The 144,179-nt window shown below is 42.6% G+C and overlaps 1 protein-coding gene and 1 long non-coding RNA gene across 7 annotated transcripts; both read right to left on the bottom strand.

Annotated features, from left to right (window-relative positions):
* Positions 1 to 53,497: 53,497 nt before the first annotated feature.
* Positions 53,498 to 107,939, bottom strand: LOC122908961 (transport and Golgi organization protein 1 homolog). Of its 6 annotated transcripts, XM_044252408.1 has the most exons (14): positions 107,916 to 107,928; positions 102,063 to 102,142; positions 89,116 to 89,137; positions 87,307 to 87,395; positions 87,007 to 87,081; positions 85,699 to 85,837; positions 82,972 to 83,073; positions 75,265 to 75,325; positions 75,122 to 75,157; positions 62,042 to 62,195; positions 61,393 to 61,475; positions 61,169 to 61,219; positions 60,583 to 60,672; positions 58,761 to 58,945 (listed from the first exon to the last, which is right to left on the bottom strand). In XM_044252408.1, the coding sequence occupies exons 6-14, from the start codon at positions 85,740 to 85,742 to the stop codon at positions 58,925 to 58,927; spliced, it is 642 nt and encodes a 213-aa protein (XP_044108343.1). In that variant the 5' UTR covers positions 85,743 to 85,837; positions 87,007 to 87,081; positions 87,307 to 87,395; positions 89,116 to 89,137; positions 102,063 to 102,142; positions 107,916 to 107,928; the 3' UTR covers positions 58,761 to 58,924. The 6 variants fall into 6 exon arrangements, with proteins under 6 accessions (XP_044108339.1, XP_044108340.1, XP_044108343.1 ...); XM_044252409.1 differs by lacking the exon at positions 60,583 to 60,672; XM_044252407.1 differs by lacking the exon at positions 58,761 to 58,945 and having other exon boundaries at positions 59,557 to 60,672.
* Positions 107,940 to 130,370: 22,431 nt separating this feature from the next.
* On the bottom strand, positions 130,371 to 131,607 carry LOC122908962. The gene is made up of 3 exons (XR_006385054.1): positions 131,547 to 131,607; positions 130,524 to 130,651; positions 130,371 to 130,398 (listed from the first exon to the last, which is right to left on the bottom strand). It is a non-coding gene; the product is annotated as an uncharacterized LOC122908962 (long non-coding RNA).
* Between the last annotated feature and the right edge of the window lie 12,572 nt (positions 131,608 to 144,179).

Genomic DNA, 144,179 nt, shown 5'->3' with positions numbered 1-144,179 from the left:
TGGTGGGAAGGGACAGGGTTTGTGGGGGAGAGTGGAAATTGTTGTACAATTGACAAATTGTAAATTTATTCCTCATTATCCAAGGGTCACCTTGGCAAGTATAATTACATTATGTTTTCCTCATTCAGCGCACCAAAACTTTCAGTTCTTATACCAAAATTAAGTAGATACTTAGCTCTGCTCAGCAATTGTTGGACAAAGGCAAAGAAAATGTGTCTAAGAGTGCGACTATACCTCCAAATAGTGGGCAAAGCCAAAATGCAAAGATTAAATAAGAGCCAATGAAGAGTCACCTTCAGCCCCAGTGACAATTTGTAGTGACACTTTCTAAGCAGCTCTGAAAACAGTTTATATCACCACTTCAGACTGCCTGAAGAATTAAGATCACAGATAGATTTTATTTCTTCTGAGGCTGATGTAACCCAATCCAAACTATTTTTTCTCCCTCCTAGAAATCTTGCAGCTGTGAGTTTTATGCCAAGTTCCGTGTTTCAAATAAAGTTCAATAAAGAAGGCCTAATTCAGATAACAAGAGACTCTCTGAAATTCTTTATACACCAGCTTTTAACTTTTGTGTTGAAATGCTGGTTGGATATTTGAGGTTTTCCTTTAATTCAGAAAAGCACTTAAAGCACTTAGGGAAGCACTGGATTGATTTTCAATTTGGGAATCCCATGTCTACAGGGCAACTCAAAAATAATTAAATTTGTAAAATTAAATGAAGATACGGAAGAAATACTTTTTAGATAGAATAATCCTGAGACATAACATACATACCAACAGTATGCAAGTAGTATGTTAAGAATATCCTAAGATTATCGAGTAAAGAGATCTAGTAAGTCTGGAGTACATCATAAAACTTAAAGCATGAATCTGATGTACATCCTCAACTGAGAATCACTGGCCTAGAAGATATTAGATACAAGTGAAGCATGCTTATAGCCAATAAGAATTTTAAGTGATAACTGAAATCTATGAGTAATAACACTTTAGCACTTAGTTTCATGTCTAAATATCATCAGACAAAATAGCACCAAGAAGAAATATGTCATGGATAGCAAGAGGATAGACAAATCCCTAGGAACTTCCTATACAGGATGCAATTTCTGAATTATTTATATTAACAATATTTTGTTTATAAAAAATTTTACTTTGGGGAGAATAAACATCTCTTTTGATTCTCTTCTCTTTTGATTCAACAACTCTTCTCATGTAACACATTGATAGGAATACAGATTTCTTTTTAAACCTAATCATTTCTAGTATTTTTTACAAGGTGAATGAACAGTCTTTGTGATTTTGCAGGGACCCCCCCTGGGAAATCACAAATAAAGTTTTAGGTGCAAAAGATATACTGTAAGTTTTACTCTTTTTTTTTCCCAATACTAAGAGCTTGGTTTGGGGAAGACAAAAATAAATATTGGAGGAGATTAGGACTTGATTAAGATAAGATCATGGGTGCCTGTGAATAATACTAGCTACCTATTTAACTGAAGTGACAAAAGATATTTGAAATACACATGGAATGTAACATAATTGTAAAAATATGAACTCTTTCAAAAGCGAAGCTTCTTTGTTCTTCTCTTTTTTTATTGTTTTTAAAAATAATATTGGATGTAATAAAGTCAACATAAAGCACAGAAAGTTACTCTGATTAGAGAATCTTTGTTACATAAGCAAATAACACAGAAAGATTAACCCTTCATATCATAATGAAAGCAATAAACAGGAAACCAAGGAATCAATCTCATCAACACTGAGCAAACTTTGCCGAACTATTAAGGCATTCCATAGCTTTTCAGACTCAGTTATTATAAACCAAGGCAAATAAAATTTACATTCCAAGATTTGCCTTTCATTGTGCTTTTTAGTATTCTACAACATACTGGGACCTTAGGACAAATCTTGCAAGACCATGAGAACTAATTTATAAGAAACAGAATACAAGGCTTTCACCATTATTACCCTCAAATGAACCAATAAATAAGCATTTTTAAAAGTTCTCCATTTTAGTTGCCAATACAGTTAAATATCAGTAGACATAACCCACATGAACAAACTCTTTGGTGTTCTTGATAAATCTTCAGGGTATAAATGGGTCTGAAGAACCAAAAAAAGAGGAAAAGGGACAAAGAAGTACTGTGTTAGGGAAAAAATTATTATCCCTCTTGAAAATAGAAGTACATATATTGTTATATTTTCTCTGTTACTATTGCTCCTAGTAGTCTTAATCAATAAGACTAATGATAATTTTTTTCAGTGTTCCAATATTCATTGTTTATGCACCAAACCCAGTCTTCCATGCAATATGTGCCCTCCTTAATACCCACCAACAGGCTCACCTGTCCCCCCATCGCTCTCCCCTCCAAAACCCTGTTTGTTTCTCAGAGTCCACAATCTCTCATGGTTTGTCTTCCCCTCTGATTTCCCCCAACTCATTTATTCTCTCCATCTCCCTATGTCCTCCATGTTATTCCTTATACTCCACAAGTAAGTGAAACCATATGATAATTGACTCTCTCTCTGCTTGTCTTATTTCACTCAGCATAATATCTTCCAGTCCCATCCATATTGACACAAAACTTGTGTACTCAACCTTTCTGATGGCTGCATAATATTCCATTGTATATTTGCACCATATCTTTTTTTATCCATTTGTCTGTTGAAGGGCAAATTTAAATCAAGGGGAACCATCTTACACTGTTGGTGGAAATGCAAGTTGGTACAGCCATTTTGGAAAACAATGTGGTGAGTCCTCAAAAAATTAAAAATAAAGCTATCCTGAAGCCAGGGGGGGAGGAGTCAAGATGGCAGAGAAGTAGCAGGCTGAGACTACTTCAGCTAGCAGGAGATCAGCTAGAGAGCTTATCTAAAGATTGCAAACACCTGCAAATCCATCGGCAGATCGAAGAGAAGAAGAACAGCAATTCTAGAAACAGAAAAACAACCACTTTCTGAAAGGTAGGACTGGCGGAGAAGTGAATCCAAAGCGACAGGAAGATAGACCCCGGGGGGAGGGGCCGGCTCCCATCAAGCGGCAGAGCAACGGAGCACAAAATCAGGACTTTTAAAAGTCAGTTCCGCTGAGGGACATCGCTCCAGAGGCTAAAACGGGGCGAAGCCCACACGGGGTCGGCGTGGCCTCAGGTCCTGCAGGGTCACAGAAGGATCGGGGGTGTCTGAGTGTTGCAGAGCTTGCGGATATTGGAACGGGAAAGCCGGCTGCAGAGATAGAGCCGACAGTAAGCTCGCAGATCAGGGTTACCTTGAACCGGCTGCAGGCTCGGTGAGCTCGGAGCGCGGCCAGAGGTCAGGCAGATGGAATTACTGGGAGCTGTTCGCTGAGGGCGCACTGAGGAGCGGGGCCCCGGGCTCTCGGCTCCTCCGGGCCAGAGACCAGGAGGCCGCCATTTGTATTCCCGTCCTCCAGAACTCTACGGAAAGCGCTCAGGGAACAAAAGCTCCTGAAAGCAAAGCCGAGCAGATCACTCAGCCCGGCCCCTGGTAAGGGCAGTGCAATTCCACCTGAGGCAAAGACACTTGAGAATCACTACAACAGGCCCCTCCCACAGAAGATCAACAAGAAATCCAGCCAAGACCAAGTTCACCTACCAAGGAGTGCAGTTTCAATACCAAGGAGAGCAGCAGAATTCCAGAGGAGGAGAAAACAAACCACGGAACTCATGACTTTCTCCCTGTGATTTTTTAGTCTTGCAGTTAATTTAATTTTTTTCTTTTTCATTTTTTTCTCTTCTTCTGCTAAATTTTTTTTAATTTTACCCTTTTCTTTTTTAACGTTTTTTAACTAGTTTATCTAATATATATAAATATATATATTTTTATACTTTTCTTTATTCGTTTTCTTTTTTTTAATTCTTTTTTTTTCCTTTTTTTTTTCTTTCTTTATTTTTGAACCTCTTTTTATCCCCAAATCAGAAGAGATCCCAATCTCCTCAATCTCTTTTTTTAATTCTTGATTGAATTTTTAATTCAATCTCTTTTTATAATTCTTTTTTTTTTCTTTCTTTCTTTTTGAACCTCTTTTTATCCCCAAATCAGAAGAGATCCTAATCAGAAGAGATTGGGAGATCCCAATCAGTGGAGATCCCCCCTCACGATTTGGGATCTCTTCTGATTTGGTTAAAGCATATTTTCCTGGGATTGTTGCCACCCTTTTAGTATTTTACTTGCTCCTTCATATACTCTTAGCTGGACAAAATGACAAGGCGGAAAAATTCACAACAACAAAAAAAAGAACAAGAGGTAGTACCGAAGGCTAGGGACCTAATCAATACAGACATTGGTAATATGTCAGATCTAGAGTTCAAAATGACAATTCTCAAGGTTCTAGCCGGGCTTGAAAAAGGCATGGAAGATATTAGAGAAAACCTCTCCAGAAATATAAAAGCCCTTTCTGGAGAAATAAAAGAACTAAAATCTAACCAAGTTGAAATCAAAAAAGCTATTAATGAGGTGCAATCAAAAATGGAAGCTCTCACTGCTAGGATAAATGAGGCAGAAGAAAGAATTAGCGATATAGAAGACCAAATGAGAGAGAATAAAGAAGCTGAGCAAAAGAGGGACAAACAGCTACTGGACCATGAGGGGAGAATTCGAGAGATAAGTGAACCATAAGACGAAACAACATTAGAATAATTGGGATTCCAGAAGAAGAAGAAGAAAGAGAGAGGGGAGCAGAAGGTATACTGGAGAGAATTATTGGGGAGAATTTCCCCAATATGGCAAAGGGAACGAGCATCAAAATTCAAGAGTTTCATAGAACGCCCCTCATAATCAATAAGAATAGGCCCACACCCCGTCACCTAATAGTAAAATTTACAAGCCTTAGTGACAAAGAGAAAATCCTGAAAGCAGCCCGGGAAAAGAAGTCTGTAACATACAATGGTAAAAGTATTAGATTGGCAGCTGACTTATCCACAGAGACCTGGCAGGCCAGAAAGAGCTGGCATGATATTTTCAGAGCACTAAACGAGAAAAACATGCAGCCAAGAATACTATATCAAGCTAGGATATCATTGAAAACAGAAGGAGAGATTAAAAGCTTCCAGGACAAACAAAAACTGAAAGAATTTGCAAACACCAAACCAGCTCTACAGGAAATACTGAAAGGGCTCCTCTAAGCAAAGAGAGAGCCTACAAGTGGTAGATCAGAAAGGAACAGAGACAATATACAGTAACAGTCACCTTACAGGCAAATACAATGGCACTAAAATCATATCTCTCAATAGTTACCCTGAATGTTAATGGGCTAAATGCCCCAATCAAAAGACACAGGGTATCAGAATGGATAAAAAAACAAAACCCATCTATATGTTGCCTCCAAGAAACTCATTTTAAGCCCGAAGACACCTCCAGATTTAAAGCGAGGGGGTGGAAAAGAATTTACCATGCTAATGGACATCAGAAGAAAGCAGGAGTGGCAATCCTTATATCAGATCAATTAGATTTTAAGCCAAAGACTCTAATAAGAGATGAGGAAGGAAACTATATCATACTCAAAGGGTCTGTCCAACAAGAAGATCTAACAATTTTAAATATCTATGCCCCCAATGTGGTAGCAGCCAACTATATAAACCAATTAATAACAAAATCAAAGAAACACATCAACAATAATACAATAATAGTAGGGGACTTTAACACTCCCCTCACTGAAATGGACAGATCATCCAAGCAAAAGATCAACAGGGAAATAAAGGCCTTAAATGATACACTGGACGAGATGGACATCACAGATATATTCAGAACATTTCATCCCAAAGCAACAGAATACACATTCTTCTCTAGTGCACATGGAACATTCTCCAGAATAGATCACATCCTCGGTCCTAAATCAGGACTCAACCGATATCAAAAGATTGGGATCATTCCCTGCATATGTTCAGACCACAATGTTCTGAAGCTAGAACTCAACCACAAGAGGAAGTTTGGAAAGAACCCAAAAACATGGAGACTAAACAGCATCCTTCTAAAGAATGAATGGGTCAACCGGGAAATTAAAGAAGAATTGAAAAAATCATGGAAACAAATGATAATGAAAATACAACGGTTCAAAATCCGTGGGACACAACAAAGGCAGCCCTGAGAGGAAAATATATAGCGGTACAAGCTTTTCTCAAGAAACAAGAAAGGTCTCAGGTACACAACCTAACAATACACCTAAAGGAGCTGGAGAAAGAACAAGAAAGAAACCCTAAGCCCAGCAGGAGAAGAGAAATCATAAAGATCAGAGCAGAAATCAATGAAATAGAAACCAAAAAAACAATAGAACAAATCAACGAAACTGGGAGCTGGTTCTTTGAAATATTTAATAAAATTGATAAACCCCTGGCCAGACTTATCAAAAAGAAAAGAGAAAGGACTCAAATAAATAAAATCATGAATGAAAGAGGAGATATCACAACTAACACCAAAGAAATACAAACTATTATAAGAACATACTATGAGCAACTCTACGCCAACAAATTTGACAATCTGGAAACGACATATCAGATAAAGGACTAGTGTCCAAAATCTATAAAGAACTTAGCAAACTCAACACCCAAAGAACAAATAATCCAATCAAGAAATGGGAAGAGGACATGAACAGACATTTCTGCAAAGAAGACATCCAGATGGCCAACAGACACATGAAAAAGTGCTCCATATCACTCGGCATCAGGGAAATACAAATCAAAACCACAATGAGATATCACCTCACACCAGTCAGAATGGCTAAAATCAACAAGTCAGGAAATGACAGATGCTGGCGAGGATGCAGAGAAAGGGGAACCCTCCTACACTGTTGGTGGGAATGCAAGCTGGTGCAACCACTCTGGAAAACAGCATGGTGGTTCCTCAAAATGTTGAAAATAGAACTGCCCTATGACCCAGCAATTGCACTACTGGGTATTTACCCTAAAGATACAAACGTAGTGATCCAAAGGGGCACGTGCACCCGAATGTTTATAGCAGCAATGTCCATAATAGCCAAACAATGGAAAGAACCTATATGTCCATCAAGAGATGAATGGATCAAGAAGATGTGGTATATATACACAATGGAATACTATGCAGCCATCAAAAGAAACGAAATCTTGCCATTTGCGACAACATGGATGGAACTAGAGCGTATCATGCTTAACGAAATAAGTCAAGCGGAGAAAGACAACTATCATATGATCTCCCTGATATGAGGAAGTGGTGATGCAACATGGGGGCTTAAGTGGGTAGGAGAAGAATCCATGAAACAAGATGGGATAGGGAGGGAGACAAACCATAAGTGACTCTTAATCTCACAAAACAAACTGTGGGTTGCTGGGGGGAGGGGGGTTGGGAGAAGGGGGGTAGGGTTATGGACATTGGGGAGGGTATGTGCTTTTGGGTAAATTGGAAGGGGAGGTGAACCATGAGAGACTATGGACTCTGAAAAACAATCTGAGGGGTTTGAAGTGGCGGGGGGGTGGGAGGTTGGGGTACCAGGTGGTGGGTATTATAGAGGGCACGGCTTGCATGGAGCACTGGGTGTGGTGAAAAAATAATGAATACTGTTTTTCTGAAAATAAATAAATGGGAGAAAAAATGTAAAAAAAAAAAAAACTATCCTATGACCCTGCAATTACACTACTGGGTATTTACCCCAAAAGTACAGATGTAGTGAGAAGAAGGACCTTATGTACCCCAATATTCATAGCAGCAATGGTCACAATTGCCAAAATGTGGAAAGAACTAATGATTTTTTTATATTTTTAAAGGTTTTATTTATTTATTTGACAGACAGAGATCAGAAGTAAGCAGAGAGAGAGGAGTAAGCAGGCCCCCTGCTGAGCAAAGAGCCTGATGCAGTGATCCCAGGACCTGGGATCATGACCTGAGCCAAAGGCAGAGGCCTTAACCCACTGAGCCACCTAGGCACCCCATGATTTTTTTCAAAGAAGCCTTTAATTTAATTTTTTTCAGTGTTTGAAAATTCATTGTTTATGCACCACATCCAGTGCTCTATGCAATATATGCCCTCCATAATACCCACCACCAGCTTCACCCAACCTCCCACACCTTCCCCTCCAAAACCTTCAGTTTTTTTTCTCAGAGTCCACAGTCTCTCCTGGTTTGTCCCCCCCCCTCCAATTTCCCCCAGCTCAGCTCTCCTCTCCATGTCCCAACATCCTCTGTGTTATTCCTTATGCTCCACAAGTAAGTGAAACCATATGGTACTTGACTCTCTCTGCTTGACTTATTTCACTCAGCATAATCTCTTCCAGTTCTGTCCATGTTGATACAAAGGTTGGGTAGTCATCTTTTCTGATGGAGGCATAATACCCCATTGTATATATGGACCATAACTTCTTTACCCATTCTTCTGTTGAAGGGCATCTTGGTTCTTTCCAGTTTGGCAACTGTGGCCATTGCTGCTATGAACATTGGGATACAGATGGCCCTTCTTTTCACCACATCAGTATCTTTGGGATAAATACCTAGTAGTGCAATTGCAGGGTCATAGGAAAGCTCTATGTTTAATTTCTTAAGGAATCTCCACACTGTTTTTCAAAGGGGCTGCACCCACTTGCATTCCTACCAACAGTGTAAGAGGGTTCCCCTTTCTCCACATCCTCTCCAACACTTGTTGTTTACTGTCTTGTTGATTTTGGCCATTCTAACTGGTGTAAGGTGGTGTACTTCAATGCGGTTTTGATTTGAATCTCCCTGATACCCAATGATGATGAACATTTTTTCATGTGTCTGTTAGCCATTTGTATGTCTTCTTTAGAGAATTGTTTGTTCATATCTTCTGACCATTTTTTGATGTGATTATCTGTTTTGTGTGTGTTGAGTTTGAGGAGTTCTTTACAGATCTTGGGTATCAGCCCTTTGTCTGTAGGGTCATTTGTGGTTCTCTTCTCCTATTCCGTGGGTAACCTTTTTGTTTTGTTGACTATTTCCTTTGCTGCACAGAAGCTTTTGATTTTGATGAAGTCCTAAAGTTCATTTTTGCTTCTGTTTCCTTTGCCTTTGGGGACATGTCTTGAAAGAAGTTGCTGTGGTCGATAATGATAACTTTTTAACCTAAGTAACTGACTTCTATTTCACAGAGAAAATTTGGTTGTGGATAATGGAGAACCGTCTGCCACAAATCAGCATTTTAGCCACAAGCAGAACTCATAAGTATACATAGCACAACTTTCTATAGACACATGCTTGCTACAGCCTAATACACATTCTAAAAGTGGCAGAACTTAACCAAAGATAAAGCCTATCTGTAGCATATTAAAAGCAAAAGCATATAAACATAAAAGTATGCTCAGTCATCAGTGTTTCTGTGTTCTTACTTAGAAATGATTTAGGTACCCAGGATTATTCACTGATTAGCTCATTTTAATTAATCTAAAGTTTCAAGTTCCCTTGAACTTTTTCAAGTTCCCAAGATCTTTTTTTAATAATTGAGATATAATTTATATACCATAGAATTCCCCATTTAACATGTACAATTCAGTTGGTTTTGGTATAGCTGCAAGATTATACAACCATCACATTAACCAATTCCAGAATATTTTCATCACTCCCAAAGAAAACCCCATCCCCTTTCCCCCCACTCTCAGTGATTGCTAATATACTTATTGTATGTCTATATGTTTTACCTATTCTGTCATTTCATATAAATGGAATCCTACAACATATGACCTTTTGTTTCTGGCTCCTTTCAGTCAGCATGATGTTTTCAAGGTTCATCCAGGGTGCCATATATATCATATATATCAGTATTTCCTTCCTTTTTATTTCCAAATAATATTCCATTGTATGAATATACCACATTATGTATACCTCCATCAGTTGACAGATATATGTTTTTTTTTTCTAATTTGGGCTATTAATAACACTGCTATGAATGTATGTGTACAAATCTTGATATGAACATATGATTGGATTTTCTGGAATGGAATGTGGGAGTTGGAGTTTCTAGATCATATGATAACTCTGCATTTAATTGTTGAAGAAAAACATAACTATTTTTCACAACAGCTGCATTATTTTGCATTCATATTAGCAATGTATGAGAGTTCCTATTCTTCTATATTTTCACATATGATCATTATTATCTGCCTTTGATTATAGCCATCTCAGTGTTTGTGAAGTGGTATTTCATTGTGGTTTTTAATTGCAATCCCCTAGTGACTAATGATATTAAGCATCTTTTTCATGTACTTACTGGTCATTTGTATACATTTATGAAATGTCTATTCACACCCCTTGTCCATTTTTCAATTCATTATTTGTCTTTTTATTGTTAAGTTCCCTAAAGATCTTAGAAATTCAAGCTGGCATAGTAGAAAACACAATTCCTATGGAAATAAGGTGTTTTCTAGTATGCCAGGTGTTTCAAGATACTGTATTGAATGTTAATGAATTTTAAATACACAGAATCATATTTTTATAACCAATCTGTATAGGTTTACAGAAAGCATACCCAACTAGAATTTAAAAAGCACTTTTATATTATATTTAACATTGGTAAATTAAAGTAGATATCGCTGTTGTTTATCATACCAAAATTACTTAACCAGTCATATTTGCCAAAATTTTACCTTAATTATATGAACTTGGATTCTTAAAATTTTTCTTAGTTTCTGTATGAGCATCTTAAAAAATAATAGCACATTGGAAGTATTAGTCAACTTATGTATATTCTTGGAATTTGGGGGATAACCAAAGTACACATTTCTCTCTATAATTTCATTTGAATAGAGCTCCTTTATTTTTCTATTTACTCTTTCTGTCTTTTAGCATCAGAACACATTCTCCTCCTTCTGCCTTTATGAGTAGTCTGACCATGAAACATTGTTGTCTGCCTGACTTCCCTCATTCCTCACAGCTTTTCTTTCTTAAGACAGGTTCCGTCCCTTATTTTGTTGATCTTTGTTGTATCAGAAACTCCCCCTCTACCTAGTCTTTTTTTAAAATGTTGTTTATACCTGAGCCTTTTCTGTCATTACTTTTTTTCCACGCTTACTTGTTTTTGTCTTTTATCACCTCCCACTGCCATAGGCAAATGGATGGAAGGGTAGTTCTTCAATCATTTGCTTAAATATTGCTTTAGACTTTATTCTAATCAAGCTTTCTTAATCTCACTTTCATGTTTCATGCTCCATCTGTCTCAAATTTCTCTTAATTCTCATTAAAACAATTCTCTTAATTTCATTAAAATGTTACAAATGGTATAATACAAACATCCATTCTCTGTCATTTGAAATAATATTTAAAGTATTTTTTATTTACTATTTTTCCCTACCTTCTTTCTTCATGAGAGCCTTGGAGACTGGTATCAGGAAGGAAGGGGAGCCAGGAGGGAGAAGGGAAGGGAAGGCGGGAGAGAAAAGAACAAAAAGACAAAGAGAAGGAAAAAGAAGGGAAGTTTCTTCTGCTGTTTGGAATCAGCAGACCAAACTCCTTGTTCGCACCTTCCTGCATTAAAATACTTTGGCTTTGCTCCATAAATTTTGTAAAACATCATTGTGACATAATTACAAGAGTTAAAAAATGTAATAATAGTTTTGTCCATCAATAAAACTTACTCCTCAAATTGTTCTTTCATCTGAGTGAGCAAGATTCTCTTTGTGGGAGACATAGCCAAGGACAAAGGTGATGTCTGGAGTTCTAGAAAAGGGCTCCCCTGACAGCTGAATGGTCCCATGAGTACTGGGCTGAAAGGCAAGCCAACATCTTTGTTGTTAATGGATGTTAATTGTGGACCTAACAGAACTCTAGACACTATGGACCATGAAGATGTACACAATAGAGTGCCTGCCCTTGAGCAGTTTATAGTAAATGGTGCTACTGAATTAAGTGTCAATACACACTAGAACATAAGGGTATACAAGAATGGATGTATCAGTGCTGGGAAGGTGAGGACAGTGGGACAGAAGTGGGAACAGTATCATAAATGAGACTGACTTGAACTGTGTCTGGAAGGGATGGAAGGAGTGGCTAGATTGAGGACATGAAGGCTGGAGAGAGGTGGTCATTATTATCAAAGAAATATGAACCAACCCAGAGGAAGGAAAAGATAATACAGAGTATTAAGGAAATATTAAAGAGGATAAAAGTGGAAATGTTCTCAAGGGCCTTGAATGCCAGATTGAAGATGCTGAATGTCCCTCTCTTTATCCTGTCTTGACATAAAAGACAGTAATTTCTGAACAGGACTTCTTTGTCTAAGCTACAGCCTGAGCTGCAATGGTCTTTTTCCTGCCCATATTCCCCCCACCACCCTTTTCTTGCTACAGCTGTTTCCTTCTCATATTTGCTTTAAATGTCCACTTCCTCATAACACCCTATACATGTAATCTACTCCCCTCTAATATTCTATCACTGCATCTCTGACTTGTTCGCATATAATTAATTCAACCACCAAGTGCAATTCTATGTTTCTTTGTCTGCCCAGCCCCTCTGGCAGTAGTACCAAGTATCACACTGAAGGTCCATATCCTCTGTATTTGCTTACAATATTTTCTTGATAACAATGGCCATCTTTCTCTACCCCTTCTTATTTCTGTCCAGCCAATCTTTCCTTCCCTTCCAGACCCAGCTCAAGCCAGTCTCATCCCACAAAATTGTTCCAGCCCATTTCTGTCCACAGCAGATCAAGAAGAAGAGAAGGCCAACACTGACATGAAACATCAACTTTGTAAGCAGTCAAAAAATAGGAAATAACTCTAGGAAAGAAAGGAATAGGAGAAACAATGTCCCCATTCACAGAAAGAAGAGTTTCAAAGAGGGGGTGGTAAATAGTCTTAGAAAATATACAAATACAGAGTGACAACAGAGGGCTTCTCACTTAGAAATAACCATGGATCTTTAAGATACAGTTTCATTGCGGTCGTAGGGATGGAAAACTTATTGTCAAAGTTAAGAGTGTGCTTTTGAGAAGCCTGAAAAAAGAAAGGGGTCAGCTTGCATTTAAGGAAGGGAGAAATAGGGAGAGTTAACATGAGAAAGATTAAAAACATAGGGTCGGGGCGCCTGGGTGGCTCAGTGGGCTAAGCCGCTGCCTTCGGCTCAGGTCATGATCTCAGGGTCCTGGGATCGAGTCCCGCATTGGGCTCTCTGCTCAGCAGGGAGCCTGCTTCCTCCTCTCTCTCTGCCTGCCTCTCTGCCTACTTGTGATCTCTCTCTGTCAAATAAATATATTTAAAAAAATCTTTAAAAAAAATAAAAAATAAACCTGATTCTTTAAAAACATAGGGTCAAGAAGAGATGGCTGATGGTGCTGTAAAAAGACAGTTGCGAGGGAATCATTAGCAATGCATTGTTAAAGGAAGCTTCAGAACATTCCTTACAGAATTGCCAAGACTGCATAAGGCAGCAACCTAACATCACATTTGCTAATTTCTCACATGTTGGAACAATAGCAAAAGGCCATAAAAGAGACCTGACAAGCCATAGGTCTATGTTAATAAGACATTGAAGAATGAGCATGAAACTGCGATGGGAGGGTTTTCTGTATCACAAAGCCCAGCCATACCCATTTATCTCCTCCTCCAGATATCTTTACAAAAATAAATCTACATGGCTCTCATTCACATACATAAGAAAAGGTTTTGCACAATCTTTCCCTACAACATCATATTTCAAATATGGAAGGTACATTAAAAATATATAATCTACAATTCAATAACAAAACCCCCGAAGAATCCAATTTAAAAATGGGCAGAAGATCTGAATAGACATTTCTTCAAAGAAGACATATAGATGACCAACAGACACATGAAAAGATGCACACCATCATTAACCACAAGGAAAACGCACATCCAAACCACAATGAGATGTCACCTTACACCAGTCAGCATGGTTATTTTCAAAAACACAAGAAATAACAAGTGTTGACAAACATGTGGCAAAAAGGGAGCGCTCATAGTGTTGGTGGGAATGTAAATTGATAAAGCCACTGTGGAAAAAAGTATGGAGGTTCTTCAAAAAATTAAAAATAGAACTACTCTATGACCCAGTAATTGCACTGCTAGGTATATACCCCCCAAATACAAAAGCACAAATTCAGAGGGATACATGCACCACTAATGTTTATTGCAGCATTATTTACAACCACCAAACCATGGAAGCTCTCCAAGGGCCCATCAATAGATGAATGGACAAAGAAGATGTGAGCCATAAAAGGAATGAAATCTTGCCATTTGCGACAACGTGGATGGAGCTAGAGAGCATTATGCTAAGTGAAATAAGTCAGTCAGAGAAAGACGTATACCGTATGATCTCATTCGTATATGGAATCTAAGAAACAAAACAAACAAGCAAAGGAAAAAGAGAGACAGACCAAAAAACAGAGGGTAGGTAGACTGGAGGACAAGGGGAGTAGGGGATGGGGATTAAAGCGTGTACTTTGATAAGCACTAAATAATTTGTATAGAATTATTGAATCACTATATTGTACACCTGAAACTAACATAACACTGTAAGTTAGCTATACTGGAATTAAAATAAAAAACATGATACAAGAAAAGAAAATGAAAACACTAAGTTGGAAAGGTATGTATACCCCTATGTTCATTGTAGCATTATTTACAATAGCTGTGATATAGAAGCAACCAATGTGTCCATTGATAGATGAATGAATAAAGAATATGTGGATATATATCCAAAGGTAAAAACTTGAGCATAAAATATAATGAAATCTTGGTACCTGGGTGGTTCAGTTGGTTAAACAACTGCCTTCAGCTCAGGTCATGATCCCGGAATCCCAGGATCCAGTCCCACATCAGGCTCCCAGCTCCCTGGGGAGTCTGCTTTTCCCTCTGACCTTCTCTCCTCTCATGCTTTCTCTCACTCTCTCTCTCTCAAATGGATAAATACAATCTTTTGAAAAGATGAAATCTTGCCATTTGTGACATTAATGGACCTAGAGGGTATTATGCTCAGTGAAATAAGTCAGACAGAGAAAGACAAATGCTGTATGACTTCATTTATATGTTGATTCTAAAAAACAAAACAAAACAAACAAACAAAACCAGACTTAGATAAACAGAACAGACTAATGGTTTCCAGAGGAGAGGAGGTGGTGGAGGGAGGGGGAGTGAAATAGGTGAAGGGGATCAAGAGGTACAATCTTGTAGTTATAAAATAAATAAGCCATGGGGATATAAGGTACAAGAGAAGGAATATAGTCAATAATACCATATTAGCTTTGTATGGTGACAGATGGTAACTAGATTAATTGTGGTGATCATTTCATAACCTATATGAATGTTGAATCACTAGATTATACATAGGAACCTAACACAATATTGTGTGTCAACTTGCTCCATGCAAGCCGTGCCCTCTATAATACCCACCACCTGGTACCCCAACCTCCCAACCCCCCACCACTTCAAACCCCTCAGATTGTTTTTCAGAGTCCATAGTCTCTCATGGTTCACCTCCCCTTCCAATTTATCCAAATTCCCTACTCCTCTCTAACGCCCCTTGTTCACTGGGTGTGGTGAAAAAATAATGAATAATGTTTTTCTCAAAATAAATAAATTGAAAAAAATAATAATAATAAAAGTAGAAAATTAAAAATAAAAAATTTTAAAAATTAAAAATAAAAAATTTTAAAAAAAGTTCACTCTTCAACTAAAATATGACAAAGGCATAGTTGATAAATAGAAATTCTCGTCTTTCCATCTCTAAATCTTCCACTGGTTTAATAATTCACTCCTTCTCAGTGCCTTAAAAATGGAACTTTTATCTTCGAATCCGTCTGTAAAGCCATTCTCTTCTCCTCCCACTTACTAAATGGACTCCATTTATCACTCATTTTATGAGAGCTTATCTACTCCAGGAGAAGTTTGATTAGATAACCTGGTCCTTAGAAAACCAGAGGAAGATTGTTAGAAATGACTTCTATTGTTTGAGAACTTCTCTTTGATCTGAAATATTGAGGGAGGCTATAGGATGTCCCCTGGGTCTCTTGTGTTTTTGATAGTCCAGGAAATGATGACCCTGGTCTCAGAGTCTGGAGAGCCTTTGCTGAACATGCTCACCGGATCCCTTTCTTCAGAATGATTTGAGGATGAGCTTAATCCCCAGCCAGAGACTGAACATTCCTAGTTTAATGTTGTGATAAAATATGACAGATTTATACATTATTCTGACATAATAAAATTCAAAAAGATGAAGTGTTTTATTTACACAGTAACCTCCTATTTCAACAGTTCAGTCATGGTTACATAGGCTCTCTTGGCCTTGTCAGAAAGGGACTCAGGATGCATGGCCATGCCTTGCAGAGCAGCCTCACCCCTTCAAAGACAGGAGATCCAGGCCATAAAGTCATGAAGGAAAAAACAACAACACAAACAACCAAGAAACAAAACCAGGAGACCTGGGACTGTCCACTACTCTAGGGCCTCCATCTTCCTCTGTTTGGATACAGAAGTCACAGAATAAATGTTGAATGAAACCCTTTTCAGGTTCATCATTCACTCAGTATGGCTGATCATTGCTTCAGCAAACACTGTGTTCCCTCTAGCAGATATAAGGAAGTGACATAAAGGTGAAAGGTCATGCTGTTCTGCACTCAAGGAGAAGGCAGCCTTGGGAGGGAACCACATGAATATTTAAATTTAATGTGCTATGCCCTTCAGTAGACAACACACTGGTTACTATAGAGGGGGGCACAGAGAAGAGATTAAACTTACCTTTGGGTAGTCAAGAAACCTTTAGAGAATCATTCTAACTGAAAATCATTACAGATCTCTTACACCAAACTTATGACTTCAGTAGAGAAGATAAGGAAAGATATGGTACTTTCTCTTCTAACCAGTGTTCTGGACGTAATATTGGAGGACACAGAATCCTCGGCTATGAATCTTTGGGAAAATTGAAAAGTGTGTGAGCTTATAGAGAGATGCTGGCTCCCACACTCTTCAAGAATAGGACCAGGCCTTGGCATGGGGCGAAATGGGAGTCACCCTAGATAACGCCATTCTTATTTATTAGAGCAAAGTATATCCTTCCAGATGGGTTTTCTGGTATCTCTGGATAGAAGCACGTAGATGAAAAAAACACCTTCTTCATCACAAACATGGAGAAAATGAGGAGATGATTTGCTTCAAGGTTTTTTACCCACCCCCCTCCAGTTTTGAGAGAAAGGAGAAAAATCAGACCTCATTCTAAAGTAAGTCCTCGCTCCGCAAACTGTGATTGATGCACCAGCAGCATAAATATCACCTGGAAGCTCGTTAGAAATGCAGAATCTTGGGACATCTGGGTGGCTCAGTTGATAAATGTCTGCCTTCATCTCAGGTCATGATCCCAGGGTCCTGGGATCCAGCACTACATCGGGCTCCCTGCTCAGCAGGAATCCTGCTTCTTCCCTCTGCCCCAGCTTGTGTTCCCTCTCTCGCTGTGTCTCTCTCTGTCAAATAAATAAAATCTTTTAAAAAGAAGGAAGGAAGGAAGAAAAAGAAAAGAAAGAAAAAGAAATGCAGAATCTTGGGCCCCAGCCCCAAATGACTTCATCAGAAGGGACAGCTTAACAGGATGCACAGGTGATTAGATTTGTACGCATGTTAAAGTTTGAGAAGCCCCACTCTAGACCAACATGGTGGCTGAACATTGGAATCACCTGAATATCCTTTTAAAGCACCAATCCCACCCCAGGAATTCTGATTTAAATGGTCTGTCTAACTTCCTAAGTGATTCCAAATGTGAGTGAAGGTAGTAAAGCACACGGGAGCCTCTTGTTCCCTATGAGAACCTCTGAAATCGCAGCGGGTCTGGGTTTTGCTGACATTAAATGGATACAGAGAGCTCGCAGAAATCCGGAGAACCCGCTGCCCCTTCTCCATACATGTAGGAGCTGGGTCCAAGTCTGGCTCTTCAGATTCACGGGCCTGACCTTATCCTTGCTCTTATATTCATGAAGGCTACTCACCATGCATCTCAGTATGTGGAATCCATGTAGAAATTTGGTATGGGAGCTCAGAACCTTAAGCCCAGAATGTTCTATGCATGCCTAAGTGTTTTGCTCATCCTCAAGCAAATTATTTGTGTTTAGGAAACGGTCCTGTGCCATAGAACGTAATAAAAGGAGAAAGGTTGTCCAAGAAAGTTAGGGGCCTAAAGTCATAAATCAAGAAACAAACAAAAAAACCCAAAAGAAGTTATCCAAAGGAAGCAGCACCCAGTGAACCCCAGCCATGAGTCAGCACAGGGGAGGCCCAGCCCCTTCTAGGGGAGCCTGGTTAAGGATCAGGCTTAGCTGCTGGGCTGGGCTGTGTGTGCTGCTGCTTCTTGTACCAACACCGAGATTTTTTTTTTCAATTTATTTATTTTCAGAAAAACAGTATTCATTATTTTTTCACCACACCCAGTGCTCCATGCAAGCCATGCCCTCTGTAACACCCACCACCTGGTACCCCAACCTCCCACCCCCCCGCCACTTCAAACCCCTCAGATTGCTTTTCAGAGTCCATAGTCTCTCATGGTTCACTTCCCCTTCCAATTTACCCAAATTCCCTACTCCTCTCTGACACCGCTTGTCCTCCATGCTATTGGTTATGCTCCACAAATAAGTGAAACCGTATGATAATTGACTCTCTCTGCTTGACTTATTTCACTAAGCATAATCTCTTCCAGTCCCGTCCAGTTGCTACAAAAGTTGGGTATTCATTCTTTCTGATGGAGGCATAATACTCCATAGTGTATATGGACCACATCTTCCTTATCCATTCATCCGTTGAAGGGCATCTTGGTTCTTTCCATAGTTTGGCGACCGTGGCCATTGCTGCTATAAACATTGGGATACAGATGGCCCTTCTTTTCACGACATCTCTGTCTTTGGGGTAAATACCCAGGAGTGCAATTGCAGGGTCATAGGGAAGCTCTATTTTTAATTTCTTGAGGAATCTCCACACTGTTCTCCAAAGAGGCTGCACCAACTTGCATTCCCACCAACAGTGTAAGAGGGTTCCCCTTTCTCCACATCCTCTCCAACACATGTTGTTTCCCGTTTTGTTAATTTTGGCCATTCTAACTGGTGTAAGGTGATATCTCAAGTTGGTTTTAATTTGAATCCCCCTGAGGGCTAATGATAATGAGCATTTTTCATGTGTCTGATAGCCATTTGTATATCTTGATTGGAGAAGTGTCTGTTCATATCTTCTCTCCATTTTTTGATGTGTTTGTCTGTTTCGTGTGGGTTGAGTTTGAGGAGTTCATTATAGATCCTGGATATCAACCTTTTGTCTGTACTGTCATTTGCAAATGTCTTCTCCCATTCCGTGGGTTGCCTCTTTGTTTTTTTGACTGTTTCCTTTTCTGTGCAGAAGCTTTTGATTTTGATGAAGTCCCAGAAGTTTATTTTCGCTTTTGTTTCCTTTGCCTTTGGAGACGTATCATGAAAGAAGTTGCTGTGGCTGATATCAAACTACTAGAACTCATACAGCAATTCAGCAACGTGGCAGGATACAAAGTCAATGTGCAGAAATCAGTGGATTTCTTATACACTAACAATGAAAATACAGAAAGGGAAATTAGAGAATTGATTCCATTTACTATAGCACAAAGAACCATAAGATACCTGGGAATAAACCTAACCAAAGACGTAAAGGATCTGTACTTGAGGAACTACAGAACACTCATGAAAGAAATTGAAGAAGATACAAATAGATGGAAGACCATTCCATGCTCTTGGATCGGAAGAATAAACATTGTTAAAATGTCTATACAGCCTAGAGCAATCTATACTTTTAATGCCATCCCGATCAAAATTCCACCGGCATTCTCCAAAGAGCTGGAGCAAATAATCCTAAAATTTGCATGGAATCAGAAGAGACCCCGAATCGCTAAGGAAATGTTGAAAAACAAAAATAAAGCTGGCGGCATCACCTTACCTGATTTCAAGCTTTATTACAAAGCTGTGATCACCAAGACAGCATGGTACTGGCATAAAAACAGACACATAGACCAGTGGAACAGAGTAGAGAGCCCTGATATGGACCCTCACCTCTATGGTCAATTAATCTTTGACAAAACAGGAAAAAATATACAGTGGAAAAAAAGACAGTCTCTTCAATAAATGGTGCTAGGAAAACTGGACAGCTACATGTAGAAGAATGAAACTTGACCATTCTCTTACACCGTACACAAAGATCAACTCAAAATGGATAAAAGACCTCAACGTGAGATAGGAATCCATCAGAATCCTAGAGGAGAACATAGGCAGTAATCTCTTTGATATCAGCCCCAACACCAAGTTTTTTTTTTTAAATTATTATTTATTTATTTATTTTCAGAAAAACAGTATTCATTATTTTTTCACCACACACAGTGCTCCATGCAAGCCGTGACCTCTATAATACCCACCACCTGGTACCCCAACCTCCCACCCCCCCGCCACTTCAAACCCCCCAGATTGTTTTTCAGAGTCCATAGTCTCTCATGGTTCACCTCCCCTTCCAATTTACTCAAATTCCCTACTCCTCTCTGACACCCCTTGTCCTCCATGCTATTTGTTATGCTCCACAAATAAGTGAAACCATATGATAATTGACTCTCTCTGCTTGACTGATTTCACTCAGCATCATCTCTTCCAGTCCCGTCCATGTTGCTACAAAAGTTGGGTATTCATCCTTTCTGATGAAGGCATAATACTCCATAGTGTATATGGACCACATCTTCCTTATCCATTCATCCGTTGAAGGGCATCTTGGTTCTTTCCATAGTTTGGCGACCGTGGCCATTGCTGCTATAAACATTGGGATACAGATGGCCCTTCTTTTCACGACATCTCTGTCTTTGGGGTAAATACCCAGGAGTGCAATGGCAGGGTCATAGGGAAGCTCTATTTTTAATTTCTTGAGGAATCTCCACACTGTTCTCCAAAGAGGCTGTACCAACTTGCATTCCCACCAACAGTGTAAGAGGGTTCCCCTTTCTCCACTTCCTCTCCAACACATGTTGTTTCCCGTTTTGTTAATTTTGGCCATTCTAACTGGTGTAAGGTGATATCTCAAGGTGGTTTTAATTTGAATCTCCCTGAGGGATAATGATGATGAGCATTTTTCATGTGTCTGATAGCCATTTGTATATCTTGATTGGAGAAGTGTCTGTTCATATCTTCTCTCCATTTTTTGATGTGTTTGTCTGTTTCGTGTGGGTTGAGTTTGAGGAGTTCATTATAGATCCTGGATATCAACCTTTTGTCTGTACTGTCATTTGCCAATATCTTCTCCCATTCCGTTGGTTGCCTCTTTGTTTTTAATAGCAACTTCCCTTCTTAGGCTGCTTAAATTTTTTTTCTCCCCCCTCTGGCTGAAAAGAAGTGTCATATTTTACTCGCTCCCCAGCCTTTGTTCCCACCCCCTTCCAGAGAAGGTTTGCGCATGCAGAGGGGGTCCTGTGAGCCACCTCCAGCCTCAGGTGACTGCTGTAAGGGAACTTTCAGCTCCTCTCCCTGCAACACTATGAAGTGCCTCGGGAAGCCCAGGACTTGGACCACTGCTTTTCTGCCTCTTCGCCTGCTTTTTTTTCGAGATTCTGCAAGCAGGGCACGGCCACCTTTATAAGAATAGCTATGCTGGGTGAGTAGAGCGACTTTCGTTTCCTGTGTGACTTTTAGTTGCATAAGGGGGCGGGTTCGCTCCTGAGTCTGCCTCGGATTTTTTTTCCCCTCATCTGTGATTTTTGTGTGAATCTGTACACTTCGCCCTTACCTAAAGTAAAGCGTGTGTGCCATTCCCAGCTCTTGGGTCAAGCTCACTGAGAGAACGTGGCGGTCGCAAGTCTAGCTTTTCACACTTTTTATAGTGTGCCATCCTCCACTGTGGGCCAGGGTTGAATGGGATTCTGTCCTTGGTGTGGCCAATATTTACAGTCTCCACATAAGAAGGATGCTGTTGTACCATGTGAATTATGACCTGAAAACCAGAACTTCTCCTTCAGGATTGTAGGCAGAAAGGGTTGAAATTCACCAGTGATTAAGGCCAGAGTGTGGTATGTGTGCATGGGTGTGTGTGTGTGTGTGTGTGTTAGCCTGCATAGTGTTATTAGAAAGATTTTTAAATCTGATCCATGCAAATGAGCCAGCTCAAAATAAGCCAAATAAAAGTAACCAACAGTAAAATTGGGTGTTTTTTTCAGAAGGGAAGAATGTAGAAGGGGAAAAAACAATTAGTTCCCCCTCGCCCCATGTCTGTAGCTTAGGGTACCTTGTGTTTGCCTTTCTTAAGGAGGCACAGGACTGCAGAGGAGGCAGTGTGCGACTCTGCACCACTTCTCCCAAAGGCTTGCTGTGGACTCTACAGCATTTGTTTTACTCAGATTTGCAGGGGAACATTCTTTGAATCTGGAAATTATGGCATTACCGCATTTTAAATCAGGAAGAACCTTAAATAGCTCATCTAATTCAATTGCTTCTTATAGAGGAGGAAAACCAGGATCTTAAATCTTTATCTTTCTGAACTATCAGTTGAGGAAAACTTTCCCCTAATTGTGCCCAGTGTGTTAAGGCACAGTTGTTCTTACTAGTAATAATGTAAAGAAGAACTTATAAGTATGACCCTAGAAAGAGAAATACTTCCCTGTCACCTAAAGAGTCTAGTCCTAGGGCACCTGGGTGGCTCAGTGGGTTGGGCTTCTGCCTTCAGCTTAGGTCATGATCTCAGGGTCATGCTTCCCCCACCCTCTTTGCCTGCCTCTCTGCCTGTCAAATAAATAAAATTTTAAAAAATAATAAAGAATCTAGGCCCTGCCTTTACTGTTTCTCCTGAATATGGTGCTTACAGAGAAAATGTAAAACAATACAAAAAACGTGTCCTCAGTTTTGGGGACAATAAGATGGGGGAGGAGGCATTGGTGGAGATAAGGGCTATAGATGGTAATACAATCCTGATTTTTCCACCCTTGTGTTCCAGGGAGAAAGAGAAAGGGGCAGACATCAGAAGGGTTGCTTTTCAGTCTCCTAAACACACAGGGTTGAGGCTTCACATTCTGTCATTTGTCATGCCTTTGGAGATATGGACAAGGGAGCCATGTTTCATGACTGGTGTTGGCCCCACTGTGGACTTTACAGACTCTCCTGTCTGGTGTCAGGCTATGTGATAATCACAGATCATAGGTTTAGACACACCCGTGTGACCTACTCAGCTCCACTCAGCTGGGGCCCTATTCTTAATTATTTCAGTGTGTGGTGTTTGATGATGACCAAGTTAGCAGACCTGCTTCAGTGGAGCAGGTGCAGGCACTTAGCTAAGCACCATGTAGAGGAAACACAGCCAATGGCAGTAAATTTTTCCTTCTAGAATTTGCTGCAACTGGAACTTCTCTGGAGGAAGCTGCACTATTTTTCTGTTCTGCAATGAAAGCATTAATTGCTGTTTTCCCTTTGGCTGAGACATAATAAGTCAGTCCCAAATGTATAAATTACCGGATGTCTGAAAGTCGGAGAAAAAAGCTGAAACATTGGAGAAACTAAAGATCACCTTACTTGTCCATCACTGTAGAAGTCTAGAGCTTCTTTAAAACTGGAAGTATCTGAGCACAGTCCCACCAGAGATGGGGGATTTTAACTTCATCTTACTAATTAGGCCATTCTCTCATCACGAAAGACAAAAATGCTGCTTATGTTTGGGATTCCTTTGCTGGCTTCCCTCAGGAACTACTTTCTGCATGTCTCGTTCTTGAGTGAATGAGAACCTGAAGGCATGACATGGTGGCATAGTTACTTTGTGTGATCTTTGTTTCCAATTCAACGTTAAAATTCTAAACCACCTCACTTTTTCTCCTTTAATAGGTTTAGGCTTTGTTAATTATGGAGCAGCCCCATTTCTTGCATTTTGGTAAAAATAATTTTGTAGGTCTTTATCAATAATATAATGCAGTTTTGGATATCCCCATTTTACAGTTAAGCTAAATGAAGTACAACTGGGTAATCCAACCCCAGAGCTAACTAACCCAAGGTCATTGTAAGGGCACAGTTGGGATTCTAACCTGGCTCTGCTTGACTGGACAAACTACTTCCTATTCTGTCACTCGTTTAAGATACAGAAGATAATTGGTCTTAAGGAAAACTGAAGGTTTAATCTTGTTTGGGGAACTGATAGTTTCAGGGTAACAAAGTGGATTATGTAGCTAAAACTGGAAGTCTAATTGTTGTTCCCTTCTCTAGGTGATGAGTTACTGATGGTGAATCCTCATTAGAAAAGCAGGCAGAAAACACAAGGGATGGAAAGTGTAAGATGAGTAAAAACAAAGTAGCCCAGAAACTGGCCATGGGTGTGTGCCTTCATTCATTCAACAAGTAATGTCACTCTGTACCAAGAACATTAACCAACAGAGTCCATGCCCTCTGATAACTTGGTTTAGTAAATAACCCCACACATAACATTAGTAGACAATGTATAAATGTTGGGTGGAATGAAGAGACCATGAGGATTGATTAGTGAGCTCTGAACTAAGAAGGGAGGAGTGGAAATCTATTCCAGGCCTCGCCTGTTCTGATCACTCAGCCCTGCCATAGCTCAGCTGGGGAGGAGCGTGAACATGCTTCCTGACACTAGGGTTCCTTGTTGGACTTGAGCCCCGTGGTATTGGATGTGCCCGCTAAAGACTGGAACACTCCTTCCTCACTCAGCCCTGCACATGCTGAATACTCCTTTCCTGTCACTGTGTGGTCATTTCTCCTTTCAGGGGAGCAACTCTAAGGACTGCCTTTGTCCCATGACCATAGGTATGTATGTGCAAGGCTGGTTATGGCCCACTAGACAGCTGGTGCATGCTGAATAGTCAGTGTCCATGCAGTATCCACACCCCCATCCTTCACCTTGTTGCCCCCAACACCCCATACCTCCACCTTGGTTTACTAGTCCTTCATGGAAAAGGGATATGGAGAATTAGGAATGGAAGGAAACAGGGTTTGTTTTTTTAAGAAGGCAGTTTGGTCCTTGAAACCTTTAAGCAAAGAGACCCCAAATCAGGATGTGACCTATTGAAAAGCAGACAACTATGAGAAATACAGTGACTCAGAACAGCTTGAACTTCAGGGATGTCTTATTTGTTTTCCAGCTTACCACTCTGGATCTTCCTCTGACTCTCAACAGCAGCTTTTAATTTTCATCCTCCAATGGTTGCTTCCTTTTAATGTCTAACTTTTAGAAACCCAGAGCTAGAGTTCAAGAGCACAGGGTGATCATTGGAATCTGAGTTGTCTTCTGTCGTAGTAGTTAAAACTCCTTTCAGGTAAGGTGGCTCGAAATCCCTGTTTGTGAGACTGGCCCTAGTAATTGGCAATAGTAATTGGTCTTCTGGCCTAGTAATTGGCGACACCCCATTTCAGTCTGAGCAGAGTCCTGATTTAGATAATAAATCATGGATTCAGACTTATTCACTGTGATTCCTTCTTTAATAAGTATTGTTTCAAGTTTTTAGCTACCTTCTTATTTCAAGACTGCAAATTTAGTTCCTTACTATCTTCTTATAGAAAGTTTCCTCCTTGTCCTCTCTCTCTTCTCCCTTGCCATAGCCACCAGTCATATCAGTATTTCCTTATCCTAGCCCAAATTAAGGTGGCTTTCTCCTAACTGCTCTACCTCTCTACTCCATTCTCATTCTAATGATCTTACTAAAATAAGCCTTTGCATGTGTTACTCCCTTGCTCAAAAATCTACTTTGGCTTCGTATTGCTGACTACATCAAATCCAGAATCCTTTGCCTGGCTTTCAAGGCCTCTATAATCAGACTCTCTGGTTCTCCTGTCTCTATTTCACTCTTCTTCAGCCTTGAGACTCCTCGGTAGTCCAGAGGAAGGGAGCGCTTCAGCCTTGATCCATCTTTAACAAAAGAAGGCAGACCCCATTCATTATAAGGGCCTAAAGCAAGAATGAGCCATCTCAGATCACAAATGATAGATTGGAATGTCTGAGCTTTAGGGGCATTAGGGAATTATGAAAGATGTACAGTAGGTACAGAGAAACTAGTAGAAAGTACTAGAAAGAAACCCAGGAGAGTAAGATCCAAGAAAGGTGAGGCCAGTCACATTAAATATGACAAAGTGATATCCATTGGCTTGGCCATTCAAGATCTCAGTTGTATTATCATCATAGGTGATTTTAGTGAAATGGTGAGGGAAATCCAGAGCTTGGTCAGTTGAAGAACAAATGGGATGCGAGGACATTAGCGGTGAGTGCAGACCATAATTTAAAGAAGCTTATCCATGAAGTCGGAGTGGAGAGTTGATAAATAGTTGAAAGGGTTTTGTTCTTGCTTTTACTACTTAACATAGGGGAGTATGACCATGTTTTATGCCAGGTGGTAGGAATAAGAGTAAGACTATAGGTAAGAAATAGAGTTAGGTGTCTGAAGAGATAGGAAGCTAACTGGCCTCTTTCCTAAAAAACAAAACAAAACAAAAACAGAAAACCTAGCCCTATGAAAACGTAGTAGATAGAGGACCTGATAAAAGATGATTTTTCAGTTTTCTTTTTTTTTAAGATTTTATTTATTTATTTGACAGAATTCATGAGTAGGCAGAGATAGAGGAAGGGAAGCAGGCTCCCTGCTCAGCAAAGAGCCCGATGCAGGGCTCAATCCCAGAACGCTGGGATCATGACCTGAGCAGAAGGCAGAGGCTTTGACCCACTGAGCCACCCATACACCCCTCAGTTTTGTTTTCTTAAATTTTACATTTACTGTACAGAGGATTCCTACACCTTGCTTCCTCTAATGTTAACAAATTTATTACAAAATTTATAAATTGAAATATAATATAGATGTTAAGTATATTATTATGTCTAATATTAGTTGGAAAGTCTCTCATTTAGATAACCTATTACAAAACTGATTACCTTTCATCTTCCTGGAAAATTAAAAGTTCTGTTAAAATGTCTTCATGTTCTCTTAGCCAAATGAATGGGCTTCCCTTTTCCCTCCTCCTGTCAATTCCCTCAGGACTGGAGGTACACCATCCTCTTTATCTTTCCAGTCCCGTCTTCCCTCATCGTACCACACTTACCAAGTACCAGCCTTGGTGGTATGCCTTACCACCAATCCTTTGTGCAGGATAGGCAGGTAGGCAGGGTTAGGAATCTCCAAAGCAGAGAGAAGAGTCTCTGCTTCTTGAGGGCTTAATTTTTTTTTAATCTCTAAAATTCAATTTAGTTAACATACTATATTAGTTTCAGGGATAGAATCTTATGATTCATCAATTGCATTTAATACCCAGTGCTCTTTACATCAAGGGCTCTGTTTAATACCCATCATTCAATTATCCTTTCCCTCCAGTAACCTTGAGGGCTTTGATCTTAATCCAGTGATCTAAACTGGGGCAGGGGAGAAGGGGGGAGAATGAAAATGCAACTATATTAGATCAACAATCCTCTTCCTACTCTTGACTTTTAACACACACATTGTGTATTTGTATAGCATTTCAGTATTAGATTGAGCGTTGCTAAGTGTTTTTTTTGTAATTTCAAATATCATGTTTATTAGAATTTGAGTATACATTCCAACAGACCTTATTAATTTGATAGCATATTTCTGTACACACTTTTATCAATTTCCTGTTGTTCTGTGGTCTACTCCTAATACTAAAACAATATTGATTTGTTACAAACAGATGCATATTGAAGCTGCCAAGATGTTGTCTTTCACCGAAGAGGAATTTATGAAGGCACTTGAATGGGGAAATTCATAAACTATCTACTTTATATAGACTTTGTATGTCTGTCTAACTGTATGACCCATATATATTTTATTTAAGTTTTAATGCATTGTTTTTACTCTAAGTAATGAAGACATTTGGTAATGAAATCAAAGTAATTCCAGTGAATTCCCTGTTCAGATTTAGGGGATACAAAATTGATATGTAAAATAATAGGAATTTAACTTTTGTTTCTTTCTTACGACCCACTTGCCATCTAATATAAAGTATTTTATGTCCTGGAGATTCAGCTCTAGCTCATAAATGGTAAGTTTATGTTATAGAAATTCTGTTTTTAAATTTTCATTGACAATAAAGCACTTTGAAATTCCTCACTCTTATTCTCTTTCCTTATAGTAGAAAGAAAAAGATACTTTGGCTGGCCGAATCCTGGAAGTAAAGTTCCTAAAATACCAGTGGAACTATAGTCTGAATGGAGATGCAGAAAAAGTTCTGAGCAGCAGGAGTAGTGTGAAGAAGTTAGTCTCCTGGGTTTGGCCTTTAATGTATTTATATATACATGGGCTGTTGTGATGTGGTACACAACTCAGATCTTCAAATTATCAGTACAAGAACGAGTTTGACTAAGAGCAATTAATTTTGTAGCTAAAAAATATGAATTAAAGACACTTTAGGAACTCCAAGTAGATTACAGATTCAGTATTAACTGTAAAAACAAAAGTTACAATGACATCTAGTGGTAAAAACAATCTAGTTTTTACCTAATCTTGATGGTGTCATTTCTCTTCACAAATTTCACTCCTTTTCTGATATACTTTCTTGAACTCTTCACCAAGCATATCGATATCATCCTCTTTTTTAAATACTCCTTTAGGGAGATAGCCTAGTAATTTTGTAGCATGTTCTTTGAGAAGTTTTAGTCTTTCTTCTTCTATAATTGCATTAATACATCCTTGTCTTCTTTGCTGCAACTGCCATTCTTCTAGTTCACGTTGTTTGTCTGTAAGGAACTGGTTGCGACGCTCTTCAATGAGTTTTTCCACAGCCCTCCTGTGTTCTAGGAGCGTTACAACTAGGGTGTCACATTTTATCACCAGATGAGCTTATTTTTGTACTTATAGAATCTGTGACCACCTATACAGGTGACCTCATTTGCCATATTTTCACGTCCCTCCTCTATCTTTTAGATTTCCCTCTTAATGGGACTAATTTATGAATCCTCTAAATGTCTAAGTTCCTATTTGTGACTTTTGTGAATATAATGAAGACACAAGGTTTCTAGTAAGAGACTCTAATAGGACTGACCATATCAATCATGTTTCCATGGAAGGTATATCATGTGTGCATGATGTAGTAGCAATACATTTGGCATCAAAATTGCTAAACATATGGAAGGTTAGAGGGATTTGGGACAACCCTGTATAGCAGGCTGTTTGGAGTAAAAACTTGCTGCTGGAAACGGTATTCTATGCCCTTGACTTACAGGGCAGAAAAGGAGGACACAGATAGGACTGGGCTCCACCATAGGAGTTTTCAGGCCTCTGTGTGTCAGGAAAAGGGAATGACTGCAAGTGACAAGTAGGAAATCCTCTTAATATAATACCAGATAGAAAGACTACTTCTGCATTTCAGAGAGAATTACAGTCTGACTGGTTTTTCCTCTGCCCTAAATGAGGGTGTTTATTCCCTTAGAATATAGTTGGCCTTCCCAGCAGCTATTCTGAAACTATGCAGTTACTTAAAGCTCTTACTCTACTTCACTCTCCCTCCCTACTACCCCTGACCCCAAATTTTTACTAATAAAACTAAAGGTCTGTGTCTTTAAGATGGAGTCAATGTGGTGTATGGCTTGAGTTATCTTGTCTTCCATCCTCTCGGACTCAATCTATACGAGTCCCAAGCTCACCTCTCATTCCAAGACAGTATCTCCTTTATCAAGTCAACACTAATTTTTCCCCAAAGTATAGCTGATGGTTACATTAGTTTCAGATGTATAACATAGAGATTTGACAAGTTTATACCTTATGCTAAGTTCACCACAAGTGTAGCTGCCATCTGTCATCATAGAATATATTACAATATCATTGACTATTGCCCTAGGCTGTTCCTGTCATCCCTGTGACTTACTCATTCCGTAACCGGAAGTCCATATCTCCCACTCCCTTTCACTCCTTAGGCCCCTTCCCCTACCCGTTTCTGCTCTGGCAACCATCCGTGTGTTGTGTATATTTGAGTCTGTTTCCGTCGGTATTATTTTTTAGATTCAATATATAAATGAAATCATGTGGTCTTTCTCTAATTTAATTCACTTAGCATAATAACGTTTAGATCTATCCAAGTTGTTGTAAATGGCAGGATCTCCTCCCTTTTTTTTTTACAATTGAATAATATCCGTGTATGTGTGTACAAGATCTTTATTCATCTATTGGTAGACACTTGAGTTGTTTCCATATTTTGCCTATTATAAGTAATGCTGTAATAACATAGAGATGCCGATATATTTTCAAATTAGTGTGTTTGTTTTCTTTGAGTAGATCTCTAGTAGAATTACTGGATCTTATGGTTAATTAAGTTAATTTTTATTAACTTTATGAGAAACCTCAATTGTGGCTGCACCAGTCTACATTCCCACCAACAGTGCAAGAGGGTTCTCTTTTCTCCACATTCCCACCCACACTTGTTTTACCTTTTTTTTGTTTGTTTGTTTGTTTGTTTTTGTTTTACCTTTTTGATTTTTGGCAATGTGATACATATTAGGGGTATCTCACTGTGGTTTTAATTTGCATTTCCCTGATTAGTGATGTTAAACATCTTTTCATGTGTCTATTGGCCACCTGCTGTCATCTTTGGAAAATGTATATTCAGGTTCTCTGCCCATTTCTAATCAGATCATTGGATTTTGTTGTTGTTGTTGTTGTTGTTTTGATAAGTTGTATTCTTAGTGGGTTACTATTTAAACTATGTAATCGGAGTTATCCTGTACAAGTTTCTCCTCCCATTCAGTAGGTTGCCTTTTCATTTTGTGTTTCCTTTACTGCGCTAAGCTCTTTATTTTGGTCTAGTCCTGATAGTTTATTTGCTTTTGTTTCCCTTGCCTTAGGAGACCTATCTAGAAAAATAATGCTAAGGCTGATATCAAAGAAATTACTGCCTATATTTTCTCCTAAGATTTTTATGGCTGCAGTTCTCACATTTAGGTCTTCAATCCATTTAAGTTTATTTCTGTGTATAAGAAGGTGGCCCATTTCATTCTTTTACAAGTAGAGGACCAGTTTTCTCAGTACTGTTTGAAGACATTGTCTTTTTCCGGTTGCATATGCTTTTCTCCTTTGTCCTAGACTAATTGACCATGTAAGTGTGAGTTAATTTCTGTGTTCTGTTTTGTTCCATTCATCTTGTGTCTGTTTTTATGCCACTGTCATACTGTTTCGATCACTATAGTTCTGTATCATATCTTGAAAACTGAGATTGTAGTATCTCTGGTTTTGTTCAAGACTGCATTGGCTTCTTGGGGTCTTTTGTGGTTCTACAAACTTTAGTATGCAAGTTCTGTGAAAAATGTTGTTGGCATGTTGACGGGGATTGCACTGAATCTGTAGATTGCTTTGGGTAATATAGACACTTGAACAGTATTTTTCCAATTCGTGAGCATGGAGTATCTTTCTATTTGTTCATGTTGTCTTTGGTTTCTTCAGCATCTTACAGTTTTCAGAGTATAGGTCTTTCACCTCAATTAAACTTATTCCTAGGCATTTTATTCTTTGGTGCAAGTCAACACTATTTGAGTGCCTACTATGTGCCCAATGGTATTTTAAAGTCTAAAAATGCAGAAATTTAGGTGCTAGGAATTACAGCACTTCTTTAGGCAACAAAACTGTCCCTCATGGGATTTATATCTTAATGGGAGATAAATAAAAATCACCATAGTGTTAAGATATGATAGGGGTTATGAAGGTACAGCATAGACCAGGAATAAAGAGTGTCAGGAGAAAAAATGAGAAGAATAAACCGAGGCCAGGAGCCATGTGACTATGACTATCTGGGAGTAGAAATTTCCAGGCAGAAGAAATAGCAAGTGGGATGGGAGCTTGTTGGCCATATCTCTGGACAGGGGTTCTCAGACCAGAAGTACCAGCATCACCTGGGAATGTCACAGAAATGCAGACTCTCAGGCTACACATGCTCCTCCCCACAACCCCCTCCACATAAGTAACTCCAGGGGTGGACCTAGCAATATAGGCTTTAACAAGCCTTTCAGGTATTGTGAGCTTAAAGTTTGAGAACTCTGTGGTTCTCATGATATGGCTGGAGCTGAGCCACTGAAGGGAACGGCTACTCTTTTTTTCTGCTTCTCCCCTGAAATAAATAAATAAGTAAATCCTTATTTCCTTTTTCTTTACAGTGCAAAACATCCCCCAAATCCCCTCCACATCCTCCTCTGGGCCTTAGTCTCTGTGGCATGCATTTCTGGGGTATCCCTCCCTCTCCCTCTCTGGAGCCTGCCTGCCTTTCATGAGCTAATTCAAATATTACCCCTCAGGTGGGAGTTCTCTGATCCCACCAACAGCTGTGATTGCTCCCCACTCTGATCCCATGTACTCAATCTGTCCTTTTTTACAATCACCACCAACTGCTGGGTATTAATAGCTTTTTGTGGCTGTCCTATCTTTGCTATTCCAGGAAGAAAGTTGATTTACAAGCAAGTTGAGAGTAAGGTGCTAGATCTTACTCTTCTTTTATATTCTCCCAGTGCCCAGATAGTATTTGGGAGATTTGGTGAAAGTTTAGAAGGATGTGAGGGAAGGGCAAGGGAAGGCAGACAAGGGAGGAAACTAATACATTAGGAATCAAACTTCTGACATTTGCAGGCAGTTTTGCAAGACTAGATTTCATAAAAATAAAGATGGTAGTGAGAAGTAGAAGCCATTTGCCCCTCAGGCCTGCAGGGAGGCTGTGGGGAATATTGAAAGCTACCACCTGCATGTACCTATGTGTGATCTATACCACCCTCATGTCACTTTCTCCCTGCTCAATGCATTTCATGTATCACTCCAATGATTGCCCAATTTTGGTCTCAGATACTTTCCTTCTCAGGCTCTTAGGACTGCTTTGAACAGTATTGTACCTCATTATGGGCCCAACAACTGGTAGGTCAGTTCTTTCTAAAAAAGGGAACCTTGTAAGAAAAGGATGGTAAAGTAGAATTATTACCTATTCAACCATCTCCTCCCAAATTAAGTATTTCTAAACCAACTACTGTAAAGATGCAAAATCTGTACAGCAATCTCATTTCTAGAATAGCAAAATACCTAAAAGGACTTGAGAATGGAAAATATTTAACCAAGGTTTTTATATTTACACATACTGCTTGTGTATAGGTTACTCACAGCTTCCGGTAAAAAAAAAAAAAGAGAGAGAGAGAGAGAAGTACATCTTTAAATATTACTCCTATGATTGTTCTCTTCATTCATACTGTATGGAAGCCAGTTCTTCACTTCACCCAACCTGAAACTGTTAACTTCAAAAAAAGAGGAATGGCCAAAGTGGGGCCCATGAAAATAGTATACCCTAAATGATGAGACCTGTAAACTCTCATTATCTACTATGACCATTAACAGACAACATAGTTCTTAGTTTTCTCAGTTCAAGTGGCAAGTCATAGCTCCCAAACTTTGTGGAACACCATATATACTTAACCAATTGGTTTAAATCCGATTCTGCGAAGCTTCTGAGTATGCCCATATATTTTGACTAAGGTTTGTATGCCTGCCTTTTTTGTCACTAACAGAAGCAAATGATTTTCTGTGTTTATTTTCCAGAACATCACTTACCTTCTTCCAAAGCTCTCAGAATGCTCTCCTGAAGCACTTACCACTTTGCAATATAATTTTTTGTGTTTTTTTTTCCCTGACTAACATGTATATTCACTGGGGATAACCTTTTCCACTTCAAGTCCAGTCTCTATTCAAACTAATACCTGTTTTATTATTGTTATCCTTCCACCCACAGAAGTTGAGCCACACTAAGTTTCCAATATTAAACGTTTTCTCTAAAATAATAGCAGTTTCATATGCTTCAACCTCATAAAAGCTTTAAGTAACTGAAAAATGACTTTTTTTTTCCATGCTGTGCAAATACTAGCTGTTTACATGTAGATTTTCCACTGAAGTACCAAGATCTATCAAGTTTACAGTGTATTGCCAGAGCTTCTGGAGCTTTAATGTACAAAGGAATCACCAGGGGATCTTGTTAACATGCAGATTCTGCTTCAGGAGGGTTGGGGTAGGACTTGACATTCTGCATTTCTAACAAGCTCCCAGGCGGGGCTGATGCTGTGGTTCATGGGTCACTCTTGGAATAACAAGTGTTTGGACTGCAGGATGAGGAGTCAAGATGTAAAACCTAGATCTGCTAGCAGCGATTTGACTTTGTCGATTACTCTTTCTAAGCTTTATGTTCTGTAGCGTCCAGGGGTTCAAGTAGGTGGTCTATTACTTCCAAGTCTAATGTGGATGACCTGCGAAGGTCATGTTTACCTAAGTGATTAGAGAGTCCATACAACACAAGGGTCAGGAGCACCAGCTCCAGCCTCAAATCGCCTGGGGTAGCATCCCAGCTTTTCTACTTACCCTATGACCTTGGAGAGTTAATCTCTCTGTGCTTCAGTTTCCCCCCTCTGTAAAATTGAACTAATATTGAATGCATATATGTAAAGTGCTGAGGACAGACCCGAACACACAAAAACTCCAACATAAGCTATTTTCAACACTAATATTCTCGGCAGTTTAATTTCTTTTTTTTTTTTTTTTCCCCAATTTATTTATTTTCAGAAAAACAGTATTCATTATTTTTTTCTAAGAAGCATTACTAAGGGAATTATCTGAAGTGTGGGCAAAGACTTAAAGTAGATGGAAAGATGTTTATCACCAATTTTAAAAAAATGTGGAACACTACATCTATGTTCAACAAGAAGGGTTACTTATATATTATGAAATCTGTGCCAATTATAAATGCCTAATATATTAGTGCTCAAGATACAATATGAAATGTTAAGAAAGCCAGACACAAAACTGTATTAACAGCTTATGTTCATGCTTCCTTACAAATGATATGGTTAGCTATCTGGTGGGGGGATATGCTCTAAAATATTAAGTAATTATTATGACCAAGAGGCAGGATTAGGGGGTCCTGTTTTCTTCCTACATTATTTATTCATTCTACATGAGGGATGAACAACTTGTGTATTCAGATAAATTTTTAACCTGTGTAAACCCCATGGTATCCCCCCACTCCAAAAGTCAAAACTATCACAAGGATTTCAGCTTCTGTTACGCCAAGAGTGTTCCAGAAAAATTGCAAATACGAATCAGAAGTTAGTAAATTTAATGATACAGCACTCAATACCAAATTAATGACTGAAAAGAAAAACAAATGCATTCATTTTTTTAGTTCTGAGCAAAATTTGAGATTGAGTATTCTAACGAAGCATTAAATGGCCAAAGCGGCTGCCTTGCTGTGTGTCCCATACATACCAAGGAAACTAGAAAATACAGGAGCAGGGTTTATGACTTTGCAGGTTGGAAAAATACCAGGCACAACCAGTATCATGCTTTTGTGTTGTTTAAGTATAAGTAGATTTTCAAATAGAAATTCTGTGGTTGCCATACCACACCACAAATAAATTTGTATTTTGATCTTTTTTCATTCCAAAGTTAATACAATGAGTCAGGACATGCATTTGAAATGACTAGAGGGAGATTCCATTATGCTTTTAGTCTGTTCCTCTATCACATATATTTTTCCAATACTGAGCTAACCCATCATGTCTTGAAGAAATTCCGGAAAAATATTTGCTAGCAGTTTCCTACACCACCAATTTCTTTTTAAAGCTGCCATAGTAGAGATAATCAGAACGCAGTCCAGGTTGAACATTAAGGGTTATTTCATCTTGTCTCATCTTGGGGCATGGGTTGAAAGGAAAGTTTGTCTGTAAAAATTTTCTGCTGCTACTCCACTGTCTCATAAAATTCCACATCCCTAATTTTTATTTGACTTCTCGGTACTTTGAACTTCTCACTTTTTGAGTAGACCTCGGCTATGATCTATGAATACTTGATTACCTCCCTCACCAGTAACTTCAACCTGGAAACTAGAAAAAGAACATCTGAATAAAACCACTTTTCAATCACCTGCAAATCATTTTTCTTTGCCCCTCTCTCATACATTCTAGAACCTTGACTAAAGAGACCTCTGCCTTTAAACACAGGCTTTTGCTTAAAGAATATTGCAGAAGATTAGCTTTGCAGCTAGCTTTGTGGCTGATTGTCCTGTAACTCTGTATAACTCTGTCACCCAGAAAAAAAAATTGTATAAGAGATCTCAAACATTTTCTCATCCTTTAATTTTTGTGTATATTTTGTAATATAATATAGTGATATTAATTAGAACTGTAGATAACTCAAATGCTGGAGTCAACCTTACCTGTTGGGGTATGTTCCAAGGCCCCCAGTGAGGCCTGAAACTACAGATAGCACTGAACCCATTATATGTATGCACACTGCAATAAATTTAGATATATGTTAGGCACAGTAAGAGGTGAACAATAACAGAACGATTATATATAGTATATTATGACAAGTTAGGTGAGTGTGGTCTCTCAAAATGTTGTGTACTGTACTCCCTTTTCTTGTGATGTGAGATGACATCCCTATGTAATACCTTGAAGTGGGGTCAATGACCTAGGCATTGTGAAGGCAGCATTAGAATATTACTGACTTACCTGATTATTTGGTGGGAGGATTATCTGCTTCAAGACCAGTTGACTGCAGGTAACTGGAATCATGAAGAAGGGTCTGGGCAGGGTGGAGGGGTTTGGGGAGGGCTATTGTATGTAGAAACCAGGAGTGCTCACAACAGTCAATCAAGGAGCTTTGAAAATGGAAGGTGGTGATCTCAAAGTTCCATTAAGTCAGCCAACAACAGCCTATACAGAGACCAATATTCATTTATCAAATTCTCATTGAGCACCTATATGTCCCAAGTTCCCAATGTTAAGACTATAAAGGACTAGAAATAAGGAAGGCAAAGCGCCTATTCTTGTGAAGCCCATATTTTCATAAGGGAGATAAATAATGGATAAATGAACAAACAGTAACAATTAGATTCTTACAGTGGGTATGATGTAAAATGCTATGACTTTCATTTCAAATGTTTGTCTATGCACCTAGCATAGTGCGAAGTATCCCACAAGAAATGTGGTTTGTGCTTTCAGTGAGTTTGCGCTCAAGTCCAGGTGGCAAATGTTAATTAGAACTGTAATTGTTATGAAGGAGAAGTAGCACAGAGTGCTACCTACTCAGGAAAAACTATTAAGGCAGAGAGGTCTTTCTGAGGATATTGTTCAAGGCAGGGTTTTGAATGATGCTGATTTCCTCGAAGCAGCTATTCTAGCAAATGGCAGCTGATGAGAAATGTGCTGTCTCCAAGTAGGGGATAAGGAGCAAGGGCTATGTGAAGCTCCTGCTGATCACAGATTACTTTTAACCACAGTTTTAAAGGAAAATCTAGCCCAATAGGTTACTATCAAGTATTTGAGACTTTACAAAGTACTTTCTCACAAACTCTCTCAGGTGTTCCTCACCTACAGTAACTTACAAGGAAGTGCTTTAAATTCTGCTGTAAATAAAACAAGACATGTGCTTTTCCTAAACTCGGTTTCTAAACTATACAACTGGATGTGATTCTCCCATTATAGGGTGCACCTGAGATTGTGAATGGTACTCAGTAGAGCTCTTTGCCTAGTACACAGAATTTTCTGAATATTAGCTATTGACTTTAAAAGGCAGTTGGACTGCTGTGAGTTTGCTACAGCGCTGCAGAGGGAGGGCTGGAAGGAAGACAAAAGGAAACAAGATGTGATCAGCATGTGAGGCTTACTTTTATCCCCTCCAGTAACCTCTAAATAGCCTTTGATGGTATTAATAGTTCTAGTATTATGACCATGATTTTTCTCCCCATGAATAATTAGCCTCTAGAATGCCAGGCACCAACTTCCCAGAGCACCATGAGATGACACATCCATTCTAGATTAGAAAACTACATTATGATAGAATACATAATGTTATATATGTTTTACCTTAACATAAAACATCTGTAATAACTCCTTCTGTGATTTATATTTTGTTGTGTATTACTCAATTTCTGTAACATGAATGCTATTATTTAAATAAACAACAGAAGAGAATAGGTGTCCATTACTATGACGTAATGGTAGCACTAATTATGCAACATTATGTATTAAAAAATAAAAAAACAATGATTATGAATAAACTTTTCACTTTAAAATAGGTTTAGATTTACCAAGAAAACCAAATAGGAAAGACAGGACTGAACATTTTCATACACCTAGCAAAGTTTGCCAACTATTTTCCTTTTCTTTTAATTCCATTATGGTTCACATACAGTGTTAGTTTGTAGAATACAACAGAGGGATTCAACGCTTTCATGCATTCACCAGAACTCATCAGGACAAGCAGCTCCTTCATCCCCATCACCTACTTCACCCATGCTGGCAACCATCACTTTGTTGTCTGTCGTAAAAAGTCTGGAAAAAAGACCTGAGACTGAGGCAGGAATCTATCAAAATCCTAGAGGAGAACACAGGCAGCAATCCCTTTGACCTCAGCCACAGAAACTCCTTACTACACACACGTACAAAGGCAACGGAAACAAAAGTGAAAATGAACTTTCGGGACTTCATCAAAATCAAAAGCTTATGTGCAGCAAAGGAAAACTGTCAACAATCAAAGAGGCAACCCACAGAATGGGAAAAGGTATATGCAAATGACAGTACAAAGGGCTGATATCCAAGATCTATAAAGAACTTAAAAACTCAACACCCAAAAAACAAATAGTCGAGTCAAAAAATGGGCCAAAGATGTGATGGTACAGTTCTGCAAAGAAGACATACAAATGGCTAACAGATGCATGAAAAACTGTTCATCATCATTAGCCATCAGGGAGATTCAAATCAAAACCACACAGATACCACCTTCCACCAGGTAGAATGGTAAAAACTGACCAGGCAAGAAACAGCAAGTGTTGGAGAAGTTGGGAGAAAGGAGAACCCTCTCACACTGTTGGTGGGAATGGAAGTTGTTGCAGCCAATTTGGAGATTCCTCAAAAAATGAAAAATAGAGGATATGATATTTCACACCAAGGCTGAACCTGTTCAAAAAATTGTATGTGGCCAAGTGATTCATGTTGGCTGGCTCAGTTGTTCTCAGGATACCTCATTTTTCTCTTCCTCCCCTTCATCCTCTTTAGCAGTAATAGGACAAACAAATATTTCAAATTTAAATAGACATTGCACTTCCCCTTCATCCTCTACAACATTAATAGGACAATCAAATATTTCAAATTTAAAAAGACATTCCAAGCCTGGAAGAATGTAGAGTGAGTTCAATGAGTTTCAGTCTGAAGGAAAAAGATGTAACCATGAGGTGGCAGCAATATGCAACCCCCTTTCCTGGGGGAACTGACAGGTTTGCAAGAGGGGTGGCCCATCACAGTATTAATCCTTCCAATACTGGGGATATTGAACAGGATACACATGTGCCTAAGTAATGCCTTTCTGCAGCCTGGCTGGGGGAGCAGGGTCTCTGCATCAGGGATTTAGAAAGTCAACAGTCGTTCAGGGTCTTTTAGAGCTGAAGGGTTAATCTGGATTGCTTGATTGACTCACTGACTTTATTTATGATAAGAAAGTGTTGGTCACAGTTTCACGACATACAGAATTGAGGCAGGCAGTCAATACCTAAACATCTGCTCTCCAGGGTTATGTTTTTAAAAGACTGGATGTGTAGAAAACAAATCTGACTTAGGCACCAGCCACAGGTCTTTAGCTCATGGGTTGCAGCCTGCCAATACACAGGGGCCATCTCTGGCTCACTGATATCACAGAACAGAAACAGAATCTGTTACAATGAAGATGTAATATTTCATCATGAAGGTTTTTTCCAAAACAAAGTTCACAAATTACTCAAACTCATAATTTATTCCATTATGCTTTGTAGCAAATGAAAAAAATATTTTAAAATGAAATAATATTTTGGGAGTGATTTAGATGTTAAGTTTTGTGCAATAAACAATTTACATCTTAGGGGATCACAAGAAAATATTGAAAACCCAAACTCCGGAAGGATTCTAAATTTAGAGTATTATAGATTATTATAGTGTCTATATGCCTAATCATATAGTGATAATAAGATCTAGTCTTATATGTATAAAAAAATTCAAAAAATTTGTAATGCTATTACAACATTATGTTAGACATGAAACACTATTGAGAATATTCAAAGAAAAATGCTATCCCCTGGTTATTGATGGGGAAAAAGGTAAAGCCCATCAGTGAGGAAAAGCTTCAGTTATAAAAGATGTCATATTAAGAATGTCATAAGGCTGTGACTTGGTGGCTCAGCCGGTTAAGCACCTGCCTTCTGCTCTGGTCTTCTCTCAGGGTCCTGGGATTAGCCATGCAGCAGGCTCCCTGCTCAGCCGAGTCTGCTACTCCCTCTGCCTAACCCCCTCCATGCATGCTCTCTATTTCTCTATCTCTCAGATTAATAAATAAAACCCTAAAAACAAAGAATTGGGTCATAAAAACAGATGATACCTTTGTTGATTTTCTTACCATGGAGAGGAAAAAAGGATATGTTAATTTATGAAATCAATAAATGGTTAAAAAATGGATACCATCGTAAGATTGCTTATATCCATACACTGCATGTTAACTAAGTAGAACTTAAATAAAAATTTGAAAAGAAAAAATAATTGCCCATATCCAGACATAAGATAATGGAGCAACCACAGCATGTTTGGAAAAGAATGGAAGACATTTTTTTGTTCCCCCACAATGATGACGTCCACTTGCACATTGCTCAGCAAATAACCTTAATTTAAGAGGGACATCATCTCCATTTAGGAAATGTAAACATGCATTTTTCAATTTCATATTCCAATATGCTAACTTTCAAAATTTCATACTTAGGATATATGATTTTTCCAAATTCAATGAACTTGGGAGATATTCTCAGGCCTTAGTCATGAACAGAAAATCTCAAAGAAATACACCATAATTAAATGAAATCATACAATGCATATAGATTACACTTCTATTGTAATATGTCAAGGTGGCATGATAATTTCAAATGGGTTGGAAATGTTAACAGAGATGTAAACAACAAATCCTGAAGGGACACAAAGCTGCATGCTCACCAGGAGGTCTGTTTTCTTTACAAGTCACAAAGGAACCTTGAAAGTACGTGTGAGGCATGGAAAACTCAGGAAGAATTATGAATATGATATCTGAATTCGAAATAAGCAACAAAGGAAAAGAAAAAAGTGGGAAGTGAATGAATCAGTGGAGCTAAGCATCTATTTTAATATATTCAACAAACAGCAGCAGCTTTTCTGTAAACACTGATTCACAAATTTTGCTTAGTACAATCTTCCGCATATTGAGAAGTGGTCTTGACACTTCGAACAGAAGTCTCAGTGGAATCCTGCGAAAGAGCTCTTACTGAACTGCAACCAATTTAAAACTGCTGAAGATTTTTACTGGCTCATGAGAAAAATAGAAAACATGGCAAATCTTAGTTGAAAAGAAGGAGATAAGCAGGGGCAACTAGGTGGATCAGGTCTTGATGTCAGGATCCTGGGATCGAGTCCCACGTTGGGGTTCCCACTCAGTGTTGAGTCACCTTCTCCCTCTGCCTCTGCCTCCCCCTCCTTACCACTGTACTTGCATAAAATCATTTAAAACAAAAACAGAGAAAAGGAGATGAGGTAAAAGGCACGTTGTGAAGATACTATTGAAGAGTTTCCTTCCAGTGAAGACCAGAAAGGATAAATAAAACAATTCCTGTTTTCCTTATAAATTTAATGCTAAATGAAGGAAAGTTTATGGTATCAGGTACCTGTCAGGTTTTCACTTGTTTTCCAACTACTGTAACATTGTTGGAAATAATAAACACTGAAAAGTAATAAAAGCATGGTTCAGTGCAGGACAGTCTGTGCTCTTACCTGGGGCACTGCGTCTAGCAGAACTCAGAGAGTTCACTTGGGAAGATGGGTGCGCCTCTTTTTGCATGGTTTTTTGCAAGTTCCTCCTTCTAGAAGGTCCTGAAGGTCAGCAGTTCCTTCATTCCTGTCCCAAGTCAATGTAGTTCCACTTCCTCGGAGGCTGAGTCATGATTTCTCCCCAGAAGCATGTCGGCATCGGTAACAAACCAACCACAGCATTTCTGATGTGGTGTCCCCTGACCACTCAATCCAGAAACCCCTGGGTAAAATAGAGCTTGTTCAAATGCCCTCAGGGAAAATGAGGAGCAAACCCTGGGAATAGCCTGAATATGTAATCGCCTGTACTTTCTCACCTACTGGGGAAGTTCCCAGAGCCCCCACCTCAGCACTCAGCCAACAAGGCAGCTTCTCTGTCATACCTTAGGAGGCCAAGAAGTTGCTGCAAAGGCCTCACAGTCTCCCCAGGGCATCGGGGGAACCGGCTGGAAATACAGCTCTGGCTCTCTAACCCGGGGCATTGAGACTGGACCTGGATCCCTGGGCGGCTACAGAAGCCCTTCCTGCTGAGGCTCCTTGGGTCAGAAAGGCCCATGGCACAACCTCTGCTGGCCATGGCTGCACACGCAGGGAACCCACCCCCTTTCTGTTGGAGGTGCACAGGCTCCCTCTGCTGGCCACCCTGGGAATCCCGGCAATGCTGGAGGTCAGGGCATCTCAGCTGAAGGGTCAGAGAAGGAGACAGATCCTGAGGCTCGGCCCCACAACCCCATGCAAAAAGAGGTGCGCCCATCTTCCCAAGTGAAATGGCCTCTGCAAAGTTCAGCCCTAGAGAGACATGAGCTGTGGGCTCAGGGAAATCTCATGCCCAGGATTCCCACCGTCTCTGGTCCAAATGCTCAGAGCCCCTGCCTAGACATCCTCCAACATGGTCAATGCTCAACCTCCACACACCTAGACCAGCAACCTCTTTTCATCCTTGAAATTCTTCTTTGTCTCTGATTCTCTCTACTCTGTCTCCCTTACTTCCCGTCCCTTGCAAGCACTTGCCCAAACCCCCCACCACTCACTCAGTGTCTCACCCTAACAGTCTCTTTATCACTCCGTGGACCCTCAGGACTCCCACTCTGTGCAGTTCTGTCCAGGAACACCACAGGGAACCACCTCTCCTGTCTCCCCCTCTCTCTTGCCCTCATTTGGCCCAGGCCCTGCCACACACAGGGCGTGACCACCCCATTTACAAAGGCTGCTCTGGCTGACCCTGACTGTCACAGTGCAGTTACCAGTCTCTCCTGGGCAACATGTGGACAGACAGGCCTTGATACTTCCGTGGCCCAGCCATGACCCCAAAGCTGCTGGAGGAAGGAGGGCTTTGCAGGATCCAGCAGCTCTACGGCAGAAGGGACTGGCAAAAAGGGCCTAAAAGGTGACAGAAGCATACCCCCAACTCCTCCTGCTGCTGAGGAAGGGATGGGTCTCCTGTTATTGACCTCTGCCATGTCCACCCCTCAGTAGGGAAACTGTGGGAGAAATGTGGGGCATCATGGGTCTCACCAAGAAAACTGCCACCATCAGCTCCACTCAAGGCCCGCCTGTGGCTGGGGGGCAGCTGGTGAGGTGAAACCACTGCACAAAACCTGGATTGATGCCGGTCCTCCAAGTTCTCAGGACCTCTCCAGATACCTCATTGTCTGCTGTCACAGCAGACTACTGCCTGGGAACAGCCACCTGTCTGGCTGATCACAACCCCCCCCCAAACTAGCAGGGTCCATGTGCTCAAGAGGATCTGTCACCAGAGTTAATACAAAACCATCGTATCTAAATTTAAGCTGGGCAACCTCCCCAGAAGTGTTCCTGGGGTGCCTTGCAGTAGAAGTACCACAAAGGGTAATCTTGCTCTATCCTCCATCCCCCCACTGCTGCCAGGGTGTTATCTGTGTCTGAAGGCTTCACCTTGCCCTCGAAGGAGAGGGACTGTAGGTCCCCCTGAATGCAGACGCTGACACAGAGACAGAACTGTGAACAGTTTATTGGGGGGATACCAGGGAGACAAAGCACAGGGGACAGGATGGGCAGGGAAAGCATTCAGACCACCAGGCAGATAACATGCATATTTTTACTAAATATAAACTCCTTGGAGCCTGGTTGATGGAGGTCAAGGAAGTCTTCAGATTACAAAATAATTAGCCTGTAAGGCAAAAGGATTTGGGTTAGTACAATGGGACCTTAGGTTTCCCCAAATGCTCTCTACCTCCCATAGTGGATCTGAGGCCTGGGCTGAACATTTGAGTGTGTGGCCAACTCTGTGAGTCTATGTGTAATAGAAACTAACTGTCTTCACATCTCACATATAAATCTCTGATTGTAGCCATTCTCTTAACTATCTTTTTTTTTTCTTTAAAGATTTTATTTATTTATCCGACAGAGAGAAATCACAAGTAGACAGAGAGGCAGGCCGAGAGAGAGAAGGAAGCAGGCTCCCTGCTGAGCAGAGAGTCCGATGCGGGACTCGATCCCAGGACCCCGAGATCATGACCTGAGCCGAAGGCAGCGGCTCAACCCACTGAGCCACCCAGGTGCCCTCTCTTAACCATCTTTTACTTCATTGTGGCAAGTACGTGAAATTTTAATAGAGTAAGGGTGCTCTTTGCTTTATCTTTGAAATGAGAATTGCCACTGTCTGGGCTCAGGTATTACACTCTTCGTGTATTTTGTGGACTTAAATAAACATATTTTGACACTCATCGGTATGGAGCTATTTTCATTTAAACATGAGAACAGTGAATGGTCAGAAACCAGACACTTGCCCAATTATTTTCTTTTTGAGACAGAGACAGATAAAGGACAAACTTGTGAGTGAAGAGAGAAGGTGGGGGTAGGTGAGGGAGGGAGAGAATCCCAGATAGGCTCCACACTCAGCACCGAGCCTGACTTGGGGCTCAATCTCAAAAGCTCGAGATCATGACCTGAGCAGGAATCAAGATTCTGCTGCTTAACTGACTGAGTCGCCCAGGATCCCCAGCAGGTTCTTTATGTACTTCAACTCCTATTGCTGTAGTGACCTCAGAATCCAATATGTTCTCTCTATGACAGATTAAAATAAAAGCTGAGGCCCTGAGAAGGCTCCACTGAGAGCTGGTATTTGGGCTGAGAAATCAGGAACACAGACAAATCTGGACACTGGGACTAAAGGCCCAAGAAAGTGCACAGCTGCAGGCAGGGTGGTGGTGCAGATGCAGAAGCCTAGTGACAGGGCTCCCAGCTAGGGCAGCTCCTGGCCAACCCTGACTCTCCCACTAACAGTCTGACTCGGACTGAGGCCAGGGCAGCCACCCTTCACTCGTTCTTCATCTTGTCTTCATGTTTTCTCACTGGGGGACTTAAAATCCTGTTAGAAAAAATTACCCCTCCCAGGGAAGCCCTCTTGAACTATACACAGTGACGAGGAAACCCATTCTACCATGCAGGCTCTCCACCAATTTGCGATGTTTCACTAGTTTTACAATTTCCTTGTACGTTACTGTCCTCTATCTTCAAAGTTAGTCTCACACAATGACCACAATACTGGGGACTCATTTGGCAAAATCTACAGAGACTTTCCAGCTCCCTGGGTCAAAGGGATTGCCATCCTCCTAAATCTCAAGTCCACCCCTTTTTGGAAATCAGAGTCCCTACTTGCAGATAGTCACTGGACACTGTGCATTTGACCACTGCCTCTCTGGACCCACAGTGGGGAAAAGGGGATGTATTTCAATAAAGCAAAGATCGAGTTGCCTCTATTCAACCTAACCACACTGCAGTAGAGCAGACTTTATCACAGTGCACTCCCAGGGGACACGTACCTTGACCGCCACATCTTGCAACCTAGAGATCTGTTGGGAAAGATCTCCACAAAGATTCTCTCCAACCTCCCCCGAGAAGCCTCTCTCCAATACTCCTAATCAAACCTTGCACTCCCAAACTCCAGGGAATGGACGCTTGGGTCCACGGGACACCTTTAAAGGAAGAACCAAAGCCTGACTTGACCTATACATCATCTGGTCACAAGAAGGTTAATACTGCACCAAATTAAATACAAATCATCTGGGGAGACAGCCTTCCCCACATGTGGACCAGGCCTGCATTCCTCTCCTCACTATTGCTCCTTCTCCATATTCTGTGCAAAGAACACGTCATTTCTGCATCTCTGAGTCTCTTGCAAAAGGAGGAAACTTCTTTGGATTATGGCCTTTCCAGAAAACACTAATTTTGATCTCATGAGCATTTCTAGACATTTAGATGGTTCAGAATTCAAAAGTCATTCCTTTACCTCTACTATTAACTGAATCCTGATTCTAAGCCAAATGCATGGTTTCTGAACTTACAACATAACAGACCACCTTTTTTTAATTTATTTTTTATTCATTTTTGGCATAAGAGTATTCATTTTTTTTTGTGATTTTCTTTTTTTTTTAATTTATTTATTTTCAGAAAAACATTATTCATTATTTTTTCACCACACCCAGTGCTCCATGCAAGCCGTGCCCTCTATAATACCCACCACCTGGTACCCCAACCTCCCACCCCCCAGCCACTTCAAACCCCTCAGATTGTTTTTCACAGTCCATAGTCTCTCATGGTTCACCTCCCCTTCCAATTTACCCAAATTCCCTACTCCTCTCTAACGCCCCTTGTCCTCCATGTTATTTGTTATGCTCCACAAATAAGTGAAACCATATAATTGACTCTCTCTGCTTGACTTATTTCACTCAGCATCATCTCTTCCAGTCCCGTCCATGTTGCTACAAAAGTTGGGTATTCATCCTTTCTGATGGAGGCATAATACTCCATAGTGTATATGGACCAAGACATCTTCCTTATTCATTCATCCGTTGAAGGGCATCTTGGTTCTTTCCATAGTTTGGCGACTGTGGCCATTGTTGCTATAAACATTGGGGTACAGATGGCCCTTCTTTTCACGACATCTGTGTCTTTGGGGTAAATACCCAGGAGTGCAATTGCAGGTTCATAGGGAAGCTCTATTTTTTGATAACACATAGAGTTCTAAACTGTTCTTTTGAAAGAACAATACTGTTTGGAAATGTCCCAAAAGTATTCCTAGTCTACAACACATTCTCTAATGAATGCTTCACATTTTTCAGTGTACTCTATGTCCCCAAACACTCTCCCTGATTTCATTCAGTGCACTCTCACAGTATTTCACTATTTTGCTCATAGCCACTCGTGGAGGACACTTCCAGGAGGCATACAGGATTCTGAGTTGGCCTTCGTATGGAGAAACCCTCCCTCCTTCGGTCCAAACAAGTGCCAATATATATATTTTAGCTGGCTCCTATCATATCTAGAGTTCTGGTTTAGAAACAACATATGGTTTGTAATTGTCTCCTTACTTTGGTTCTGTACTTGCTGTTCCTCAAATCCTTTGTGTTAACACCATCCCCAGTGAGGTGATGCTGGCTCACTGGTTTCAATCTTGAGGAGATACAGCCTTCACAAGGGGAGCAGGTGAGAGTTTCTCCCTTTTAAACCTCTCTGTTCCTCAAGGCTCACTTGAGTAGTTTACAACTGTCATGCACATTCAACCAACATGGGATATGCCAACTAGAAAAGCCTTTGCTGGCACTGAAACACAAAACCACTAAATACAAAGAGCTTGACTGTAGATTTGAAATTCCTCCAAGGAAACTTTCCTGAAGTTTTAATTTATAGTACAATTAACTCACACACACTGTTGTATTCATTTCAGGTGTATAATCATGATTCAGCACTTCGATGCAATACCGGGCATTCATCACAAGAATACAACTCAGTCCCCATTGTCTGTTGAACCCATCCTCCCCACCAACGACTCCTTTCTGATTACCAACAGGTTGTTCTCTAGTTAAGAGTCTGTTTCGTAGTTTGCCTCTTTTTAACTTCTCTTTGATCATATGTTTTATATCATAATTTCCACAAATGAGTGAAATCGTATAGTACCTGTGTTTCTATGACTGACTTATTTTGTTTATCAAGGCAAATCTTGATCAGACAGGGCAAAGTAATAAGGGGAATGTCACAGCAGAGGGAAGAGGTTTTGGTAGGGGGTGTTCTGACACATTACCACTCCAAATAAATGGGGAACCAACAGGAGGACATAAACTTGATCTTGCACATGGGAGTCCCACTATTCCAGCTAGCAGAACTCTATTCTCATCTCTCTATCCAGCCCCCCCACCTCCTCCAACAGGCCTCACCCATGAAAATCCATGAAGATTTGTACTACCAAATGCCTCCAATGCACTTCTGGTTCTTAACAGCCTTTCAAATTGCCCCCTGTCTCTGACAACAGTGAACCTCTCCGAAGTTCCCCAATGTGCCAAAGGATCAGTCACAGCTTCTCTGGCCTACATTCAGTTTTCCTTCCTTCTCAACAACCCAACATTTGCTGATACTTCTAACCTTGAAGGTTACGAACTGGACGGCACTTTGTTTTTAACTGGGGCTCTGATTGCAGCAGTAATCGGCAAATGGGCCCCAAGTGCATTCTTCTAAGACACTCTGAGAGTTAGCAGGTTGTGTTTTCAGCTCCCAACTACATGCTGCTCCTGTTCCTCTTGAGTCGGAATTTCTCCCAAGAAACAAGCCTGCTTCTGTAACAAACCAACCATGGCATCTCCAGTATGGCATCCCCGTGACCCCTCCATCCAGGGATCCTTGAGTAAAATAGGTCTTGCTCAAATATCCTCGAGGAAAATGAGGACCAAACTGTGGCAACAACACCAAAAATGTAACAATAAGGCGGCTTACATTCCAGCAGGTTTCGGGAAGCTGCCCAGAGCTCCCTCCTCAGCTCTCAGCCAATAAGGCCACTTCTGCATCGCACCACAGGAGGCACCAACCTGCTGCAAAGCCCCAAGGGTCTTTCCAGGGTAGCATCAGAACTGGCTGCAAATGCAGCCCTAGCCCTCTAAGGGGCCCTGGGTCCTCAGCTGGTGGCAGAAACCCTTCTGGCTGTGAGGAACACAGCGTCAGTTGACGCCATGGCATGCCTTCAGCTCCCTAAGTCTGCCATGGCGCATGCACAGACAAAGCACCCCTTCTGGCCTGAGGCACTTGGGCGCCCTCTGCCCGCTTCCCTGGGAATCCCCACAATGCTCTAAGCTGGGGCTGCTCAGCGGGAGGCACTGAGGCAGCTCTGGTTCCAGGGAGCCTGTTCTCTACACCAGGGCAGGCCTCTGTGTCAGCGCCTCAGACACAAAGAAATCACTTCTTTCTGTGTGAGTGAAGAATGAACCGAACTTGACAATGTCGCTACATAATGTGTAGTGCTTGTACCACTCCATTCAATAATAAGGACTACTGACATACAAAATGGAAAGTTACAGGGGAGCCTGGATGGCTCAGTGGGTGATGCCTCCACCTTTGGTTCAGAAAATGATCTCAGGGTCCTGGGAATGAGCCCTGCATCAGGCTCTTGGCTCAACAGGGAGCCTGCTTCCCCCTCTCTCTCTGCCTGCCTCTGCCTACTTGGGATGTCTGTCAAATAGATAAATAAAATATTTTTTAAAAATGTAAAGATAGATGAGTTTGCCCACCAAAATTGTTATACTACACAATTACACCATTGTAATTTTTCTTTCCTTCTTCTTCCTCTTAGGAATAATTTCCAGTCAGGTCAGGATATATGAAAGTACACTGATACAAGACATCATCTAGCACCATGATCTTGATTGTGAGAGTTTATTTTGACCATGCCAATAAAGTGTTCAGTGACACATAGGTGACAGGGTCAAAATGCAAACCTAGATGGAGCTTCACATGTGTTATGAATTTACTGCATGTCTCTTTCGTATTTTCAATGAAAGGTGCTTTAGACATGGTAGATGGATGAAATCATTTCCATCAGTCAGGTAAGGAACCAATTTTACCTTCGAGTACTAATTGCCATCTCTTCACAGGCAGAAGAAAGCTTGGTGAAGTATGACATTTCTGCTTGGTTGTAGGAGAAGGCTGCAGGGATTGAAGCCATCCACCTAACATCCTGTGTCAGGATGGGCAGTGAACCTGAGGATAGCAACCCCTCATCTTACTGCACATTGCTAGCTCCAGAGGGAGAATATGGACCTTATTCTCAACACTCTGGGTTGATATCAGCTGTGCCTCTGTGTCAGTTCCAGGCTGCAGGACTTGGGGCCTGGTTTTGGAACTTGAGCTAGGCCCTGCTGGTGCAGGGGGAATGCAGCAGGGACAGGGGCAGGGAGGGAGATGGCTCAGGGTCACCTCCCCACAGGGCAAGCACTAGAAACTACCTGCCAAAGAGCAGCATGCTCTCCCTCAAGCCACCTCTCTCCCTGAGAGATCCTGAGGCTGGGTCCCACATTTCCAGGCCAAATGACGGGGACTCACCTTCCCAAGTGAAATGGCCGCTGGAGGGAGATTGGAGCCCTGGGCTCAGAGAACTCTGATGCTCAGAATTCCTGCCTTTTCTTGCCCCAACACTCAAAGCCCCTCCTCCGTGGGCCATGGTTCCCCCTCCACACTCCTGGGCCACGTCCCACCTGTCTTCATGCAATTCCCCTTTGTCCCTTCCTCTCGCTATCCCTGTTACCTCTGACTCTTCCTCTCCTACTTTCAGGCTCCTGGTGGTGCCACACTGTCTGGGTGCTGTCCAGAAGTCCATTGACATAAAAGCTTATGATGAACCCGTTGACTTAAATTAGTAAGTGTCATGGAGATCCCACACAGAGCAAGCATGAGAATCAGCTTGTCATTTTTCCATGTATGTACATAATGTAAGCTCCACACTGACACCTAGTGAGGTTACAGAGATAAGTGTTGTTTCTAGAGATGTTTTAGGTGTAATACCTTCTCTGTTAATATTGGATGATTTGAATACCATAAATCTTTCTATCCAAAGTTGAATTCCCAGGACTGAAGGAAGTCTATGTTAATGCCACATATGCAGTATCATTTTCATTCAGATCATACCGGTTATTCTTATGAGATTCCCTTTTGCAATTTTCTTCAAAAAGCTATTCAATTTCCAAATATATGGGGAAATCCTAGTTATCCTTTCTTGATTAATCCAGCACATTTGCAACTATGATCAAAGAACAACCATTGTGGATTTCATTCTTCTGAAATATATTGAGACTTCCTTTATTTCCAATGTATAGTTATAGTTGAATTCAATTCCTTCTTTGAAATAGACTAATATCCAGGCAATCCTGGACGCCAGACTGAGGCCCAATCCACCTTGGAGAGCCAGGACATAAGGAAAGGTAGAGCAAGACCTTTATTCATACTCACACCCCCTCCTACTATCTAGAGGGGATAAGGAGAGATGGTGGACCCAAGGAACTTCCAACACCTGAAGAGTAGAAGTCTGGAGCCAAGATGGATCTTGGGAAACCTTGGGGAGTAGAAAAGGAGGAAGGGACACGGAACGTGCGAGCAGGGGAAGTAGGGTTGGATGAGAGTGAGTCTTGGACTGGATACAAAGATAAGGACTGGACGTGAGTTGAGGGTGAGCATATAACCAGGAAGTACCCTTATGGAGTCTAAGAAAAACCTTCAAGAGATAGGATATTTGAACTCAGTCACAGTACCACTGATAATGATACTACAATGTATGTCTCCTTCCAGCCTGAGCGTTCCACTTTGTGTGACAATTTGAATAATCTCACTATTATCTAGGTCACTCTACTGCCTTGCATGCGTGGACTTTCAGTTCTCCTACACAAGGGAAAAATGTAAGTTGATTCTCGTGACTGAGCTTTGAGATCTCCCAAGAATGTGTGTGTTTTAAAAGGTAGATCCTCTCCTGGGGCACAGAGGGACAACACCCACCATTCTTGGCTGCACCAGGAGTTATGAGGGGTTGGGTGCCTCAGAAAGTGACTCTAAGACAAGGATGTGAATATAAATAGTTTCTCTGGAAGGATCTTTGGTGGGAAGAAATGATGGGAGCTAAGATGTGAAGAAGGAGTGCAGGCGACACACAAGGCAGGGTGTGAGTTTAGAGGTCACTGCTTGGGAAACTCTGTCTCCATCCGCTGGGAACGTTTTAAATACATGCAGAACAGCCCTGAGTCCATCTCATCCAAGTGCAAAAAGACCTGCACGGGATGAGTGTTACTCTTATGTACAGAGGTTACCTGGCTGATGAGCTCACTGCCCTGGCCAGAGAAGCCAAGGAAGCCAATGGACACCCTCGGGTAAAGAGCTGCAGGCAGCTGTGAAGGCAGCCACTGTGTGTACAAGACAGGGCTTGCCAGTGAAGACACCAGAGGGCACCAACCCTCTCCTCTCCTCTCCTCTCCTCCCTATCATGACCCATGGGATCTGAAATATTGAGAAATTAGTGTAGTGCTACACATCATACTCCAAATGACTGCCAGGATGCCTTACTTTCCTGATCAGTTACAGTCCCAACACTGATACTTCTTAAATAACAAGTAACTTCTGTCCCATGACTACTCCAACCCCACTCTTTCACTCCAGGACTTTCAATTCAAGCAAATCTTCTTCCAAGCACTCTTCAAATATTGCCAGGAACAAAGACATGCACCTTTAACAAGGGATGGAGGACTATTGACAGCGTATACCTTGTGCCAATGAACACTTTTGTCCTCCAGGAAAAAATTCCCATTCCTTGGAGTCTCAGAAGGCATAGGATCTGAGGCTTAAGAGTGCTCACTATCCTTGAAATCAGTATTAGTACGTGCAGCTTTACAAGCTAAACAGCAATTGACAGTATATTGCAATAGTGAAAAAATAAAAAGTTTAATCATGGTCCCTTCCTATAAACATTAACAATTAACTGTGTATCTTGAAATCAACCATTTATACATACATACATGTATATACATATATACATATACATATTTTTTTGACAAAGAGAGAAAAAAGACTGAATTGGTGGGGTGGGCTAGAAGGAGATGGAGAATCTTTTTTTAAAAAGATTTTATTTATTTATTTGACAGACATAGAGATCACAAGTAGACAGAGAGACAGGCAGAGAGAAGGGAGAAGCAGGCTCCCCACCAAGCAGAGAACATGATGTGGGGCTCAATCCCAGGACCCTGAGATCAAAAACCTGAACTGAAGGCAGAGGATTAACCCACCGAGCCACCCAGGCACCCGAGAGGGAGAATCTAAACAGACTCCATGCTCAGTGTGGAGCCTGATTTGGGCTTAGTCTCATGACCCTGATATAATGACCTGAGGCAAAAATCAAGACTCTGATGCTTAACCAACTGAGCCACCAAGGTGGTCCCCCCATATCAACTCTCATTTATCCCCTCCAGTAACCTCTAAATAGCCTTTGTTGGTATTAATCATTCTAGTATTACAACCATGATTTTTCTCTCCACGAGTAATTAGCCCCTGGAATGGCAGGCACCAACTTCATAGAGCGCCATGTAAGGACACACCCATTCTAGATTAGAAAACTACATTATGATAGAATACATAATGTTATATATGTTTTACCTTAACATAAAACATCTATAATTGCTCTTTCTGTGATTTCTATATTGTGTATTACTCAATTTCAGTAACATAAATGCTATTATTTAAATAAAACAACAGGGGTGCCTGGGTGGCTCAGTGGGTTAAGTCTTTGCCTTTGGCTCGGGTCATGATCTTGGGGTCCTGGGATGGAGACCCACATCGGACTCTCTGTTCAGCGGGGGCCCTGCTCTGCCCCCATAGGTGTCAATTACTAGTAAGTAATGGTAGGACTAATTATGTAACATTATGCATTAAAAATTAAAAAAATGATTACTAATAAACTTTTCACTTTGTAATAGGTTTAGATTTACCAAAAAAAAAAAAAAAACAAATAGGAAAGACAGGACTAAACATTTCCATACACCTACCACAGTTTGCAAACTATTTACCTTTTTTGTAATTCTTTAATTCCAATATGGTTCACATATATTAGTTTCTGGAATACAACAGAGGGATTCAATGCTTCCATGCATTCTCCAGGGCTCATCAGGACAAGCAGCTCCTTCATGACCTGCTTCATCACCTACTTCACCCATGCTGCCAACCATCACTTTGTTGTCTGGATAAAAGAGCTCAGACTGAGGCAGGAATCCACCAAAATCCTAGAGAAGAACACAGGCAGCAACCTCTTTGACCTCAGCTACAGTAACTCCTTACTAGATGCACCTCCAAAGGCAAGGGAAACAAAAGTGAAAAATGAACTTTTGGGATTTCATCAAGATCAAAAGCTTCTGCGCCGCAAACGAAAACCGTCAACAAAACAAAGAGGCAACCCACAAAATGAGAGAACTTATTTGCAAATGACACAACAAAGGGCTGATATCCAAGAACTATAAAGAACTTTTCAAACACAACACCCAAAAACCAAATAATCGAGTCAAAAAATGGGCAGAAGATGGGACCAGATACTTCTGCAAAGAAGACATACAAATGGCTAACAGATGCATGAAAAACTGTTTATCATCATTAGCCATCAGGGAGATTCAAATCAAAACCACACAGATACCACCTTCCACCAGGTAGAACAGCAAAAACTGACAAGGCAAGAAAAAACCAGTGTTGGAGAAGTTGGGAGAAAGGAGAACCCTCTCATACTGCTGGTGGGAATGGAAGATGGTACAGCCACTTTGGAAAATGGTGTAGAGGTTTCTCAAAAAATGAAAAATGAAGGATATGATATTTCACACCAGGGCTGAACCTGTCAAAAAAAATTACATGTGGCCAAGTGATTCATGTTGGCTGGCTCAATTGTTCTCAGGATACCTCGTTTTTCTCTTCTTCCCCTTCATCCTCTTCAGCAGTAACCAGACAATCAAATATTTCATTTTATATAGACATTCCAAGACTGGAAGAATGTAGAGTGAGTTCAATGAGTTTCGGGCTGAAGGAAAAAGATGTGACAGTAACATGGAACCCCCATTCCTGGGGGACTGACAGGTTTGCAAGAGGGGTGGCCCATCACAGTATTAATCCTTCCAATACTGGGGACATTGAAGTGAGTACACATGAGCCTAAGTAATGCCTTTCTGAATCCTGGATGGGGGTGCGGGGTCTCTGCATCAGGGATTTAGAAGGCCAAGAGTTGTTCAGGGTCTTTTAGAGCTGAAGGGTTAATCTGGATTGCTTGATTGATTCACTGACTTTATTTATGATAAGTAAGTGTTGGTCACAGTTTCACGACATACAGAATTGAGGCAGGCAGTCAATACCTAAACATCTGCTCTCCAGGGTTATGTTCTTAAAAGACTGGATGTGTAGAAAACAAATCTGACTTAGGCACCAGCCACAGGACTTTAGTTCATGGGTTGCAGCCTGCCAATACACAGGGGCCATCTCTGGCTCACTGATATCACAGAACAGAAACAGAATCTGTCACAATGAAGATGTAATATTTCATCATGAAGGTTTTTTTTTTTCAAAACAAAGTTCACAAATTACTCAAACTCATAATTCTGTTGTGCTTTGTAGCAAATGAAAAACATATTTAAAAATGAAAGAATATTTTGGGAGTGATTTAGATGTTAAGTTTTGTGCAGAAAACGATTTACATCTTAGGGGATCACAAGGAAATATTGAAAGCCCAAACTCTGGAAGGATTCTGAATTTAGAGTATTATAGATTATTATAGTGTCTATATGCCTAATCATATAGTGATAGTAAGATCTAGTCTTATATGTATAACAAAAAGCAAAATAATTTGTAATGCTACTACAACATTATATTAGACCTGAAACACTATTGAGAATATTCAAAGAAAAATGCAATCCCCTGGTTATTGACGGGAAAACAGGTAAAGCCCATCAGTGAGGAAAAGCTTCAATTATACGAGATGTCATATTAACAATGTCATAAGTGGGGCACCTGGGTGACTCAGTTGTTAAGCTTCTGCTTTGGATCAGGTCATGATCCCAGAGTCCTGAGCTCAAGCCCCACATCAGTCTCCCTGCTCTATGGGAAGCCTGCTTCTCCCTCTCCCACTCCCTCTGCTTGTGCTCTCTCTCTGTAAAACTAATAAATAAAATTGTAAAAAAAAAAAAAAAGAATGTCATAAGGGGAGCACCTGGGTGGCTCAGTGGGTTAGAGCCTCTGCCTCAGGTCATGATCCCAGGGGCCTGGGATGGAGCCCTGCATCGGGCTCTATGCTGAGCAGGGAGCCTGCTGCCTCCTCTCTCTCTGCCTGCCTCTCTGCCTACTTGCGATCTCTGTCTGTCCAAGTAATAAATGAAATCTTTAAAAAAATGTCATAAGGGTGCGCCTGAGTGGCTCAGGGGTTTAAGCACCTGCCTTATGCTCTGGTCATTTCTCAGGGTCCTGGGATCTAGCCATGCAGCAGGCTCCCTGCTCAGCAGAGTCTGCTTCTCCCTCCGCTTAACCCCCTCCATACATGCTCTCTCTTTCTCTATCCCTCAGATTAATAAATAAAATCCTAAAAACAAAGAATTGGGTTATAAAGACAAATGATACATTGGTTGATTTTCTTAGCATGGAGAAGAAAAAAGGATATGTTAATTTATGAAATCAATAAATGGTTAAAAAAAGGATACCGTCAAAAGATTGCTTATATCCATACACTGCATGTTAACTAAGTAGAACTTAAATAAAAATTTGAAAAGAAAAAATAATTGCCCATATCCAGACATAAGATAATGGAGCAACTGCAGCACGTTTGGAAAAGAATGGAAGACATTTTTTCTTCCCTCACAATGATTACGTCCACTTGAACCTCCCTCAGCAAATAACCTTAACTTAAAAGGGGCATCATCTCCATTTAGGAGATGCAAACATGCATCTTTCATATTCCATATTTCAATATGCAAACTTTCAAAAATTCATACTTAGGATATATGATTTTTCCAAATTCAATGAACTTGGGAGATATTCTCAGGCCTTAGTCATAAACAGAAAATCTCAAATAAATACACTATAATTAAATGAAATCATATGGATGCATATAGATTACACTTCTTTTGTAATATGTCAAGGTGGCATGATGGTTTTAAATGGGTGAGAAACGTTAATAGAGATGTAAAGAAAAAATCCTGAAGGGACACAAAGTTGCACGCTCACCAGAAGGTCTGTTTTCTTTACAAGTCACAAAGGAACCTTGAAAGTACATGTGAGGCATGGAAAACTCAGGAAGAGCTATGAATATGATATCTGAATTAGAAATAAGCAACAAAGGAAAAGAAAAAAAGTAGGAAGTGCATGAATCAGTGGAACTAAGCATCTATTTTAATATCTTCAACAAATAGCAGCAGCTTTTTTTCAAATGCTGATTCACAAATTTTGCTTAGTATAATCTTCCGCATATTGAGAAGTGGTCTTGACACTTTGAACAGAAGAAGTCTCAGTGGAATCCTGCGAAAGAGCTCTTACTGAACTGAAACCAATTTAAAATTGCTGAAGATTGTTACCGGCTCATGAGAAAATTAGAAAACATGGCAAATCTCAGTTGAAAATAAAGAGATAAGCAGGGGCACCTGGGTGGATCAGGTCTTGATGTCAGGATCCTGGGATCGAGTCCCACGTTGGAGTCCCCACTCAGTGTTGAGTCACCTTCTCCCTCTGCCTCTGCCTCCCCCTCCTCACCACTGTACTTGCATAAAATCATTAAAAAAGAAAACAGAGAAAAGGAGATGAGGTAAAAGGCACGTTTTGAAGATATTATTGATGAGTTTTCTTCCAATGAACACGAGAAAGGATAAATAAAACAATTCCTGTTTTCCTTGTAAATTTAACCTTAAAAAAATGAAAGGTTTATGGAATCAGGTACCTGTCAAGTTTGCACTTGTTTTCCAACTACTGTAACATTGTCGGAAAAAATAAACACTGAAAAGTAATAAAAGCATCAGTGCAGGACAGTCTGTGCTTTTACCTGGGGTACTGGGTCTAGCAGAACTCAGAGAGCGGTATCCCAGCTCCTCCTTCTAGAAGGTCCTGAAGGTCAGCGGTTCTTGCATTCCTGGCCCAACCCAATGTAGCTCCAGTTTCTCTGAAGCTGAGTCATGATTTCTCCCCAGAAACAAGTCGGCATTGGTAAAAAACCAACCACAGTATCTCTGTTGCAGTGTCCCATGACCTCTCAATCCAGAGACCCCTGAGTAAAATAGGGTCTTCAAATGCCCTCAGGGACAATGAGGACCAAACCCTGGGAAGAGCCCCAATATGTACTTTCTCACCTACCTGTATGTTCTGGGGAAGCTCCCAAAGCCCCCTACTCAGCACTCAGCCAACAAGGCAGCTTCTCTGTCACACCTCAGGAGGCAGGAAGTTGCTGCAAAGGCCCCAGGGTCTCCCCAGGGCATCGGGTGAACTGGCTGGAAATACAACTCTGGCTCTCTATCCTGGGGCAGTGAGAATGGAGCTGGATCCCATGACCAGGGAAGAAGGAGGGCTTTGCAGGATCCAGCAGCTCTGCTGCAGAAGGGATCGGCAAAAAGGGCCTAAAAGGGGACAGAAGCATACACACCCAACACCCAAATCCTCCTGCTGCTGAGGAAGGGATGGGTCTCCTGTCAGGGACCTCTGCCCTGCCCATCCCTCAACAGGGAAACTGTGGGAGGTCTGTGGGGCATCATGGGTCTTACCACAAACACTGCCACCATCAGCTCCACTCAAGGCCCCCCTGTGGCTTGGGAGCAGCTGGTGAGGTGAAAACCCTGCACAAAACCTCGATTAATGCAGGGCCTCTTCACCAAGGCTCTCAGGGCCCCACAAGACATTTCATGCTCTGCTCACTGTCACAGTAGACCACTGCCTGGGGACAGCCACCTGTCCTGCTGATCACTACCCCCCTAAACTAGCAGGTGCCATGTGCTCAAGAGGATGTGTCACCAGAGTTAATACAAACACCAGCAGATCTAAATTCAACCTGGGCCCCCTCCCAGAAGGGTTCCTGGGGTCCCTTGCAGTAGAAGTACCACGAAGGGTAATCTAGTTCTATCCTCCATCCCCCCACTGCTGCCATGGTGTTATCTGTGTCTGAAGGCTTCACCCTGTGCCCTCAAAGGAGAGGGACTGTAGGTCCCCCTGAAGGGAGATGCTGACACAGAGACAGAACCATGAACAGTTTATTGGGGAGATACCAGGAGAGACAAAGCACAGGGGACAGGATGGGCAGGGAAAGCATTCAGACAACCAGGCAGATAACATGCATATTTTTACTAAATGTAAACTCATTGGATCCTGGTTGATGGAGGTCAAGGAAGTCTTCAGATTACAAAATGATTACCCTGTAAGGCAAGAGGATTTGGGTTAGTACAATGGGACCTTGTGTTTTCCTAAATGCTTTCTGCCTCCCATAGTGTATCTGAGGCGTTGGATGAACACTTGTGGCCACATCTGTGAGTCTGTATGTAATAGACAATAATTGTCTTCACATCTCACAGATATAGAAATATCTGATTGTACCTGTTCTCTTAACTATATTTTACTTCACTGTGGCTAGGACCTGACATTTAATAGAAAAAAGGGGGCTCTTTGCCTCGTCTTTGAAATGAGAATTGCCACTACCGGAGCTGAGGTATTACACTCTTAGTGTATTTCTGGACTTAAATAAACATTTTTTGATTCTCATTGGCATGGAGCTATTTTCATTTAAACAGTGAGAACAGTGAATGGTCAGAGCCCAGATTCTTTGCCAATTATTATTATTTTTTTTTCTTTTTGAGACAGAGACAGAGAAAGGACAAACTTGTGAGCAAAGAGGGATGGGGGGAGAAGGTGAGGGAGAGAGAGAATCCCAGATAGGCTCCACTCTCAGCACCGAGCCCGACTTGGGGCTCAATCTCAAAAGCTCGAGATCATGACCTGAGCAGGAATCAAGATTCTGCTGCTTAACTGACTGAGTCGCCCAGGAGCCCCTGCAGGTTCTTTATGCTCCTATTGCTGTAGTGACCTCAGAATCCAATATGTTCTCTCTATGACAGATTAAAATAAAAGCTGAGGCCCTGAGAAGGCCCCATTGAGAGCTGGTATTTGGGCTGAGAATTCAGGAACACAGGCAAATCTGGACACTGAGACTGAAGTCCCCGGAAGTGCACAGCTGCAGGCAGGGTGGTGATGCAGATGCGGAGGCCTGGTGACAGGGCTCCAGCTAGGGCGGCTCCTGGCCAACCCTGACTCTCCGACTAACAGTCTGACTCGGTCTGAGGCCAGGGCGGCCACTCTTCTCTGGTTCTCCGTCTTGTCTTCATGTTTTCTCACTGCGGGACTTAAAATTAGCCAGACAAGAATCCCCAAAGACCAAGTTAAGTTTCCCAAATCTCCACGACACTCTTTCACATGGTTCAGAATTTTTAGAAATTCAGGGAAACAATGCTCTTCACAGACTACGAGTGAATGGCTTCATGGCAAAAACGACATTCTGAGGCAAATAACGGCATGATCCACACTGTGTGAGTGAACACATGCAGCAGTCGGTGTAGACCGCACGGTGTCCTCACACTCACTCTCAGGCTGCTGGCAGCCAGGAACGGCCTCACCCTCCCTGAGAGAAGCCCAGCCTCTCCCTGAGCACCTCCAGCCTTCTCGGCATCCACAACCTCCTGTTTCTGTGTGACTCGGGGCTCCCTCCCTTCTTTCTGGATACATCTCTAGTTCTTCCCTTATACAGAACACACGGTCTATGTCCTGTCATCAGTGTGTCCCTCCATTCTCTCAGACACACACCCTCAATTCCTCACATTAAGGCCTCATCCCTCCCAGAGCACAAAACATTGTCTCCATACCATGTGCGTGTGACACCTGATGTGCCCAGCTTTCGGAGAAGGGCAGCTCTCTGCCACCACAAGGAACCTACAACCCTCTCAGTATGATTGGAAGACAAGGTCCATCAATTCTAAATACAGAACAACCAGAAGAAAGTTACCATGTCTTTAGCAGCCTTCACTCTGTCATGCCACAAGAGGCCTGTGGGCAGCACCGCTGGTCCTTGTGGAGGATGCTTCAGCATCTGTATCTGACACACACCATGGAAAAGACAGAAGCTTCTCCACCTGAAAGTGACTGAGCAACATTCCAACGAACCCTCTACACCTGCCTCCGGCATCTGCCACTTTTTATTTCCTTCTCACCTCCCAGGCCAGACAAGAGCATTACCCACAACTTTATAAACTGCAGAGGACAAGGGCAGACCCCTATGCTAATGAACAATGAAGGGACCACAGCCCTGTCTCAGGCATTTATACAACTAAGGAAATGACAGCTTAAACCCTACACGCTGCAGATGAAGTGAGAGGTGTTTCATCCCTCCCAGAACAATGTATGCAGATGCTGGATGTGCATGACAGTAAGAGAAAGAAGTCTGCCATTGTGCAATGGAGACACTTCCTTCCCATCAATGGCACCTGCCCACTGCTCAGTGTGTGCAAATAGCCAGGCACATGCACGTGTGTCCTGAAGAACTTCAGAATCATACAGCGTCCCCAGCCCGGTTTCCCCTTGAATGTCAATACCTGAACACAAACTCTGCCTTTTCTCCACTGACACAACCAGAAGGTGATGATCTGGAAACAGAGACGCCTGTAAGCTCTACATGAAGACTTGCCACTTGGAATGCGAAATGACACCACACATGGACCCCAGGATATACCCAACACACACATGTCAGGAAACTGTGCTTCCCAGAGAGGAAAAGAACTCCAGAAATGGGTACAACTGAAAACACCCCAGCATTTACTTGGTTCTTCTCTGGGACCTTCTCGGGCACGGTGCTGCTATTGTCCCCTTGAGCTCCACAGGCTTCTGATTGGGACTGAAGGCCTAGAAGGGACAGAGGTGGATTCAGACTGGCGACGACCACACAGGATCAAGCCAACCCTCCCCACCTGCCCCAGCCTATTCCCTGTTCTCCCTCTGGAGGGTCCACTCTGTTTCCCACAGGACTCCCCTGACCCCTGTGGACGAAGGAGGGAACTGTCCATCACCCTCGCAGATACGACCACTCTGCCTGGGAACAGATGTTTGCATAACTAATCTATCATGCTGGACAACTGGGGCCTCCACATGTGAGACTGATGTGAAGGTTGTTCTTCGTCCAGCCCAGAGCCCAAAACATTGTGTCTGCGTAGTGCACCTGGGAAATGCTTCTATGTCTGTCCTCTGTGAAATGTCACTTTTCTTCTCCATGGTAGATGCCTGCTGCACAGTTCTGTATAATGAACCAGACAGTCCATGAGATGGACGTCAGACAAAGTGGAGGAATGTTACCATGTCCTCACTTGGGCTTATTGCTGCATTGCAAAGTCTTGTGGTACCACCTCTCCATCGACAGAAGTGGTTCAACTATGAATAAGCTCTATAACCCACGTCAATTCAGATCATCTCACCATGTGGTGGAGGAACAAGGTGTGGCTGAGGCCCACATGTCCACCACTGTGGAGGTGGATGAGGATGAGGGAAGTCTGGTACATTCCACCCCATGTGGTAGGGCATACGGAGGAGCCCTGGGCAATGAGGGAACTCTCTCACACCTCTACGAACCTGCAGAACAGACAAGAAAATATTTTAGCAAAACAGACAAAAGTTGCAACACCAAGAAAAGAAACCAAAACAAAGAGCTCTCAGCATCCAGCTCCTTCTCCAATGCCACCTTCCAGGAGAGCTGCATCATGCTAGAAAACTTACATGCCCCTCCCAGCTGGGGCCAGTACAATGAGGGGGGAGAGGGCAATGGCTGTTACAGGAATAGCCTGTCACCAAACATCACTGCCCATGTCTGCCCACGTTCTCTAGCAAGAAGTCATGTCTTAAAGATGAAAAAGATCACTTCAAACTAGTAAGGCAGCACATTCCAGACACGGAGGCATCGACATCCTGGACAACACTTCCTCTATCCTCCTCAGCCACCAGAGAAGATTTTGGTTTGGTCAGAATAGAGAGAATGTGACGAAACTGAATGCACTTTCTTCACAAAGTTTCCGAGCCACTTGAGGGGAATCGTTGGCCTGTAAGTCCCCGACTCTCCCCACGCTGCCTCGCTCCTGACAAAGGGGTCCTCAACTCTCTACAGCTTCTGTCCATGGCTACAAAGACAATTGAGGAATTAGGGCATTGTGGTCTGACAGGGGCACTGGAAAAGTGTCTTCCGAGGGACATGATACCAAAAACCTTTATTTACACTCAGCAGCTGTGTTTGTCCTTTTTTTTTTAAGATTTTATTTATTTGACAGACAGAGATCACAAGCAGGCAGAGAGGCAGAGCGAGAGAGAGGAAGGGAAGCAGGCTCTCTGCTGAGCAAAGAGTCTGATGTGCGGCTTGATCCCAGGACCTAGGATCATGACCTGAGCCTAAGGCAGAGGCTTTAACCCACAGAGCCACACAGGCGCCCCCTGTGTTTGTCTTAAAACACACTCATTTGGAAATTTCAACCTACTGAGTTCCAGAGTAATTTTGTACAATGGGAAATGAAGATGGGAAGGCCATATAAGAGAATTCACAAAAGAGTATATGCTTTGCTGTGCAGAAGCTTTTGATTTTGATAAAGTCCCAGAAGTTTACTTTCGCTTTTGTTTCCTTTGCCTTTGGAGACGTATCTTGAAAGAAGTTGCTGTGGCTGATATCAAAGATATTACTGCCTATGTTCCCCTCTAAGATTCTGATGGATTCCTGTCTCACGTTGAGGTCTTTTATCGATTTTGAGTTGATCTTTGTGTACGGTGTAAGAGAATGGTCGAGTTTCATTCTTCTACATATACCTGTCCAGTTTTCCTAGCACCATTTATTGAAGAGACTGTCTTTTTTCCACTGTATATTTTTACCTGTTTTTTTTATGTGGTTGTTTTTTTGTTTTTTTTCCAATTTATTTATTTTCAGAAAAACAGTATTCATTATTTTTTCACCACACCCAGTGCTCCATGCAAGCCGTGCCCTCTATAATACCCACCACCTGGTACCACAACCTCCCACCCCCCCGCCACTTCAAACCCCTCAGATTGTTTTTCAGAGTCCATAGTCTCTCATGGTTCATCTCCCCTTCCAATTTACCCAAAAGCACATACCCTCCCCAATGTCCATAACCCTACCTCCCTTCTCCCAACCCCCCTCCCACAAGCAACCCACAGTTTGTTTCGTGAGATTAAGAGTCACTTATGGTTTGTCTCCCTCCCTATCCCATCTTGTTTCATGGATTCTTCTCCTACCCACTTAAGCCCCCATGTTGCATCACCAGTCCCTCATATCAGGGAGATCATATGATAGTTGTCTTTCTCCACTTGACTTATTTCGCTAAGCATGATACGCTCTAGTTCCATCCATGTTGTCGCAAATGGCAAGATTTCGTTTCTTTTGATGGCTGCATAGTATTCCATTGTGTATATATACCACATCTTCTTGATCCATTCATCTCTTGATGGACATATAGGTTCTTTCCATAGTTTGGCTATTGTGGACATTGCTGCTATAAACATTCGGGTGCACGTGCCCCTTTGGATCACTACGTTTGTATCTTTAGGGTAAATTCCCAGTAGTGCAATTGCTGGGTCATAGGGCAGTTCTATTTTCAACAATTTGAGGAACCTCCATGCTGTTTTCCAGAGTGGTTGCACCAACTTGCATTCCCACCAACAGTGTAGGAGGGTTCCCCTTTCTCCGCATCCTCGCCAGCATCTGTCATTTCCTGACTTGTTGATTTTAGCCATTCTGACTGGTGTGAGGTGATATCTCATTGTGGTTTTGATTTGTATTTCCCTGATGCCGAGTGATATGGAGCACTTTTTCATGTGTCTGTTGGCAATCTGGATGTCTTCTTTGCAGAAACGTCTGTTCATGTCCTCTGCCCATTTCTTGATTGGATTATTTGTTCTTTGGGTGTTGAGTTTGTTAAGTTCTTTATAGATTTTGGACACTAGTCCTTTATCTGATATGTCGTTTGCAAATATCTTCTCCCATTCTGTCAGTTGTCTTTTGGTTTTGTTAACTGTTTCCTTTGCTGTGCAAAAGCTTTTGATTTTGATGAAATCCCAAAAGTTCATTTTTGCCCTTGCTTCCCTTGCCTTTGGCGATGTACCTAGGAAGATGTTGCTGCGGCTGAGGTCGAAGAGGTTGCTGCCTGTGTTCTCCTCAAGGATTTTGATGGATTCCTTTCTCACATTGAGGTCCTTAATCCATTTTGAATCTATTTTTGTGTGTGGTGTAAGGAAATGATCCAATTTCATTTTTCTGCACGTGGCTGTCCAATTTTCCCAACACCATTTATTGAAGAGGCTGTCTTTTTTCCATTGGACATTCTTTCCTGCTTTGTCGAAGATTAGTTGACCATAGAGTTGAGGGTCTATTTCTGGGCTCTCTATTCTGTTCCATTGGTCTATGTGTCTGTTTTTGTGCCAGTACCATGCTGTCTTGATGATGACAGCTTTGTAATAAAGCTTGAAGTCCGGAATTGTGATGCCACCAACTTTGGCTTTGTTTTTCAATATCCCTTTGGCTATTCGAGGTCTTTTCTGGTTCCATATAAATTTTAAAATTATTTGTTCCATTTCTTTGAAAAAGATGGATGGTACTTTGATAGGAATTGCATTAAATGTGTAGATTTCTTTAGGTAGCATAGACATTTTCACAATATTTATTCTTCCAATCCAGGAGCATGGAACATTTTTCCATTTCCTTGTGTCTTCCTCAATTTCTTTCATGAGTACTTTATAGTTTTCTGAGTATAGATTCTTAGCCTCTTTGCTTAGGTTTATTCCTAGGTATCTTATGGTTTGGGGTGCAGTTGTAAATGGGATTGACTCCTTAATTTCTCTTTCTTCTGTCTTGTTGTTGGTGTAGAGAAATGCAACTGATTTCTGTGCATTGATCTTATATCCTGACACTTTACTGAATTCCTGTATAAGTTATAGCAGTTTTGGAGTGGAGTCTTTTGGGTTTTCCACATAGAGTATCATATCATCTGCGAAGAGTGATAATTTGACTTCTTCTTTGCCGATTTGGATGCCTTTAATTTCCTTTTGTTGTCTGATTGCTGAGGCTAGGACTTCTAGTACTATGTTGAATAGCAGTGGTGATAATGGACATCCCTGCCGTGTTCCTCACCTTAGTGGAAAAGCTTTCAGTTTTTCTCCATTGAGAATGATATTTGCAGTGGGTTTTTCATAGATGGCTTTGATGATATTGAGGTATGTGCCCTCTATCCCTACACTTTGAAGGGTTTTGATCAGGAAGGGATGCTCTACTTTGTCAAATGCTTTTTCAGCATCTATTGAGAGTATCATATGGTTCTTGTTCTTTCTTTTATTGATGTGTTGTATCACATTGACTGATTTGCGGATGTTGAACCAACCTTGCAACCCAGGGATAAATCCCACTTGGTCATGGTGAATAATCCTTTTAATGTACTGTTGAATCCTATTGGCTAGTATTTTGGTGAGAATTTTTGCATCTGTGTTCATCAAGGATATTGGTCTATAGCTCTCTTTTTTGATGGGATCCTTGTCTGATTTTGGGATCAAGGTGATGCTGGCCTCATAAAATGAGTTTGGGAGTTTTCCTTCCATTTCTATTTTTTGGAACAGTTTCAGGAGAATAGGAATTAGTTCTTCTTTAAATGTTTGGTAGAATTCCCCCGGGAAGCCATCTGGCCCTGGGCTTTTGTTTGTTTGGAGATTTTTAATGACTGTTTCAATCTCCTTACTGGTTATGGGTCTGTTCAGGCTTTCTATTTCTTCCTGGTTCAATTTTGGTAGTTTATATATTTCTAGGAATGCATCCATTTCTTCCAGATTGTCAAATTTGTTGGCGTAGAGTTGCTCATAGTATGTTCTTATAATAGTTTGTATTTCTTTGGTGTTAGTTGTGATCTCTCCTCTTTCATTCATGATTTTATTTATTTGGGTCCTTTCTCTTTTCTTTTTGATAAGTCTGGCCAGGGGTTTATCAATTTTATTAATTCTTTCAAAGAACCAGCTCCTACTTTGGTTGATTTGTTCTATTGTTTTTTTGGTTTCTATTTCATTGATTTCTGCTCTGATCTTTATGATTTCTCTTCTCCTGCTGGGCTTAGGGTTTCTTTCTTGTTCTTTCTCCAGCTCCTTTAGGTGTAGGGTTAAGTTGTGTACCTGAGACCTTTCTTGTTTCTTGAGAAAAGCTTGTACCGCTATATATTTTCCCCTCAGGACTGCCTTTGTTGTGTCCCACAGATTTTGAACTGTTGTATTTTCATTATCATTTGTTTCCATGATTTTTTTCAATTCTTCTTTAATTTCCCGGTTGACCCATTCATTCTTTAGAAGGATGCTGTTTAGTCTCCATGTATTTGTGTTCTTTCCAAACTTCCTCTTGTGCTTGAGTTCTAGCGTCAGAGCATTGTGGTCTGAAAATATGCAGGGAATGATCCCAATCTTTTGATATCGGTTGAGTCCTGATTTAGGACGGAGGATGTGATCTATTCTGGAGAATGTTCCATGTGCACTAGAGAAGAATGTGTATTCTGTTGCTTTGAGATGAAATGTTCTGAATATATCTGTGATGTCCATCTCATCCAGTGTATCATTTAAGGCCTTTATTTCCCTGTTGATCTTTTGCTTGGATGATCTGTCCATTTCAGTGAGGGGAGTGTTAAAGTCTCCTACTATTATTGTATTGTTGTTGATGTGTTTCTTTGATTTTGTTATTAATTGGTTTATATAGTTTGCTGCGCCCACGTTGGGGGCATAGATATTTAAAATTGTTAGATCTTCTTGTTGGACAGACCCTTTGAGTATGATATAGTGTCCTTCCTCATCTCTTATTATAGTCTTTGGCTTAAAATCTAATTGATCTGATATAAGGATTGCCACTCCTGCTTTCTTCTGATGTCCATTAGCATGGTAAATTCTTTTCCACACCCTCACTTTAAGTCTGGAGGTGTCTTCGGGTTTAAAATGAGTTTCATGGAGGCAACATATAGATGGGTTTTGTTTTTTTATCCATTCTGATACCCTGTGTCTTTTGATTGGGGCATTTAGCCCATTAACATTCAGGGTAACTATTGAGAGATATGATTTTAGTGCCATTGTATTGCCTGTAAGGTGACTGTTACTATGCATTGTCTCTGTTCCTTTCTGATCTACCACTTGTAGGCTCTCTCTTTGCTTAGAGGACCCCTTTCAGTATTTCCTGTAGAGCTGGTTTGGTGTTTGCAAATTCTTTCAGTTTTTGTTTGTCCTGGAAGCTTTTAATCTCTCCTTCTATTTTCAATGATAGCCTAGCTGGATATAGTATTCTTGGCTGCATGTTTTTCTCGTTTAGTGCTCTGAAAATATCATGCCAGCTCTTTCTGGCCTGCCAGGTCTCTGTGGATAAGTCAGCTGCCAATTGAATACTTTTACCATTGTATGTTACAGACTTCTTTTCCCGGGCTGCTTTCAGGATTTTCTCTTTGTCACTAAGGCTTGTAAATTTTACTATTAGGTGACGGGGTGTGGGCTTATTCTTATTGATTTTGAGGGGCGTTCTCTGAACCTCCTGAATTTTGATGCTCGTTCCCTTTGCCATATTGGGGAAATTCTCCCCAATAATTCTCTCCAGTATACCTTCTGCTCCCCTCTCTCTTTCTTCTTCTTCTGGAATCCCAATTATTCTAATGTTGTTTCATCTTATGGTGTCACTTATCTCTCAAATTCTCCCCTCATGGTCCAGTAGCTGTTTGTCCCTCTTTTGCTCAGCTTCTTTATTCTCTGTCATTTGGTCTTCTATATCGCTAATTCTTTCTTCTGCCTCATTTATCCTAGCAGTGAGAGCCTCCATTTTTGATTGAACTTCATTAATAGCATTTTTTATTTCAACTTGGTTAGATTTTAGTTCTTTTATTTCTCCAGAAAGGGCTTTTATATCTCTGGAGAGGGTTTCTCTAATATCTTCCATGCCTTTTTCAAGCCCGGCTATAACCTTGAGAATTGTCATTTTGAACTCTAGATTTGACATATTACCAATGTCTGTATTGATTAGGTCCCTAGCCTTCGGTACTGCCTCTTGTTCTTTTTTTTTGTTGTGAATTTTTCCGCCTTGTCATTTTGTCCAGCTAAGAGTATATGAAGGAGCAAGTAAAATACTAAAAGGGTGGCAACAATCCCAGGAAAATATGCTTTAACCAAATCAGAAGAGATCCCAAATTGTGAGGGGGGATTTCTCCCCCCTCACGATGGGTGAGGGATCTCCTCTGATTGGGATCTCCTTTGATTGGGATCTCCCAATCTCTTCTGATTGGGATCTCCCAATCTCTTCTGATTGGGATCTCTTCTGATTTGGGGATAAAAAGAGGTTCAAAAAGAAAGAAAGAAAAAAAAGAAAAAAAGAATTAAAAAAAAGAGATTGAATTAAAAATTCAATCAAGAATTTAAAAAAGAATTAAGAAAAAAAAGATTGAAGAGATTAGGATCTATTCTGATTTGGGGATAAAAAAAGGTTCAAAAAGAAAGAAAGAAAAAAAGAAAAAAAAATTAAAAAAAAAGAAAATGAATAAACAAAAGTATAAAAAATAAAAATATATATATATTAGATAATCTAGTAAAAAACGTTAAAAAAGAAAAGGGTAAAAGTTATAAAAAATTTTAGCAGAAGAAGAGAAAAAAAATGAAAAAGAAAAAAATTAAATTAACTGCAAGACTAAAATATCACAGGCAGAAAGCCATGAGTTCCGTGGTTTGTTTTCTCCTCCTCTGGAATTCTGCTGCTCTCTCCTTGGTATTGAAACTGCACTCCTTGGTAGGTGAACTTGGTCTTGCCTGGATTTCTTGTTGATCTTCTGGGGGAGGGGCCTGGTGTAGTGATTCTCAAGTGTCTTTGCCCCAGGCGGAATTACACCGCCCTTACCAGGGGCCGGGCTGAGTGATCTGCTCGGCTTTGCTTTCAGGAGCTTTTGTTCCCTGAGCGCTTTCCGTAGAGTTCTGGAGGACGGGAATACAAATGGCGGCCTCCTGGTCTCCGGCCCGGAGGAGCCGAGAGCCCAGGGCCCCGCTCCCCTGTGCGCCCTCAGCGAACAGCTCCCAGTAACTCTCGTCTGCCTAACCTCTGGCCGCGCTCCGAGCTCACCGAGCTTGCGACCGGTTCAAGGCAACTCCGAGCTGCGAGCTTACTGTCGGCTCTGTCTCTGCAGCCGGCTTTCCCGTTCCAATATCCGCAAGCTCTGCGACACTCAGACACCCCCGATCCTTCTGTGACCCCACGGGAGCTGGGGTCACGCCGACCCCGTGTGGGCTTCGCCCCGGTTTAGCCTCCGGAGCGATGTCCCTCAGCGGAACAGACTGATTAAAAGTCCTGATTTTGTGCTCCGTTGCTCCGCCGCTTGCCGGGAGCCGGCCCCTCCCCCCGGGGTCTATCTTCCAGTCGCTTTGGATTCACTTCTCCGCCAGTCCTACCTTTCAGAAAGTGGTTGTTTTTCTGTTTCTAGAATTGCTGTTCTTCTCTTCGATCTGCCGATGGATTTGCAGGTGTTTGCAATCTTTAGATAAGCTCTCTAGCTGATCTCCTGCTAGCTGAGGTAGTCTCAGCCTGCTACTTCGCTGCCATCTTGACTCCTCCTTTTTACCTGTTTTGTCAAAAATTAATTGACCATAGAGGTGAGGGTCCATATCAGGGCTCTCTACTCTGTTCCACTGGTCTATATGTCTGTTTTTATGCCAGTACCATGCTGTCTTGGTGATCATAGCTTTGTAATAAAGCTTGAAATCAGGTAAGGTGATGCCGCCAGCTTTATTTTTGTTTTTCAACATTTCCTTAGTGATTCGGGGTCTCTTTTGATTCCATACAAATTTTAGGATTATTGGCTCCAGCTCCTTGAAGAATGCCGGTGGAATTTTTATCAGAATGGCATCAAAAGTATAGATTGCTCTAGGCAGTATAGACATTTTAACAATGTTTATTCTTCTGATCCAAGAGCATGGAATGGTCTTCCATCTTTTTGTGTCTTCTTTAATTTCTTTCATGAGTGTTCTATAGTTCCTCAAGTACAGATCCTAAAGCTTCTGCACAGCAAAGGAAACAGTCAAAAAAACAAAGAGGCAACCCACGGAATGGGAGAAGATATTTGCAAATGACAGTACAGACAAAAGGTTGATATCCAGGATCTATAATGAACTTCTCAAACTCAACCCACACGAAACAGACAAACACATCAAAAAATGGAGAGAAGATATGAACAGACACTTCTCCAATCAAGACATACAAATGGCTATCAGACACATGAAAAAATGCTCATCATCATTAGCCCTCAGGGAGATTCAAATTAAAACCATATTGAGATATCACCTTACACCAGTTAGAATGGCCAAAATTAACAAAACAGGAAACAACATGTGTTGGAGAGGATGTGGAGAAAGGGGAACCCTCTTCCACTGTTGGTGGGAATGCAAGTTGGTGCAGCCTCTTTGGAGAACAGTGTGGAGATTCCTCAAGAAATTAAAAATAGAGTTTCCCTACGACCCTGCAATTGCACTCCTGGGTATTTACCCCAAAGACACAGATGTCGTGAAAAGAAGGGCCATCTGTACCCCAATGTTTATAGCAGCAATGGCCACAGTCACCAAACTATGGGAAGAACCAAGATGCCCTTCAACGGATAAATGGATAAGGAAGATGTGGTCCATAAACACTATGGAGTATTATGCCTCCATCAGAAAGGATGAATACCCAACTTTTGTAGCAACATGGACGGGACTGGAAGAGATGATGCTGAGTGAAATCAGTCAAGCAGAGAGAGTCAATTATCATATGGTTTCACTTATTTGTGGAGCATAATAAATAGCATGGAGGACAAGGTGCGTTAGAGAGGAGTAGGGAATTTGGGTAAATAGGAAGGGGAGGTGAACCATGAGAGACTGTGGACTCTGAAAAGCAGTCTGAGGGGTTTGAAGTGGCAGGGGGGTGGGAGGTTGGGGTACCAGGTGGTGGGTATTATAGAGGGCACGGCTTGCATGGAGCACTGGATGTGGTGAAAAAATAATGAATACTGTTTTTCTGAAAATAAATAAATTGGAAAAAAAGAAAGAAAAAAAAAGAGATATGAGACAAAAAAAAAAAAAAAAAGAAAGAGTATATGCTTCCCGGTGGAAAACTCCACACGTGTGATGAGAAAAGAAATCAGCTCTCACACCAACTTAGGACCAAATAACCTGCTCCTGGAAGCCCAGCTGAAGGGTTGGGAGAGAGTGGTCATTCATGTAATCACTGACGCCCCCGTTCAGAACGTGTGAGCCAGTGTGGGATTATGACAATGCACCTGAGATCACTGACACATCAAAATACTTGTAGAAAGAGTCTTAAGTGGGTTGGTTCTACACGGCACATTATCCAGCAGAAGTAAAATGGGGATGACTCTTGAAACATGCCCTGAGAACACTGCAGACTGCAAAGGAGACAGTATAAAATGCAGAGAGAATTTTCCCCAGTTTCCATTTGTGAGGATTACCAGACCCATCTATTCCCAGCATGAGCACAACACCAGTGCACCTGAACATAACCTAAATGGAGTCGGGCCGGCCAGAGGACTTCACTGTGGATGGAGGGGTCCTCCTCTCCCAGTTACTTCCCCGGTGTGCACTGTGGGCAGGCGGGGGTACACATCTGCACACGCATCTTCCCCACCATCATGTTCCAAGACAGTAGCATCTGTGCCAGAATGGCTACCCGCCCCCTGTGTCTCACCTAGAACCTGTGGTGAAGAGATGCCATGGGGAAAACTACCGTCACCACATGTTAATATAGGTCTGCACACCTCGACAGAGACAGAGTGTGCAACCAAGGATAATTAACTAAGGAAAAAACTCCATTCAGGACAGGGCAGTATCGACAGCTGGGACCACACCTCCCCCATCACGGCAAGCACAGCATCTCCTTCTGTACATTGAGAACAAACACAATGAGAGGCCCTGGGAAGCCTGGTGTCCACACGTGGAAGTGCAGGTGCTTGTGGGTCAACGGGAAGCCCACCAGCATCCCCCCTGACCAGCTCTGCTTCCCTCCCTTACAATGGGATCTTCTATGCTCCACAAGGGCTGTCCATGGCCACAGACACCGCTGAGGAGATAGGAGTGTCCAGAGTCCTGCAAAGGACCTGGAAGAGTGCTTTCTGAGAGAAACAGAACCCCTTCGATGAAGCGAGACCAGCTCTGTGGACCCACGTCCCCGACATTCAGACAGTCCTTAGCTCAGGCACAGAGCAAATGCCTAGTCCTTGGTACTGAGAACCACTGATAGGCCGATTCGATATCCCCAAATGAAAACCAGTGTGTGGAGAGCACAGGCAATGCTCCCAGGATGGGTCGGGAGAGATGCTATGAGCTGGCACAGCCATCAGATCCCATCAGAACCCACTAACAAGAGCACAAGTAAAACACGTGTGAGGTGTGGGCCTTGCAGAGAGTCACTAGGATTCCCTCTTCAGGGCTGCTTCTCCAGGGGGTATTTTCTATGACACACCTGGCACCTGCCAGAGTTCACCACTCTCTCATCCAGGGGCCAACGGGAGGGATTCCAGCTCTCATCTTCATCCACTCAGATGAGACACACGGGAGGTCATAGCTCACCTTCTCCACAAACACTCAAGCTGCCCAAAGCATGTGGGGCAAATGTGACGCAGTCCTGGCTTTTCCCATTCTCCATCTGAGGACCTCTGCAGACACCCTCCCAGGTTAGTCTCCTGACCCGAATACTAAAAATGCTCCTGCTCCCACAGGAAAGCAAACCGCAAGGAGTCAGCTGGGCTAGCTGACTTCAATGTGGAGTGAGATGTCATCCTCCTCGAGTTATGTACACACACACATACATGCACGTGCACACACACACACACACACACACAGAGATGCATGAGGTGAGCATCCTTCCATCACGTGTTTCAAAGCATCTACAGCTTTGGGAGGAAGCACGAAATTGAAGATCTCTAACGGAGCAGCCCGGAGGCTCCTCGGTGAACAGCGTGCACTCTGAAAGGGATGATCGCAGGACACACACCAAGGCCACAAGGCCAGGACAGGGACCTGTCCACACTGCAATCCATTTCAGAAATGGACACAACTAAAAATGCCCAAGCACTTACCATATGCATCTCTGGGTCCCTTTGAGGGCTAGTGCTGCTGTTCATCCTGGGAACCAGTCTAGATGCTAGATCAAAGGTCAGAGGTTTATTGTGGTTTGCATGCCCTCCATACCTTCCTCTCCCATCTTGCACTCTTTCCCACACTTGGGTCCCTTATCAGAGGGTTTCACCCGTGACTCAAGTGACTCCTTTGCAAAGAGAGACACAAGTCACCTCTTGCGTGAAACACTACAGGGCCCTGGCTCCAGTGTTTCTGTAAGTAATCCATCATGTGTGGACAGGTCAGGGTACAACTGGCTGGAAATCAACACTAAAATTGGGGTGCTCAACACACATCAGACAAAATCACTTTCTCTTCATAGATTAAACACCTAAGTGAGAATAGCCTTGCGTAGGTGACATCCACGAACCCTCAATATGAACAGCCCATGTTCCCTTCTCAAGACACAGGTGGATGGTTCATTTGTCCATCCTGCAGTTGGGACCTAGAATGCGTGACTGGCCAACAAATAAACATTTCAGGGAAGAAACAGACTTTGACATTTGTATAGTCACGAACAAAGAAATCACAGGCAGATTGAGCAATAAAGCTATGGCATTGCACCGATAACATGAGAGGAGAAATATATATTTCATTGCTCAATATGGTCCTATGGATGACAAATAAAACAAAAATATAGGAACCTCCATAATGAGTAAATAAATGCCCTTATTCACAAATAGTCTTTTTTTTTTTTTTTTTGCCAAGGTTTGACTACTGAGTCAAGGTGGGAAGGGCGCTCGCCTCCCACCTTCTCAGGCTCAGCTCTTCCGAAGGGGGTAGCAGGGGGAAGGTGTGGAGCGGCGTGAGCTCCACCTGTCATGGGGGCAAGTGTCCTGCTGCCTGGGGGCATATAAGGAATGCACCCTCCTGTCACCCCTTCAGACAACCTGCAGGCTTGGGATTCTCTGCAGGACACACAGCGATCACCCACAGCAACAGGAAGGACACTGTGTGGTTTCACAGCAGAAATCAGGCTGCTGCTGCATTTCACATAGTGCTCCTGCCACACAGGCTTCTGCAACTCAGGCCTTCCGGGCATCGGTTCACGCCTCATGGATCTCACGGACAGCATCTCCCCTTTCATCATGCACAATCTTTAACACAGGAAAAGAGTGGACATCTCTAAGAATTACAACACCACGTCCTCTCCTAGGCAGTAAACAGCATAGCCATCACCTCTCCAAACACCCGTAAAAACGCACGTCAAACTCTCACAGCTGTATCTCAGGTAGGCATTCTCCCTGCTCTGCTGCATCATCCTTGTTTCCCAATACCGAGCCTTCATCTGTGGCAGAAAAACACACCCACCTTCAGTTGTGCCCAACTGTGCCGCAAATGAAGATGAGGAAAACACTTACCCAGTTAGCCAGAGCATTCCTCTCTTGAACTGCGATCTGAAAAAGCCAACACACCAGAAACCCATGTTCAGGGCTCTAAGGGCCACTACCATCAACTGCAGGGGGTGCCAAGGGGTCAGTGTGTTGGACACAACTCTGGTTACCTTGTGGTTGAAGGTGAGGTTAAACTCCTGCAGCTCTTCTTGCATTTCTTCCACTTCTTGTCTGTGAGGGGGGACAATTGTTTTCATCAAACAAAACCCAACACTGGATGTGATTTTCAATCATCTGCCAATGTGGCCATCCTCCTCTTATCTGTCCCCTCATACAATTGATCCTGACACAGGAAACACTTTCACCTGACTATAATTGGACTGTAGGATCAAAGCTATTCTTAGAGCCTTTCCTTCATCATTTTTCTTTGCCTACAGGATCAAAACCGACATAACTTCCTTAACCATTTTCAATCTTTCCCTCAGTTATCACATGACAGATGTCTTTTGTCATGAAGCTCTATTCTCCTTTAACTTCTATCCTCACTATGGTTCCCAGGTTTGCAAAGACCAGCACCATCAGATGCCACTACCGGGCTTATGGGAAGGACTCATCCTAGGACAAACTGTTTTCCTCCAAACACCACCTCAAGGACGCTGGTATGGAGCTAGTTTCCACAGTCAGGCCAACACTGGGGATCCGGATATGTTTAGTAACGTAATTGTTTTGTGCCTTATCTTTCCGTGTCAGTTAATTCGCTCTGGATACATCCTCTGAATTTTAGTATATATTACTTAATTAAGTCCTCAAAATGTACAAAGATTAACAATCCAAAGGGAGGGAGGAGTCAAGATGGTGGAGAAGTACAGGCCTAGTTGACATCAGGTAGCAGGAGATGAGCTAGATAGCTTATCAAACCATTCCGAACACCTACAAATCCAACAGGAGATCGAAGAGAAAAAGAGCATCAATTTGAGAAACAGAAAACTGATTACTTTCTGAAAGGTAGGACCCACAGAGAAGTGAATCCAAAGCGATGGAAAGATAGACCCCAGGGGGAGGGTCTGGCTCCTGACAAGCAACGGAGCACAAAACCAGGACTCTTTAAAGCGATGTTCACTGAGGGACGTCGCTCCAGAGGATAAACCGGGCTGAAGCCCATGCGGGGACGGCGTGGCCGCAGTTCTGCAGGGTCACAGAAGGACCGGCGGTGTCTGAGTGTCATAGAACTCGCAGGTGTTAGAGCGGGGATGCCGGCAACAGAAAGAGAGCTGAGCAGTGACCTCTCAACTCAGCATTACCTTGAACCGTAATCCATGGCACAGGATCTGGGGAGATCCCCCCGGAAGAGCTCAGCAATCTAAGGGTTTCGGAGACTCCAGGTGGAGCTGTGTGCCAGAGACAGAGATGCTTGGTCACAGCCTGGTGAGGTCTGAGCACAGCCGGAGGCCAGGGAGCGGGAAATGGTTGAGCACTTTTCTCTGAGGGCGCACTGAGGAGTGGGGGCCCTAAGCTCTAGGCTACTCCAGGCCAGATATTGGGAGGCCGCCACTTTCATTACTGACCTCTGGAACTCTACAGAAAGTGTTCAGGGAACACAAGCTCCTGAAAGCGAACCCCAGCGGATTATTTAGCCTGGCCTCTGGAAAGGGTGGTGCAATTCCGCCTGGGGCAAAGAGACCTGCGAATCACTACAACAGGCCCTTCCCTGAGAAGATCAACAAGAAATCCAGCCAAGACCAAGTTCACTTACCAAGGAGAACAGTGGAATACCAGAGGAGGAGAAAGCAAACCATGGAATTCATGGCTTTCTCCTCATGATACTTTAGTCTTGCAAAGTTAATTTTTTTAACTTTATTTTTTTATCTTCTGCTATTTTTTTAACTTTTACCCTTTCTTCTTTAAACGTTTTTTAACTAGTTTATCTTAACAATACTTTTCATTAAAAAATCTTTTTCGAACTTTCATTATTATTGTCATATGTTATCCTTCATTGTGTCTAACTTCAGTTTTTGTATACACATAGGGTTTTTTCTTCTAAAAAAATTGGGGTACAACTTCTGCTAATAGATGGGACTACACCCTAAATCTACCACCGGGCTTGTTCTACTCTCCAGCCTGAGCAAATTTTATCCACTTTCTTTTTCTTTATTTTCCCAACCAACTTACATATCAACTCTTTTTTTTAGAAATTAAAAAAAATTCTTTTCATCTTAATATTCATATTCCGTCCCTTCATTGTGTTTACTCTTTTATATGTTTTCCATTCTTTAAAACTTTGGGAGGTAATTTCTTCTAAGAGACAAAAATACACCCCAAATTAAGTGAGTGACCCTGTTCTAGTCACCAGTCTAATATGTATATATATTTTTCTTTTTTATATTATTTCATTATTTGTTTTCTTTTTTAAATTTTTTTCCCTGAACTTCCTTTTACCCCCTTTCTCTCCCACCATGATTTGGGGTCTCTTATGATTGGGCTCAAGCACACTTTCCTGGGGTCTTTGCCACCCTTTTAGTATTTTATTTGCTCCTTCATATATTCTTATCTGGACAAAATGACAAGGCAGAAAAACTCACCACAAAAAAAGAACAAGAGGCAGTACCAAAGGCTAGGGACCTAATCAATATGGACATTGGTAATATGCCAGATCTAGAATTCAGAATGATGATTCTCAAGGTTCTAGCCACGCTCCAAAAAGGCATGGAAGATATTAAAGAAACCCTATCTGGAGATACAAAAGCCCTTTCTGCATAAACAAAAGAACTACAGTTTAACCATGTTGAAATAAAAAAAGCTATTAAAGGGACGCCTGGGTGGCGCAGTTGGTTGGACGACTGCCTTCGGCTCAGGGCGTGATCCTGGAGTCCTGGGATCGAGTCCCACATCAGGCTCCCAGCTCCATGGGGAGTCTGCTTCACTCTCTGACCTTCTCCTCGCTCATGCTCTTTCTCACTGTCTCTCTCTCAAATAAATAAATAAAATCTTTAAAAAAAAAAAGCTATTAAAGAGGTGCAATCAAAGATGGAGGCTCTTACTGCTAGGATAAATGAGACAGAAGAAAGAATTAGTGATATAGAAAACCAAATGACAAGAATAAAGAAGCTGAGCAAAAGCGAGACAAACAACTACAGGACCACTTGGGGAGAATTCCAGAGATAAGTGATACCATAAGACATTAGAATAATTGGGATTCCAGAAGGAGAAGAAAGAGAGAGCGGAGCAGAAGGTATATTGGAGAGAATTATTGGAGAGAATTTCCCTAATATGGCAAAGGGAGCAAGCATCAAAATCCAGGAGGTGTAGAGAAACTCCCTCAAAACCAATAAGAATAGGTCCACACCCCGTCATCTAATAGTAAAATTTACAAGTCTTAGCGACAAAGAGAAAATCCTGACAGCACCCTGGGACAAGACGTCTGTAACATATAATGGTAAAAATATTAGATTGGCAGCAGACTTATCCAAAGAGACCTGGAAGGCCAGCAAGGACTGGCAAGATATATTCAGAGCAATAAATGAGAAAAATATGCAGCCAAGAATACTATATCCAGCTAGACTATCATTGAAAATAGAAAGAGAGGTAAAAACCTTCCAGGACAAACAAAAACGGAAAGATTTTGCAAACACCAAACCACCTCTACAAGAAATATTGAAAGCGGTCCTCTAAGCAAAGAGAGAGCCTAAAAGTTGTAAATCAGAAAGGAACAGAGACAACATACAGTAACAGTCATATTACAGGCAATACAAGGGCACTAAATTCATATCTCTCAATAGTTCCCCTGAATGTAAATGGATTAAGTACCCCAATCAAAAGACACAGGGTATCAGAATGGATAAAAAAACAAAACCCAAAAATATGCTGCCTACAAGAAACTCATTTTAGACCCAAAGACACCTCCAGATTTAAAGTGAGGGCGTGGAAAACAATTTACCATGCTAATGAAAATCAGAAGAAAGCTGGGGTGGCAATCCTTCTATCAGATCAATTAGATTTTATGCCAAAGACTATAATAAAAGAGATGAGGAAGGACACTATATCATACTTAAAGGGTCTCTCCAACAAGAAGATCTAACAATTTTAAATATCTATCCCCCTAACATGGGAGCAGCCAACTATATAAACCAATTAATAACAAAACCAAAGAAACACATCAACAATAATACAAGAAGAGTAGGGGACTTTAAGACTCTCCTCACTGAAATGGACAGATCATGCAAGCAAAAGATCAACAAGGAAATAAAGGCCTTAAATGACACACTGTACCATCACAGATATATTCAGAACGTTCCATCCAAAAGCAACAATACATATTCTTCTCTAATGCACACAGAACATTCTCCCAAATAGATCACATCCTGGGTCACAAATCAGGTCTCAACCGGTATCAAAAGATTGGGATCATTCCCTGCATATTTTCAGACCACAATGCTCTGAAGCTAGAACTCAATCACAAGAGGAAAGTTGGAAGGAACTCAAATGACAGAGAAAGGAAGCTAAAGAGCATCCTATTAAAGAATGGATTGGTCAACCAGGAAAATAAAGAAGAATTGAAAAAAATTCATGGAAACAAATGATAATGAAAACACAATGGTTCAAAATCTGTGGGATACAGCAAAGGCAGTGCTGAGAGGAAAATATATAGCGATACAAGCCTTTCTCAAGAAACAAGAAAGTTCTCAAATACACAACCTAACCCTACACCTAAAGGAGCTGGAGAAAGAACACCAAAGAAAACCTAAACTCAGCAGGAGAAGAGAAATCATAAAGATCAGAGCAGAAATCAATGAAATAGAAACAAACAAACAAACAACAACAAAAAAAAAACAATAGTACAAATCAATGAAACTAGGAGCTGGTTCTCTGAAAGAATTTATAAGATTGATAAACACCTGGCCAGATCTATCACAAGGAAAAGAAAAAGGACCCAAATTAATAAAATCACAAATGAAAGAGGAGAGATCAAAACCAACACCAAAGAAATACAAACAATTATAAGAACATATTATGAGCAACTCTGCACCATCAAATTTGACAATCTGGAAGAAATGGGTGCACTATTAGAGACAATATTATCTACCACAACTGAGCCAGGAAGAAATAGAAAACCTTAACAGACCCATAACCAGTGGGGAGATTGAAATAGTCATCAAAAATCTCCAAAGAAACAAAAGCCCAGGGCCAGATGGCTTCCCAGGGGAATTCTACCAAACATTTAAAGAAGAATTAATTCCTATTCTCCCGAAAATGTTCCAAAAAACTGAAATGGTAGGAAAACTTCCAAACTCGTTTTATGAGGCCTGCATCACCTTGATCCCCAATTCAGACAAGGATCCCAACAAAAAAGAGAATTACAGATCAATATCCTTGATGAACACAAATGCAAAAATTCTCACCAAAATACTAGCCAATAGGATCCAACAGTACATTAAAACAATTATTCTCCACCACCAAGTGGGATTTATTCCAGGGCTGCAAGGTTGGTTCAACATCCGCAAATCAATTAATGTAATACAACACATAAAGAAAAGAACAAGAACAACATGATACTCTCAATAGATGCTGAAAAAACATTTGACAAAGTACAGCATTCCTTCCTGATCAAAACACTTCAACGTGTAGGGATAGAGGGCACATATCTCAATATTATCAAAGCCATCTATGGAAAACCCACTGCAAATATCATTCTCAATGGAGAAAAACTGAGAGCTTTTCCACTAAGGTCAGGAACATGGCAGGGATGTCCATTATCACCACTGCTATTCAACATAGTAGTAGAAATCCTATCCTCAGCAATCAGACAACAAAAAGTCAAAAACATCCAAATCGGCAAAAAAAAAAAAAAAAAAAGTTAAACTATCACTCTTTGCAGATGATATGATACTATATGTGGAAACCCCAAAAGACTTCGCTCCAAATCTGCTAGAACTTGTACAGGAATGCAGTAAAGTGTCAGGATATAAAACCGATGCACAGAAATCAGTTGCATTGCTTTACACAACAACAAGACAAAAGGACGAAAATTAAGGAGTCAATCCCATTTACAACTGCACCCAAAACCATAAGATACTTAGGAATACACCTAAGCAAAGAGGCAAAGAAACTATACTAAGAAAACTCTAAAGTACTCATGAAAGAAATTGAGGAAGACACAAAGAAATGGAAAAATGTTCCATGCTCCTGGATTGGAAAAACAAATATTATGAAAATGTCTTTGCTACCTAAAGAAATCCACACATTTAATGCAATCCCTATCAAAATCCCATCCATGTTTTTCAAAGAAATGGAACAAATAATCCTAAAATTTATATGGAACCAGAAAAGACCTCAAATAGCCAAAGCAATATTGAAAAAGAAAGCCAAAGTTGGTGGCATCACAATTCTGGAATTCAAGCTCTGCTACAAAGCTGTCATCAACAAGACAGAATGGTACTGGCACAAAAACAGACACATAGATCAATGGATCAGAAGAGAGAACCCAAAAATAGAGCCTCAACTCTATGGTCAACTAATCTTCAACAAAGCAGGAAAGAATGTCCAATGTCCAAATGACAGTCTCTTCAACAAATGGTGTTGGGAAAATTGGACAGCCACATGCAGAAAAATGAAACTGGACCATTTCCTTACACTACACAGGAAAATAGACTCAAAATGGATGAAGGACATCAATGTGAGAAAGGAATCCATCAAAATCCTTGAGGAGAATACAGGCAACAACATCTTCGACCTCAACCACAGCAACTTCTTCCTAGAAACATCGTCAAAAGGAAGGAAATCAAAGGCAAAAACAAACTATTGGAACTTCATCAAGACCAAAAGCTTCTGCACAGCAAAGGAAACAGTTAACAAAACCAAAAGACAACTGACAGAATTGGAGAAGATATTTGCAAACGACATATCAGATAAAGGGCTAGTATCCAAAATCTATAAAGAGCTTCGGAAACTCAACACCCAAAGAACAAATAATCCAATCAAGAAATGGCAGAGGACATGAACAGACATTTCTGCAAAGACATCCAGACGGCCAACAGACACACGAAAAATTGCTCCACATCACTTGGCATCAGGGAAATACAAATCAAAACCACAATGAGATACCACCTCACACTAGTCAGAATGGCTAAAATTAACAAGTCAGGAAATGACAGATGCTTGGCGAGGATGCGTAGAAAAAGGAACACTCCTACACTTTTGGTGGGAATGCAAGCTGGTGCAACCACTCTAGAAAACAGCATGGTGGTTCCTCAATAAGCTGAAAATAGAGCTACCCTATGACCCAGCAATTGCACTACTGGCTATTTACCCTAACGATTTAAACGTAGTGATCTGAAGGGGACGTGCACCCGAATGTTTATAGCAGTAATGTCCACAATAGCCAAACTATGGAAAGAACCTAGATGTCCATCAACAAATGAGTGGATAAAGAAGATGTGGTATATATATACAATGGAATACTATGAAGCCATCAAAAGAAATATATCTTGCCATTTGCGACGACGTGCATGGAATTAGAGGGAATTATCCTTATTGAAAGAAGTCGATCAGAGAAAGACAACTATCATATGATCTCCCTGATATGAGGAAGTGGAGATGCAATGTGGGGGTTGTGGGGTAGGAAAAGAATAAATGAAACAAGATGTCACAAAACAAATTGAGGCATGCTGGGGGGAAGGTTGTAGGGAGAGGATGGTGGGGATACGGACACTGGGGAGGGTATGAGCTATGGTGAGTGCTGTGAAGTGTGTAAGCCTGGCCAATAACAGACCTGTACCCCTGGGGCTAAGAATACATCATAGGTTTATAAGAAAATTAAAAAATTTTTAAAAAATCCAAAGGGAACTTTTCAGGAGCCAATAGTATATAGTGTCGTAACTTACCTGTACTTCTCCATTTCTTCTTCAGTTACTTTCAGATATTTATCGGCAGCTAACAGCTTATTCTTAGTTGCATTCAATTCATACAGTGTCTCTTCTAGCTTCCTAAGATGGGAGAGATATATACATTTTCCAGTAGCCAAGGTCCTGAATTTTTGCCATTTATTATTCTCCCAGCACATTTGATGGCCTATGTCGGAATGTCCCCGCTAAAAGCACAGACTGACAACACAACAGGGAAATGAATGAAAGCCCCATTTAGGGTTGAAGAAACATCGAACTCTGGCTGCTGGCCAAGCTCCCTGCAATCAGGGCTGTCTTTATACTTGTCTACTTTAATTCGTTCACCATATCACCAAATAATATTGCACTCTGTGCCCTCTTGGAATACATCTTTGGTTTGAGATGGTGAAGTCTCATTTCAATTCAAGGTTAAAAGCCAAGCCTGACGAGCTACACTCATTAGGATGAATAGGGGCCCATCATTAGTCTCCGTGGGGAGCCCTGATCCTCAGACCAAGGCTGTGCCCCCACAGTCAGCCCAAAGGAACTTCCAGAATATGGCTTCACTGGTATGGAAACTCACTCCCACATATCTCTAGGCTTTAGAAGTACAACCCCTGGCCCCTTGTGAAAGATCCTGGTATAGGAAAAGGCCAATCTTAGTGCCGAAAATATGTCCTCAAATAATCCATGTGAACTGTCACGTACTCAGGGTGTTATCTCAGTGGAACAGAGTTCAGATGTAGAACTGTCAACTCCATTGACTCTACCTTTATTAAAAAAGATTTTATTTATTTATTTGACAGAGAGAGATCTCAAGTATGCAGAGAGGCAGGCGGGGGCGGGGGAAGCAGGCTGCCCACTGAGCAGGGAGCCCAATGCAGGGCTCCATCCCAGGACCCTGGGACCATGAACTCAGCTGAAAACAGAGGCTCTAACCTACTGAGCCACCCAGGCGCCCCATGTCAACCTTCTTGACCAAGACCAACTTCATGGATGGTGAAGGCAGCAAACGGCGATGCTTAGAAAGGTTGGTCTGCTGGGCTGCCCTCAACTCTTTTGTTCATGGTATTCATTCACAAGGTTTCAACAGGACACTTGTCAAGAATCTCATGCAGAAAGACTTAGGGACAGAAAAAAGCTCTAGAAAGAGAAGGACAGGAGCATCTGCTTCTGGTCTCTCAACTATCCTTCAGCAAATGTCTTCTGGAGCGGCAGTCAGTGTGTGGCTCAGGGATATGGTGTTGAAGAGAGAAAGGTGGTCAGGACACTGGACCTGCCCCAAGAAGGTCCTGAAGTATGTATATTAAAAGTAAGACTCCTTAAAAAAAAAAAAAGACTCCTTTCTTTGCCTGAATTGTGTTCTAACAGCAGAAATAAAAGTAATGAAATATTATTATTATTCTTATTATTAAAATTATTATTATTAAAATTATTATTATTTCAAAGATTGATTTGAGAGAAGGAAAGAGTGAGGGGAGGGTGTCTTTACCAATGAACAGAACCCAAGTGCCTGTGAGAGAGAGCGGCCCCCACCCCCAATGTGGGAAGAAATAACACAAAGCTGAGTCTCCAGGGTAGACAGGGAACAGTTTTGCTTTTCCACATGAATGAGGGACTCCAACGTCCTTATCTCCTCCTGAGAAATAAAAGGAAACACTGGACAAGAGAGAAAACTTGTGAGTGAATGCACCCAATTTCTAAAGAGCACATGAAGAAACATGATAACCAGATGGAGAAGAAGGAAGCCTAGGAGAAAGCCAACCTGGCAGTGGGAGCCAGTTTCCCGAGGACACATCAGTGAATTCTAGAACAAGCTAGTGAGTACAAAGTAAATGAACAAGCAACCTTTGGGGGGCAGGTTGGAATGCAACAAGCGAAGCTCTCGTCCAGCCAGCAAAGATGAGACTTAGTGAAACTGCAGGCTTTGGTTGGGATCCAAGAGACTTACACCTAGAAAATAGTGTGGAGGGGCACCAGGATGGCTCAGTCATTATCTGCTTAAAAGTATTTGGTTCAGGTCATTATCCCAGCGTCCTGCAATAGAGCCCCACACTGGACTCCCTGTTCAGCGGAAAGCCTGCTTCTCCCCTCGCACTCCCCCTGCTTGTGTTCTCTCTCTCGTGGTGTCTCTCTCTGTCAAATAGATAAATAAAATCTCTTTAAAAAAAGAAAGAAAGAAAGAAAGAAAAGAAAAAGAAAATCAGGTGGACAGGAAATACCCTGGCCTTCTAAGGGATTGGGCTGCAGTGAATAATCTCAGTTGTACACCAGATAAAGGGACCCAGTATTGCTGGAGCCCCAGTGCACTTTCCACAAAGAAACTTTCCCTGTTTCTGCAGGAAGAGAATTCCATTTTTCTCTGCACATTCTGGACCCAAGTCTCATACTGATCAAAAAATGGACCTAATGCAGGAGTGTTCAGAGTATGTGATGAGAGTTAAAATGAAGGGACAATGTAGACTGACCCAGAGGGGATCCATGTATCAAAGTGATTAATGCTGGTACCTTCACCCTTCTTCCCCAATGAATCACACAATAACATGTGGAAAGTCATTAGAACAGAAAGGAAAATTCACATTATACAAATCAAGATAGGAAGGGCAGGCACAATTCTACAGAATGCATTTGGCAAAAGTACTCAAAGGTCCAATTCCAGAAGATCCAAATACTTGCCGCCACGAAAATTCATACAACAGTATCTATGACAACACAGCAATAGCTTACTCTTCTACAGTCAGTTTTCGGTTTTCAGAGAACTCCACCATCATATCCAATTTCTTCTTTAGCAGGTTCAATTCTGCTTCTTTAGCTGTTTTCTGAGAACTCAGGGCATTACACTGGTCTTCCAGGAATGTTTTCCTTTCTGTAAAGGATGAGTTTGCTTTTCTGTGTTTGTGCCATGACCTGAGAACTTGGTTTCAATGGGGAAAGGAGAAGGGCAAGGCCGTGAAGGCAGGAAGGCATTCTTTCCCTGCCTGATGCAAACTCATTGCCACCATATGGAGATTTCATCCCCCAAAACAAAGTACCTTTCAGTTCTTGGTTTTTTGATGTCAAGGCTCTCAGCTCTTGACCCGCCAGTGCATCTTGGGCTTTTAAGACAGATTTGAGAAAAGACATATGAGGGCACCTAACAGGACAGGATCATGGAGGGCAACAAAGAAAGCCCTTGAGGCATAAATAGAATAAGGGGAAAGTAAAGAAACTAGTTCATGTCAAAAAATGCACAAATGGCTTTCTTAGAGGAACTGATATAAAATAATATTCTACTATACAAATTGGGCTTGCTATCATCCTTCACTGCTCATGTATTTTGTGAGATTTTCTACATAACTTGGAGGGCAGTGCTGAATGATGTGATGATTACCCAGCTGTGAAATAAACCATACTTCCTAGGCCTTGAAATTGCAAACCTCATCGGGGTGGTTCTAAGTGAAATCACAGCTCACGGTTCAGTAGGAGTCTCAGTTCCCAGATGCCCACGCTCTACTGCGTAAACAGCACACGAGTACACTGCACTCACCTCACCCAATGAACCAAAAGCCTCCCAAGCCACATTATAGTACAACTAACACCTAACTTTTGCCACATCCACATTCTTGATATTCTTTTATCTCTGAGCTTGTAAGAGAGCCTGTTTACAATGAAGGGAGACCTTCAAATTTTCATTAATCTCTTCCACCTTTTTGATGTTCTTCAAGAAAACATATTGAATGAGTAACAATGATTCATTCCTTGGGGCACCTGGGTTGCCCCTGGGTGGCCCAGTCTGTGGAATGTCTGACTCCTGCTTTCGTTTGCCTCAAGTCCTGATCTCAGGGCCATGGGATTGATCCCTGCATCAGAAGAAATACTCGTCACGGTGTCTGCTTGGCATTCTCTCTCTGTCTCCTTCAGACCCCCTCCCCTAACTCTTTCCGTCTCACAAATCAATCTTTGAAAGAATAATCATGTTAATAATAATAATAATAATATTTTATTACTTTAATTTCTGCTGTTAAAACACAAGTCACGCAAAGAAAGGAGTCTTACTTTTAATATACGTACTCCAGCAAGGGAACGCTTATGTTCGCTCTTTGTTTCTGCTTGCTTCTTTGCATCCCTGGCCTATAAAAAATATGAAAAAGAAATCAGAAGTCCAAAATAGCATGTTAAAGAAACCTATATTTGTGACTCCTTTCACAAAGAAAGAGGCAGTACTCTACATTTGTGAAGCTTCTCTTACTCAAGGACCATTTCTGGGTTGCATGATATAGATCGATAGAATGAACTACCAGAGGGTAAGTAACCAAAATGAAATCACAAAAAAAATATTTGAAAGGGCACACATACCTTCTCCTCCCAACTCGCTATGTTTTTTTCAAGATGTCTGTTTTCGTTTTTAAGGTCATTAATCTTCATCTTAATTTGGTCTAAAGTAACTGAAAGGAGAAAAAAGAATTTTAAGATAATTAGCAAAAACAGCGACATTGAATAATCCCAATATATTAGCTCCAGAGTACATTCTCTGACATTTGGGTGTCACTAACTTGCTAGCATTCCCATTGTGCCTGAAGGAAGCATGTTGGAGCAGCATTTGAAACCTAAGACTTTCTATATCAGTGAGATTCCTACTTAAAATGTTTTTCAAACATTAAAAAAAAAAAACAATCGATTGCTTTCTCATTTTTCTCCCACCTGTAAGCACCATTCTTGGAAAATTCAAACCTTGCATATGCTAATGTCATCGCCAGAGATGTGACGAAAAATCAAGCATCCTAGCAACTAACATCTCACTCCTCCAGTGATTCAGATACAAAAGCAGATCCCTGCAAACAACCGATAATGAGCAAAACTATACTTTGTTCCTGCTCAGTGGAACGTCCACTTCCAGGTCCTACTTGGAATTCCACACAAGGAAAGCTCAAGATGTCAGGTGAGTGACAACTCACAGGCCTTCAGAGACTTTCTGCTGCTCAGAGATCGCCTTTATGGACCCCAGGCTGGGGGCTCTGTAGGACAAGATCTCTGCTATAAACACACTTGGGTACAATCTCCATGTTACAGAGAGTCTTTGGAGGCCCTGGATAATGCACAAGCCTGAGAAGACAAGCTTTTTTCATCACAACAGGAGAATGTTACCCTCCACCCTTAAAGGAAAACCACACTGATGAGGAGACTGATGGCAGCTGCATAACACTTGTAAGGTCTAGAACACAGACTCCTCTAAGAGCCACTTCATTTTCTCATCGTGGGGCACCTGGGTGGCTCAGTTGGTTAAGGGTCTGCCTTCTGCTGGCATCAGGAGCCCAGGTCCTGGGATCGCATCCCACATCCAACTCTCTGCTCAGCAGGGACCTGCTTCTCCCTCTCTGTCTGCCTCCCACTCTGCCTGCTTGTGCTCTCTCTCTCTCTATCAAGTGAATAAACAGAATCTCGTAAAAAAATAACTCTCTCATCTTGCCTCAAAGTGCAAACTTCTCTTCTCCTGACCCACTGTGTGCGCTCTCCTGCTCTGAGACCTCTCTTCTCACCAGTATCACTTCCACACTCACAAGAACGAACGACATTCAATGGTTTCCTAAGTGCCAGGTGGCCACCCAGGCCGTCATCAGCCAGCACCATGGAATCACCACAAATCACGAGCCCCACACACTATCCATTATCCCCTCTGGCACAGGCTCTATTCCATTCATTCTCCCCTGGCAGGAAAGGCCCCCTCCACTTCAGACTCAAAACCATGGTTTACTTCTCTCCTGTGACACACGCTCTGCATGGCAATATCTGCCTTCTCTAAGTGTAGCTGGTTTGCTAGACTCAGAGAGTTTTCTCCTCTTGACATTTCACCAAGTGCCAGCTCATGGTGAAGTACTCTCTCCAGACCTCACGCTGTCATCATCACTTGCCTCCTAAACATCTCTCTGCAAAATTACACCTTGTATTCTCCCTAACCCCACAAAGAGTTCCTTCTCATGGTCTCATAGAGATGGCAACTCCCTCCACACTGTAACTTAAGACTCCCCATAAGGAAGAGAAGCATTTTCAAGACTTAAGTCAGTGAGACATCAGAAGTCACCATATTTATCCCTCATCAAATTAAACACACATCAGACATGGGTACTGAGAATTTTTGGCAAAGAAAACTGAAGCCCCAAATCTTACCTTCATATTGTCGAGGCTTTATCTAAGAGAGGAAGAAACAAAGATAAGCTGGATGACAAAACATATTATGAGTAATAATCTATAGTACAGATAGTACCACAATTGTAATCCAAAGATATTACAACAATCACTTTAGCAGCATGAATTCACAGGATTAAAATGGAAGATAAAATTAGAATTTCTGATGAAGCCATCATGGTTCACAATAAATTTATGATAAAGAGCACAGTGTGTTTAACTTATTTTTGCCCCTAAATTCTATTCACATCATATTCAATGAATGTTCAACCTATTCAATTTTGACAAGGAATCATGAAGACATTGAAAAATATCCACTAATTCATTATTTCCAAAGCTTTTTTTTATGTTAGTCACTACACAGTCTGTCATTAGTTTTTGTTTTTTTTTAATTATTTTTTATTTATTTTCAGCCTAACAGTATTCGTTGTTTTTGTAGCATACCCAGTGCTCCATGCAATCCGTGCCCTCTCTAATACACACCACCTGGTTCCCCCAACCTCCCAACCCCCAAGACTTGAAACCCCCCTCAGATTGTTTTTCACAGTCCATAGTCTCTCATGGTTCACCTCCCCTTCCAATTTTCCCCAACTCCCTTCTCCTAACTCCTCATGTCGACCATGCTCCACCAATAAGTGAAACCATATGATAATTGACTCTGTTTGTTGCCTTATTTCACTCAGCATAATCTCTTCCAGTCACATCCCTGTTGCTACAAAAGCTGGGTATTTGTCCCTTCTGATGGAGGCATAATACTCCGTAGTGTGTATGGGCCACATCTTCCTTATCCATTCGTCCTATGAAGGGCATCTTGGTTCTTTCCACAGTTTGGCAACCGTGGCCATTGCTCCTATAAACACTGGGGTACAGATGGCCTTTCTTATCACTACATCTGTATCTTTGGGGTAAATACCAATTGCACCCAGGAGTGCAATGGCAGGGTCATAGGGAAGTTCTATTTTTAATTTCTTGAGGAATCTCCACACAGTTCTCCAAAGAGGCTGCACCAACTTGCATTCCCACCAACAGTGTAAGAGGGTTCCCCTTTCTCCACATCCTCTCCAACACATGTTGTTTCTTGTCTTGCTAATTTTGGCCATTCTAACTGGTGTAAATTGATATCTCAATGTGGCTTTAATTTGAATCTCCCTGATGGCTAGTGATGATGAACATTTTTTCATGTGTCTGATAGCCATTTGTATGACTTCATTGGAGAAGTGTATGTTCATAACTTCTGCCCATATTTTGATATAATTATCTATTTTGTGTGTGTTGAGTTTGAGGTGTTCTTTGTAGATCCTGGATATCAACCTTTTGTCTGTACTGTCATTTACAAATATCTTCTCCCATTCCGTGGGTTGCCTCTTTGTTTTTTTGACTGTTTCCTTTGCTGTGCAGAAGCTTTTGATTTTCATGAAGTCCCAAAAGTTCATCATCGCGTTTGTTTCCTTTGCCTTTGGAGACATATCTTGAAAGGAGTTGCTGTGGCTGATATCAAAGAGATTACTGCCTATATTCTCCTGTAGGATTCTGATGGATTCCTGTCTCACGTTGAGGTCTTTTATCCATTTTGAGTTTATATTTGTTTATGGTATAAGAGAATGGTTGAGTTTCATTCTTCTACATATAGCTGTCCAGTTTTCCCAGCACCATTTATTGAAGAGACTGTCTTTTTTCCACTGTATATTTTTTCCTGCTTTGTTGAAGATTAATTGACCATAGAGTTGAGGGTCCATATCTGGGCTCTCTACTCTGTTCCACTGGTCTATGTGTCTGTTTGTATGCCAGTACCATGCTGTCTTGGTGATCACAGCTTTGTAGTAAAGCTTGAAATCAGGTAACGTGATGCCCCGCATTTTATTTTTGTTTTTCAACATTTCCTTAGCGATTCGGGGTCTATTCTGATTCCATATAAATTTTTGGATTATTTGCTCCAGGTATTTGAATAATACTGGTGAAATTTTGACTGGAATGGCATTAAAAGTATAGATTGCTCTAGGCAGTATAGACATTTTAACAATGTTTATTCTTCCATTCCAAGAGCATGGAGTGGTCTTCCATCTTTTTGTGTCTTCTTCAATTTCTTTCATGAGTTTTCTGTAGTTCTCGAGTACAAATCCTTTACGTCTTTGGTTAGGTTTATTCCCAGATATCTTATGGTTCTTGGTGCTATTGTAGATAGAATCAGTTCTCTAGTTTCCCTTTCTGTATTTTCATTGTTAGTGTATAAGAAGTCCACTGATTTCTGTACATTGACTTTGTATCCTGCCACATTACTGAATGGCTGTATGAGTTCTAGTAGATTGGGGGTGGGGTCTTTTGGGTTTTCCATATAAAGAATCATGTCATCTGCGAAGAGAGAGAGTTTGACTTCTTCATTGCCAATTTGGATACCTTTTATTTCTCTTTGTTGTCTGATTACTGTTGCTAGGACTTCTAATACTATGTTGAACAAGAGTGGTGAAAGTGGGCATCCTTGTCGTGTTCCTGATCTCAACGGGAAGGCTACAAGCTTTTTCCCATTGAGGATGATATTTGCTGTGGGTCTTTCATAGATAGATTTGATGAAGTTCAGGAATGTTCCCTCTATCCCTATACTTTGAAGCGTTTTAATGGAATGGATGCTGGATTTTGTCAAATGCTTTTTCTGCATCGATTGAGAGGACCATGTAGTTCTTTTCTCTTCTCATACTAATTTGTTGTATCACATTGATTGATTTGCGAATGTTGAACCATCCTTGTAGCCCAGGGATGAATCCCACCTGATCATGGTGGATAATCTTTTTAATGTGCTGTTGGATCCTGTTGGCTAGGATCTTGTTGAGAATCTTAGCATCCATATTCATCAGTGATATTGGTCTGAAATTCTCCTTTTTGGTAGCGTCTTTGCCAGGTTTGGGAATCAGGGTAATGCTGGCTTCATAGAAAGAATGTGGAGGTTTTCCTTCTGCTTCAATTTTTTGAAACAGTTTCAGGAAAATAGGTGTTATTTCCTCTTTGAAAGTTTGGTAGAATTCCCCTGGGAATCCGTCAGGACCTGGACTCTTGTTTTTGGGAGATTTTTGATCACTGCTTCAATCTCGTTACTAGACATAGGTCTATTCCAGTTGTCGAATTCTTTCTGGTTTCAATTTTGGTAGTTTATAGTTTTCCAGGAATGCATCCATTTCATCTAGGTTGCTAAGCTTATTGGCATATAACTGTTCGTAATAACTTCTGATGATTGTTTCTACTTCCTTGGTGTTCATTGTGATCTCTCCCTTTTCATTCATAATTTTATGAATTTGGGCTTTCTCTCTTTTCTTTTGGATTAGTGTGGCCAATGGCTTATCGATCTTATTGATTCTTCCAAAAACCAGCTTCTAGTTTCATTGACGTTCTATTGTATCTCTGGTTTCTACCTCATTGATCTCAGCTCTAATCTTGATGATTTCCCTTCTTATGTGTGGAGTTGGTTTGATTTGTTGTTGATTTTCCAGTTCTTTAAGGTGTAGAGACAGCTGCTCTGTTCTGGAGCTTTCAATTTTTTTGATGGAGACTTGGGTGGCTATGTATTTCCCCCTTAGAACCACCTTTGCTGTATCCCATAGGTTTTGGACTGAAGTGTCTTCATTCTCATTCGTTTCCATGAATTCTTTCAGTTCTTCTTTGATCTCCTGGTTGGTCCAAGCATTCTTTAACCTTCTGAGCCACCCAGGCGCCCTGGTCCAAGCATTCTTAAGCAAGGTGGTCTTTAGCTTCCAGGTAATTGATTTCCTTCGGAACTTTTCCTTGTGATTGAGCTCCAGTTTCAAAGCATTGTGATCTGAGAATGTGCAGGGAATCATCTCAGTCTTTAGGTATCAGTTGAGTCCCGATTTGTGACCAAGTATGTGGTTTATTCTTGAGAAGGTTCCGTGTGCACTTGAGAAGAATGAGTATTCTTTTGTTTTAGGGTGGAATGTTCTGTATATATCTATGAGGTCCATCTCGTCCAATGTGTCATTCAATGCTCTTGTTTCTTTATTGATTTTCTGCTTCGATGATCTGTCTTTTTCTGAGAGAGGCGTGTTAAGATCTCCTACTATTAATGTATTCAATTCAATATGACTCTTTATCTTGATTAACAGTTTTCTTGTGTAATTGGCTGCTCCCATATTGGGGGCATAGATATTTACAATTGTTAGATCATCTTGGTGGATAGTCCCTTTAAGGATTATGTAGTGTCCTTATGTATCTCTGACTACAGTCTTTAGTTTAAAATCTTATTTATCTGATATGAGAATCGCTACCCTAGCCTTCTTTTGAGGCCCATTGGCATGAAAGATGCTTCTCCATCCCTTCACTTTCAGTCTGCGTGTATCTTTAGGTTCAAAATGGGTCTCTTGTAGACAACATATGGATGGGTCCTGTCGTTTTATCTAATCTGCAACCCTTTGCCATTTTATGGGAGCATTTAGGCCATTTTCATTGAGAGTGATACTGATAGATACGTTTTTATTGACATCGTGCTACCTTTTAAGTCTTTCTTCCTGTAGATTGTCTCTATATTTCTGTTCAATACTATTCTTAGGATTTTTCCTCTTTTATAGAACTCCCACCTTAAGATTTCCTGCAGCGTTGGCTTGGTGGTTGCATAATCTTTTAAGCCTTGCCGGTCTTGGAATCTCTTTATCTCTGCATCCATTTTGAATGTCAGTCTTGCTGGATAAAGTATTCTTGGCTGCATGTTCTTCTCATTTAGTGCCCTGAATATCTTGCCAGCCCTTTATGGCTTGACAGGTCTCTGTGGACAGGTCTAATACTATTCTCATGGGCTTTCCGCTGTAAGTAAGGAGCCTCTTTGTGCTAGCGGCTTTCAAGAGATTATACCTACAATTATGATTCCTCAATTTGACTATCAGGTGTCTTGATGTTTTTTCTGGAATCTATAATCTTGGGTGGAGAACATTTGTCCTCCAGTATATGAATGCTGGTTCCATTAGCGAGATTGGGAAATTTTCATGAAGGACTTGTTCCACTATATCTTCTAGACTTCTTTCTTTCTCCGCCCCTTCAGGGATTCCAATAATTCTAACGTTGGAACGTTTCCTGGCATCAGTTATTTCCCTGATTCTGTTTTTGTTGTTTCTAAGCTGTTTGTTCCAGGATTTCTCTTGATCTTTCTCTCTATGTGTTTGTCCTCCAGATCACTAATTCTATCTTCTGTCTCAGTTACCCTAGGTTTGAGAGAATTTAGATTAGATTGGAACTCATTGAGAGCATTGTGAACATCAGCCCTGGTAACTTTTAACTCTGCCCTAACATTGTGAACATCCTGTCTGGTTGCTTTCAGCTCGGCCCTAATCAATTCTGTTTGGTCATCCACGGTTTTCTCCAACCTAGCTATTGCCTGGATGAATGTTAGCCTGAATTCTCTTTTCGACATATTGTCTATGTTGATAGCCCTTAGCTCTGTTGCGGAAGGTCCATCCTCTGTATTTTTCTTCTGTTGGGATTCCTCCTCCTAGTCATTTTGGTGAGAGATGACTGAACAGATGTAACTGGATGTATCGACCATGGTGCAGTCAGGGTGCACTCTGGAACACTTCTGATCAATCAGGATTCCCCACCCAAATGAGAGAAAAGACAAGAAAAGGAAAAAAAAATAAGAGAGAGAGAGACAGGAAAGAAAGGGAAGATGAAAGAGAAGGTTCAGCCCAAATGCGCCCCAAGGTAAGATTTATGAGGTATACAAACAACAACAGACAAACAAAAAGACTGATAAAACTATATAACAAGAGAAAAATATATAAATATATGCTAATACAGGAAGAACCTCATTGAAAAGAACCCCAAGTGTAAGATTTATATACTATCAGGACAAACACAAAAACACAGAAACACTAGTGGAAGAAAAAGATGGGAGAGTGGTTATAAATTCTCAGTGTGGGCAAGGAAGGTTGTTTTGATCCTTGCTGGATGTATCTTGATATCTTTCTTAAAGGACTCAACTTTCCTAGGATAAAGGGGGATTAAAAATTGGTTTACCTATAGGGGTAGTATTGATTGGGGAATGGGGATTACTTTGAAGTTTAACTCTATATGAATATTAGACAATAAAAATTAAAAAGGAATAAACTAAACTAAACTAAAATTTTTAAAAATTCAAAAAATAGAAGTGCAAAAGAGAAACACAGGTGTATGCATCAAAAAGTTCAGGTTGGAAGTTTATTATGGAATTTGATGTGCTGGACAGCTCACTGTGATGGTAAATAGGTTAAACCATTATCTATATACAAAAAATGAGCCAGAATAGTGGAAACAAATTAAAAATAAAAGTTGTCCTATGAAGTAGTGGTGGTGCTTCTCTTGTAGTCTTTTTTTTTTTTTCTTTCCTGGTTGGTTTTCTGGGGGAGGTGACTGCCACGTTGGTTTTCAGTCAGTAATGTACCCTGAGTTAAGTCCTCCAGTCCCCTCTAGGGGGTGGGCTCTGAGGAAACTGGTTTTTTCAGGCTTTTGTTCCCTGGAGATTTTTATGTTTGTTCACCTTTTTTCTCCCCTCTCGCCTTGACCTCTTTTGATGTTTTTTGTAGGTTTAGAGGAAAGCAAACTGTACCCTGACCTCCCTCTCAGAGAGAAGCCTCAGTCTGTTCTTCTGTGGGTGTTGCAGAGCCCATATAAATTTCCCCTTGGCTGCTTGCAGAGTAGGTTCTGAGTCGCAGTCCCTGGGGATGCAGGATCTTCTGCTTGTACCCAAAAGCATGGCAGCGGCGGCTGTCTGGGATCTCCAGACCACCAGAGAGGTTCTAAGCAGCGATCACACACTGAGATTTTCCCACTGGCCCAGGCTGGGAGTGCCTAGTCTTTCTGGGTCTAAGAGCACCCGGCTTGCCCGCACCTCTCTCAGGGGAGGCTGTGGGTCACGTGCGCATCTCAGGCTCTGAGAACGGGCACAGGTCCGAAAGCACCAGGCTGGGCCTTCATGCACCTCTCTCATGGGAGAGTTTGGGGTGCGTGTGTTAGGCTCTGAAACAATGGCGGGTATCAAAGAGCGCTGGCTGGGCCTTTGTACCTCTCTCAAGGGAGGATGAGGGACGCGCGCATTACAGGCTCTGTAGCAGGGCTCCCAAGTTCTGCCCTCCTGCGTGGCTCCCATCCCCTCACAGGAGCCAGAACCCACGCAATCTCGGGTGTGCTGGTGGCTCTGGAACCAAGATCTGGTTTCTTTGTCACACTCTCTGGCTCAGAGGCAGGGGAGGCTGTCCTGGGTCCAGGAACTTAAGCCCCTGTCCCTAGCTGCCCCGATTCCCACAATTTGTCCCCTGCGTTCCTTTGCTCTTTTGGAGTGCTTTCAACCAGTCTCCAAGTTAATGCTGGTCCCCAGACACAGGGCACGCTCATTCGTATTAGGGTATTACTTTCCAACTGCTCAGCTCTGGTGGCTCCCTCCCCCTTTTGTTTATCTTCCAATATCAGTCCACCTTTCCCACTCCGCTTTACCTGCCCATTGGCGTCTTCTGCCCCTGTAGAGATCCAGATGTGTAAAATTCTGATCTCAGGCTGATTTCATGGGTGATCAGAGTTCTTTGGTAGGTAATCAGCTCACTTTATAGTACAGGTTGAAAAGGTGCCTCTTCCTACTTCCCCATGCCATCTTGTCCCTTCTGTCATTAGTTTTTGATGTAGTGTTCCAGTATACACTGTTTGCGTATAATATCCAGTGCTCCATGAAATAGGTTCCCTCCTTATTACCCATCACCAGGCTCCTCATACCCCTCTCCTCTAAAACCCTCAGTTTGCTTCCCAGAGTCCATAGTCTCTCATGGTTCATCTCTCCCTCTCACTCTTCCCCCCCCCCGATTCATTTTTCCCTTCCTTTTCCAAATATTCCCTATGCTACTCCTTATGTTCCACAAATAAGTGAAACCAAAGGATAATTGACTTTCTCCACTGGACTTACTTCACTTAGTATATTTCCCTCACATTTTTGCAACCCAGTATCTGCACTGAAGTACAGAACCTGGGACTATTTTAAAATACTGAAAGAAAGAAAATGGAAGGAAGGAGGAAAGAAGGCAGGCAGGCAGGCAAGGGAGCAAAGACTGTGTCAAGGATATGCCACCTCTTTCCTTTTCTACAAAGCTATCCTGAAACCTTACAAAGAGTTGGCTGTTTGCTGAATTCACACACAGTTATGGCACATCAGGTGCTATGAAGTTTCCCAGACTGTTTAAATGCAGTGTCATCAAAAAGAAGGAAAAGCCATCGGATGAGATAAAGAGTGGCTGTGATGAGATGAAGCATAAGCCATGACAGAAATGAAAGCTGATGTTTCCAAAAGGGGGAGCAAGGCAATTCAGATATGAGTCAGCCTCATGTTATTATAGCTCAATAACATCTAGGCAAGACCTCATTTTGACATGATTAGCATATTTTCTGTTTTAAAAGTTTTACAGGAGGATGAGAGGCTGGGGCCAACCCCCAAATATTGCAGGATATTGGAATATCACCATGCTATCAATAAACCAGTCATAGTATGTTGTTGGGGAGAGTGCATCAGAGGAGGGAAATCAGAAAGCCATGGTTATTCCTTTAATTTCACATGTTAATTAGGAACCCCTGAGCTCCTGTGGCCCATGTCACCAGCCCCATGGGCAGGGGAAGTGGAAAGGTCGATGGCTACACCAAAGATATAATATTTTTCTTTTCTCTTTGAAGGGAAGTTTTCTCCATTGTGAGGGAGAGGAGGAATAGTCCCAAGGAGGAAGAAACTCAAAAGAGTTCTTTCTTCTTACAAAGGTCTTCCCTCAAATGAAACTATGTCTCCAGAGTCTAACTGGGGGTTTCCCAAAGACTAAGCCACAGAGGTGAGGGAATTACTCAACTCCAGTGCCATCTCCTCCCTGTCTCACTGGAGAGGACCTCAGTCTAACCCCGAGCCAGAGGAGCAGAAAACCTCTCCCTAACTCCCACTTACCTCCCTTCCTTCAGCAGGACATGGTATCTAGCTTTCAACACAACCCTACAAGGCATGCTGTAGGTAAAAACCATTACAGCAAGCACGAAAATCACACTTCCTGTGGCAGAAGTGATGGGGAGAGCAGGCTGGACTTTAAATTCTCTTTGATATATGATACTGGGTCTAAGGGAAAAGTGCACAAGAGGAAGAAGAGATAGTAAATGTGCGCAGAGATAGGAAACTCTAAGATTGTAACATGTTGTCTAGAAAGACAACAACACCATTATAAAAATCAAGAGTGCTTGCACTGGCTTCATGAAGAGACTCAAAATAAACCAGAGGAAAGAATCATTTACAGTAAAGAAACTTCCAAAAAAGAAACACAAAGACAAAAACTACACAGACAACACAGAAAACCCAAGACTGGTAGGTCATTACAAAATGTGTAACACACACATAACAGGAATACCTATTCCCATCACCAGGCTCCTCATACCCCTCTCCTCTAAAACCCTCAGTTTGCTTCCCAGAGTCCATAGTCTCTCATGGTTCATCTCTCCCTGAGATGTGGACGGAGAGCTATTTGAAGCAATAATGACAGAGGATTGTCCAAAATTAATGGAGTTACCTAATCAAGATCCAGGAAAATCAAAACATTGAAAGCAGGATAAATACCAAAACACACACTCAAACAATGAACCAAAAACACCAGTGTTTCCTAATCTAGAATATTCAGCTACAGATCATTAAAGACAAAGAAATTGTTCTGGAAATCTGGAGCAGGGATTGGGAGTGGGTGTGGGAAGGGGAGAGGTGAGCAGTAACACCTTACTCCAGAGAAAAAGGATAAGAATGACATCACACTTCTTTTCAGAAACCATGCCATCAAGAAGGATGAAATGTTTATACTGTTTAAAGGAACATCGAGCTAGAAACCTGTGGCCAGTGAAATGATCCTTCAAAACACATCACAGAGTAAGTAAACCTGTCAGGAATAATGACAGGCATTATTTCAATGATGAAGGGATCAATTCTCCAAAAAAGACACAACAATTTCTAATGCGCATGCATCAACAACAGAGTATCAGAGCACATGAAGCAGAAACTGAAAATATTGCTGGTGGGAACAGATGAATCCATTCCTACAGCTAGAGAATTCAAAATCCTCTTATCCCTCATTGACAGATCCAGAGATGCAGAAGTTCCATGAGAACACAGGTGAACTGACCAGCATCACCCATCCACCGCATCCACTCACATCGGCAGAATACTTCATACAACAAAGAGGTATAGACATTCTGCTCAAGCTCACATGAACTGTCACTAAGAGAGCCCATTTTTGGGGCAATACAACACATGTGAGCCACCAAAGGAATCGAAATCACAGGAACTATGCTCTCAGACCACAGATGACTCAAACTAGAGATCAAGAACAGAAAGATAGCTGGAGAAATGACTGGAGAGAGAGAGAGATTCAACAGCCCACATCTAAAGAAGACATGGGTGGAAGGGCAGGTGGGTGGAGGGATGGGTGAAGGAGGCGAAGGGAAAGAAGAGTGCACTTCTTCTGCTGAGCACTGAGAAATGTACAGAATTGCGGAGTCATGTTGTACACCTGAAACTCACATTACACTGTTTGCCAATTATGCTTGAACTTAAAAAAAAGAACATATGGATCAAGAAGGCACTTCAATGGAAATTCTTTCCTGCTTTGTCAAAGATTAGTTGACCATAGAGTTGAGGGTCTATTTCTGGGCTCTCTATTCTGTTCCATTGATCTATGTGTCTGTTTTTGTGCCAGTACCATGCTGTCTTGATGATGACAGCTTTGTAATAGAGCTTGAAGTCCAGAATTGTGATGCCACCAACTTTGGCTTTGTTTTTCAATATCCCTTTGGCTATTCGAGGTCTTTTCTGGTTCCATATAAATTTTAAAATTATTTGTTCCATTTCCTTGAAAAAGATGGATGGTACATTGATAGGAATTGCATTAAATGTGTAGATTGCTTTAGGTAGCATAGACATTTTCACAATATTTATTCTTCCCAGGAGCATGGAACATTTTTCCATTTCTTTGTGTCTTCCTCAATTTCTTTCATGAGTACTTTATAGTTTTCTGAGTATAGATTCTTAGCCTCTTTGGTTAGGTTTATTCCTAGGTATCTTATGGTTTGGGGTGCAATAGTAAATGGGATTGATGCCTTAATTTCTCTTTCTTCTGTCTTGTTGTTGGTGTAGAGAAATGCAACTGATTTCTGTGCATTGATCTTATATCCTGACACTTTACTGAATTCCTGTACAAGTTCTAGCAGTTTTGGAGTGGAGTCTTTTGGGTTTTCCACATAGAGTATCATATCATCTGTGAAGAGTGATAATTTGACTTCTTCTTTGCCGATTTGGATGCCTTTAATTTCCTAAAAGACAGCCTCTTTAATAAATGGTGTTGGGAAAATTGGACAGCCACGTGCAGAAAAATGAAATTGGACCATTTCCTTACACCACACACAAAAATAGACTCAAAATGGATTAAGGACCTCTATGTGAGAAAGAAATCCATCAAAATCCTTGAGGAGAACACAGGCAGCAACCTCTTCGACCTCAGCCGCAGCAACATCTTCCTAGGAACATCGCCAAAGGCAAGGGAAGCAAAGGCAAAAATGAACTATTGGGATTTCATCAAGATCAAAAGCTTTTGCACAGCAAAGGAAACAGTTAACAAAATCAAAAGACAACTGACAGAATGGGAGAAGATATTTGCAAACGACATATCAGATAAAGGACTAGTGTCCAAAATCTATAAAGAACTTAACAAACTCAAAACCCAAAGAACAAATAATCCAATCAAGAAATGGGCAGAGGACATGAACAGACGTTTCTGCAAAGAAGACATCTAGATGGCCAACAGACACATGAAAAAGTGCTCCATATCACTCGGCATCAGGGAAATACAAATCAAAACCACAATGAGATATCACCTCACACCAGTCAGAATGGCTAAAATCAACAAGTCAGGAAATGACAGATGCTGGCAAGGATGCGGAGAAAGGGGAACCCTCCTACACTGTTGGTGGGAATGCAAGCTGGTGCAACCACTCTGGAAAACAGCATGGAGGTTCATCAAAATGTTGAAAATAGAACTGCCCTATGACCCAGCAATTGCACTACTGGGTATTTACCCTAAAGATACAAACGTAGTGATCCAAAGGGGCACGTGCACCCGAATGTTTATAGCAGCAATGTCCACAATAGCCAAACTATGGAAAGAACCTAGATGTCCATCAAGAGATGAATGGATCAAGAAGATGTGGTATATATACACAATGGAATACTATGCAGCCATCAAAAGAAACGAAATCTTGCCATTTGCGACAACATGGATGGAGCTAGAGCATATCATGCTTAGCGAAATAAGTCAAGTGGAGAAAGACAACTATCATATGATCTCCCTGATATGAGGAAGTTGTGATGCAACATGGGGGCTTAGGTGGGTAGGAGAAGAATCCATGAAACAAGATGGGATAGGGAGGGAGACAAACCATAAGTGACTCTTAATCTCACGAAACAAACTGAGGGTTGCTGGGGGGAGGGGGGTTGGGAGAAGGGGGGTAGGGTTATGGGACATTGGGGAGGGTATGTGCTTTTGGGTAAATTGGAAGGGGAGGTGAACCATGAGAGACTATGGACTCTGAAAAACAATCTGAGGGGTTTGAAGTGGCGGGGGGGTGGGAGGTTGGGGTACCAGGTGGTGGGTATTATAGAGGGCACGGCTTGCATGGAGCACTGGGTGTGGTGAAAAAATAATGAATAGTGTTTTTCTGAAAATAAATAAATTGGAAAAAAAAGAAGGCACTTCAATGGAAATTTAAAACTACATCCATCTAGGTGATAATCAAAATTGACATATTAGAGGGAAATTTGTAGTACTGAATGGACATAAAAATGTCCAGGGACTTTAACATTTTTTGCTTTTTTATGAATGAAAGTACAGAAGGTACATTAATGTACTTACAGCGAGGATGGTTCTCCAGAGGTAAATGAGAAAGGAACAAGTTCCCAAGAAGGCAGTTAAAATGAGAAGCTTCCACAGAACTTCAATCCCATGAGGGCCAGACGGAAATGGTCAGGCAAGGAAAGGACAAGTTGAAATACCATTTGAGACAATGAGGAATCTCAAAGACATTTACTGTGTGTCTGTCACAAAAAATCAACTTTACAAACCCTCAATCAGCCTCCAGGAGGTAAGCATACCTCTCAACTACCTCCTACTGGAGGAGAAGGAGCACAGAGGCATTTCCAAGGAGCTGGGGCAAACTTTTGGCAGTGATGAGTGTGTTTATCAACTTACCATGATGATGGCTTCCTTGTTGCTTACCTATGTCTAATATCAACAAAAAGTATTCTTTGAAAAGATGTTGTGATCATATATACATTATAACACACTAAAGCTGCATGCAAAATCTAATAGACAAAGCTTAAGAGATTTTATTTTATCTACAAGCACATTGCAATTGTTTTTTCTATAGCTAACAGAACTTGAGAATTTATAAGCCAACATAAAATAAACAAGGTAAGTCAATGTAAACTTAGAATAGGTAAGGAGTCAGTGACTTCTATTGTACATCCATGAAGGACCTGGAAAAAGTCCTTTGGAACATTTCCAAAACTATACCCAAAATTTATGGACGAATGAGAGAAAGTATGAATAGAATTTGTACTAGAGGTACAAATGAGCACATTATATGGACACATGTTTATAGATCAGGACATAAGTGAGAGAGACAGGAGGCTGCTCGTTAATACGACATGTGATTATTGCCCAATTAAAATAAATCAGAGTTACTGATTAGTTTCGGAAAACATTGATGTTTTCTTTCAATGCTCACTCTGATTCTGAATCACAAACCCAGATGTCAGATTTATGAAGTACATAATCAGGTGATCATGTATGTTCTAAGGATATCTGTGAGGTTTAGTATCTCCAAAAAGCCAATGGAAGCAATTCATGTTCCTATTTCTTGGTACTGTAAATAAATCATGCAAGAGCAACTTAAAATTTAACTTTCTAAAGAGGGAAAATATTAACGAATGTATTTATTTATTTGAAAGAGAGAGGGGGAAGGGCAGAGGGAGACTGAGTAGCTGAGTGCCAGCTGAGCAGGGAGCCCAACCAGGGCTCAATCCCAGGACCCTGGGATCATGACCCAAGCCTAAGGCAGACACTTAACTGCCTGAACCACCCAGGTGCCTGTGAATTCTAAGAATACAAAATTCCTGGATATGAACACCAAGGCTAGGAACACATCATTTTACAAAAACTACATTTAGAAGTATTTCAGGAGAAAAGACACTAACAATGCAATTCATGCTAATTCACACCAAGCTTGAATTTTGTGCAAACACACCTCTCTAGAAAGGAGCTCCTGAAATCTAAAACATTTTCCTCTTCAGCCCTCACAGCTGAGGTCAGGAAAATGTGTGCTGGTGGGAAACGTACACTGTCTTTGAATAGCCACTGTCTGGAAGAGAGCAGTAGCTGTCAGCGCAATGGTTGGTCATGGGGATCAAATGCACAAAAGACAGAGGCTGTCTTGTCAGGAATGTAAAACACGCCCAGCTGTGGGCACTCAGTACATCTGGCAGCTGTCTGGATGCTGATACCAGTAGCTGAGTCTTAACTAGAGGACAGCCAGCGGGGCCAAAAACCCTATGTTCTCTGACATTGGCCATGAGCAGGTGGCGATGGGAAATGCAAGACCAGTTCATTTAGGCAAGAGTTCAGAGATGAGGAAGGGTGAGAAAGGTGAACTGATCCATGAGATGCAGCCCAGGTAGAGGGGAATGATTCCAATCCAGACGAACAAGAAATTCCCTCTTCTGAAGACTCAAATGAAACAGAATGAAGTCTCTTTTGACTAGAGGTCTTCACGTGGGATGGGTCTTCCTCAATACAAGCATCCTTCTTGACTACTGACACTTCCGGATCCCTCTTTCATAATCTGGTGCAAGCAGATCTAAAGAAGTCTACTTATTTCCAGGGGTGTTCCCTAACTGTTGGCTGACTCTCTCTTTCTCCTCGGGTACAGGGTTTACTTTTTCATGACAGAGTGAAATATTCATGCTGGAAACCACGTATTTCTTTATATTTGGACAATCCTAAGGACATGCAGAACTTTCTTATTTGGGGGAAATCAACACTCTGCACATACTTGGTCAAAGAAAGGACAACAACTTATTCACTTCCTGATCACATCACTCCTAGTGATTTTCCTGTGACATATATGCCAGCAGGTTGCAGTCTATTCGTGTCTTCTGGGATTCTCAGGTCTTCATGGACCTGGTGGGACACACGGTCCCTGGTGACAGCCTCCAAGAACAGAAGGAAAGGGCTGATTCAGAAGTTGCTAAAAGTCAACCAACCAAGAAGCAGAGCAAAAAGGACATTTCACTTCTTAACACTCTAGTCCCAACACCAATGCTTAAGATACCCAGGTCTGTCAAACTTTACAAATATAAACAATGCACTGACACAAAAACAAACTAAACAGAAGCTGGACCCTGAATTTACACGGCTTGCAGGAGGATCTTCACCGGGATTGCAGGGGACAATATAACACCCCTAGCTCCTACTAAATTAGAGTTCCTGACATTTTCAAAGACAATCTTAAAGAGATATAATGTACCTATCACACAAGCCCCCTATTTAGGACAAAGAGCTCAATGGCTTTTCCTATCTTCCCAAATTCTTCCTCTTGACACTATAAACCTGGTGCCTTCAGGTTTCCATCCTACCAAAGCTGTGCTTCTTGGACCAAGCAGCACAGACAGGACCCAAAACATGAGGGAAATGACTGTGGCCACAACCCCTTCAGGTTGACCCTGAAATCTGCCCTGTGGTGCCCAGTCGTCAGGAAGAACTTTCGTTCTTCTGAAGTTTCCATCAAGAACCCCATGAAAAAGCTGTGGTTAAATAACCCAGTCGGAAGGAAGACACCACTAGCAGCTCATGGGCACCCAAGTAGCTAAGTCAAATAAGTGACCGAGTCTTGGTTTGGATCAAGTCATGATCTCATAGTCCCGAGGTTGAGGCCCACTTTGGGCTCTGTGCTCACTGCACAGCTGGTTTGGGATTTTCTCTTTCCCACCCTCTCTGCTCTGCCCCCTACACATGAGCCCTTTTTCTCTATTCCTCAAATAAATCATATCAGAAGAAGAAGAAGAAGAAGAAGAAGAGGAAGAAGAAGAAGGGGAAGAAGGGGAAGAATGAAAAGAGGAAGAAGGAGAAGGGGAAGAAGGAGAATGGGAAGAAGGAGAAGAAGAAGACACGAGTGAAGTGTCACATTTACTCACATTTGGGTTTGGGGAACTGGGACACTGGAGCAAGACAAGCCAGAAGAACAGCCTTTGCACCATCATGTCCTGGTCCTTTTAAGGGGCACTGTGGGCCCAGGGAGGAAGTGGAGATGGTTGGGGGGCAGGGGAGCGTGGGGTTGGGGTGTTCGGAAGGGGTGGGGAGGGGCAGGGTGGTAATTAGGGACGGGAATAGGGAAGAAATAGAGGGTAGGATGGGGAACGTGTTGGTCAGGAGAAGAAGGGGTCAGGGACAGTGTCAGGGTCAGATTAAGTACTCGAGGGGAAATAGCACGGTTCAGAAAGGTTAGGAGGTCAGCCGGTTAGTAAAGGACAAGGTCAGCAGGACACATTAGCAGGTAAAGTGAACTCTCAGGAGCAGTTGGTGTGGAGAATCCATCCTCCACCAGGCCTTCCCAGGTTTGAACGTTTCCTTAGCAACCTAGAAACATTCTAATCTCTCCACCATTCCGCTGCCTTTGCCCCTAGTAGCTCAACATGAATGCCACAGGTGACCTCATTGGTACAAAGCCCCTTCCCACCTTATACCCCAACATGTGCCATCCCAACGACAGATCCTCTCTGGATCTTTAGCCATCCTTCTTGTTTGCTTCCTCCAACCCAGGTCCCTGTTCCCTCTTCTGGGCGCTCTCTCCTTCCCTTCCAGACTCCCGTCTGAGAGCCACTGGCTGAACAATGTAGAAAGCAAAGGAGAACCAAACTGCAACAACAAGCAAGTACACAACCAGAGTAGGAGGTTCGAGCCCTCTCTCAGCAACTCAAAGACGACAGAACATCCACAAGATGTAGATCTTAATGGCAAACCATCTGAATCCCATAGCTGTCTCCATACATCTGTCCACATCCACATCCACTGATTTTAGGCACATAGGAGTCCATTACAAAAATGCGCCCAATTAACTTTAGCCATAAGGGAAATTTCAATTTTGTTTCAGATGCATTAATTCAGGCAACTACAGAGCATCTTGTGGTAATATAATGTGCTAGAAATCACTGATAAAAAGTGAACTAGAAATTCCCATAAATTTAGAAATTGAGAAGTACCTCTATCAATGGAACAGGAGTAAAGAAATAGAAAAAAGAGGGGCTCCTGGTGGCTCAGGTCATGATCAGGTCCTGGTATCAAGCCCCACATTGGGCCCTGTGCTCAGCAGGGAGCCTGCTTGCCCCTCACTCTCTGCCTGCCTCTCTGCCAACTTGTGATCTCTCTCTCTCTCTCTGTAAATAAGTAAATAAAATCTTAAATAAAAAAGAAATAGAAAAGGAAAAGAGAAACACTGGAATTGAATGATACGAGGATGATACAATTGAAATCAAATATGTCTTCTGGGCTGGAATATCCTCTGGTATTAGTCTGAGAAGACTTAATGGTCTCAAAATCATCCCCAGTTGACTGAGACATTGGAACACCTCCGACAGAGTAGATCTGTCACTGCTCTTTGTGACCCTCCTACCCACTTGCTTCGGTTTACATGAGGAACCTTTACAGGGAAACAATCCAATCAGACTCTAATGTCATCTTCTGGGACCTCCAGGAATGAGAGCATTTTAAGAGAAGACTTTCACCAGCTTCTCCCCTGGCAGATCCAGGACAACACCCAGAGAGATGGCAGCTCCATCTGTGCTGGGTGGGGACAGCCAAGCAGGTGGGCATGGCCAGGGACCCAGCAGACTAGACAAACCCCTTGTTATCTTCTCTCCTGGGGCCTGTCCTGAGCTGAACTTCCTAAACTGTGTCTCCCTAGGACTCTCAAATGTTTCCTCAACTCCTTCTGGCCCAAGACAACTGATTGTCAGTGCTCTACAAACCACCACTTTATTATTGTGTAAATTTCTTGTAAACAGGAACCCATTCTAGTACCGCTTAAATAGAACAACAGCTTGTTATTTCTAATTAACATATAATGTATTTTTTGTTTCAGGGGTAGTCTGTGATTCATCAGTCTCACACAGTTCAAGCACTCACCAAAGCACATACCCTCTCCAATGCCCATTCACCAGCCACCCCACCCTTCCCACCCACCTCCACTCCTGCAACCCTCAGTTAGAACAAAATCTTAAACATACACATACAGAAACCATAAAAAACAAGCCATCAACAAAACAAGGATAACAAAACAAAGTATTCAATTCTGCTTAGATGCCACCGTCCACCTCAAGAGCCCAAGAGTTGGGCTGCCCTGGTTGTAGAAGGAGACCAGCTATGGAAGGGGTGGAGTCAGACTAGCCCAAAAGTGAACAGGAGAGGGGCCCAACATGTAAGGGGGGCCAGGGACTTCCACGGAAGATGGCCAGAGTCACCTTGATTAGAACTGGAATCGGGAGCAGGGAAAGAAGCAGGGAACAGAGTTTGGGGGCCTCAAATAGGTGAGATCAGTCATGAAGTTGAGGAGGTGTCCCCAAAGCCAGTGTCAGCTTCCCATCTATGAAACCCTTTGTAGCCCCTGGAGACAAGCCGGGAGCCTAGAGTTTTAGCTCCAGCTGTCCTGCTTACCTGCTGTTTGGCCTGGTGCTCATTTCCTTCGGTGAACTGGGAGTGTCCATGCCCATGTCCATAACTGTGTGGAGGACAAGAAGTCACATGTTGAGAACATGCAGACATTGGCGTCATCACCTCCATGGGCTCAATGTCTTTGGAGATTCAGTGCCTCATGTCTCACCCCTGTTAATGGCAGCCCAGGTGACAACCACAGGTCCCTCCTGTTTCAGGCCTGTGCTATGCCCTGCCCTTTGCCCACATCAGCATTCCGGCACCAGATGGCAGGAGGACCCATGAACTGTGGGGAGAGCTGTGGGCCCCTGGCAAGACTGAGAGATTCCTGGACCGTGGGAAAGGTGATCAAGTGAGGGATTATACAGGACTGGGGAACTGAGCTCCGGGGCACCCTGGAAGGAATGGGGGATTGGGCGCCTGTGGAAAGGGCTGGAGGCATCTTACAAGATTCCTGGGTTCCCACAGGGCAGATCCCTCCTACACTCCTGCTGGTGCTGGCAGGGATCTGGAAGCAACAGCAGCACGAGCAGCAGAAGTAGCAGCAGATCAATGGGATGCTGGATGGACCTGGGAAGAATGGTCTGGCAGGTAAGTGGAATCACAGGATGGGATGCCCTTGGCCTCCTCCTCCTTCCCCAGCCACCTCTCAACCTCTGACCCTGACTTCACCTTCCAGCAGGGTATGGGAAAGCCAAGCAGAGGTGGACACCCGTGGCCAAGGAAGGGTCCCTCCCCAGAGCTCTGTGTCCTTGTTTCTGAACAGACAGAAGGAGTCACCCGGGGCCCCTGGAACAGGGAGGGAGCATATGGCCCCAGAGCCTCTCTGATGGGGCCTGGGGAGAATCCTGGAGGGACAGAATGTAGCACTGGTTCTTAGTCTAAAAAGTATATGTTTATTAAGGAAATGGAAAAAACAAGTTGCCAGTTGAGCCTCTGGAAGAGAAGAGGACCAATTTCCATTCTTCCAATTTCTACTCTTTGCCTGGAAAATTACTTTACCTCTCCAAACCTCTGTGTCCTTCTCTGTGATGTGGGGACAGCACGGCTTCATTCCTCAGGGCATGGATGCAAAGATTCATCAAGATCCATAATACAAAGCTAGTTTAAACTGATACTTCTACCTATCACTATCATCATTTTTTCTTAGATCGAACTTGTTTTTCTCAACGTTATGCTAAATAAACTTTATATTTACTTTCTTAAAAAGTTTATTATTTGAGGGACAGTGAGCACAAGTTGTGAGCAGACGCAGAGGGAGAGGGAGAGGCAGCCTCCTCGCTGAGCAGGGAGGATGCAGGGCTCAGTCTTAGGACCCTGAGATCAGGATGACAGTTAAAGGCAGATGCTTAACTGACTGAGCCGTCCAGCCACGGAGGGCCCCTGAGAAGGAGCCCCCAGGACTGCAGCAGTGGGAACAGCCCCAATCCCGATCCCTAGCGGGAGAGATACATCCCCAGCACCAGGATATCCTCCAGCCCCGAGAACTCCATCTTAGCAGTGCCTGCCTCCCCCCACCCCGGGTGGCCCCAGAGTCCAGCCGGTGCCAATCCCTGCCTGCCCCCAGCCCTTCCACCCCCTCCACTCCATGCAGATACCTAGTCATGCTCTTCTTGTGGCCCATGGTCAAGGATGGGCTGTACCCCTGCCCACCCCCCAAAAGCCGAAACCAGTGCTGCTTGGAGGAGTAACACTATAGGGGGAGTCCTCGTGGTCCATCCCTCTCCCTTCACAGCCCAGGACCTCAGCCCTACCGAGGCCACTGGGCCTCGAGCACCCTCCACCACCGCCACCACCTCCACCGCCGCCCCTTGAGCCTCCACAGCTGCCAGTCTCCTGAGACCAGCTCCCACTTGCGCTGCCTCCACTGAGTGCATGTCAGGGAGTGTGTGCTCCTTGGGGGCGCGTGGGCCTGCTGGTGACCTAGTGGCCCAGCGAGGTGGAGCGTGTGAGCCTGGCAAGTGGCAATGGGCTCCAGACCCTGCAAGTCTGCCTTAAGGGGCTGTAGCGGGGACCCAGTCCAGAAGCCATTCCCAGGGAAGCAGTTACCCACACCGAGGCTTGCAACTGCCAGTGCTGCTTGCTATGCCTCCAAGCTTGGAGTGCCCTGGGAGCCAGCGGGCCTCTTTCTTTTTGCCCCAGTTCCCCTGCTCCCTTCTGCTCTTCTGCCACCAGGAGCTTTGGAGCAGCCTCTCCTAAAGTCCTGGCCTCCTGCCTATACCCCAGGCCGAAGCCCCTTCCCAGGCTCCTGAGGCAGGAGAGAACTGTGCTGACAAAATAAAGACAGCAATGCATAGCCTGGAAAGCTGAATCCACACGTGACAACACAGAGACCAAAGGCTTAATTACACGTGCTCCATCAGACCCCGTCCAGACACCAGTGCCCTGAGTGGGGGGGAGTCATTCACAATCTCTCTCCTGCCTGGGACTACTGATTTTAATGATGGCATGCCATGTTCTTTTGAGGAATTGTGTAATTTTCTGAATGAGTAAAGTGACAAACAGTACAGTCAGCAGTGTTATACTACATATTCTCAGCCCATTTTCAGGGCTCAGAGGGTTAAGCATCCCACTCCCGACTCTGGCTCACGTCATGATCTCAGGGTCCTGGGATGGAGCCTTCAGTCTGGCTCCTGGCTCAGTGCAGAGTGTACTTGACATTCATACTTTCTCCCTCTACCCTCCCCATGCCCCTGATGGAGACTCTCAAATAAACAAATATCCTTAAAAGGATAAATAAACCTTTAAAACAAACAAACAAACAAAAAAACAAAAACAAAAACAAAACCCTCCTCACCTAAAAAGGAAGGAGGGAACCATGGGGACAAAGACGCCACCCACAAAAAGGCCCTCCTGACAGAGCCAAAGAGAAAATGAGAGCCAAAGGCCTGCAGCACGCGTCATTTAGGGATCCACTATTACCTGAAGTTCTACTGAACTGAGTTAGTGCTGACAACTTCCTCAAGAAGCTGCCGTTTACCAAAAAAGCTTTTACTAATCTTGGACTTTCTTCAGCATTGACAGAAGCACAGGAGAAACCTATGCCACATGAGGAATACACTCCAACCTCCCATGCCAGTAATTGACAGGATACACTGACAAGTTAGCTGGCCTGGTCTCAGGATGAGGCAGGCAACTAAGGAAAGGATGACTAGCCGGGCCACAAAGGTTCCACCTTTAATTCTCCCCAGCCCCAGGAGCTAAATGGCAGAGGCTTCAGAAATAACCTAGAGAAGTAACTATCCCTTGCCCCAAATGAAAGGAGCATGCACGTTGCCCAAAAAGGCAAAGGTGTACCTTAACACTGTCTAGAAAGAGGTTCTCATCACTCTGTAGTTTCACATTCTGCTCTGATTTCTCAAAACACTTGCCGCTGGCCACAATTATTTCACTTTTCTGTTTACTTGCTGATTTTCTCTTCTTCGCCACAGTATTCCAAACTCAATGAGAACAAGGACTTTGTCTGTTTTTCCACCACTAGACACCAGAGCCCATTTGGTGGTCTGCTCCAGAAAAACCTGTCAAATAAGAACAACTGCCAGGGTAATTTACTGGAAGGTCACCAAGTATACAGAAGATCGAGTCAGTACCAATAAATCACTAAGTCCAATTTAATAGCAAATACAAAGAAAATTACCACCGTTTTGGGATAAGGGCTATCTTAGAAGCCAAAAGGTTGGGTCAAATTAGATGGCTCAGAAGACATGTAGTTTTTCCATGTATTTCATGGAGAAGGTTTATGAAAGACAAACACTACAGTAAAACCCATGTACCCTAAGGAGCAAAACCACTGTGGTGGATGACCCCAGACCACAGGGAAAAAGCCTGTCTCTACTCCAGGTTAGCTACACCCCAGCCCTGTTTTCTGGGAGTTGGGTTTTTTTGTTTGTTTGTTTGTTTGTTTTCAATCTGAAACTCATTACCTCAGGGAGATGCACTTTTGAGGCAAGATTAGAACTTTTATGTCTCGCTAAGGATGAATGTTTTCCCCGAAAACTTCTAAAGTACTTCATGACTATCCAAGGGCTATTGAGTTGTTAGGCTACATGAATTTGAGGAGAGAAACGTCCAAACTTACAACTTCAAAAAATGAGGGCGTTCCAGAAGAAAGGAAATGTTTTACAAACAATACAGTGTACCAACTTCTCATTCAATATCCTGAATACCAACTTTTTTCCTTTTAAGTGACATAATTTTATGACACATCTAAAGTAAATTCCTCACTTCTCCCTGCTAAAGCTCTACAAACTTCTCAAGGAGATGGTATACAAATAAACATGATTTGAGCCTAGTATCCCAATAAAATTGGGCACTGAAGACTAGAAAAGTTCTAAATCCATGGGAATGACCCAACACCAAATTTTACCAACTTTCGAGTGAGTATCACGTAAACAGTAGCTGAGGGTTCAGATGAGGTGCTGTGATCAAAGAGGCACTAATCATCTCCTGCTGCAGCAGTATCTTGGCCATCTTCACTTCCAAAAAAGACATGATTGGATTCAGAGAAGCAGCAAGACTGAAGCAAAGTACATTGAATCTACCACCGAGTCTAAGAAGTTACTCTGCTCAACACTCAAGAACGTCCACTTCACAAAAGGGTTAAGTAAAGTTGTTAATTTGCAAGGGTGTCTCATTCTAAAAGGATGATGGCATCATCCTTCATGACACTGGCAAACCCTACTTTATCCATCTCCTCTTATTACAGAGGAAAGGGACGGAGTTTCCTCCCCACCCACAGCCACCTTCAATATACACCCCTTTATTTCCTATGTTGAAAGGCTTAGGGTAGAGTTCTCTCAGCATGGTGAGGAAGCAACCTTCCTGGCTGGGAGCAGGTGACCCCTCCAGGCTCTTAAGTTGTATCACAGAACAAACAGGAGACAACCACAGGATAGGATGGAAATCTTCCCAAACTGGTTTGTGGTGATGCTTGCACAAGTCTTTAAAACAACTGAAATTCAATGAATCATGCACTTACCATGAGTGACTTCGACAAGATGGAAATCATACCTCCATCAAACTACACAATAATCACCAGCCAGGGGCAGACTGCGATGACACAGTTAGAAAAAGGAGTGTATCCAAGACCCAAAGAGACCCTCCATATGACTGACACACCCAATATACATCTCTGTTGCTCCCTGAACCTCCAAGGATCCTGTTCAGTATTTCCTCCTGCTTCCCTTCACATGTTCCTCTGGCGCATCTGACTTCCTTCCCATTCTGCTCCAGAGCAGACCTTATGAATCCCTTCCACTAATCTACCTGGAGTATTCAACACATAAAGTACACCTGGAAATAACAATGAAAAGTTGGCAGGTGATCTTGTAGAAATCGATTCCTTTTTTTTTATCCAGAAGAAATGGGAAGGAAAGGGAGGCATTCAAATTTATTCCCCTAGCCAGACTGCTCTAATCTCCCACACAGCACCTTATTTATACCTCTCTCTGAGGCTGTAAAACTTGATTCTGCTCATCCTAGTGCCTTTCTAACCATCTCCTTCCCCACCCCTCACCAATATCTTGACCAGTACCTTTCACCTCCTAGGAATTTCATAAATGCTCTTTGGGGAAGTTACTATTCTCCTCACCCAATTAAGTGACACCTGTTCTATCCTCAAAGGGTAAATACAATTCTGTGTCCTACTGGACCTACCACTCATCAAACTCTGACTTCCTTCCTAGACTTGGTCGATTATGGCAATAAAGACCAAAATGATGAACAAACTCCAAAATGACCACGGGTTAGACCACCGGTGAGGCTGTTGTCATAATACGAATATGAAACACCAGCTCAGAGCAATAAAACCTAACTTCTACACCAGCCAACAGGTTAACGAATCCCTTTTAAGATTTTTTTAAAAGATTATTTATTTATTTATTTATTTATTTGACAGAGAGAGAGAGAGAGAGAGATCACAAGTAGGCAGAGAGGCAGGCAGGGAGAAAGGAAGGGAAGCAGGCCCCCTGCTGAGCAGAGAGCTCAATGTGGGACTCAATCCCAGGACCCTGAGATCGTGACCTGAGCCGAAGGCAGTGGCTTAACACACTGAGCCACCCAGGTGCCCCCTCTTTTAAGATTTTTAGAAGTTATTCTAAAATCCCAAATTCTTACCTCGTTCTCAGCATCCAAACCCAACAAGTTTTCTACTGTCATCAATACCAATATGCAAGACAGAAAGTATGAAATCTTTGCAGTACCAAAAAAGAATTACAAGAAAAAGACCCAGGAAGATCACAGAGCAGTAACTAGGATGGCAGGGAAATTAACCAACTCTTTATATATCTCATGACACCTGGTTGAAGACCTGTTCAAAGTCCCCTTCCCACATGAATCCCATTTCTAGCCTAAGGAAGCCCAAATGGGATCTGCTTTCCAATTAAAGATGGCTTCAAGAATGTTTCTCCAACACCTAAACACTGACAATAACCAAGTGGTGAAAATATAATGAATACTGTTATGCTTAAAATAAATAAATAAATTTTAAAATAAAGATGAAACAAACAGGCCACAGAAAGTTGACACCACTTTTCAGAGTGTTAAGTCCTCTGATCTTGGAAATCTGAGTTCAAATCCCACTCAAGCAGAGACCTCAAAAAATTACACGAAAACCCTTAAAGACAAGAGAGAAGTATCCTGTTCCTAAAATAGTCTGACTTCAGTAATCTCCTAGATTCGTTAAAAATCAGAATGTCACTCTCATCATCTGTAACTCTGGAACAAACTTCAAACATTTCTATGGCTTTTAAAATCAAAACCTCTCAGGTGCTTTCAAAAAGTTGGTAAAGCAGATTTTTGGTAAGAAACATGTAGAAACTGGAATGCATTTCATTAGAAGATAATTATTCCCTGCAATACATCAGTATAAACTTGAATTTGGTTTTGGTCTACACTGGTAAATTTCTCAAGTTCTTAGGAATTTCCTAGCCATTTACTTGAACATCATCTAAGGGAACACTCAAAGCAAAACCACAATAAAGAGGTTTGGCCTCTGCGGGATTCTACTTGTAAAAAAAAAAAAAAGAAGAAGAAGAAAAAAAAGGACACATAAATTAAACACAATCACTACTGCTTTAAATAACATTTCTAAACTTTCGTGCCATTTGATGGAACTCCCTGTTTCAGAGAGCGAAACAAAATCTATTTAGCTCCCAGAAAGTGCTTTTTCTTTTGTTTTCTTTTCTAAAAGATTTTATTTACCGGACAGAGATCACAAGTAGGCAGAAAGGCAGGCAGAGAGAGAGGAGGAAGCTGGCTCCCTGCTGAGCAAAGAGCCCAATGCAGGGATGGATCCCAGGACCCCAGGACCATGACCTCAGCTGTGCAAGGCAGCATGGTCCAGGCCCAGATGTTGTGGGGTGCCAGTAGGGGCGCCCTGTCCACTCCCCAGTCCCTATTTCGGTCCCTGGAAAGAGTGGGTGGGTGGTGGCCCAAGCCATGTTTCCAGCCCAGGATTCCTAGGAAATTGCTATGGCTCACCAGTGCCTGTGTTTTGCTGTTTCTCTCCACTTTTCCCCTGCTCCGGGTCCCCACTCCTCACTCCCCCTAAAGCCAAAAGGACCAGCGAACTTGCCACAGACAAAAGCTTTTGGGATTGGAGCGTCTCCACCTTCAGAAGCTGCGCTGAAGCCTTGAAATGCAGTATCTGCAATGTGAGGGAAGCCACCTCCACCAGATACTTGAAGATCTGGGTTAGCTTTGGCAGAAAGACTTTTGTTGCTTAAGGTGTGGGAGAGGGTGGAGCGCTATCCTTGAGGCCCTCTTTGCAACTTGTTGATGATGGCTTTTTTGCATTTGGGGGTGGTTGATGTGTGCTTTTGGTTGTGTGTATTTTGTGTGTATTTCCCCGCCACTGCCTCTCCCTGTCCCAGGATCTCCATTTTAGGAGCACGCGCCTCCCCACACCCAGGGTGGCCATGGAGCCTAGCAGTCGCTGGCCCACAGCAAGTCCCCAGCCCTCCCTCCCCTTCCACCCCTTCAGCTCTGAGCAGGTAGCTGGTCAGTAATATGCTGTACCCCCACCACCCAGCCCCACCCCAAGTGGGAAGTGGCGCTGCTGGGAGGAGAAAAGCAGTCCCCCTCCCTTCCCTGAGCCTTTCCGTGGCCAGACCTCAGCTGGACCTCAGCCCCTGGGCGTCAATCTCCCAGGCCACCTCCACTTGCACCACTGCAGCTGCCGGTCTCCCTCCAACCTGCACCACCTTCTCCAAGTGACCGATGAGGGGCAGGGCCGGGAGCTGCACTGAGGCGAGCAGTGGCATGGCATGTCACAGTGTGGTGTGCTGTGGCATGTGCCAAGCTGTCAGTGTGCCCACCCGGGTGGGTGTGCTCGCTGTGGTCACGCGGGACTGCTAGTGACCCGGGGGTCCGGCGAGGTGGAGCCTGGGAGCCCCACAAGCAGTGATGGGCTCTGGACCCCACGTGTCCCCCTTACGGGGCTGCATTCTCAGTGCCTGAGTTTTGTGATCATGGGTCTTCTTTTTTTTTTTCTTTAGGTCTTTTTTTTCCAATTTATTTATTTTCAGAAAAACACTATTCATTATTTTTTTAAAAAAAGAAAACGAATAAAGAAAAGTATAAAAAAGAAAAAAAATATATATATATATTAGATAAACTAGTTAAAAAACGTTAAAAAAGAAAAGGGTAAAAGTTCAAAAAAATTTTAGCAGAAGAAGAGAAAAAAAATGAAAAAGAAAAAAATTAAATTAACTGCAAGACTAAAAAAATCATAGAGAGAAAGCCATGAGTTCCGTGGTTTGTTTTCTCCTCCTCTGGAATTCTGCTGCTCTCTCCTTGGTATTGAAACTGCACTCCTTGGTAGGTGAACTTGGTCTTGCCTGGATTTCTTGTTGATCTTCTGGGGGAGGGGCCTGTTGTAGTGATTCTCAAGTGTCTTTGCCCCAGGCGGAATTGCACCGCCCTTACCAGGGGCCGGGCTGAGTGATCCACTCGGCTTTGCTTTCAGGAGCTTTTGTTCCCTGAGCGCTTTCCGTAGAGTTCTGGAGGATGGGAATACAAATGGCGGCCTCCTGGTCTCTGGCGAGGAGGAGCCGAGAGCCTGGGGCCCTGCTCCCCAGTGCGCCCTCAGCGAACAGCTCCTAGTAACTCTGGTCTGCTTAACCTCAGGCCGCGCTCTGAGCTCACTGATCCTGCAACCGGTTCAAGGCAACACCGAGCTGTGAGCTCACTGTCGGCTCTGTCTCTGTAGCCAGCTTTCCCGTTCCAATATCCACAAGCTCTGTGACACTCAGACACCCCCGATCCTTCTGTGACCCTGCGGGACCTGAGGTCACGCCGACCCCGCGTGGGCTTCGCCCCGGTTTAGCCTCCGGAGCGATGTCCCTCAGCGGAACAGACTTTTAAAAGTCTTTTGTGCTCCGTTGCTCCGACGCTTGCCAGGAGCCGGCCCCTACCCCCGGGGTCTATCTTCCCGTCGCTTTGGATTCACTTCTCCGCCAGTCCTACCTTTCAGAAAGTGGTCGTTTTTCTGTTTCTAGAATTGCTGTTCTTCTTCTCTTCGATCTGCCGATGCATTTGCAGGTGTTTGAAATCTTTAGATAAGCCCTCTAGCTAATATCCTGCTAGATGAAGTAGTCTCAGCCTGCTACTTCTCCGCCATCTTGACTCCCGCCAGTATTCATTATTTTTTAACCACACCCAGTGCTCGATTCAAGCCATGCCCTCTATAATACCCACTACCTAGTACCCCAACTTCCCACCCCCCTGCCACGTCAAACCCCTCAGATTGTTTTTGAGAGTCCATAGTCTCTCATGGTTCACCTCCCCTTCCAATTTACCCAAATTCCCTACTCCTCTCTAAGGCCCCTTGTCCTCCATGCTATTTCTTATGCTCCACAAATAAGTGAAACCATATGATAATTGACTCTCTCTGCTTGACTTATTTCACTCAGCATCATCTCTTCCAGTCCCGTCCATGTTGCTACAAAAGTTGGGTATTCATCCTTTCTGATGGAGGCATAATACTCCATAGTGTATATGGACCACATCTTCCTTATCCATTCATCTGTTGAAGGGCATCTTGGTTTTTTCCATAGTTTGGCGACCATGGCCATTGCTGCTATAAACATTGGGGTACAGATGGCCCTTCTTTTCACGACATCTGTGTCTTTGGGGTAAATACCCAGGAGTGCAATTGCAGGGTCATGGGGAAGCTCTATTTTTAATTTATTGAGGAATCTCCACACTGTTCTCCAAAGAGGCTGCACCAACTTGCATTCCCACCAACAGTGGAAGAGGGTTCCCCTTTCTCCACATCCTCTCCAACACATGTGGTTTCCTGTTTTGTTAATTTTGGCCATTCTAACTGGTGTAAGGTGATATGTCAATGTGGTTTTAATTTGAATCTCCCTGAGGGCTAATAATGATGAACATTTTTTCATGTGTCTGATAGCCATTTGTATGTCTTGATTGGAGAAGTGTCTGTTCATATCTTCTGCCCATTTTTGATGTGTTTGCCTGTTTCGTGTGGGTTGAGTTTGAGAAGTTCATTATAGATCCTGGATATCAACCTTTTGTCTGTACTGTCATTTGCAAATATCTTCTCCCATTCCGTGGGTTGCCTCTTTGTTTTCTTGACTGTTTCCTTTTCTGTGCAAAAGCTTTTGATTTTGATGAAGTCCCAGAAGTTTATTTTCGATTTTGTTTCCTTTGCCTTTGGAGACATATCTTGAAAGAAGTTGCTGTGGCTAATATCAAAGAGATGACTGTCTATGTTCTCCTGTAGGATTCTGATGGATTCCTGTCTCACGTTGAGGTCTTTTATCCATTTTGAGTTGATCTTTGTGTACGGTGTAAGAGAATAGTCGAGTTTCATTCTTCTACATATAGCTGTCCAGTTTTCCCAGCACCATTTATTGAAGAGACTGTCTTTTTTCCACTGTATATTTCTTCTTATTTTGTCAAAAATTAATTGACCATAGAGTTGAGGGTCCATATCAGGGCTCTCTACTCTGTTCCACTGGTCTGTGTGTCTGTTTTTATGCCAGTACCATGCTGTCCTGGTGATCACAGCTTTGTAATAAAGCTTGAAATCAGGTAACGTGATGCTGCCAGCTTTATTTTTGTTTTTCAACATTTCCTTAGCGATTCAGGGTCTCTTCTGACTCCATACAAATTTTAGGATTATTTGCTCCAGCTCTTTGAAGAATGCCGGTGGAATTTTGATCAGAATGGCCTTAAAAGTATAGATTGCTCTAGGCAGTATAGACATTTTAAAAATGTTTATTCTTCCAATCCAAGAGCATGGAATGGTCTTCCATCTATTTGTGTCTTCTTCAATTTCTTTCATGAGTGTTCTGTAGTTCCTAAGTACAGATCCTTTACGTCTTTGGTTAGGTTTATTCCCAGGTATCTTATGGTTCTTGGTGCTATAGTAAATGGAATCGATTCTCTAATTTCCCTTTCTGTATTTTCATTGTTAGTGTATAAGAAAACCACTGATTTCTGCACATTGACTTTGTATCCTGCCACGTTGCTGAATTGCTGTATGAGTTCTAATAGTTTGGGGGTGGAGTCTTTGGGTTTTCCATATAAAGAATCATGTCATCTGAGAAGAGAGAGAGTTTGACTTCTTCATTACCAATTTGGATACCTTTTATTTCTCTCTGTTGTCTGATTGCTGTTGCTAGGACTTCTAATACTATGTTGAACAAGAGTGGTGAAAGTGGGCATCCTTGTCTTGTTCCTGATCTCAATGGGAAGGCTGCAAGCTTTTTCCCATTGAGGATGATATTTGCTGTGGGTCTTTCATAGATAGATTTGATGAGGTTCAGGAATGTTCCCTCTATCCCTATACTTTGAAGCGTTTTAATCAGGAACGGATGCTGGATTTTGTCAAATGCTTTTTCTGCATCAATTGAGAGGACCATGTGGTTCTTCTCTCTTCTCATATTAATTTGTTGTATCACATTGATTGATTTGCAAATGTTGAACCATCCTTGTAGCCCAGGGATGAATCCCACCTGATCATGGTGGATATTCTTTTTAATATGCTGTTGGATCCTGTTGGCTAGGATCTTGTTGAGAATCTTAGCATCCATATTCATCAGTGATATTGGTCTGAAATTCTCCTTTTTGGTAGGGTCCTTGCCTGGTTTGGGGATCAGGGTAATGCTGGCTTCATAGAAAGAGTCTGGAAGTTTTCCTTCTGCTTCAATTTTCTGAAACATCTTCAGGAGAATAGGTGTTATTTCTTCTTGGAAGGTTTGGTAGAATTCCCCAGGGAATCTGTCAGGTCCTGGGCTCTTGTTTTTTGGGAGGTTTTAGATCACTGCTTCAATCTTGTTATTAGATATCAGTCTATTTAGGTTGTTGATTTCATCCTGGTTCAATTTTGGTAGTTTATATTTTTCCAGGAATGCATCCATTTCATCTAGTTGCTAAGCTTGTTGGCATATAACTGTTCGTAATAACTTCTGATGATTGTTTCTACTTCCTTGATGTTCATTGTGATCTCTCCCTTTTCATTCATAATTTTATGAATTTGGGCTTTCTCTCTTTTCTTTTGGATTAGTGTAGCCAGTGGCTTATCAATCTTATTGATTCTTTCAAAAAACCAGCTTCTAGTTTCATTGATACGATCTACTGTATCTCTGGTTTCTACCTCATTAATCTCAGCTCTAATCTTGATGATTTCCCTTCTTATGTGTGGAGCTGGTTTGATTTGTTGTTGATCCTCCATTTCTTTAAGTTGTAGAGACAGCTGGTGTATTCTGGATTTTTCAATTTTTTTGAGCGAGGCTTGGATGGCTATGTATTTTCACCTTAGGACCGCCTTTGGCATATCCCGTAAGTTTTGGACCGACGTGTCTTCATTCTCATTGGTTTCCATGAATTGTTTCAGTTCTTCTTTGATCTCCTGGTTGATCCAAGCATTCTTAAGCAAGGTGGTCTTTAGCTTCCAGGTGTTTGAGTTCCTTCGGAACTTTTCCTTGTAATTGAGCTCCAGTTTCAAAGCATTGTGATCTGAGAATATGCAGGGAATAATCTCAGTCTTTTGGTATCGGTTGAGTCCTGATTTGTGACCCAGTATGTGTTCTATTCTGGAGAAGGTTCCGTGTGCACTTGAGAAGAATGAGTATTCTGTTGTTTTAGGGTGGAATGTTCTGTATATATCTATGAGTTCCATCTGGTCCAATGCGTCATTCAATGCTCTTGTTTCTTTATTGATTTTCTGCTTCGATGATCTGTCTAACTCTGAAAGAGGCATGTTAAGATCTCCTACGATTAGTGTATTCATATCAATATGACTCTTTATCTTGATTAACAGTTTTCTTAAGTAATTGGCTGCTCCCATATTGGGAGCATAGATATTTACAATTGTTAGATCATCTTGGTGGATAGTCCCTTTAAGGATTATGTAGTGTCCTTCTGTATCTCTGACTACAGTCTTTAGTTTGAAGTCTACTTTATCTGATATGAGAATCGCTACCCCAGCCTTCTTTTGAGTCCCATTGGCATGAAAGATGCTTCTCCATCCCTTCACTTTCAGTCTGCGTGTATCTTTAGGTTCAAAATGGGTCTCTTGTAGACAGCATATGGATGGGTCCTGTCGTTTTATCCAATCTGCAACCCTGTGCCGTTTTATGGGTGCATTTAGGCCATTCACATTGAGAGTGATTATTGATAGATACGTTTTTATTGACATCGAGTTACCTTTGAAGTCTTTCTTTCTGTAGACTGTCTCTACATTTCTGTTCAATGCTATTCTTGGGATTTTTCCTCTTTTATAGAACCCCCCCTTAATATTTCCTGCAGTATCGGCTTGGTGGTTGCATAGTCTTTTAAGCCTTGCCGGTCTTGGAAATTCTTTATCTCTCCATCCATTTTGAATGTCAGTCTTGCTGGATAAAGTATTCTTGGCTGCATGTTCTTCTAATTTAGTGCCCTGAATATATCTTGCCAGCCTCTTCTGGCTTGCCAGGTCTCTGTGGACAGGTCTGAGGTTATTCTGATGGGCTTCCCTCTGTAAGTAAGGAGACTCTTTGCCCTGGCAGCTTTCTAGAGATTTTACCTAAAATTATAATTCCCCAATTTCACTATCAGGTGTCGTGATGGTTTTTTGGAATGTATAATTTTGGGTGGAGACCATTCAGCCTCTAGTACATGAACGCTGGTTTCATTCGCAAGATTCAGAAAATTTTCATGAAGGACTTGTTCCACTATATCTTCTAGACTTTTTTCTTTCTCCTCCCCTTCAGGGATTCCAATAATTCTGACGTTGGAACGCTTCATGGCATCATTTATTTACCTGATTCTGCTTTCATGGGATCTAAGCTGTTTGTTCCAGGCTTCCTCCTGATCCTTTCTCTCTATTTGTCTTCCAGATCACTAATTCTATCTTCTGTCTCAGTTACCCTAGCTTTGAGAGAGTTTAGATTGGATTGGAACTCATTGAGAGCATTGTGGACCTCCTCCCTGGTAGCTTTAAGCTCCGCCCTAACATTGTGAACATCCTGTCTGGTCGCTTTCAGTTCAGCCCTCATCAATTCTGTTTGGTCATCCATGGCTTTCTCCAACCTAGCTATTGCCTGGATAATTGTTAGCCTGAATTTTCTTTCCGACATATTGTCTATGTTGATAGCCATTAGCTCTGTTGCAGAAGGTCCATCCTCTGTATTTTTCTTCTGTTGGGCATTCCTCCTCCTAGTCATTTTGGTGGGAGAAGACTGAACAGATGTAGCTGGATGTATCAACTCTGGTGCAGTCAAGGTGCACCCTGGAACACTTCCTGATCTCCGTCTCAGAGAGAAGCCTCAGTCTGGGTGCAGAAGCTAAAGCTGAATAAATTCCCCCTTGGATGCTGGAAGTGCAGGTTCCAAGTTGCAGACCCTGGGGGCGCAGGATCTTATGCTCGTCCCCAAAGCCAAGGCAGTGGCGGCTGTCTGGGAGCTCCTGACCGCCAGAGAGGTTCCAAGCAGCGATCGCACACTGAGATTTTGCCGCCGGCCCGGGCTGGGAGTGCCCCGCTTGCGCGCACCTCTTTTCAGAGGTGGCTTTGGGTCGGGCGCGCGTCTGGGGCACTGAGAACGGGGCACTAGTCCATAAGCCGCAGGCTGGGCTTTTGCGCGCCTTTGTCCGGGGAAGAGTTTCGCGCGCACGCGGCTTAGACTTTGAAACAATGGCGCAGGTCAAGAAGCGCCCCCGGGCCTTAGTAACCCAGGAGAGCTCGATGGACATGTGCGTGCATCTCTAGCTTTGTGGTAGGGCTAGCGCGCGTTCTGCTGACTGGCGCAGCTCCCATCCCCTCACAGGAGCCGGAACCCACGCCCTCTGGGGCGCGCTGGCGGCTTAGGGACCAGGAGCTGGTTACTCCACCGCACTCTCTCTGCTTCCGCGCCAGGGAGGCCGTCTGGGACTGGGGATTTAAGCCCCTGTCCCTAGCTGCCCCGATTCCCACAATTTCCCCCCACAATCCTTTGCTCTTTTGGAGTGCTTTCAACCCGTCTCCAAGTTAATGCTGGTCCCCAGACGCAGGGCACTCTCGCTCGTATTGGGGTATTACTTTCCCACCGGTCACCTCTGGTGGCTCCCTCCCCCTTTTGTTTATCTTCTGATATCAGTCCGCCATTCCCATGCCGCTTTACCTGCTCACTGGCGTCTTCTGCCCCTGTAGAGATCCAGACGTGTATACTTCTGATCTCCGGCTGATTTCATGGGTGATCGGAGTTCTTTGATAGGTAATCAGCTCACTTTGGGGTACCAGCTGAAAAGATGCCTCTTCCTAGTACCCCACCATCTTGTCCCCCCCCAAGGTAAGATTTATGAAGTAGACAAAAAGAGATAAAAAGACTGATACAAGTATATGGCAAGAGAAAAAAATATATATATATATATGCAAATAAAGAAAGAACCTCGTCAAAAAGAACTACAAGTGTAAAATTCATATGCTATCAGAACAGACACAAAAAACACAGAAACACTGGTGGAAGAAGATGGGAGAGTTCTTATAAATTCTCAGTGTGTGCGAGGAAGGTTATTTTATTCTTTCTGGATGTATCTTGATATCTTTGTTAAAGAACTCAACTTTCCTAAGATAAAGGGGATTAAAAATTGGTTTACCTATAGAGGTAGTATTGATTGGGGAAAGGGGATTACTTTGAAGTTTAACTCTATATGAATATTAGAGGATAAAAATAAAAAGGAATATACTAGACTAAACTAAACTAAAATTTTAAAAATGGAATTCAAAAAATAAAAATGCAAAAGAAAACATAGGTGTATGTGTCAAAAAGTTCAGGTTAGAAAGGTATTATGGAATTTGATGTACTGTACAGCTCGCTGTGATGGTAAATAGGTTAAAAATATTACCTATGTGTAAAAAAAAAAGTATGAACTGGAATAGTGGAAACGAGTGAACAATACAAGTTTTCCTAAGAAGTAGTGGTGGTTCTCTTGTAGTCCTTTTTTTTTTTCTTTCTTGGTTTGTTTTCTGGGGGGGGGCCTGCCACGTGGGTTGTCAGTCAATGATGTTTCCTGAGTTGAGTCCTCCCACCCCCCTCAAGGGGGTGGGCTCTGGGGAAACTGGTTTTTTTTCAGGCTTTTGTTCTCTGGCGGTTTTTATGCTTGTTCACTTTTTTTCCTCTCACCTTGACCGCCTTTGATGGTTTTTGTAGTATTAGAAGAAATCAATCCGTACCCTGATCTCCCTCTCAGAGAGAAGTCTCAGTCTGGGTGCAGAAGCTGAATAAATTCCCCCTTGGCCGCTGGCAGCGCAGGGTCCAAGTTGCAGACCCTGGGGGCGCAGGATCTTTTGCTCGTACCCAAAGCCAAGGCAGCGGCGGCTGTCTGGGAGCTCCCGACCACCAGAGAGGTTCCAAGCAGCGATCGCACACTGAGATTTTGCCGCTGGCCTGGGCTGGGAGTGCCCGGCTTGCGCGCACCTCTTTTCAGAGGCGGCTGGGGTCGGGCGCGCGTCTGGGGCACTGAGAACGGGACACTGGTCCGTAAGCCCCAGGCTGGGCTTTTGCGCGCCTCTGTCAGGGGAAGAATTAAGAGTTCAGGCGCGCAGCTTAGGCTTTGAAACAATGGCGCAGGTCAAAGAGCGCCGGCCAAGCCTTTGTAACTCAGGGGAGCTTGAGGGACGTGCGCGCATATCTCAAGCTTTGTGGTAGCTAGCGCGCGTTCTGCAGACTGGCAAAGTGCCCATCCCCTCACAGAAACTAGAACCCACGTATTCTCGGGCGCGCTGGTGGCTTAGGGACCAAGAGCACTTTCTCCACCGCACTCTCTCTGCCTCCACGCCAGGGAGGCTGTCTGGGACCAGGGACTTAAGCCCCTGTCCCTAGCCTCCCCAATTCCCACAATTTCCCCCCACGATCCTTTGCTCTTTTGGAGTGCTTTCAACCAGTCTCCAAGTTAATGCTGTTCCCCGGATGCAGGGCACTCTCGCTCATATTGGGTTATTACTTTCCCACCGGTCGCCACTGGTGGCTCCCTCCCCCTTTTGTTTATCTTCCAATATCAGTCCGCTGTTCCCATTCCGCTTTACCTGCCCAATGGCGTCTTCTGCCCCTGTAGAGATCCATACATGTATAATTCTGATCTCAGGCTGATTTCATGGGTGATCGGAGTTTTTTGGTAGGTAATCAGCTCACTTTGGGGTACCAGCTGAAAAGGTGCCTCTTCCTATTCCCCTGCCATCTTGTCCCTCCTCACATTCAATCATGGGTCTTCTAAGTATGAGTTTGCCTGAGAATGTATGAGTTGTGATTATGTCAGATTTATTAATAAATCATTTCAGGTTTGATGTTTTTTGTGACTGGGATTGCTCTTAATCTCTTATTCTCATTCTTGCGCTGCTCATTTTTGGTGAATAAAACTACAACTTGTCTTGAATACTGATCCTGTATCGTGCAACTATGCTGGACACACTGAGGTCTAATGGCATTTTTGTGGATTAATTTTTTTCTACAGAAGAATTCTATAAAAGAATTTTTTTCTATAATATCTTCTGAAAATAGAGACATTTTCACTTCTGCCACTCTTATTCATACTCCTATTATTTCTTTTTCTTCCTAAATACCCAAGATAGAATTTCCAATAAAATGTTGAATAAAAGTGGCAATTGCAGGCTTTTTTTCTTATTCCTGACCTTAGGGAGGTACCATCTAGCCCTTTACCATTAAAAATGTAAGTGTGGGTTTTCATATACAGCTTTTTATTATGTTAAGAAAATTCTCTTTTATTCAGTTGACAGATTATTATCACCAAATGGTGTTGACATTTAACCACTTATTTATTCTATATCTATGGAGTTAATCATGTGGTTTACCCTTTATTATATGAATATGGTATATTAATTATGTTGATCAAATATCATTTTATTTATTTATTTATTTAACAGAGAGAGAGAGACAACGAGTGAGGGAACACAAGCAGGGGCAGTTGGAGAGGGAGAAACAGGCCCTCTGTCAAGCTGGGAGCCTTATGCAGGGCTTGATCCCAAGACCCTGGGATCATGACTTGAGTTTTAGGTAGATGCCCAATGACTGAGCCACCCAGATGCCCCTAAATATCACATTTTGAGCAAACTTTGCATACCTGAGATAAATCCTCTTTTCCCATAGCATTTTATATGTTGCTGTATTCAGTTTACTAGCATTAGTATTGAAGATTCTACAGTTCTAAGAGATATTGGTCTATAATTTCATTTTCTTGTGTTATCTTTCCCGGTTTTGGAATCTGGCCAATACTGACTCTCACAGAATGAATGTGAAGTGTTCTCTTCACTTCTACTTTTTGAATGATTTTTGAATCTTCCTTAAATGTTTTTAGAGAATTCACCAGTGTGCCATATGGTCCCAGATTTTTCTTTATGGAAAGTTTTTGGATTACCTGTTCAATTATTTTACTTGTTTAAGTTCTATTCAGATTTTCTACTTTGGGGTTAAGATTAAGGAATTTGAGTCTTTCTAGGAACCTGCCACATTTCTTTAGTTTTCTAATTTATTAGCATGCAATTGTTCCTCGTATTGCAATTTAATTCTTTTTATTTCTATAAGGCTAATAGGAATGCCTCTCTTTCATTTCAGATTTTTTCATAATTTGGTATTTTTATCTTATTTTTGGTAAGAATAGCCAAAAATTTGCCAATTGCTCATCTCTTTAAAGAATTAGCTTTTGGGGCACCTTGTTGGCTCAGTGGGTTAAAGCCTCTGCCTTTGGCTCAGGTCATGATCTTAGGGTCCTGGGATCAAGCCCTCATCAGGCTCTCTGCTCAGCAGGGAGCCTGCTTCCCTTCCTCTCTCTCTGACTGCCTCCTGCCTACTTGTGATCTGTCTTTGTCAAACAAATAATAAAATAAAATCTTTTTTTAAAAAAAGAATTAGCTTTTGAATATATTGATTTTCTCTGTTGTGTCTTATTCCATTTATATCTGATCTCATCTTTCAAAATTTCTTTCCTTTTGCTTGCCTTTTAACTCGTTCTTCCTTTATAATGTTTTTATTTTTATTTCTTTATTTGAGAGACTGAAAGAGTGAGTGAGAAGCGAAGAGCAGAGGGACAAAAGCAGTCCTCGCTGAGCACAGAGCCCAACACGGGGCTCAAGCCCACAACCCTGAGATCATGACCTGAGCCAAAACCAAGAACTGGTCACCTAACCAACTGAGCCACCTATAAGCCCCTAATTTGTTTTTCATTTTGTCATTTCTTAAGATGATAGGTTATTAAAGTAACACTTTTTTCCTTTTTAAATATATGTTTACAATCCTAAGTTTCCCTCAAAAAAAATTAACTGTATCCCCTAGGACTTCGTATTTTATATTTTCACTTTCAAGAGATAATCAATTGACAGATTTTTGGCTTTCATTCATCTCAAGGTATTTTCTAACTTCTACTGTGATTTATTTTTTGACTCATGTCTCATTTAGGAGTGTGTTAGTTATTTTCCACATATTTGTGAATTTTCTGTTTCATTTTGTGAATGACTTTTATTTTATTGCATGGAGTTGAGACCATACGTTAAGTGACTTTAGTTCTTCAACACGTATACTACATTTATAGGTCTTTTGGTTTTTCAGACTGGATAATCTCAATTGATCCTTATTTATATTCCCTGATTATTTCATCTATTACTACCATTGAGCTCATCTGGAGAATATTTTATTTCAGTTATAATGCAACTTTCATTTCATTCTGTTCTAATTTTATTTTTAGTGTATTCTTGATTTGGTGTGGCACCATTCCTGCACTTCCTGTGTATTCTTTTTTTTTTAAGATTTTATTTATTTATTTGACAGACAGAGATTACAAGTAGGCAGAGAGGCAGGCAGAAAGAGAAAGAGGAGGAAGCAGGTTTCCTGCTGAGCAGAGAGCCCAGTGCTGGGCTAGATCCCCGGACCCTGGGATCATGACCTGAGCCAAAGGCAGAGGCTTTAATCCACTAAGCCACCCAGGCACCCCGGTGTATTCTTTAAACATGGTTTTTCTTCAGTTCTTTAACATACAGATACATTAGAATGATAGTTTTTGTCCATGTCTTTATCCATTCAACCTATATCTGGAGTTCTTGGGAAATGGCTTTAATTGATTGTATTTTGGGTTTTTTTCCTAGTGTATAGATAGCTATATTTCCCTTTTGCTGGAGTACTGTGCAATTTCTTGAGAAAATTAAAGTTTAAATTATATAATGTGGTAACTATAGAAAGTAGATCCTCCCCCTGGGTTTTGAAAGGTAGCCTAAACATCAAGGCCAGATCCCCTGAGACTACATTTCACTTTGTTGTCCCCACTATATACACATACTTGCACACACTTCATCTGACTGTATTTTAATTATTAAACTGTGTAGTGGAAAACATATGTCTATTTACTTATTTACTGCTGTTTAATTTTGATGTTATTTTCTAATTATACAATGATTCTCTTTTAGCTGCTACTCCATGGAGTGTGCATCAAGAATGCAACAAAATTCTATTGGATTTCTTAACACAAATATTGTTTTTCATTTCACAAATGAAATGTGAAATTTTCACAAATGTAGGCTTTCATTTGACTTGAGCTCCCCAATACACTCAAATCAAGAAAGATTATTAAATACATAGGAAAATGGGGATTCAAATTGTGTCGTACTTTCTGCCTACGCATAAAAGACATGTGATGTAAAATGAATATCAAGACAAAAGATTTAGCTTGGTTTTTAATCGTTGCACCTAAACACTGTCAGACTGCAGACAAATCAATCATTGTGTTCTTATTTGTAAACTGGGAATAACATCAGCTCTACTTAATACTTTAATATTTATGCATTTTTACATGTTACATATTACTACATAAACGTTATAAAATGCATTTTATTGAGATAAAATGTGTATATTTTCGCATGTACCTACCTAGTTACTATAAAATATATAGGGTTATAAATTACTTTCCGAAGGTTACACTCAATTAAATTGCGTATTTGAAAGTCAACCTTTTTTTTGTTTTTTTCCCTATGAAACTATGCAGATTTATTACACAGATGTTCTTAGCTCTATTCACAATGCCCCAAACTGGAAAACTACATGTATACACAAGTATATGCATACGTAAACACATATGTATATATATACATGTATACACAATGGAATACTGTTTTTTTAATTTATTTCTTATTTATTTTCAGCATAACAATATTCATTATTTTTGCACCACACCCAGTGCTCCATGCAATCCATGCACTAAAACCCATTATCTGGTTCCCCCAATCTCCCACCCTCCCCCGCCCCTTCAAACCCCTCAGATTGTTTTTCAAAGTTCATAGGCTCTCATGGTTCACCTCCCCTTCCAATTTCCCCCAACTCCCTTCTCTCTATCTCCCCATGTCCTGCATGCTATTTGTTATGCTCCACAAATAAGTGAAACCATATGATAATTGACTCTCTCTCCTTGACTTATTTCACTCAGCATAATCTCTTCCAGTCCCTTCCATGTTGCTACAAAAGTTGGGTATTCATCCTTTCTGATGGAGGCATAATACTCCATAGTGTATATAGACCATATCTTCCTTATCCATTCGTCCCTTGAAGGGCTTCTTGGTTCTTTCCACAGTTTGGCGACCGTGGCCATTGCTGCTATAAACACCGGGGTACAGATGGCCCTTCTTTTCACTACATCTGTACTTTGGGGTAAATACCCAGGAGTGTAATGGCAGGGTCATAGGGAAGCTCTATTTTTAATTTCTTGAGGAATCTCCACACTGTTCTCCAAAGAGGCTGCACCAACTTGCATTCCCACCAACAGTGGAAGAGGGTTCCCCTTTCTCCACATCCCCTCCAACACATGTTGTTTCCTGTCTTGCTAAACTTGGCCATTCAAACTGGTGTAAGGTGATATCTCAATGTGGTTTTAATTGGAATCTCCCTGAGGGCTAATGATGATGAACATTTTTTCATGTGTCTGATGGCCATTTATATGTCTTCATTGGAGATGTGTCTGCTTTGCACCCAACACGAAATACACACAACCAAAACCACACATCAACCACCTGAAAATGCAAAAAAGCCATCCTCAACAAGTTGGAAAGAGGACCTCAAGGATAGCCCTCCACCCTCTCCCACACCTTAAGCAACAAAAGTCTTCCCACCAAAGCTAACCCAAATCTACAAGTACCTGGTGGAGGTGCCTTCCCTCACATCGCAGATGCTGCCTATCAAGGCTTCAGCACAGCTTCTAAAGGTGCAGATGCTCTAACTCCAAAAGCCTGTCTCTGCAGCAGGTTTCCTGGTCTTTCTGGCCTTCTGAGGAGTGAGGAGTGGAGGAAAGGGGAGGGAAGAGACAGGATCTGGTTAAAAAGGAGGAGAAACAGCAAAACACAGGCACTGGTGAGCCCTCGCAATTTCCCAGGCATCAAGTGCTGCAAACTTGGCTGGGAGACCGACCACCCACCCACCCTTTCCAGGGACCGAAACAGGGACCAGGGAGTGCACGGGGCGCCCCCATGGGCACCCCACAAACTCTGGGCCCAGACCATGCTGCCTCTCACAGGCAGTGGAGATGGCAGCGGCCTGAGAGAGGCCATGGCGGGCATGGGGAGCGGGGGACTTGTTGACTGCAGCGTGGGTCTGGGAGGGTGCAGCAGGGGAGACGCTGGCCGGATCTGGAGGGAGCCTGTAGAGGCAGCCAGAGGCCTGTGGCGGGGAATGGGGCAGCTCCTTCCCTCTCCCCTCCCAGGCAGGCTCCCTCCTTTCCTCCCTACCTGGGTAAATCTCCCTTTGCCTGGGAGGAATGGCCATGGCGGTGGCAGCGGCTGAGGGCCGCTGAGGAGGAGCTGGCAGGGCTGCTGCACTCAGAGCCGCCAGCCTCCAGCGGGAGCGACGGCGCCCACTGCTGCCACAGCCTCCCCCAGCCCCAGGATCTCCATTTTAGCAGCGCGGGCCTCCCTCCGCCCTGGGTAGCCACGGAGACTTGTCCTGGCCAGCCCCCTCTCGCGGCCAGTCCTCCCTTCCCTTCCACCCTCCCAGCTCAGAGCAGGTACCTGGTCGGGCTCTCCTTATAGCACAAGGACAAGGGTGGGCTGTACCCCCGCCCGCCCCCCTCCCAAAGACCAAAGTGGCGCCACTGGAAGGAAAATGCTGTCCACGAAGTCCTCCCAAACCTGCCCCCTCCCTTCTCGGCGCCAGTCCTCAGCCCTACCTCTGCCCTTCCTCAGTTGCTGGCACTCGCTGGAGCTCCCGCTGCCGCCGCTTGCGCAGCCCCCGCCGCCCCTCCGCCGCACCGCCGCCGCCATCTGCGTTGCTGCCATCTGCGCGGCAGCCGCCGCTTGAGTCGCCAACACCGCTTGTGCAGCGGACGCAGTCTGCGCCAACGCCGCTGTTTGCTCCACCGCTGCTACCGCCGACGCCGCCGTGCCGCGGCTGGAGCCATGGACGCCCAAGCGGTTGCCGCTTGTGCAGCCCAGGTGTCTGTGCCAATGCCGCTTGCACCGTCGACGCCGTCGTCTGTGTCGCCGCCCCTTCCGCCGCCAACACTGCCTGCCCCGCCGCCGATGCCGCTTGTTCCGTGGAAGCCACCACCGTCTGCACCGCCGCTTGCCCCGCCCAAGCCGCTGTCTGCACCACCGCTGCTACCGCCGCCGCTGAAGCGGCCGCTGGTCTGCGCCGAGGCCGCTTGCACCGTTGACGCCGTCTGCGGCGCGGTCGCTGGTTCCGCCGCTGACATCGTCTGCGCCGCCACCGACGCCGCTTGTGCGGCCGCTGAAGCCGTTGCCACTGCTATTCCCGCCCACGCCGCCGCTTATGCCGCTGCCGCCACCGCTTGAGCCCCGGACGCCTTTGGAGCCGAAACCGCTTGTGCAGCCGAAGGCATCTGCCCCTATGCCGCTTGGCGCCCTCCACGCCACTGTCTGTGGCGCCACAGCTTCCACCGCAGGGCCGCTTGCGCCTCTGACGCTGCCACTTCCGCCGCCGCCACCGTCTGTGCCGCCAGTGGCATCAGCGCAGCGGCAACGGCGCAGCCAGGGCATCGGCGGGCGGTGTAAGCGGAGTCTGAGGCGGTCCAGAGGGCGTTGGCCAGAGAAGAGGCGGCGGCACAGTTGGCCAGGACGCCTGAGGCCGGAACGGCTTCCGCCTCGGCGGCGCAAGCGGCCTGGGCTGCGCAAGCGGCGTCGGGATTCAAGCGGCTGTGGCGGCTCAGACTGCGACGGAGAATCGGTGGCGGTGGCGGCAGAGTCGGCGGCGGCAGCGGTAACAGCGGCGGTGCAGACAGCGGCGTCGTCGGCGCTAGCGGAGGCGGTGCCAACGGCGGTGGCATTGGCGGCGGCGGCGGCGGAAGCGGCGGTGGCGCAGACGATGGCGTCGGCGGTTCAGGCGGCCTTGGGGCAGACAGCGGTGGCGGTGCAGACGGCGGTGGCTTTGGTGGCTGCGGCATTGGCGGCGGCTGAAGCAGCGGTGGCGCATACGACGAAGTCTGCGGTTCAGGCGGCCTTGGGGCAGACAGCAGCGGCCGCGCAGAAGGCGGCGGCAGAGCCGGCGGCGGCAGAGCCGGTGGCGGCCGCGGTAGCAGCGGCGGTGCAGACAGCGGGTCCATGTTGCAAGCGGCGGCGGTGCAAAGGGCTGTGGCTTCCTCGGCATAAGCTGCGTTGGCGGCGGCGCAGACGGTGTCAGCGGCGGAAGCGGCCTGGGCACAGACAGCGTCTGCTACACAAGTGGCAACGGCTTAGGCCTCAAGGGCTCAAGAGGCGACGGGTTCGGCAGCGCAAGCGGCGTTGGCGGCGGTAGCCGTGGTGGTGCAGACAGCGGGGTTGGCACCGCATGCGGCGGCGGTGCAGGTGGAGGTGGCTTCCGCGGCGGCGGCACAAGCGGCGGTGGCGGCGGCGCAGGCGGTGTTGGCGGTGGAAGCGGCATTGGCGCAGACAGCTGGGCTGCACAAGCTGCAACCGCTTGGGCGTCCTTGGCTCCAGCAGCGGCAGCGGCGGCGTTGGCGGTGGTAGCAGCGGTGGAGCAGACAGCGGCGTGGGCGCAGAATTTGTAGGCTGCACAAGCGGTGTTGGCGACTCAAGCGGAGGCTGCGGTGCAGATGGCAGCAATGCAGATGGCGGTGGCGAAGCGGCGGCGGGGGCTGTGCAAGCTTCGGCAGCGGGAGCTCCATCGAGGGCCAGCAACTGAGGAAGGGCAGAGGTAGGGCTGAGGACTGGCGCCGAGAAGGGAGGGGGCAGGTTTGGGAGGGATTCCTGGATGGCATATCTCCTTCCAGTGGCGCCACTTTGGGCTTGGGGGGGGGGCGTGGGCGGGGGTACAGGCCACCCTTGTCCTTGGGCGATATGGAAAGCCTGACCAGGTACCTTATCTGAGCTGAGAGGGTGGAAGGGGAGGGAGGGCTGGGGGCTAGAGGGGGCTGGCGACGACAAGTCTCCGTGGCTACCCAGGGCCTAGGGAGGCGCTTGCTGCTAAAATGGAGATCCTGGGTCTGGGGGAGGCTGCGGCGGCAGCGGGTGCGGTCGCTCCTGCTCAGGGCTGGCGGCTCTGGTGCAGCAGCTCTGGCACCGGCTCCTCAGTGGCCCTCCGTCGCTGCCACCGCCATGGCCATTCCTCCCAGGGAAAGGGAGATTTACCCTGGTGAGGAGGGAGGGAGGGAGGGTGCCAGCCTGAGAGGGGAGAGAGAAGGAGCCGGCCCACTCCCCGCCACTAGCCTCTGGCTGCCTCTGGGCGCCCCGTCCAGGTGCAGCCAGCGTCTACTCTGCCGCACCCCCCCCCCCAGCCCCACGCTGCAGTCCACAAGTCTGCCCACTCCCCGCGCCCACCTCGGCCTCTCTTGGGCCACTGCCATCTCTGCCGCCTGTTAGAGGTAGCACGGTCTGGGCCCTGAGGTTGCGGGGTGCCCTTGGCGTCACCCCGTGCACTCCCCAATCCCTGTTTCAGTCCCTGGAAAGGGTGGGTGGGTGGTCGGTCTCCCAGCCAAGTTTGCAGCACTGGATGCTTGGGAAATTGCGAGGGCTCACCAGTGCCTGTGTTTTGCTGTTTCTCCTCCTTTTTAACTGGATCCCTGTCTCTTCCCTCCCCTTTCCCCCACTCCTCACTCCTCAGAAGGCCAGAAAGACCATGGAACCTGCTGCAAAGAAAGGCTTTTGGGCTTTGAGCATCTGCACCTTCAGAAGCTGCACTGAAGCCTTGATAGGCAGCATCTGCAATGTGAGGGAAGGCACCTCCACCAGGTACTTGAAGATCTGGGTTAGCTTTGGTGGGAGGACTTTTGTTGCTTAGGGTGTGGGAGAGGGTGGAGGGCTATCCTTGAGGTCCTCTTTCCAACTTGTTGAGGATGGCTTTTTTGCATTTTTGGGTGGTTGATGTGTGGTTTTTTTTTTTTTTTTTATTTGACAGAGAGAGGTCACAAGTAGGCAGAGAGGCAGGCAGAGAGAGAGGAGGAAGCAGGCTCCCCGCTGAGCAGAGAGCCCGATGAGGGACTCGATTCCAGGACTCCAAGATAATGACCCCAGCCGAAGGCAGCGGCTCAACCCACTGAGCCACCCGGGCGCCCTGATGTGTGGTTTTGGTTGTGTGTATTTCATGTTGGGTGCAAAGGGGTCCTATTCACCGCATGACTTGAGGGAGGACATTTGTCCAAGTTTTTGTCTCATTTCTAATGGGCTGGATTGGTTTGACACTTGTATCCATTGGTTTATTGGTATGGATGGGCTCAAAAAGAGAGGAAGCAGGGATTTTGCTGTGGATTGGAGGAGTTTAGACGTTTTCTTTTGACCATGTGTAGAATGGTTTTAATTTGCCTGTCCTGAATTACGTTTTCTTCTCCTGAGCAATTTGGTGGTGGAGGTACAGTTATGCTGGTTGTTATGCTTTTCCTGTCTTGAGCGGGAAATGTCTGTTCCTTTCTTGTGTTTGAAGATAAATGTTGGGGTTGGATAAAGAAAGTGTAATTTTTTGGAAAGCTGAACTGTCAATTTGTGTTTGTTTGTTTTCTGATTATCTTCTGCAGTGGGGTGATGGGTGTCTTTCTAGACAGCGTTAAGGTACACATTTGTCTTTTGGGGAAGCACACAATCTCCTTTCTTTTGGGGCAAGGTGTAGTTACTTCTGTAGGTTATTACTGTAGGCTTTGCCATTTAGCTGAATCAATCAGTATGACACACTAGTAAGAGAAGAGACAAGAGGGCGCCTGGGTGGCTCAGTGGGTTAAGCCACTGCCTTCAGCTCAGGTCATGATCTCAGGGTCCTGGGATCGAGTTCCGCATCGGACTCTCTATTCAGCAGTGAGCCTGCTTCCCTTCCTTTCTCTCTGCCTGCCTCTCTGCCTACTTGTGATCTCTCTCTGTCAAATAAATAAAATCTTTAATAAAAAATAGAGAGAAGAGACAAGAATCATATGGTCCTCTCAACTGATGCAGAAAAAGCATTTGACAAAGTACAGCATCCTTTCCTGATTAAAAGTCTTCAGAGTACATAGATAGAGGGCACATTCCTCAAATTCATAAAAAACATCTATGAAAAGCCCAAAGCTTTTGTGTTTCTCTTTAAAGACACTATCCTTAATATACATTGTTGACCGCTGAACACTGAACTCTAAATCAACAGCACCATGACTCATGCCTTGAATGAGGCTCATCTGACAGTATATTCTCCATAAGGCAAATCACAACCTCCCACGCTTAAAGATACTAGTCAGCACTGCTGCACTACCCTTGGGTACATTTTAAATAGCCAAATCACCAACAAAAGACACGAAGATGCAAAAAACGTAGCACTAAATGGACCACAAGGACATAGGTACAGAGTAAAACCTCAAACAGACACAAATTCGAACTCAGCTAGAAATGAGGGGCTGGTACCTGACACTCCCCCTCACCCAGGGGGGCATGAATGACCACGGAAGCACTGTGCTGATCTGGGGTCACAGATAAACTCACTGAGTAGGTGGATTTGCAAACATGAAATCCAAACATAATGAGGATCAGTGGGTACTATGCTGTCCCAGCCCAACCAGTACGAGATGCAACACGGTGTGTAGGAGTCTGGGTGCAGGCGTCAAAATTCACCAACGGCTCACACAGTCGCTACAGTTAGTTAACTTCCCAGCAGACTTGGGAGTGTACAGTGGCATAATTAATTGGCCAGTATTTTTTTTCTTCTTTTTTTTAAGATTTTATTTTAACTGGGGCGCCTGAGTTGCTCAGTGGGTTAAAGCCTCTGCCTTCAGCTCCGGTCATGATCTCTGGGTCCTGGGTTCGAGCCCCATATCGGGTTCTCTGCTCAGCGGGGAGCCTGCTTCCTCCTCTCTCTCTGCCTGCCTCTCTGCCTACTTGTGATCTCTGTCAAGTAAATAAAATAAAGATTTTATTTTATTTACTTGACAGAGGGAAAGGGGGGGTACAAGCTGGAGAAGCAGCAGAGGGAGGGACAAGCAGGCTCCTCATTGAGCAGGACCCCAGGAGCATGACCTGAGCCAAAGGCAAACACTTAACCAACGTAAGCCACTGGTGCCTTGGCCAGTATTTCTGACATGACTTTATCGTTCAATTAAATGCAATTACCCAAGTAACATTTTTTTTTCCAAGTAACATTTTAAAGCATACATAGAATGACAAATAAAACTTACCTGAAGCAAACACACATGAATTTTACACTTTCATATAGCCATCATAAAAGTTTTAAGCATACGTTTTCCTTAACATATGCAGTTGGCAAATATTTGACTGAAACAGTTGGGTCAGTATTTTTAAACCTAAGAATGTTTTTTTGTTTTCTTTCAAATAGCATAGTTAACTTTACAAATGAATGTGAGGGAGCAATGGCTTCACAGAATAGAGTACAAAGTCATTTACCTACTTCTGAAAATTTTCACTTTTCCTTGAAAAGGTTCACATACTATGACAAATTTTCAGTATTCTTTAATAAGCTATGAGGAACTTGCAACATGTAGACTTGTTACCCCCAAATTAGATTTGTTCATTTTCTAGATTCTAGATCAATTTTAGATTTGTTCAATTTCTCATTTCTTAAAAGATCAGAGAAAATCATACACCAATGGAACTGTGTTTTTATTTGTGTAACTGACCAGAACAAATATTTTCACGCAAAAACAGTATTAACACAGGGTTACCTCTCTGACTTAGGGCCTACTGAGACCCCGCAAAGTAAAGAGCTTCCCTTCAGAGGGTACACGTCAATCGATGCAAGAGGGCAAATGAGAAATGTGACACATAAAGTGATTTTAATTCAATTAAAGTTTGGAAAAGTGAAACTGCAAAGCTGGAGAAGGGTCAAAGAACAATTGGTGCCAGAGCCTTCAAGGAAATAATGATATAGGCAGGAAGGCTAGGGCGTGTTGTTTTGTTCTGAGGTAAAGGAGCAAAGTAGGAAAGAGTCACTAAAAGAAAGAAGAAATAAAAAGCAGATGAAAGTGAAATTGTTTTAATTAAAATATAAGTTGACTTTTCCTACTTACAAGTAGTAGGTCCCTACTTCAAATCCTGACTCCAGGAAAGCTCAGTGTATGTTCTAAAGTAGCAACAGTAACAGCTAGGATCCACAAATGCCAGACTCTTCCACACCTTCCACACACATGTCCTGATGCTGTGACTTGGAGCTATCAGGGTAAGCAGCTAGCCCAAGGCTCGTAAGCAGCAGAGGCAGGTTTCGGCTCAGATGTGAGGTGGCTCCAGAACCTGAGTCCCAACCCACAAGTCCATAATTCAAACCAATTCTTAATCTGTTAACATTTCAAGGTCTCCAACCTAAAGCACACGACTTTCCCACTTGTGGGTACTCTTATGTTTATTTTATTTATTTTATTTTAAATATTTATCTATTTTGGGGGTTGGGGGGAGAAAGCACACAAACAGGAAGGACAGAGGATCCCAGGCAGACTCTATGCTGAGTGTGGAGGCTGATGCAGGGCTCTGTCCCCCAACTATGAGATCATGACCTGAGCTGCAGAAACTTTCATATTAAATATCCATGGAAGAGCATCCTGGCAGAGGATTTACTTGCCATTTCCTTAATCAAAGTTGATGGTCAAGTCTAGACTGAGAAGCAGCACATCTGCATGTGAACCCCTGTGGCCACACCATTAACTGGCCTGCTGGGCCTTCTACTTTTTCCCCTTTCCCCAGCCTTCACTGTGATGTCAAAGCTAGACCAGATCATCACTTCCTGCTTTAGCGCCACTCTCTTCATACTGATCACTTTAGGCATGAAACCCTGGACACATGACCTGCTGAGTCTGGGACACTAATATGTGTACTTTTGTCATAAACATAAAACATAGCTGCTGAAGAAAAAAGTTTCAACAAGTTACAAGGCAGACGTCAGGTCATCAGACCAATTGGTTTTAATGTTGAAAATGATTACAGTCAGTCCACCTGCTGCTATCAACCAGCAGTCATAACGGGACTTCAAGTGCCAAGTCACACCTGGCTCTCAGTCTGGTATAACTTTTTTAAAAATCTTTTTTTAAGATTTTATTTATTTATTTGACAAAGAGAGATCACAAGTAGACAGAGAGGCAGTCAGAGGGAGAGAGGGAAGCAGGCTCCCTGCTGAGTTGAGAGCCCGATGGCAGGACTCGATCCCAGGACCCTGAGATCATGACCTGAGCTGAAGGCAGTGGCTCAACCCACTGGGCCACCCAGGCGCCGTGGTGTAACATTTCTGACAAAGTGTAGCTACAACTACTGTGATGCTGTCACCTTGGCTAGGCTATAGCACCCAGTTGTTTCACCAAATGTAGTGTGGGGGTTCCTGTGAAGGTTATTTTGTTGCTGTTGGTTTTAAAGTAAAGGGTATCACCCTCAACAATATGGGGAGAGGCTCATCCAATTAGCTGATGGCCTTAACAGCAAAAGCTGAGGTTTCCAGGAGAAGAATGAGTTCTGCCTTAGGACTGACTATAGGATCAACTCTTGCCTGAGTTCAGCCTGCCCGACAAATTTCAGACTTGCTAACCCCAAATCATCCGAGTCCATTTCTTAAAGTAATTCTTTTAATGTATGTTATAAATCTCTTAATAACTAATGAAAAGAAAAAAAATTGCTAATATTTATTTAGACTGTAATCTCAAACCTAAGGAAATAAAGTGTTTTATTTCCTTATAAAAAACTTATCAAGAGTCACATGAACAGTGCTTGCTGTCCTACTAAGCCATATAACATATGATGTGCAGTCAGTATTTTCTGTGCATTGGCAAACTGTCAGATGCCTTTCTAAATTTCAATCAGCTTGCAACGTTTTGTCCTTTGTGTTGTCAGGGTTATGAAATACCGTCTCTGTGAGTTCCTTCAGTGAAGCATTTTGCTGACAGCACTTCCCGGGGACATCTTCATCACACTGTTCTCCCTTATGCTGCTGAGTTTATCTTAATAAGTTCCTTGGGATTTACACCCAACCAGCCTATTTCTTCTATGACTCCGCAGAGTCTCACTTCTACTACACGAATCTCACTTCTAGCATTATCAGTAATTACTCCACTGCACTTCCACTCTTGCTGGCCAGTTCCTTTTCAATGATCCGTTTTTCTAAAGTGTTACAGGGGTTTATCACTGGAGCCAAGGAGGCAACACAGCAGCATGCTTTGCTCTCTGTGCAAGAACTAAGAGATGCACAGTGACCAGTCACCAACATTCTGAAGTGCCACGAATGGTTACCGATGATGGTGTTTCACCTGTGATTTATGCAGTGTTCTGTGGACTGAGGAGCTAGCAGCAGTTCGTACTTTATGCTATTTCTCACAGTTAACAGACCACAGTGAGGGAGATTTGAGCTGTACTGTTGCAGGGATTGGTATTTTTTAACTGAACTTGAATAACTGAAATCTGTGCATACCAGAATGTGCAAAAAGAGGGCTGCCTATATTTCATATGATTTTTTAATGTCATAGAGAAATTATTATGCAACATAATTAGTGACAGCTGATACAAGAAGAAAGATAAATTGTTAGTCTCTGTGTAAGCTGGATCTTGACTATTTAAAAATGTGTAGAAAAAGACTAGAAAGAAATATTAAGTCAACAATATTTACTGAACATGTGTCATTTGCCAAGAACTGTTCTAGGTGCTGAGGACAGCAGTAAGTAAGCAAAGCAAACAAAAATTCATGCCTTCAAGAAGGTTCTAGTCTAAAGAGAAAGGTTGAGAAGAACATAGAGTAATAACATAAAGCAAAATATACAGCACGTCAGAAGTGAAATTACAGTGCTTTTGAAGAAAAAGCAGAGAAGAGTGACTAAAGTGATGACAACAGGTTACATTATTCAACACAATAGTCAGTAAAGGCTTTCCTAAAAAATGACATCTGGGTGAAAAGCTCAGGTTTACAGAGTGAGGTCAGTATGTGGGGGAAAAGCAATCAAGCAGGAAAAAAAAAAAAAAAAAAACAGAACCTGCAAAGCCCTCAGGCAAGCACAGGCTAAGGAAGCTTTGCTTAGAGAAAGGTCGCCAGGAGTGCAGAAGAGAACAAGGATGATGCCAGAGGAGACAACTGAGTGGGGATGGGATTGGTTAAGACCACAGCTGGCTTCTATTTTCTCAGGATCTCTACTGAAAGGAGACCAGAGAATGTTTTCACTATAGATCTATTTTGGAGGCACAACACAGAATCTACTGATGGAATGGTTTGGGGAAGAGAAGGGAGTCAATGCTGACTCCAGGGATTTTGGTCTGAGTTGAGAATGGCATGACCAATAATCGAAATGAGGAATACTTGGGAGCCCGTCCGGCTAAAGGGGAAGATCAGGAACTCAGTTTCAGCATGGTGACCTTGAGATGCTTATCAGCCAAGGAAAAAGAGGTGTCAATAAGGCTATGTAAGTCTAAGGTCTAGGGAAATATTTGAGAGCTGGAAGTGGTGAGTCTGATAATGTCATCCAGGAAGTGAGTGTAGAGATAGAAGAAATTGTTGTCCAAGGCTTAAGTCACCCATAGAACTTGCCAGAGAGAGGGTTAGGAAAGCTGTCAATTAAAACGATCAAGTTACCATATGATCCAGCATTTCTAGTACTCCTCGGTGTATTTCTAGGGTTAAGTGAAAACATAGAGCCACAATGGGCTCAGTGGGGAGTCAGCTGGAGATTCTCTCTCTCCCTCTGCCCCTTCCCCTGCTCATGCTCCCTAAAGTAAATAAATCTTTAAAAAAGTAAAATGCCATTATTGTAAGCACTCTCAAATTCTTTTTGAAAATAGGAAAAGAATAAATGTCATTCATTACAAATAATACTGCTCAAAGCTGCAAATTCAATAAATAAATAGGGTAGGGGACGCCTGGGTGGCTCAGTTGGTTAAGCAGGTGCCTTCACCTCAGGTCATAATCCCAGTGTCCTGGGACCGAGTCCCACATCGGGATCCTTGCTCAGCGGGGAGCCTGCTTCTCCCTCTGCCTCTGCCTGCCTGTGCTCGCTTTCTCGCTCTCCCTCTCTCTGACAAATAAATAAATAAAATCATTTTTTAAATAAATAAATATAAATAGGGTATAATTTGAAGTGTGCTCCTCAGTTCACAGATCAAAGCCATCTAAGCTGAGAGGAACACATTAGACACTATTCCCATATACTAATCATACTGTAAAGTGGGACTGGAACATAACATTCTATTTTAATCTCTGATTTATAAACTTTTCTGATAAATGTCAAATTAAACAATGAATTAATAATTACATGGTCAAGAACTTAGCTTTGATTAAAACACAAGCTCTGACGAAAGACTACTACATAGCTGATGAAATCTTGATGCTGCCTTCTTCCTCAATATCAAAGTCAATCTCAAAAGTAGAAAAGAACATGATAGGCAGGGAATTAAAAGCCTCCCATAAACTCTTTATAAACTGCTGTGTACATGTTAATAAAAATGAAGTACCGCTTTTACCAGTAAACCATTCTATGCCTTATGGACTTGGGTTGTATTTCATTATGACATTGATAATCCAAGTAAAAGTTTAGATTAAGGTCTCAAGAACAAATAGTGATTATTTCCCCACCTCGCATTCAAACGTCCAGAGTTAAACTACTAAGGATTCCTGTCTTTGGTTCCTTGTGAACCATACAAAAACTGTTCTTACCTTTACACCTTGAATGAGACCATTCATAAGGAATGTATGTTGAGGAAACGTTTCATGTAGAACCTACAAAAAACAAGCACACGTCAAGAAAAATTTGACAACAAATTAAAAGGTAATATTTTTGCCTCTGTTAATATTAGGTTAGGTAAATAAGATGAACCCTGGAATGAAAGCACTTTAAGTATCAGTGAAATATGGAAAATACCCAAAAGTATGAAAACATAAAAAACAATGAGGCAGAAATCTAAATAAGGCAAGAACCTACACAGGAGAACTCAGATGTTTTTCTTACAAAAGCATCTGCAGCAAACATAAATTGTAAATTGGCTACACCTTTCACTTTTATCAATTTTAAGCAGGTACCACAAAAGGTTATATAAGCTCAATATATGAACGTGCAGCCCAGGTTCATGTGACCTAGGTAGTCTAGTAAAACCCAAGCCTTCAATTTGGATCATAGTGATTCTAAACTTGTAGCACCTCTGGATATCTAACAGAAAAAAATTTAAAATCAATCCTCAAAAGGCATCATCTAGGCTTCAAATCAACCACACGTGTTTGTTTTTCAAATATAATGACCAGGGCATTTTAAAAAAAAAAAAAGGTAATGAGATACAAAAGAAAATATGATACCATGAGCAACAAACAGCAACAAAGAATATGTATATAATAGAAACAGACTCTCAACAACGTCACATTTTGGAATTACTTAACAGAAATAAGGTAAAATGAATTTGCTTAGGGCACCTAGGCAGCTCAGTTGGTTAAGCATCTGACTTTTGGCTCAATCCATGATCTCGGGGCTTGGGATCAAGTCCTACATCATCCGCCTCATTTAGCAAGTAGTCTGCCTGCCCCTCTCCCCTTTACCCCTCCCCCCACTGGTATGTGCATGCTCACTCTCTCAAATAAATAAAATCTTTAAAAAATACATATATACATATATATTTTTTTACTATGTTCCAAGATATAGAAAATAAGCTTGAAATTTTTGAACTAGAAGCTGTAAGAAAGCACACAGCTTTTAAGAAGAACAAAAAGAAATTCCAAAACAGAAAAAAAAAAAACCATATTGACTCAAGTTAGGAACTCACTCAATGGATATGTTTAACAAGATTAGACATGGCTGAGAATTATTGACCCCAAAAGTAGGTCAAAAGAAACTATCCTGGGATGCCTGGGTGGCTCAGTCGCTTATGCCACTGCCTTTGGCTCAGGTCATGATCCCATGGTCCTGGGATCGAGTCCCACATTTGGCTCTTTGCTTGGCGGGGAGCCTGCTTCTCTCTCTGCCTCTGTCTGCTTGTGCGCTTGTGCTCGCACACACGCGCTTGCTCTCTCTCTGACAAATAAATAAAAATATTTAAAAAAAAGAAAGAAAAGAAAGGAAACTATCCAAAATGCAGCATGGAGAGAAAAAAAGACAAAAAATAAAAGACAAAGTAAAAGGTACAGAGGATCCTATAAGAAAATATGACACAATTTCAATTAAACTTGTCTCGTAATGAAAATGAGGCAGACACAACATTTCAGGAGCCAATGGCCGAGAATGAACTACACCAATGATGGATATCAGGGCAGAGATTAAAGCAGCATAATAGGGGCGCCTGGGTGGCTCAGTGGGTTAAGCCGCTGCCTTCGGCTCAGGTCATGATCTCAGGGTCCTGGGATCGAGTCCCGCATCCGGCTCTCTGCTCAGCAGGGAGCCTGCTTCCTCCTCTCTCTCTCTCTGCCTGCCTCTCTGCCTACTTGTGATCTCTCTCTGTCAAAT

Source organism: Neovison vison, chromosome 6, assembly GCF_020171115.1.
Source record: "Neovison vison isolate M4711 chromosome 6, ASM_NN_V1, whole genome shotgun sequence".
NCBI lineage: Eukaryota > Metazoa > Chordata > Mammalia > Carnivora > Mustelidae > Neogale > Neogale vison.
Note: the sequence above shows the minus strand (reverse complement) of the source record. Positions and strands in the feature narration are given on the sequence as shown.

Coding starts and splice junctions, on each gene's coding strand:
- LOC122908961 (XM_044252405.1), bottom strand. CDS start 85,742: ATGATGGTGGAGTTCTCTGAAAACCGAAAACTGACTGTAGAAGA. Junction 75,158..75,264: donor ACCTCACCTTCAACCACAAG/GTAACCAGAGTT, acceptor TGGCTTTTTCAG/ATCGCAGTTCAAGAGAGGAA. Junction 61,476..62,041: donor CCTTGTTCCTCCACCACATG/GTGAGATGATCT, acceptor TGTCCCTTCTAG/GCCTTCAGTCCCAATCAGAA.